Genomic DNA, 104168 nt, shown 5'->3' with positions numbered 1-104168 from the left:
GAGTTTTTTTTATTATTCTTTTTTTAGGCACTGCCTGTAAGTGTGTTAGATATTTGAAACTGAAAAATGCATTAATTTCACATTAACATTAATGTTCAAATTAAATATGCATACAGAGTGAGGTTTTTGTGGCAGAATTTAAAACCGTGGTCCCACTACTGTCATGGAGAGTTTCACAGTGCAACCACAGAAAACACACTGATGTTCTGTGTGGCTATATATTGGGAATTAGGTTCATGCCAACACAATGTGAAGCATAAAATTAGTAAGTATACCACCAAAAAGGGTGTTTAGTATACAGTATATATAAAACTTCAATCTCGTTTTACTTCAAGCTCTGGGGTTTATATCTAATAGAAATAAACCCCAGAGCACATGCTATTGATTCTGGAAATGTGGAGATGCTTATCATACATTTCAGGTTTATATCAATAAAACATTTTGAAAACCACAGATTATTTTCATTCCAATTCAAAGCAACACATACATTTGGGTTACTTGATCGCATAGAATTTCCCAACACAGAGACATTGAAGTTTGTGGTAACATGACTAAAAAAGGGATATAACTACATTTGAAGGCACTGTAAATTTTATCTAATTCAATAATCTAATGGGACAAGTATATAGAATAAACATATTATATACATTTGCATTTATAGCCATGGCTAAATTGCAGTTCTTGCCCTGAAAACAGCCTTATTACATACATAACATCTCTGGTAAAAGGGAAATATTTTGCACGATTACAAATCTGAACTGTAAAACAGGAGCAGCATTCAGTTTTTATGCTCCACAAACCTGGAAAGGTCCAGAAAACAGCTAAAACACTGAATTCATTTAAATCCAGGCTAAAAACACACCTATTGAGAGTTGACTTATTATTAATAACTGGAACATTAATTTTATATTTGATGTATACTTGCTGATGATTTTGATGATGGAATTTGACAAAACTTAATGTTTGTTTGTTTGGTTATTGTGTTATATTTTTGTTATATAATGCACTTTGAACTGCCTTGTTACTATATAAAGAAATTTACTTGACTTGAACTATGAAAATTACCCCTGTCCTTGGATGTGTATGTTCTTTTCAGGCTGTTTGCACCACTCATGAGGTAAGCTTGAGGGTATTTTAGCATGTGACTGAGAGAGCAGTGGAGGGGGGTAGTGGGGTCTCAAGAACTTCAGTGAAAATTCCTCCCACTTTCCCACTGTGGCAGTTCTTGGTTCATGTCTCAGTGTCTGCTTTGCCTCTGAAAGGAAAAGGCTGAGATGTGGAGGTTAAAAGTTATTATTTTCATCCTGTATTTGGTGCCCACCTATCAGCAGTTCCCTCGCCTTTGTGTAACGCAACAAGCCCTGCGGACCAAGGAGTGCTGCCCGGTGTGGGAGGGGGACGGCTCAGCTTGTGGAGCCGGGTCAGGCAGGGGCTCCTGTGAGGACGTGAAGATCTCAGAGCAGCCCGACGGACCGCAGTACCCCTTCTCAGGACTGGACGATCGAGAGAAGTGGCCTTTGGTTTTCTACAACCGGACTTGTCAGTGTGCAGGGAACTTTATGGGGTTTAACTGTGGGGACTGCAAGTTTGGCTACTTTGGGGACAACTGCAACGAAAGAAGGGTGTCTCTTAGACGAAACATATTCCACCTGACCAGGGCTGAGAGAAACAGACTCATTTCTTATCTGAATCTCGCCAAGCAGACGATCAGCAGGGAATATGTTGTTGCCACAGGGACCTATAGGGAGATGGAGAATGGCTCCAATCCGATGTTTGCTGATGTTTCAGTGTATGATGTGTTTGTCTGGATGCATTACTATGTGTCTCGCAATGCGCTGTTAGGTGGGCCAGGGAATGTCTGGAGAAATGTGGACTTTGGACACTGGGCTCCTGCATTTCCACCATGGCACCGTGTTTACTTGCTGCACTGGGAACATGAGATCAGGAAGCTGACAGGAGACATGACTTTCTCCATTCCTTACTGGGACTGGAGAGATGCACAGGACTGTGAAGTGTGCACTGATGAGCTTATGGGGGCCCGGAGCCCCCAGAACCCCAATCTTATCAGCCCAAGCTCTGTCTTCTCCTCTTGGAAGGTAAAATAAAGCATGCTATTTTCTTTTGTTTATTTACATAAAAATGTTTTTGAAAAGATAAATGTTATTGTCAAATTTTTTTGCTGTATTATATTTTCTCCTAACAAGCAAAACAGAAATTTACAATACATGACAAACTCTTTTCAATCCTATCTTTCAAAAAATATATATTTTTATCCTAATAGGAGAGAAAAAGAATTGCAAAAACAATTCTTCTGTTTTGGCTTTTTTGTCAACTGAAATGATCATTTCAAAAACAAAAATAAAAAAAGTATCCCAACCAGGCAGATGCTATGTGACAATAACATAATATTTTAAATAAACATAGCTTGATTTGTAAGATCCTGAAACAACTATGATGAACTTTCTTTTATAAGTCAACAATAACATACAAAAGAGGTAAAAATGGAATCCATAGAAGTTAAAAGGCAAAGTAAACTGACCAAAATAAACACAAAGGCACATTGCAAAGCTGCCAAAAAGCAACACGACTATATTGGGAATAATCTGTGGACAGACAAGAAAAGGGGGAACATTTGTAGAGTATTTGTACCATTACATCTGCCGAATTACTGGGGAATTATTTTTTCACATAGGCCCCAGTTGCTTTAATAACTTTTTCCATTAATACATAAATCTTAAAACTGCAACACCTTCTTTCAAAGTTATGATTGAGATTTTGACACTGACCCAAACTTATTTTGTAATCCCAATCAACTAGTCTCTCTTTTTTAAAAAAAGTTCAAAAGTATACTTACGTAAGAGCTTACAGAATAAACTCATAAGAAAATCTTCTAAAAAGGACATTTGCACAAGATAGAAACTCATATTTGTGTTTCAAATCTGCCTATTTATTCCTCAATTATGGATTAAGTAATGTTTAGTTCACTAATAAGGTTTTGTGTTTACAATTTAACTTTCTGTACTCGGCAACAACAGGTGCTGTGCTCCCAGGCCGAGGAGTACAGTAACAGGGGTGTTCTCTGTGATGCTAGAAATGAAGGCCCTCTCCGCCGTAATCCTGGAAACCATAATCAAAATATTGTGGAAAGATTGCCAACTTCTGCAGATGTGGAGTTCACTCTCAGCCTCCCAAACTATGACACTGGAGCAATGGACCGCACCGCCAACATGAGCTTCAGGAATACCCTAGAAGGTCAGCAAGTCAGAGCCTGACTAAAAACCAACATACAATCTCACTTATGCTGTTTATCGGACTACTTCTATATCCTGCTGTCATACTTTTATATGTAGTGCAAGCTTGTCTTAAGGTTGCTCATCATTCTTAGCAGTGAAGGACCTTTCTCTTCACTGAAAAAAAAAGTTTGATATTTTTATAGGCGTTTAACATCCAAGCAAGAGCAAATGTCCTTTCTGTTTTGAGAAGTAGAAAAAGCTAGGATAGTCCATTCTGGATAGAATAAACAGATGATTCAAAACAGAGAAAGTTATTTATTTTAACCTTTTACCGCCTATTTTAAGCAAAAATGGTGTAGTGTAGCGCTGCTGCTAAGCTATATAAAACCCTCCATCTCTCAGACCACATCTTCATTAGACCAACGGATCTGACTTAATGTTTGAGGGACATATCCATGTGACCCTAAAACACAAGCTTCCCACATGATGGTTGAAGAAACACATGACCCTAACGATGATCATATTGCTGACTCCTAAGCTGAAAACTACCCGCAATCAGTTGGAATTAGAAATATTTCTTGGACAATGATAGCGCTTAAGAGCCAAAAATGTTTTTTAAAAAATAAGTCTTGACCTGTGACATCGCCAGGATTAAAAGATAAGATGGTCTTAACCCCAAGGTCAACAGGAAGTCATGTACAACTTCATTGGATTTCTAAATGTTTTCAAAGGAGACATCATGCATTTTATAGTGCCTATTGAAGAGCATTATGAACCTGATATCAGTCCAGGTTCATAATGCTGGCCTTGTATTCTGTTTCTTGTAGAAATAGGAGAAAGGGATCTTAAAGATTTCTTAAAATGTGAAGTATCAACAAAAACTTAATGGAATGGTTTTATTGATATTGAATTAATACAAGGTGAGATGGAAGGTAAACAGAAAACCTTTAGAGTTATTGCTCATGAAGTTTCTTAAGTAGCATGTTGGATCAGGTAGTGGACTTTTACAAACTGACTGTGAGAAGTGAATAATAAAAATATAGAAGCTGATGTGTTTTTATATATTTAAATTTAGATTTAAATAACTATAAAACATGGTAAAAACCTGTTGTTATTAGTATGTTCCAATACATAAAACTGTGCAAAAATTGCATACCTGTTTTACTATTCTTATATGACTAAATTAGATCATATTCACATGCTTATGTACTCAGTAAGAGTGGTTATTTATTTAGGCAATGTTCGCTGACAGTAATGCAGAAGAGGAAGAAATGCGTTTGGATCATTATGCTCATTTAAGAAGGCCGTTGAGAGCCTAAGCTGCGACTCTGACTTTTTTACTGACGCCTCAGCAAACATTTTAGGAGTAATACCATTTTAAGTTGTGACAGATAATGTGAGGGTTTCCCATGAGCTCATTCAAGTGTGAACATACTTGAAAGCGGTTAAATAGTGCATTGCTGCCAGACATTTTTTCTAACTTCTAGAAGCTCTAAAATAATTGTTTTGACTTTTGGCAGCTAATTAAAGTTTTAAAATAAAACAATAGTGTGTCTACTCTAAGCAATATCAATTTCATGTATCTAGTACATGAAGCTGCCGAAACTGATAACAGTATGTCAGTATCAATGGTGAAACCAGTCCTTTATCAATGTTGGCTGAAATGCTGAAGAACCCATTATTTTAACAGCAACAAAACAAGATCAATTACAGAAAATTTGTCTTCATAGTGTTTCAAAACTTTTAACTACTTTTAACTGTATATTCTGAGTGACCATGGTTAAGATTCTTTACCAAAGTGAAGAACTAAATGCTAAAAAACAAACAAACAAAAAAAACCACTATTTGATAATGATGCAACATGGAAGCTTCCAGTTTTCTAGTTTTCTTTGCTAGCTCTCGTCACCCATATTATTCTTTCTGCAGGATTCGGGGACCCTCAGACTGGGTTGGGAAGCAGCTCTCGTTTGGGTATGCATGCTTCCCTGCATGTGTTTATGAATGGATCTATGTCCTCTGTGCAGGGCTCTGCAAATGACCCCATATTTATGCTTCACCATGCTTTTGTTGACAGGTAAGAAATGCATCCGCACAGACCTGAAACTCAGATCACCATACATATTTTTGCAGTTAATAGTGGTTCTACATTTTCTCTATCTTTTAAAGTATCTATGAACAGTGGCTAAGGAGACACAAACCATCTCCATCTCAGTATCCGGAGTCTAATGCTCCCATAGGGCACAACGGTGATTACCACATGCCTCCGTTTATACCCCTGCACAGAAACAAAGAGTACTTTATTTCCAGCAAAGACCTTGGATATGAGTACTCTTATTTGTTGGATGCCAGTAAGTTCCTCTCAGATTTTAATAAATTGTTTTTATTGATGTTGATTTTTTTATTTTATTTTATTCTGTCATGCCAGCTATTTTCATTTACGGTTAGTCTAAATATATTAGAGAATTAATACGTTTTAGGAATTAGGAATTAGTTTACACATATACAGTGCAATTCAAAAGTATTTACACTCCTCAAAATTATTATTATTATTTTTTTTTTTACATTTTTTTATATTTTCACAACAAAAATTCAAAGATTCTTTTGGAATATTTTTGAATAAATCTGCAGGACATATTGCTTAATTAAGAAGTAGAAAGAAGGGAATACATGATTTTCAAAGTTTTTTTTAAAAAACATAACACCTGGAAAAATTGGGTTTGTTTTGATGAATTTGTTTAAGATAAGAAGTTATGTTGCCACCATGATTCATTTTTTATGAGCTCAATTGATAAAATTAATGAAGAGAAAACTGAAGGAACTACCGTTCAGGGAAAAAAAAGTCTGTTCGTTTTGCATGCCACAAAACTGGCCTTTATAAAATATTGAGAACAAAAAGAAAGCTATATAAAGCAAGTCCTTGTTGTAGTTTGCCACAAGTGATACAGCAGGTGCAGGGAAGAAAGTGGCTCTGGTTGGACAAGAAAAAAACTCACTGAATATTGCCTTTTGTATATTGTTTAAACTATGCATGTGTCATTAAAAGGGATTTATGGCCATATATAAAAACACACTTTGCTGACTTTGCTCCACCTTTCTTGCAGACCAAAGGCTTGCAGAATCCATGCGCCCCTACCTGGATGAGCTGCACGATGTGTGGCCCTGGTTGATCCTTGCAGTGCTCTGTGGAGGAATTGTGACTGTGGCCATAGCTATCGCTATCCTTCTCGCTAAACATCGATTCAAAGCCTTGCCTCGCAGGAAGAGTTGGAAAAACTTCTTTGCCTTACCAGAAAAGCAGCCACTTATCTGGAACAATGAAACTGAAGCCAGCCACCATAACTACCAAACAACTATGTAATTACTCATCGCCAAAAACATGGGAGTATTAACAATGTTTATCTAAATATATCTGTTGCATGCATTTAGAAAACTGTAAAATGTAATATAACCATGTTTACATTTGATTACATTTTAATAAATGTTATCAAATTCTTCCGAAACATTATGGGATGCAGCACATGGTTTTAACATGTTCTTGGGAGTATCTTCATTTTTCAGAAAATGTTTTCATGATTCCAGACATGTATTCTTTACCTTTGTTATGATAATCTTGAAAACTAAGGCTGATTTACTTCATTAGTTGTGAACTTGAGCTTTTGGTATTGTTTTGAATAAATTGGGGGAACATTATGCTTACAATCCCTATTAATCCTAACCTTAACTTATTTGGAGAACTTTACAAATACAGCATAAAGTTACTCAATGGGATAAAGTTATTCAAGGGCCCTTGTTGAATGTACATCAATAACCACATGGGTTTATTGTAGTTAGCATAGTTTCCTTATCAAAGTAAAAAATGCACAACGCAAAACTGTAAGATAAATGAAATGCAACTTGAAAATGATAATTGACACGTAACAAATGGGAAGAGAAAGAAGTAAGCTCTGCTAATTGAACTGTAAAAGCCTGTTTGCAGTAAATGGGATTTACATAAAAAACAGCTTAATGTAAACCGCAATTTGAAAAGAGCAAAACAAGAAAACAGAGCCCCAGAGCAAAGAGTTACAGACTATGGATGAAAGCACTCTTCAGCGATAAACATAATTCTGCATTAGACAAGGAGAGGATGCCAGAATGTTGGGTTGGTACAGATTGCCTCAAGAATAATAATCAATTCTCAGAGTCCCTGATGGGTGCATGGGGTTACACACCAAGTAAGATAATATACTTGGTGTGTAACCCCAGTCCATTCATTCCATTGCTAATAGAATAGCAATAGAATGTTGTCAGAATATAGAATATCTTCTATTGTCAATAGAAGATATGGATTTTTATTTCATAGCATCCCTGAAAACTAGGTTTAATGTCAGTGTTTTCGGTGCTGATCAGCTCTCATTCTGCAGAACAAGCAATTTAACTTTTAAAACTCTGACTGATGGGACGTAAAGTCGATGTTTTCCATGTGCCCCGACTCCAACGCAGCTGAATCACCTATTCAGTCTGATCTAGTTGTGCAGAGGACTTGCAATGAACCATGCACTATTCTGCTGGAAGGAGCCCACTGGGTCATAAAGCAATGGACATGATGCGCAGAAAAATTCAGCAGGCAAAAGTAATTATAAATCAGTTAAAGAGTCAAATTATGTCCATACCATTAAACCACTATAAATCTGAAAATTTCAGATATGTTCTGAGGGATCCGTGCTTCCACCAAATCTGTTAATGATTCATGTTTTGTCCGTATTTAGCATGGTCTTCTGCTGCTGTAGCACATAGGTTTCGAGATTTTTTTTTTTTAAATTTCCCAAAAAACAGAAAAAAAGACCTAATTATCAAACATAAACCCAAAGTGAAGAGAGCTTGCTGTCACATGACTGGTTGATTCTCCACCAAGTATACTTGTTTAACCAAGTTTAATTGGTTTAGGAAGTATACTAAGCACTTGATAAACTGGATAGCGATAGTAAATCTTGCTGCTGTGGTGAATATGTGATTCAGTAATAATAGTAAAAGACACTGTGACAGTTCATTGGTCAGCTGGTTACCATGGAGACTGTATATGGATCGGAAACATTTCTGACCATGGAGCTACACCGGTTTCACACAGCCTGTTAGCATAAAAAGATGTGATAGGTATTGCTGGCCTCTTAAAATAGGAGTCGAATTATGTCTTTTCCAGGCACACAGTACGATTTAACATTTTTCAACTTTTCTACTTTAGTACTGTACAGTAAGTTTTCAGTACCTAGTTTCTAATTTTGAAAATTACAGGGTTTTGACTTTTAACTTCACATTGCAATTTAATTTGTGTTTTCTATCCTATCACAATGTCAATATAGTTGATAGAGAAAGATTGGAAAAATCTATTGTAGAATATTCAGACTGTTTTTTTATATATAAACAAACACCAACACTCATCTTTGAATTTGCTGAACACAAATTTATTTTTTTGCAGGGGGTGGAATAAACCTGTTTCCTAATGTACCTCTTATCATGGTCTCATTAAGCCAAATAAATGTCAAACATTCTAAACATAGACACATGCTGTCTAGTGTATCATTTCAATAATACAGTATTTTGCTCAAAATACTTAGTATTCATTTGGCATAGTCAAATGTTACAGTACATTTCCATTAAAACCGCAGTGTGTTGTAGTCAGAAGAAATAGTCACTCAAAGCAAAAGTGTACAAAATAAATGCAGAATATAATGTAAAAAACAGTCTAGAGCAAACCTTTGTTTCCACTGGAACAAAGGCAAAGCAAAATCTGAAGAGCTAATATTTTTAATGATGTTTGTTAAAATATATTCCATTTTAAACACATATAGATACCTGGAGGACTCAAATTTAATAGAACATCTCTTCATCACGCAGACAGCCTAAATTTCTTAGGACATTAACAGAAAATATAAAAAAATATTTAATAATTTATCTAATAATTGAAACCAAAGGATGGAATGCCAAAACATTACACAGCTGGAAGTGCGTAACTTCCAATTTCTCAATTATGAGACAATGTAATTTTGTAATGTAATTTTGAACCATCTTTTACCCACCGTTGTAGAGAAATGGTCACAACTATTATGATTCAATATGAGCGGCCCCGTCATCTCCGTCAAGTTGTTTTTAAAGATAACGTCAGCGCAAATACACAGGTAAGTTGTTACCTCACTGGATTAAAGTCTACATTTGTCCACGAAAAAATATTTGTAAGATATACTTAGCACTCAAGCTTTTAATAAACTCCAATATTTCAGAAAAAGTCCATAAGTAATTCTGATAATGAAGATAGATAAGGGGAAAAATTGCTGTGAATGTCAGAGAAATAAAAGAATGCTATAACTGCAAAAGAGGCCATTCTTTAAAGAGGTAAATAAGTTAAAATATGCCTTTCCTGCCTTTGACTAAGCTAGACAGAAACATGTCATCATTCGTCTCCGTCCTCATCCTCACTATCACCCTCTTCTTTCTTTTCGTCGTTCTCCTTGGGTGGGGTGATGGGAGGTGGCAGGTCTAGACGAGCCCAGGACATTGGCTCCGCCTTCTTCATGGCAACTTCTATCTTGGCCGCCATCATATTTACCATGCTTTTGGTCACATCTATAACCTGGAAAGGTGAGATAGAAAGAGCAACTTGTTTAACAGCAATTAAAATAGTTTATGAACACACTTTTGTGTTGTTTTTTTTTTTTTTGTTTTAGTAAGAGCCAAAAACTTCACTAAAGTAAGACTTTCTAAATCAAGCAGGATTACATTTGTGTACTTTAAGGATTTTCCAACATTAAATGGGCATGTGCCCAGGAGCCCTTAGCAATGAAAGAAATGATGAAAAAATGATGCAAGCTCAGAAAACATAGTCCAACTGGAAACTAATAAATGTTTCCAGAGACAACTAATCAATTTATATAAACTGTCTTCACCGACTGATGTCTCACTTAAATGGATACAATGAGCAGGGAAATTAATTCAAGATAACTTGTTTTTAACAAATTAAAATGATATATTTCTATGTAATATATTTCAAAAGATACCACAAACACAAAATTCTCACCAACGGAAAAACAGGGTTCAAAATTCTCACCAACTCATACACTCCATGCAAGCTTTGCATAACCTGATAGGATAATTATGTGTGTTTTGGTCTGTAACTTAATCTGGTAACAAATAATGTGTTAAGTATTTATAAAATTTTCATGGACCATACATATTACTAAGGTCATGAGTCAATGTAGAAAAGAAAAGTAGTACATACCTTTACTTTCTATGATGATTTATTTTATGTACGCACCTACGGTTCTTTGGTTATGCTTAGATTTTGTGAAGAAGAACATATTCTAAGTAGCACAGTGTGAAACGTTTTTTAGAAAATGAGATGACACAAGATAACACCCGGCTAATCGGTTGCTTTAGGTCTCCCACGGCAACCCGTTTGTAACTGTGCTTGAGGCTATGGTTGCCCTGTCCCCATGCAGCTGCTGACCCACCGAGGTTCCAAGCAATAGAAGCAGTTCCACTGGAGCCGACATATTGATCAGGACTGTCCTATTTAAACTATTATTGACATGGAATTCATTCATGTCAGTAAGGTATACCAAATTCTCACATAATGCCAACGTTAAAGCACAACCAGCACAAGTTTTCCTTATATAATTGGAAGTGCTGACTGCACAGAAATAGCTTTTTTTGGCACAACTGTAGGATTGTTGATTTTACATCAACAGGAAGCATTTTATGAAATCATTATACAAATGAAATATGATGCACAAATGACATTTTGATGAGGTGGTTTAGCTCATTCATTTTAATGAAGAAAGTGGTTGTGAACAGACTATGAGCTGGAACGGTGTAAGAACGCTAGCTACTTGGTTAGAAAATGATTTGCACACAAGCTGAATGTGCCGTTGATGTTTGTCCTTACACCATCACTACTAGTTTGTTGTGTAAATGAGTAACTACCTGTTTTTTGCCTAAAGTAACAGGCTATTTTACCAACCCTATGAGTACTACTGTATTTAAAGTATGTATGCGACTGAAAAATAAGAGAAGGTGTAAAGTTTTAAATGTGTCAACCCCAACTTTTCACAGAGCAACTGTACAATAATTTAAAATGATAATTTGTAAACCATCGAAGTGTTGTACAACATTAACAAATCAGTTTGTATTGCACATAAAATATAACTATCAATTGTCTTTCCACCCTCATTTAAGATAATCTATAGTTTATGGCTTTAAACATCTGGTTTTGAATTTATCTCTCTATTTAGACTTAACTCCTCTGACTGTTAACATTAAAATATTAAAAACTTAAATATTTATTTTCAATATAAAAGCCAGTTTTTGTTAATGTCTCCAGTGTACTGTCAAATCCTTAGAAAATGGTCCATGCACAGCACACATAAATCATTAAAGGTTTATTTTACTGTGGTATTACTGTACTTACTCCCCACAAGCTGATATCCTGTTGAAATTCCTTCTCGCCATCAAATATAATGTGGATGTTGAGCTAGAGAAAAAAATGAAATTGAATCTTAAATAAGTAATTTAAACTCTAAGCAGTTCAGAAAAGCACAGAAATAATCAGAGTGTAGTCAGCCTCTCACTGTAGTGCTGTTGGCATCCACGTAGCTTAGCTCAGGAACGGCATTTTTGGCATATATAGAAATGATGACCTGTGTCCCTGTCTGGTGCCAGTCGAACCGGCAGGGGACCACCTTCTTCCCCTACAAAGATAATCCAGTTAAAGCCCAGCACATCAGTCAACTTGTCCACCTCTGCTGCAAAGCAATGTCTTCATTGTGAAACCGCTTTCCAGAAACCACTAGATGGAGTTCCAGCCAAGCCTCCTCATAGACTTGCACCACAAAATGATCAATTGCTGTCAAGCTGGCACACATACCACATCTTTTTTCCTCCATAGATGTGCTCCCTTTGTGCAGCCCTCCTGAGACAGGAAGGTGTTAAAGTCAGAGGTTTTCCTTTTACAGCAGCTCCAGTATTTCATCCTGGAGAAGCAGGAGAGAAGCAATTATTCTTTTACAGTTGCCAGAAGAGAAAGGCGACTGATAAATGTCAATAAATAATGGTGTGGGATGAATTTTATATTTTATAAGGAGTATATGCTTAACATTAGCATTTATACCAACCCTTCATGGAAGATGGGGACTCCAGAGTGGAATGAGCACACGTCTGAGTCACTTGAAGGTCCCTCAAAAATCTGAGGTTAAAAACAAAAATGAGATTTTTTAAAAAACTATTATTGATAATGTTTTATCCAGTCATAAAATCCCTTTTTGTTTTTGATCCAGTATTTATTTTGTTGATAAAAGTAAGGGTGCACCGATTCCTGGACAATTGCAATCACCAATCTTTAAAAAGCCTGATCTACCAATTCCGATTTTGGCCGATACCGATTTTTTGTCTGAAATGTTGCTAATTATAGCATGAAAGTCACTGAGTTTGCAACAGTGGGGAGAATTAACTGCGGATGTGCAGACATGACCTGGTGGGCGGGACTGTCAGTGAAACCTCTCTCAAAGCAAAGCAATAGAGGACACTGGTTGATTTTTAGACCTCTGCTGAGGTAGATAAGGTTAGGGGATAAGATCGGCTTAACATGCAAGTATTGGCCGATCACTGATCTCCCAAAATTAAGGAAATCTGGGCTGATCCATTGGTGCATCCCTACAGAAAAGCATACGACGAAGAAGAACTTAGTCAATTCTGCTGCTGCTGAAAGCATAAGAACTAGTGACTATTATGGTAATGAGCGATATCGAGGGTTCCTACTCATCTTTTATGTCAAAATTAATTACTTTTCCATGTCAAAATTAATTACTTTCCTACACTAAACTTTTCACAATTCTCAGTGCTTTTTAGTCAGTTTCTAAGGAGTATATACAAAAGTTTACTAGGAATTAATGGAGGATATTTCTACAGTGAATCGGCTTTGAAGACGAATGCTGAAACAACAACAAATAGAGTGCGTAGGGAGAGATGATAGTAAGGGGGATATATGGATAAAGAAATGAATGTATGCATAGGTAAACATATAACTGGATAAACATTAATAAATGGATGAATTTTAGACATAAAAAACAAGAACATTCCTGTCAGCTCTATTAACTCAACAGCATGTTTTCTGTTCAAAGGGCAACCAACTTCAAATAAAGCATGCACATACATTTTCTATAATTGGTTCATTTGTTATCATCCTCAGTGACTTTATATTGTACTGTTGTGCTGTTTTTGTTCTTGTAAGTTTAACTGTGAAACTTAAGGAAACCTCTCATTTTATCATACTATGTGTAGTAACAATAAGCTCCATTCTATTCTGTTCTTTACTGTGTAGGAACTCTGGAAGTCACAATAATATTTGTACGCAAAAACAAATAAAAACAGATGAAAGAAGACTAATTTAGATTCACATCGAACCCTCATTCATTACCGCTTAGAAGCAAGAAGCCGATGAGAGTAGGTATACAAAATCAGTTCAAGTATAATTATGTAAATCAGACAGGCTACCAAACATGTCAATGTAAATTTTCCTCAAAATTCCTGTTCTGATCTTGGGGTTTCTGCTCTGACAGGTCTGATTAGCTTGAATGAAAAACTTTGCTTTCCATCCACCCTGTAGAAAATATGGAGCTTAAATTACCCCTGAGTACTAACTTTTCTTAAGGGGGGTTGGAGGGTGGTGTAATGTCAAACAATAAGCTGAGATTATGGTGATTTTTTTGCTGTAATTACACATGAGCATGTGTTTTTGTATGCGAGAAAATTGTGAGGGATTGCTGTAAAGTCAATGACAATGCTAGTCCAGGAGGAGTGAATGCTGCAAGTCACTGACTCGATGCAATCTGCTGGGTTTCATTAGAAACTTTCTAAACTACTTTGAATAATTAACTAAACTTACTGTACTGTTTGATTTCATATGGGATCATTGCATCTGTGATTGAACTGAAATGATTTTTCTTTTTGTGAAATGGCTCTATATAAATAAACTGAACTCACCATTTAACTGATTTCCCAAGATAAAAGTGCTACAGTTAAAAGTGCCACAGTTTACTACAAAACACCAAAGATTCACTTACTTTTGTACATCCTCCATTTTTACATGATGTTCCGATTTTGATCTCATCGCCATCTTCCTCTAGACAGTAAAACATCCAGAGAGAAGAAAAAAAGAGAGAAAGAAAAATCATGCACATGACAAGATTTAAAAAATGTATCATCAGTTTTGATGTGCTGCCCTCTAACTGTCATCTTTAACTCGAATATCATGACGTGAATGACACAGATGATGGGAAATTCCCAGTGGTCATCCATTAAGTTCTACTTTTAACATGACCTTCACATCTGCTGTCACAAGCACTGTTCAGATGATCTTGTAAGTACTGGATGACGAAAATATATTCAGCAAAGATAAGAAAGAGGAGTAGACGGAAAAAGAAAATCAAAATCTGTTTCCCACCTTTTGTCTCTGATATATTTTCGGATACTTTCAGTTTCTCCAACGCCTGCTTTAGAGAGGAAGAAACTTTGTGCTGCAGTCTCACCATCGGCTCATCGGGACTGTAAGAAAAATAAATATCTCAGGAAAAAAAATAGGCTTTTATGAAGTTTAAACAGTCATCATGGCAGTATTAAATCGTAATTGTTTTGCCAGTGTTGCCTTTTTAAATGCTGCTTCAAAGACAAAACAACCTAGTCTCGCTGAGGTTTGGAACTAAACAAGTAAAATTTACAATACAGAACAGTCTGCAGACCTGAAAGCATAAATATTCAGCACAATGTCCCAAAGCAACAATGAATGCAAAAAGCACATCTCTGCCCCATTTTCCACTGTTCAAATATTAAATAACAAACACCCCGAATTTAAACTTTTACTAGGTGTATTTTTGTGTTTAGTTTGGATATTTATACTTCTCTTTCACTGACTTAGGAAAAAAGCTCTTGCAAAAACCAACCTTGGCCTGTGTATCGCCTCCTGGGGTTTCGGTGCAGAGATGATGTACTCATTAAACTTTGGTTTTTGGGCCTCCAACTCCTTTTTTTCTCCCGATGTTTTCACGTCTGGTTTCACCGGCTCAGGAGGCTTCTCTTTATTGTGGGGTCCCTTTGTGCAGCCCTGTGAGAAGAAAGTCACTGTATTGAACTCATAAAAAGTGCTCCACAAGGCCAATGGGGCCAAAAAAAGAAGGCGGTAGTCAATATCTGCTCAACAACAAAACTACTGGGGAAAATGGATGAAATAAAACAAAAAACTTACAGCGATGCTGAGGAAGTCTGAGAAGTCGGTAGTTCTTCTCTTGCAGCAGGACCATCCCTGAAAAGAAGTTACCAAAACATTAAATTAGACCAGAATGTTTGAACAAAGTACAAGCTATCAGTATGCTTTCAGGGACAATACCTTCAAAGCATCGTGGAACACTGGGACTCCTGGGTGATGGGTACAGGCATCTATGCAAACAAAAAAACACAGCGTTGATTAAAGCTGTACAAAAATATGGGTATGAATTTAATCAATGCTCTAAAAATTGAACAAATCAATAATGGGAACTCACTGAACAACTCAATAACTATTACAGTTATTGAGTTAACTCAATAACTATTATAGTTATTGAGTTGTTCAATAACTGCATGTATATGTTCATGCATAAAAGTCTGCCTGTCTGTATACAATGTTACATCTCTATAATAAAGATTATCTGAAAAGATAATCTTTCAATTATCTTGTAAGATAATTGAAAAGATATCTGATTTAAAGGAGTCTGACAGTAATGGCAGGTCAAGCTAAAAATGTTCTGGTCAAACAATTTCTTGGTGCACCTCCAGTAGGGATTTCTAAATAACTGATTTTATAAATTATAATCAATAAAACATATAGTTATTCAAAGACACTTGCATCAAAACTGAGCTATTTGCATTTTCCCAAATTATGCCAATTCATCCAGCAGCAGAACTGCAGTATGTGTAATGCTGAGCAATAATGCCACATGCCAGCTATGCTAACGCTACAGGTGATACTGATGTTTGAAAGCAACTTTAAAAGGTCAGTGAAGCTCCTGTATCTGCAACAACAAAGTAGTAAACCTCCTAGACAACATAATATGACACTGTCTGTTTAAATTTAAATTCACTGACACTGGCAGTCCGATGATGGTGTTGTGTCGGTCTGAGCTCTCATGTCGAAATGTGCTTCAAAGGTGCAAAGTTGGAAACATTCCGCACCCTTATCACAAAACATTGTGTTTCAGTGTGGTACGAATTAACATCAGAAAATATGAAATTAGCTGACGGCTCAGTCTGCTACTAAAAAGTGAAGCAACAAAACAAACCAGTTGCAACTCTGTTTAGTTCATCAAAAATCTGGGTAAGACCACATCTTGGATTTTCTCAGAGCTACATTCTAGACTCATGTCATATTATGTTCTGTCATGTGGAAAATTTGTAAGACTTCAGCAAAGGATTAAACCTCACATTGTGCAAAAATAAAATAAAACAGTGCAGCATGAATTTTGTCAAAACATCCCAAAGAAAATTCAGCTTATTTCATTCTGAAATAGGAAATCTCAAACATAGCACATCAATCCTAACAGGAAAATGTACCTTATGCTAGTGTGTACTCTAGTATGAAGAGCCCCCAACAACAAATCACTGTGCGGTAAATGAATAATAAAAGAAAAAAAAATCACGTTGGTAGGGAGAACAGGTGATAAATCACTTTCCATGCAGTTCCGCCTGAGCAGTGCCTCTTCCGTGCTATTGCCATAGATACACCACTTAGATATCCCTAAAGGTAATTATAATATACTCTACTGTTATGATAAAGAGACATCCTATTAAAATGGAAATTAGACTTTGACTCTAGCTTCAAGTGTCTTGGCAGTACACATATTGGATTGCTTGAAGACAGAAGAAGACGATTCTAGGGGAGTTGAAGAACTGGTGAGGGCTCTGCTATGGGAGCTAAAGACAACATCCTTAGTAGTTCAAAAGCCTCTCGCTCTGTGTCTTCACATAAACAATAGCATAATAAACAAACTTCCCCTTATATTAAATAATGGAGGGATATTCAATCACATTTTCTCCTCAGCAGTTTTTGTATGTTTTTCAACTGAAGAAAAAAAGAAATCATTCAACGATCATGAGATCCCTCTAAATGCAGGAAAATAAGAAATCTAAAACATTTGGGGTGTTACAACTGTTATACTCCAAAGTAGCACCATAATAAAAAAACATCTATAACTTGTTTTATTTCAAGGTCATAAATTTAATAAAATTAAACATATCAGACATTTCTCTTCAGTTTTTTTTTTATTCTGGTGATATCTGAACTGTCATCGCCCATATGATCTATTGCAGTGGTTCTCAAATGGGGGTACGTGTACCCCTGGGGGTACGTGGAGGTACTGCAGGGGGTACGTGAAGCTTTTCAAAATATCTTTAAAAAATCAGTAGGCTCCTCATAATAAGTCTTGGGAAAAATTATTTTGTAAAAAGTTCGATAAAATATAAATGTGTGTTCATGCACTGAATTTTATATTCAGTATTTAGTTTCAATATCCTTTAAAATAAAACGGTTTGACTGGTTTTATACCTTCCTGGTGGTCACCGTCTTCTGTTTTTCTTTTTTGTTTAACCATGCAATGTTTGCAATATGGATGTATTTGTCAGGTTCACTGATATAAGTTGTTTGACTTTAATAAATCAGACAGTGATTTTACAGCACTGTACCTCTTTTTAATTCCAAAAATGTTTTGCCCGTGTCAGGGGGTACTTGACTAAAAATATATTTTTAAGGGGGTACATCACTGAAAAAAGTTTGAGAACCAGTGATCTATTGTTACACTAAAAACTGGAGGTGAATCTGTGCTGCAAACTCTGAGTTAGTGGGCAGAGTACTCTCAATTTTCACAGATTATGGTTTAACTGCAGGCAGCCAAAAGTGAAGATTTGAAATAAAACTTTCAGGTATAAGCCCCTTTGGTTATATTTAAAGGGATTACAAAGCACGCAGCTTATTTGTTCATTTAGAAGTTTCTGAGACTTTCTATCCCCTTCCAGTTATGCCTCCTTGAGAGGAGGGAAAACAGGCTTCATAAAAAGTTTTGAAAATAAAGAAGTCACCAATTACATGACAATTAGGTTTGAGCTATGTATTTAAAAGATGCTGCAAAGTGAAAAAAAAAGACACGTACGCACTGATCAAGTCTTTCCTGGATGATGTCAATTTCTGATTTTCTTGAGCTGCTACTTCAGTCTCCCCCCCAAAAATTAACATCTAAAAGAGACAAATAGTGTCGCCTTTTACCACAAAATAAATATATATGTTGTGGGACGGTGTGTTTATAACCTGAGAAAGCTGAGAGTTCCTAGTTTAATTTTTTGTTTTGATGTGTTTAATGAACAGGAAGTTGAAGAATTGATGAGGGCTCTGCCATGGGAGAGCCCTCCTATAGCAGAACATCTGATTTCTCAGAATTTGATCTGATTGATAATAAGACTAATATGTTTGTATTTGGAAGAACAAACAATTACTAATAATATTGAAACAATTACATTACAAATATAACAAAGATTCATGTTTTAACAAAATAGTCTTATTTATCTGGAGTCAAATTACTCCAGATAAAGGCTAACAGATGCCTTTATCTGCACTGCTTCTCAACAGATCCTTAGTTACAATTTTAGTTAGCATACATGATAACTACAGTGTTATACATCAACATAGGTGACTTAAGCTTTCTTGAGAACTTTGGACTCAATGCAACTTTTAACATGAGATACTTGTCCTGAGTATAGGACTCCCTGATGTTATTAAATGGGACTCTACTATGAGTAAATGAAAATTGTAAACTGATAAACCTTTACTTCATTGTGTAGAAAAGAGTTGTAACATTTATCCTTGAAGGTAAGTACTTGGTGACTGCAGTGCTATTGTGATTATGTAAGCAAGGGAATAAAGTACCAGCATAATTGTAAATACATTCTGTCATTTTCCAAGGTTTCACTACTGCAGAGTTAATTACAGATGAACAGAAGCTGAAAATCTTTACTATAATTTATATAATCCACAATTTTTTTTAGCTGATGTACTTTAAACATTGTTAAAGTAGGATTGTTATCAAAGAGGAACACCAACCTCATAGCTACAGTTAAAAATGAAGTCTTATTAGAAAAGTCTATCAAACTCTTTCACTTGTTTTTATTGTGGAAAGAAATATATGCTTTATGAAACCTTGACCATACCTCCTTATAGATCAAAATTAAACAGATGTAAACAATTGACAAAGGCTAGGTTGCAAATACCAGGCAGTTAGTTACATATTCAATATGCAAATTGACACGCTGTGTTATGAACTATACATTATTAAAGAATTTATTTAATAAAAATATTGACAAATAAATGTGAACTAGTTCATATTAGGAGTAAATTTAGTCCACCATGTTTTCTGAACTATTAACATCAACTAATTCAGTTTTAGCAGGATGAAACAAACTTAGACTAGTTAATTTCACACCAGACAAACACATTGCAGACTTCTTGAGTATCCTATACTTCGAGTAGGTTTTATGGCTGCATTTTGTTGTTTTACTTGGATTTAGCCCATATTATTGTAAACTGAGATTTAAGTCAATGAAATGTAATACACATTGACCGTGAATGAATAAAAAATGCTACAGGTTTCTTGTTAAAGGTAAAAGAATTTAATCCAACAGACAATTTAAGGGATCACAGGTTTTTATGGAAATACGGGTCTAACCTTACGTCTGACTTTTCACTTTTCATTAAAAACAAACAAACAAACGTGTTTTTATAGTTTCCGGATCGAATTAGTTGGACTTCTGAGTTTTGATTAATTTAAAGAACGGAAACAAGTTTGTTTTATGAATCCCTCAAAAGAGTGCTGATCAAAGGCTGATAGGTTGTCCGATTTACACCGAAAGAAGCCGTTTGTCGAGAGGTCAGAAGAAAAACCTTTTTACTTTTAAACCCACCAATGAGAGCTAACAATGCTAACACACCAGTATTGTTCTGGTTTTGATGAAATATACAAACGATGCCTCGCGTGTAATAAAAGTGTAGGCTTACGGGTTCATGAAACTTTCAGCTCTGCAAGCCCCACGTTGGTCCAGTTAAGTACCATGTTAACTTGCTTATAAACCTAACTAGCATCAAGGTTCATGCTAGCATTAAACAACACAAAGCTTGTTCCGGGGAACGGTAGTTTGTAGTTGTAGGTTTAAAGAAAGAAGTACCAACACCTAACATGAAGTTAGCTTACATGAGCCCAATAGGCCTGCTCGTTGTAGAAATTTCCAGATGATCAGAGGTTAGCTTGCTAATATTCTCTCAACCTCCGTGACACTGCTAACTAACTGAAAGCACGACTCACCGTCTTGGTTGTTCTCTGGATCAAACCGCTGTCCGCATCCCTTATTATAACACAAGACAGACATGGTGATGTTAGCAGCAAGTTTTAAACGGTGACCAAGACTTCTAACTTGGGCGGCCGTGTGAAAGATGCAGAGAGCTGTGCCGCTGCTGCCGCTTAGCTGCCTGTGTGCCGTTTCCCTGCTCTCACTTCCGGCTGTTGTCGGCTATACTCGGCAAAACTCGGAGACCGCCCTCCACCTAGCTCCATCCGGAGAGCGTGGTCCCACATCAGCGTCAACTGATGCTGGCCGCTTTGAAACTTGCGATACAGCTCCATGGCACCACGGTGGCCACGGACTCTAACCTTGCAGCAAACGATCTATGACTGCTATAAGGTCAATTTACCATTGCACACAGCCCTCTGCACCCCGGGGTCCATCAGTCAGGTGCATGCAACTAGGGCAATATTTGTTTAGTTTTACGAGGACGGCTGCATTCTAGCAGCCAGCCTCCTGTTGGAAAAATTGGTTGCAAATGATTTTTGATCTGTTGTCGCGCTCGTCTGGTTTTGCGCGTTTTGCATCGCTTTATTACTCTTTTTCTAATTTTAACGGTCAAGGAGCATGGAAACGGATTTACTTTCACTGACCACATCTGTTTCGTCAAAAGGTAGGACACTTTGCAATTTGTGATCACATCTACACAGAGTATCGCAACTGGAGCGGCATGCTGTCGCTTGAAACTGCCATAAACTCATGGATTTTTGCACGAAGGCGAGCTTTGCTGGAGCCGCATCAGAATTGGAGACGATAAGTGTCCCCCAAACATCTGCTGGGACCGTCTCTCAGTGGTAGGTTTCTGTCATTAAATTATGGGTCTAAGGTCTAAGCTGGTTTTGGGATTGATGTAATGTCAGTGCAACACAATTAATCAGAGTCGTGTGTAATTACTCCTTTCTCTCTTTAATAATAAACTAAAAAAATATATGGAATCTCAGCAGTATTTTAAAACATATGTTAAAATATCCATAAAATGCAATACAACATATTCATTTTTTTTCTTGGTTTTGCAATAAAGTGATATGAATGAATCTGTCAAAATGAATCTGTTACAACAATACCTGGCAGATTCAATTCCTAAATAGGGTGACTTTTGTCTCGTCTTAATTACAAAGACTAAAAAGAAATTTTAAGGTTACAACAATCGTTTCTGAAAGCTTTATTTTTTTGCTTTTTGACAAAAAATAAAGCTTTTTTTTATTTTAAAAAAGCTTTATTTTCTGTTAACATGGAGGGTGGGCCTGGGTCAGTGATTCTCAGGGCATGATAATTCTTTCATGGTATCACAGTTTTTATTAAATGATTTTAAACAACAATAAATCATATAAAATTGCTCATAGTAAAAAAAAAGTGTCCCTTTTTCTTCAGATTTCTTTTGATTTTTCTTTTTTCACACTTAAGTTCCAGATTTTCAGTAAAATGTTAAAACAGACATGTCTTAACATGTAAATGCAAAAAGAAGGATTTAAAGAAACCTATTTATTAGGGGCAAAAAAGGTATATCACAAACCAACCTGACCCTTTAAGTACACAATATGAATCCATCTAGATCATGGAGTAACTTCCACATTTGTGATTCAATTTCACTGGCCACACCCTGCAGTTGTTACTGCCTGAACCCGCAAAATTAAGAAATCCCTTCATTTGTGTTGGTATTATGGGTTGCTTTTCATTTTTTGGACCTGGACGATTTGCTGTAATTGATGGAACAGCTCTCTAACACACACTTAGATTGTGAAGGAGGACAATGAGCCAAAACACAGCAGCACCTCTGAATGCTTAAAAACACAAAAGGAACATCTCAATCAAAATTGAGATTTGATTGTGATCCTGTGACATGACCTAAAACAAGCTGTTCATTCTTAAAATTTCTTTCTTTGCCAAATTGTTTAAATTGTGACGGAATTTAAACAATTTGGCAAAAAAGAGTGGACCAAAATGCCACCACAGATATAAAAGAGAGTCATTGCCTATTAGCCAAAAATTTTTTTTTCCACTTAGGACCTGGTTGAATTGAGTAGCTTTTTTTTTTTTTTACCTTACTAAGGAAAATTTTAGTTTCAAATACTGTAAATGTTTTTGTTATCTAATTATGACTGAGATTAAAATTAGTTTGATAATCTGAAATATTTACATGTGATGAGAAAGCAAAAACAGAAAAAATTGGACAAACACTTTTTTCCCAGCAATGTAGTGTCCATGTTTTCCCAAGATGAAAATATTTTCAGCTGACCATGACTTTCTATATTGTATTAGCCTTTTCTCCACCAGTTTGGCCTGAGCAGCAACACGTGGGGGACGAACACGTCTGCATTACCTCATTCTTTAGACAGCTAGAAAAACCCCACCTTTTATGGCATGACATTATAGGAATTTTAAACCATAAGCATGGTTTCAGAAACAATGACACAGTAGTCACAAGTAATAAATATATTGTAGCCTTCTCAGCTGACACAGCAACATGTAGGGGAGGGGCAATGCTGCACTACCCCTCAAGTAGCCAAACAAAAACTCTGGTGTTTGGCAGTTCTTCTTGCATCTCAGTAAAAGGACTGCATTTGACAGCAATGAAAATGAGCATGTTCAAACTTATATTATTTTAATACCATGGTATTTTCATACCAGAAACAAACCCATAACTTAAGCTGGGTTTTTTATTTGTTGCCTAAAGAGATCTCATTTTATCATTTTCAGAAGTCGGTGTCAAAATGCAAGCCACTGTTGTACGGCCAGCTGCGCTGTCATTAAAAGAGGAAACATCTGTACTCCTGAAATGTCTTTGTAAGTTTTTATCCTATAATGACTTTTCAAATCTTTTGCGTAGACATATCTTAAACATTTATCAACTAAATTCAGGTCTGTTCTTTGTCATTTTCTTTCTTTAACAGGATGTCTCAATGATGGAATATTGATGAAGCTTAATCTGTGGGGAAATATGCTTCCTCTACCCACTTTTTTTCTTTTCTTTTGTTTTGTTTTATGCATATTCCTCTGTTTACCCAACATCCAAGCCCAGTTTTCATCCACACCTAGAGGCTTGTTGCTCTTCACCCAGCCATCCTATAATGCTACAATCTTTGAGAACTCAGCAGTAAGAACCTATATCAGAAGTGAGGTGAAAATGGGCATCACTCTTGTGCCATCCTGGCCTTTAGACTTGAAATATTCAATTGAGTCTGGAGACACCGATGGCATCTTTCAAGCTGAGGAGTTTGTAATGGGAGATTTTTGTTTTTTACGTATAAGCACTAAAGGAGGCAACGGTGCCACGCTGAATCGGGAGGTACAGGACAATTACACTCTGACAGTCAAGGCATCTGCCCATATTGGTCTGCAGACCTTGGTCACTATATTTATCAAGGTCTTGGACACAAATGACCTCCGACCACTCTTTTCTCCAACCTTCTATTCATTTGTTGTTTCTGAAAGTGCACCCCTGGGCACCAGCATTGGACGAGTAACAGCTACAGATGCTGACATTGGCTCCAACGGGGAGTTCTACTACTTCTTCAAGAACAGAGTAGAGCTCTTTGCCGTTCATCCAACCAGTGGGGTCATAACCCTCACAGGTCGACCCAGGATAGACAAAAGAGAAAAATTTGAACTGGAGGTGCAAGTGGTTGACAGAGGAATGAAACTCTATGGAAATAATGGCGTCAGCAGCACTGCTCGGTTAGTCTTAACTGTGGATAGGATTAATGAATTTGCTCCTGTTCTCAGCGCAGTAGCAGTTGCTCCGTCTTTGATAGACAAGGACCTCATCTATGCCGTACTGACTGTGGAGGATAAAGATGAGGGGTTATCTGGGGACATAGAGTGGGTTTCCATTATTGAGGGAGATCCTTTTGAACAGTTTGTCATTGAGAGATTAGCTTTTGGGAATAAATATAGGGTTAAATCCTCAGAGTTGATCAACTGGGAAACATATCCCTATGGCTGCAACTTAACTTTCCAGGCCAAAGACAGAGGTATGCCTCCAAAATTTTCCAATACCCAAGTTGTTCAGTTAGTGGTTACAAAGCAAGACCCAGTATTGGCAAACTTTGAGAAAGATGTTTATGTAGTCAAGGTGAGTGAAATAGCTCCCCCAGGCACTATTGTGGAGGTGGTGAAAATATCCCCAGCTCCTCTGAGTGTCAATTACAGTTTCAGGAGCCACTCAGATCCAATGTACTTTGATATAAACCCTTTGACTGGAATTATTATGACCATAAGGCAGCTGACAAAGATATCCCAGGATTTCATGGAGATGGAGGTAATTGATTATGTCAGTCAACAGCAAGTGAGGGTTCAAATTAACATAGAAGATGCAAATGATAACTCTCCTGTATTCAGCAAGCCATCCTATGATATTGCAATTAATGAGAGCTTACCTATAGGGACTGTTGTTCTTGTGGTGTCTGCTGTGGACAGTGATAAAGGAGAAAATGGATATGTAACTCACACAATCAATGGTGAGGAGTTTATTCCATTTAGTATAGACCAGGACACAGGGGAGCTGACGATCACAAGAGATCTGGACTTTGAGTCCTCGGAGGATATTTATATTTTTGCAGTGCGAGCTTCTGACTGGGGTTCGCCCTACAGAAGAGAAACAGAGGTTAATGTTACCATTCGGGTGGTAAATATTAATGATAATAAGCCTGCTTTTGAGAAGGTTTCTTGCAGAGGCATGATAAGTCGTGATTTTCCAGTGAACCAGACCATTGTTACTTTGTCGGCCATAGATATAGATGAAGTTGGAATGGTGAGGTACAAGATACTGTCTGGGAACGAGTTAGACAATTTTGAATTAAATCCTAACTCGGGGGCTTTGACACTGAAAAGATCGTTTGCATCAGACAGTTTAAAAAATTCTATATTTAACCTGAAAGTGGCTGCAACAGATGGTGAGATGTCCTCCGATCCGACATTCGTTAATATATCAGTGGTGAGAGGCAGGATGCCACCCAATGGATTCACCTGCAAAGAGACCAGGGTAGCCCAGTTTCTTGCAGAGAAAATGGTCTCCAAGGCATCTGCAATGGCTAAACCAAGATCTGATGAAAGATACATAGACCTTTTCTCTACAAACAAACAAGCTCCACAGTTTGAAGCTCTGCCTACAAGCATTCTTGTGCGAGAGGATCTGAGTCCTGGTTCCAGCGTTTTTCAGGTGCGGGCACGAGATGCTGACATTGGTTTTAACGGTCGTGTTCTTTTTTCTATTTGTGATGGTAACAAAGAGAACAGCTTCAATATCAACATGGAGAGTGGCCTGATAGCTGTTTTGCAACCACTGGATCGTGAGAGACAGGATCGCTATTTTCTGAATATTACCATCTATGATCAGGGAATTCCTCAGATGTCCAACTGGAGACTGCTTACAGTGATCATTGAGGATGCAAATGACAATAATCCTCAATTTTATCAAGACAGTTACTCTGCCATTGTTTCAGAAAACGCAGACCTCGGCATGGAAGTAATTGCAATTACTGCTTTTGACAGGGACATAGGCCAGAATGGACAGTTCTCCTTTAGAATGCTCACCAGTGTCCCTCAGTTTGGTATTGACAGTGAAACTGGAAGTGTATTTGTTGCAAGTCAACTGGACAGAGAAGCACATCCTGTATTCATATTGAAGGTTGAAGTGAGAGACAAGGCTGAAAGAGGCACCCAGAGGTCATCGGTAACTACTCTAAGCATAATAGTGGAGGACATCAATGACTGCTCTCCAGCTTTCATCCCCAGCAGCTACATTACCCGGGTACCAGAGGATCTGCCTCCTGGAACTGTGATCACTTGGGTGCAGGCTCAGGACCCAGATGTTGGACCTGGTGGACAAGTCCGATATTCATTGATCAATGACTTCAATGGCACTTTTGAGGTAGGTTTTGTCTGAGTACGCATAATCTATAATGTTTTGTGCAGCAGAACGTAATTATTGACATGCAAAATTTCACTGTTTCCCATGTAATTAGCAGAAATTAATCAATGATAATTAAATCTATTTCCATATGTGAATTTGAGAAACATATATTTTTTAAAAAGCCCTACAACGTGAGCCCAAAATCAAGAGATATTTTAATAATTTCCGTAGCCCAGAAAAAATGTCTTGAAATCTCACCACATTTTGCAACTGGTTCATATCCCTTTCAGTCTCAGAAAACCTATTTTTTATGCACAAAATAAAAATATAAAAATAGAACACATACCGTAAATCCCTATTAGGTATGTATACGTATAGTTTTGTGCAAGATTTTCTAATATTTAAAAGGCAGTTGATGAAGAAAATGACTGTGCCCAATAAATTTCTCTGTGCAGATCAGTGCTATGACCGGCATGCTGAGGATAAACAAGGAACTAGACTTTGAGACGAAACAGTTCTTTAACCTAACTGTTGTGGCAGAAGACAGAGGAATCCCAAGCCTTCGGAGTGTCACATTTGTGGAGATTGAGGTGCGTAAAAGAGTCGCACATAAATAGCTTATGTCACTGATAGCAAACAAACAACATAAATCCACACACTTTCTTCCATCCAAATTAAAATCAACTATCACTTTTCTTCAGGTGGCGGACGTCAATGAAAATTTGTATGCCCCCTACTTCCTTGACTTTGCTGTGAAAGGTTCAGTAAAGGAGAACTCTCGCACAGGAACAAGTGTCCTGACAGTCATTGCTAAAGATGATGACAGGGGACGAGACGGCGTCTTGAGATACTCTGTCCGTGGAGGCAGCGGACTGGGCACTTTTACCATCGACGAAGACACAGGTGTGACACTGGATCAATTTTGAAGCCTATTTATGTGAAGTGGAAATCCAATAATGTGCAGCACAATGCTTAGAATACAGATGACTAAATGAATTGCCAATAGGGAACCTTACCAGGTCATAAGCCTGTAATGATGAGTTCCACATTTGTATGAGAGCTGTTCCGTTTTGAGTTTTTCATTACTTTTGTGCTTTTTTTTGTAAGTGATGAAACAGCCTAACCTTGTGACCTCCAGTTTCTTTTGTAAAAAAAAAAACACAAACAAAAAGAATGCATATTAGGGGTAGAAAGTTAGGACAGTGTGTTGTACAGCCATAGTGAGTGTATAGCTGTGACCTCACACAGGAGCTGTGTACTGGGAGATCATTACTGTAATGATGGCAGCATGGTAGCGGCAGTCGCTGGGCCTCAGGCAGCACCATATAACTGATCTAGTGCTGTGCAGATAACAGTGATCAAGGGTGTCCTGCGCAGCAGCCCACCGTTTCTAAGTATTGAGAAATAAATGTGACTTATTTAAGAGGCGTGACCCAGAATGAGAAGGTACTTGAAATACAGTAGGTGCAAGATACTGCAATAATTTTTCCATGAAGAATCGTTGCAGGATCTTGCCAGTACAGCATCTACTGTATGTCACTGGAGGTTTTAGACCTATTTTTCTGCATCTCTCTCCATGCTGGTGAAACATTTAAACTGGGTTTGTTCAGTTCTACTTAACTGTGGAGCACTCTGGGAATGAAAAAGACTTTTTATACATTTGCTGGTTTTTAATCTTGCTGTTGTCACAGCCAATGTAAAAAAAAAATAGCTAAAGTGAGAATAACATAAGTTAAATAAGTACAAATAAGTATTTGTAACTTTATTATTTAAAGCTGTCTGTCAGTCCTCTGCTTGCTAACATGCTCCTCTGAAATGTGCAAGACGAAAACCTAAAACAGAAATGTTATGTATTAGATGTAACTTATTCAGTGCTTGGTATTTTTAATTTATGGTATCCAGTTTAGCATGCTATAAAGGCTCTTTCTTTTTCAAAACAAAAATATATTGCTCTCTTGTTTTAACATTTTCATGGCACCTACACAGGACTTGTAAGTTTCAAAGTATTTGACAGTTCGTATTGGCAGACATCATAGAACTGATTAATGAAATTAATTAGCCTATGATTTATAAAGCTGCATATGCGGACCAAAAGTTCTGCATAAGCAGTAGCAGTAGTGTGAGGAGTAAATGCAATACTAATTGAAAAAATAAGTATCTGTTAATATTTCTGCATGCATTAAGTGGCACAAACAGTGTTTTCTCTTGGTGCCCTTTTCCTCTTACCTCATGTTGCGCTACTGTATATAAACTACACTGGAAGCTTGTATTGACATTTAAGGGGCTAATTATTATTGACTGTAGTTGAGAGTGAAACAGATGGACAGAGAGAGTGACTCTGTTAACTTTTCTAAAAACGACATGCAGTTTTTTTCAGGTTATAACTCTACCTATTAAGAAAAAAAGCTAGCTAAACCACACTAACACTCAATGCAGGTATGAGTTCTTCCTTTGTTAAATCATGAAGTAACTGTAACAAATTCACACCAAGGTCTGATTACTGTATGTTGAATCCAGAAAGTACTTAAGCATAACCTGTCTGCCAGGATGAAGTAGGCAAATAAGTCTCAAAAAGCAACACATCATGAAAAATGCAAAGGCAAATCCTTTTTCCGACTATATTTACATATGCAGTCTCATATGTTTACTGTCTAGTTTGTGCTCATAAAGAAACAATGTTGGAATACATGAAGAAACCCTGCTTGGAGTCATCATTCACTTTGGTGTTAAAACCTCAGTGAGGAACATCACAGACAGTGAGAACGTTTATTGAGTGCAGATTTTCCAGGGGAAATCAAACTGCTTGTTAGAGCAGAAACTAAAAGGAGAGAGGAGTGGAAGTGAAAGTGAAGAGAGGAAGGAAGAGGATGCAGGGGGGAGTTTTGAGTGCATAAAAAGTGTCAGAAGAAAATACAGCTTTCTTCCTTCCAGGTTCTTTTATGTTTTTTTCTAATCTTGCAGTTATTTGTTGTTTTTCTCTCCTAATATAATAAGCATAAAAAATACCAAGCCATTTTGTGTCAAATGAAAAGGTTGAACAAGGACATGTATAATTTGATTTATCTCATTGTGCTGAAGAAGTCAGCTGTGGACAGCACTTAAGTCTGTCCTTCTATGGTGCATTTTGCTGCCGTATTGAGTCCCTGATCTGGCTGCATGTGAATCTGGCTCTCACTGCCAAACTAAGTATATGAAGAAAAGGGGATTTAGACAGGGAGAGATAGAAATAAATAAATGAAACAGAGAGAAAATTAGAAGGAATGAGGTCTTGTGTTTAGGTTCTTGTACCGTATGTCTTATATCAGCCCTGCTCTTAGTTTCAAAACAGACTCTTTGATGCGTTATGTAGGGCATGACGCCTTCGTTGTCTGGAGTATTTTCCACTGATAAAGGCCTTCTATTCCTCTATTTGATATTTAGATGTTTCTTCCATGTCCATTAAGGCACTGATGAAAAAAACATGGTCACTTTATCAAAAGAAATGTAGGATCCTTTCTGGCTTATATCCAAAGCTGGCTGAACTTTAAACAAAAATTTGTATTCTTGTCATTGGGCAGGGAGGACTAAAGCTTCCATATTTCTCATTGGACATCTGTCAGGAGCTCCTCTATTAGTGCACTTTGCAAGCTCCATATTTGTCACAGTCAAGATAAAGTACTTGTTAAGTCACATGGAGACACATTTAAGAAGCATACATTTCACATTTATTAAAAATTAATGGGCTGTACTTTCATGTTGCATGCAGATCAGTTTCTCAAGAGAAAAATGATGACAATATTTTTCAATCAGTTTTGGCATTGATCATTTGCTAGCATTAATTAGATAGTCAGGTCACTAACATGTTTCTCATGGATGGGGATGTAAATGAACCTGATGGATGGATGTAAAACCTTGCTGGGCTGCACAACTTCTGCATTAGAGAATGTGGCGTGACCCTTCAATTTTTTTTGTCCACTCTTTCAAGTGTGTTATTTATGGTGAGAATGGAGGCTGTCAAGTCCGATTCATATTGAATCTGGTGAATGGTGGCTGTCGGTTTTAAAGTTCAAAGAGCTTTTGAAAGAGCCGGCTCTGTTTTCCTTGTCGCTCTGTCGGGACTATTTGACAGCGATGAGATGTGTTTTGAAAAGGACATGGTCAAGGACAACAGGGCAAGCATGTGTCTCAGCAAACACTTTTGCCATGCATTGCATGTGTCCTGGGTTGGCTGCTTAGTCCTAATTTAATTGATGGTTTTCCCATTATTAACACCTGATTTGTGTGAAAGTACATGGGGAGTTTGTGGCTGACTAGCAAAGTTAGAGAAGAGACGTATAATAAATAATATATATTATGTTTTATAATATATATAAAACATAATAAAACATAAAATCTTCAATCTTTTATTGAAGATTGTAGGAGTTCAGGGTAAGTATTACAGATACAATGATGAGTCTTTTCTTGGCTGGTAATGACTACTAGCTTTGTTGAGGGCTTACCAGCTGATTCCAGTTTTGGCCAGTTCTGTCATGATTGTTTTTCATAGTGTTTGTAATTTTGAATCCTTCATAAAACTAAGGAATTACAAGATCTTTTTTTTGTTTTGTTTTCAACTCAAAAATGTGTATCAAACTGTTGGTTGATGAAACAAATATTTTGGGAGTTTTTAGTTTTGATTCATTTACTGTATACAAAACTAGAATTTTGTATAAATTTTGTAGGCTGCAGATCACAATTGAAGATAATTTACACTAAGTTGGCTGATTGGTGCATCTTTAGTATGTATGAAAAGGACTTTCTGCCATGATTATGCTTTCAGCACATGATTTTACACTGTCACATTACACTGATATAATCTTAACAGTGTTAATATACAGTATACATATACAGTACAGACCAAAAGTTTGGACACACTTTCTCATTGAATTCAATGAGAAAGCGTGTCCAAACTTTTGGTCTGTACTTTTGGTCTGTCCAAAAGTTTGGACACGCTTTCTCATTGAATTCAATGAGAAAGTGTGTCCAAACTTTTGGTCTGTACTGTATATATACATATTATTTAGCCAATGTGTTTATTTCCCATCTGTCATTTTTTTAAGGGATGCATGCAGATATGGCCATGACCTGACTTGGTGGAAATCCCTTGCTCAGCTGCAGCTTAGTGAAGGTTCAATAATATCAGCATTATGTAGAAACTGGTGTTCCAATCATTATTTCAGGTGTCCAAAATAAGCAAATAATGACCGACCTTGCAGGGCAGATTGTATGTATGTCTGCATTAAGCAATTTGCAAATTAATATTTGAAACGTAGTTTAAAACAGAGTTCAAAACTTCAAGTACTATGAACATTCAAGAATTAAAGCCACAAGCAAGTAAAAATAAACCTGGTTGTTAAGATCTTAAAGCACTTCCAAGATAGTCTGGAACACTTTGCTGCAACATGGTTTAAATATGAAAGATTAATTTGGCACATCAATTCGCACTTTCATCTCAAGGTCACAAAATGTTTTTAAATACTAATCAGTAGCTATTTATTTTAATCTATTCTAATAATGGTAATTAAGTTTGTCTTTGCAAAGGGACTCTAATAAGCAACAGGTATAGTAGCAATATTTGGGTTTTGATAACCATATAAGACCCAGAGTAAATGATTACTTCTCATTTCTGAGCAGTAATCAAAGACTGTAAATTAATCAAGTTCTATACTTCAGTGCCAATTTGTTAGGCAGTTGTGAACATGTAGTGTGATGCAATTCCAACATCCACATTTCCAGCATTTGGCAAATATTCTATAGCTGATTCACTTTAAATCATCTCAGTTCATAAACAGATATATCACACTTAAAAACATCTCTCTGACAAGTTTCATGAAACTAAATGAGGGTTTACTGATAAAGCACATTACCAATATGTTTAACTTGCAGAAAATATATTTCATCTATTTCAGTAATGAGTCACACTGCTTAATTGTTTGTGTAATTTGGCCTGGATATTTCAGAACTATTTCGTCATTAATGAAAGGAATCATTTGGACCAACAAGACCATAAAAATACTCTATAATTGCAGTTTTATGTACTTTTTTTTGACAAACTTTTGTACCTTTTTCTTACTCTCTCATGGCTGTGGGCAGGAAGGTTTAATGATTTAAAAAAGGTTTTAAAAGGTTAAAAAAGGTTTTAAAAAAATCAGCTTTTACCTTTTGAGTATCTACTACGTACAACATTCTTATTGTTGAATTCACTTAGCTTTATCCTGAATAAACTTTGTAGATAATGTTACCACACTGCAAAGAAGGCACTGTAACACAGTATAATTTTATTTGCTATTAGGCAGAGCTACTGCATTTTGTTGTACAATAAAAATAATCCATGAACAGCTGAGAACAAACTGAGCAGGGTGGTTTACATGGAGAAGTATGATGCAATCAGAATATTTATGCGAGAGATGGTAAATTTAAGCATACAAACATAGTTTTGAGAGAGCAAAGCATATTTCTAAACAAGCATAATTTTTAAAGCCCATTTGCAAGGGTTAGAGAAAGATCAGTGAAACATCAGAGATCAAAAACAAGTTCATATTTGGAAAATGCATGCCATGTGTTTTGGAAGGAATAATCTCCTATGCAAAGCAAAACTGCACTAGATCGTAGGTTTCCTCAGACGTCTTGAAGAAACTGTGTGAAACTCTCAACCTTCCTCACCTGTACTGTTTTGTCTAATATGAACTGGATAATTGGTTTGTATTTCTTATCAGTGGTCTGCAGTTTGTACTGCTGAATTTACTTGACTAGTTTTCTGTATGCAGTGATGTCAGTCCCACATGCTGTTGTACTATTCCATGAATCAGTTTTTGGGCAAAATCATAACAAAGTTTTGCAAAAGAGAAAAAGAAAATTTAAATAAATCCAGCTTGAGCAGGATTGAATGTGAGTAGCATGATGCAATCCAGAGGAGAGCACTTTAATCTAAGAGGTATTAAATTTGAGTTTTCAGGCAGAGAAGTGCAAATTTGCAAGCAAGCAACAGTTTTTGGAATGTGTGATCAGTTTTTAAAGGTGAACAATGTAACATCTGAGGCTGAAAACAGAGTCCTGCTAGTAATAGGTACTCTTGGGTTTTAGAGGGAAATCTTTCCCACACAACCAGAAGTTGCTTTTTCTACATAGTTTATTCAAATATATTTAAATAAACTGGGATTTAAAATCTTGCTCTGCTATGCTGGCATGACATATATAACATAAAAAAAGAATTTTGTTAGGTCATGAAGGCATGAGTGTTTTTGTGTCATTCCTAAAAGTTTAGACAATGCAGCATGACTGATTTATAGAAAGTAATAAAAGAGGCTTCCATTTGTCATCTTGGGTGTGTGTGTTTGTGTGTGTGTGCATGTTCTTTTTGTCCCTGAAGAGGTCACCAAAGCTGTCAGCCACTCATCTTCCTTAAGGCCACTAAACACGCCTCAGTCAGGGTGTATGAGTGTCTGGGTGTTTTTTGTTTGGTGCAGGGCAGTTCAGAGTACGTTTAGCACTGAGCAAATAGCAGTGGGAGCAGTTTGGTCAGCTGTGATTAGCTGTAGAGAGGCTGAAACATTGAAGGTGACTACAGAGGCGCTACTAATGCCTGTGAATGTCACTGAAGCCAGGACACAGAGTTAAGTTTAAATGTGTCTCTTTGCAACAGGAAACTTAGTATTCAAAGACTTTTCCCACGAGACCTTTTAAGGATGTATCCCTTTGATAATACCCAATCTACATTCCACCCACCTAAAAGACATACATTGGCATTGTCTAACCAAGTCACGGCTGCATTAATGTTTCTGTTTCCTCAACAGGGATGATTTATACTGCTGGTAACTTGGATTGTGAGACCAAAAACTCCTACTGGCTCACTGTGTATGCCACAGACAGAGGGATTTCGCCCATGTCAGCTTCAGTTGAAGTCTTCATTCAGGTAATGATCATTTGCTGAGATTTTTTTTGTCTGTATATAGTGCATGCCAAATATCAAATGTAGAGGTGTGAGCATTCATTAGCATTATAAGATGATTATACAAAGTTCAAGAGTAACATTCAAAATGAGATTTTAAAGGGAATTTAGGCATTTTTTTGACAAGAAGCATCGCTTTTTAAACATCCTGATATTTTAAATAGTTTAATATTTTAAGCTAGCTTCTTAGGGTAGAGAAACAAGCCCTCAGAACCACATCACAGATTCTCCACAATACATGGTACAGGGCATAAGGTGCTTTCCACAAATTAGTCTTTTGTTTCTCGCTAGATGTGTCCTGTGGTAATTGCAACAGAAAATCCAATAGTTGACTTAGAGTTTTTGATTGTATGTGGTATTAGGCAAGTATCTTTGTGTTCGTTGCTAGAAAGGTTTTAGTGGTCTTTTGAAAGGTCAGGAGCTTTGTATGTCAGTGATTGTTATTCACTGCTTGTCAACATATAGCTGGGGGTTATGCTGTTTGTGGAATATTGTTGGGTAGCGCTGCAGCTGAAGTGAGAGTAACATAGCAAAAACTCTCCATGTGTTACTATTTAAAGCATTGTGCTAGGCAATCTCTCTTCTGAATGAACCACTGGACCATTCTTTGAATTTGGTTCAGCTACAAAACAATCTGTTGTCTCAGAACTGGAATTCATCACTGTTAGAAGAACCGTCTCACATAAGTTAGAAGCATATTTAATCGGCAGCCCTTTCTCACCTTGGGATATTTGAGTGTAGTGATCTGATTAGGCGCTTTACTCTTGGCCTTTTTATCACAGACAAAAACTGAGAAATGAATCAGGAGCAGGCGCTTCTCATTCAGTGACTGAACTGTCTTTGCTCTCCATGCCTCTCAGCAAACGCTCAATCAACTCGCTGTTTCCCATAAATATTACAGATCTATGCTGTTAGGAGGCAAATCAATTCACTGTGCTTTTAAAGTGTGACATCTATGACATTTTCTGGTAAATAAATTTCCATGTTTTGATTAATAACATATCAACACAGACCTGGGGTCCTTTGATTAGTAAGCACTCCTAAAATCTGCAAATACATTTTCTTCTTGCGTTCATGCTGATTCAGAGGGTCATGTTTTATCAGCATTGTCAGTTCAGGTCCCAACACATCAATTTCCAACCAAGATATAGTGGATATTCAGACTGAATCCAAACAACGATGCCTATACAAGTTCAATACCCAATCTTGGTCTTTTTCTCCTGCCTGTTTCTCCTCCTAGTATTATGATTTGCTATTGTTTCTCCACCAGGTCGAAGACGTCAATGACAATGCTCCACTCACATCTGATCCTATCTACCACCCAGTCGTCAAGGAGAACTCTCCAAAGGATGTGTCAGTCATTCGTATTCAAGCACAGGACCCTGACCTTACAGCAGCACCCACCCGTCTGAGTTACCGCATCTCTGCAGGGAACCCACAGAATTTCTTCTCTATTAACCCCAAAACAGGTAAGGTTCTCCGACATGGTATGCTACATTACTCAAGTATATTTGCAGTGTAACTTGATGATTTCTTCTAGGACTGCACTATTATTAGTAAACATTTCAATGGGACACTTTGCTTCTTATGCCTTCCCACAATATCTCCTCCAGTCTTCATGAGCTTTAGTTTGTCAGACATAGATTGAACTCAAGTAAGAGTTACAGTGCTAGAATATATTTTACTCAATATAAGGTAAAAACAAGAGTAAAAAAGTGTTATTAGTAGGCTACGTCAAGTGCTATGATGCAGCACACCTGGAATAAATAAAATTCAGGATTTAAATCCCAGTGGACATTAATGTGTAGGAAACAAAAAGGAAAAACTAAAATAAGATTCAAGAGCAGCACAGAAGTATGCACCATTTACTTTCCCTAATCCACAGGCATTTTGTCAGTGGTGTCAGGTCAAGGTGACTTCATCTCATTAAGGCTAAGTACAAGTGTATTTCTTATTTAAGGTAAATGCAACTACCTTTATTAGTTTCTAAGAACACATGATGACCCTCCTTAGCCATTTGCCCACAGACTAAAAGGTTATAAAATGTGCGGAACTGGTCTGTCACAAGTAGCTCAAATACTCATTCATATGGACCACCATTCTGTTAAAAGGTACAAACAAAAACGTCTGTTACAATTTTTGCTATTTTGCTATAACCACAACAATATACCATTTATCTTTTTGTATTTATTTTGTCTGTTTTCTTTGTCATTATGCTCAGGGAACATTGTGTCCCAGCATCTCCTTGCTACACATTTGACATATAGAAGTTGTCTTACAGTGAATGAATACTGTATGTGTTCTGCATTGACACACACAGTCCTGCCACTGGTTCAAATACTACACTCCTTATCCCATTCAGAACAAGAGAGCACAAGAGTGATATACGTACTTCCAAGCCATTAAACAGACTTGATGTTTCATGAAATTCCCATCATATACTCCTATTTAGTCCGAAGAATCATTTATCTAGGTATATTAATATACCTAGATATTACCTAGATAAATGCCAAACTAGGAAGCAGTGGAACAACAGATTTAGGGCTCATTTGAATCTATCATGTCTTCTTATCTAGCCTCAGACTGCTATAGCCTCCAGCTAAAATGAGAAATGTGCCACAACAGCCCACTTCTCTTACCCCTTCCACTTCCACACTTCCTTTTGTATTTTCTTAAATCTATAATCTTTAAGCCCAATAGACATTGCCCCTAAACAATGTAATTACAGGTAGTTTTATTTTTTTATATGGTGCTGCAGTAGGCTTTGTTCTACTGCTTTAGGCATTGTTCTGTTAAATCTGAAAGATGTTTTTGTAAAGTCTTGTGAGAAGAATCAGCAAAGTTCAGAAACATGGTTGGAACTTTGGTTTCTTGACTGCTTTTCAAAGTTTTTATGTGACCTCACTGTTGAGATGATTTGTGCAAATTTTCTCTGACATCCGCACATTTCAGATTTCTCATACATATTTTAACAGGCTCACAAAAGATGATTTACACAGCAGCCTGTTAAAATGACATATCATGTCAGAGCACTGTGCCTGAACATCCTTTCCAACTTTTAATCTTCTGGGGAAAAAGATTGAATCACTGTCAAACATTGTTTTGACTTTTACCTTTTATAATTTTGGTTTAAGATAATAAAAAAGTAAACCATTTGTTCTTTTCAATTACTAATCAAGTTGTTCAGAACTGTCACAATATTTGTGCAAAACACAAACTATATTAAGGAAAAAGAAAATGATGTGTATGTCACATGAATCTGTCAAATGTGAAGTTTAGGGAGGCCACAGTGGATTCTAAGCAATGACTGACATGTACATTAAAGAATGATGCTTTATATAGTAATGTTTTATTCAAATCCCATACCTCTAAACCCACCCAGTCTTGTGAGGTCTTTGTTACTGCCCTAGATTACATTTTAAGTGATTCAACAAACAACCAAAAGCATTTATGAAGCCTTTTTAACTCAAGCATAATTTGCACTCAGGGAACTGTCGATGTAATGATCAAAAACCAATGTCCTATACGCAACATGCAGCATGTCAACCGTCGCTCTGATGTTAAAAATAGGGAACTTCCTAATGGTATGTGTATGCATGTCAAAGCTTTAAATCGAAGCTGGTGGCTCCATTTGTCATTCTCCACTACTGTTTGAAAATGCTTTTGTGCATTATGGCTGTATTATTGACATTATGTAGTGAAGCAGACTGAACCCGGGTGAGAAGGCTAATATTGATCCTATTAGAGACATTCTGCCCCTCACTCTCTCATTAATATGTAACCTGGACCTAACACTAAGGCATTCTCTCACAGATCGCGTAGCTGTAATAATGAGTCAGTGGGTTTGTTGTGATGCATCCCTCTGATGCGATTAGTGTTAATGCAGGTGCAACAGCATATTGAATCAATTTGTTATTCAGCAGATTAGAATGCTCACCCAACAGCTGTATCTATGAATAATGTGTGTCTGTGTTTGCATGGGAGGGAAAGAGACATAGTGTGACAATTGAATCAATTGATTAATTGTTACATCATTGTGTTGGAAAGGGAGGTTCAGCTGCAAACAGTCAAAAAGCATTATCTCACAACAACACACTGCGGTATGAAAATAACATTGTTTTTGAGCTTGAGTACTTATCTGTGCTGTCTGTTGTGTCTCAGGGGAGCATTTAGCCATCTGAGCCCTGCTGTCTGTGTCTTTCAAACAACTCAATACTTTCTCAACTTGTCTGTTATTCATTACTTCACGAAAACATATTTATAATATTAATGATATTTTAATACATTTTAATTAACATTCTAAGAAAGTGCTCAGATTAGTTTCGAGCAATATTTCATGCAAAAAGAAGACACATCAGGGTATGGAAATGGAGTCATTTGTTTTAAACTATTTTTCATTGTTAGCAAAAGGTGTTGTGGCATTCTTGCTCATTAATATGTAAATAATAAAGAGGTTAGGGTTTTTCTGTATTGATTTTAACATTTATACTGAATAAATAATGACCTGACAGTTGGGTGCTATTGGTCAGACATACCATTTCCAATTTGAGAGTGTTCAAGCATTGTAATGTGACCAATGAAAGTTTGCAAGTTCAACAGTGTGCAGGAGTTACCCCCCTCTTTTCTGGTATGAGATTCTTGTAATGCTATAACCTTAGCAAAAATACCATAGTGTGACAGTACTAAATCAAATATTAAAAATATAACAGTATTATATGGTTTAATTTAATATGTCCAAAGTCTGTCCCTAAGGCCCTTTGTAAAACTTGTAAGAATTTTGTGTGGCAGTTTATGAAAAGTATAGTTTTGGCCCTCAATCAAATGGAAATGATGCAGATGGATTTTTTTTACTTTTTTTTTTTTTTTTTTACATTTTTTCAGGGTGAGGTGGAGAAAGGGGAGAGATTTTCAAACTTCAGTTTATGGATTCTTGAAGGATAAAAGATTAGATCTACACAATTTTTTTTCACATAATTTTAATATTCTTAGACTTGGATTACAATGCATTAAAACTTCTGTTTTGGCCACTCCATGTTTGACAACCACAATTTACTCAACTGATTCATCAAAGACGTATTCTGAAACAGGAAAGAGGTCCTTTGTCAACTCAAATTTTACTTTTTTAATATAATAGACCAAAAGAAACCATTTTAGGAGCTTCCAGCAAACGGTGTGTTAAAAACAAGCAAAAAAAATAAATAAAACACCTAATGTACAATATGTGTGACTGGATAGCTTTTCTGTGGAGATTAATAACTGCAATAACATATACTTAAAATGGATAAATTTATGGTCGGGGTTCTCTGACAAACCAGCAACATTAACACCAGTAATATTCCAGTCAAGTTCTTGCTGTCGGCCTTCTATGTCCATTAAATGGTCCATTAAATGCAAAAAGATGAATGAGACTGTTCTCTTGGGTAGATTTTGAGATAGATCTATAATTGCATGCAGCTTTAAGCTCCTACCTCCAGGATATTTTGGGTTTTGAGGACCAAGTGCGATTTGTGGGATTGGGACAAGGATTGCTTTGAAATTCTGTAGCATAAAACAAGGTCTTGTAAATGAAACACAAAGTTACTCAGTACATAGGTTACATTTTATGTCCCTTTCCCTGGCAGACTGCTTTGAATGATACTGTGATTTAATATTATGTATACAGTAAAGTAATGCAGTACCTAAAAAATATAAATACACACCAACTATTTTTAGCTTTTACAGTAATCTTTCTTATAATGCAGACAGTGTTTTGGCTGTTCTTGTTCTGTACTTTGCAAAATAATGTTCGGAATTAGATAGATTTAAAAAAAAAAAAACATCTTATTGTTGGAGATACTATGCCTCTCAATTAAAGAAAAACCCAAGACAGTTAGCATGAATTCTGATGATTCAAAGCCACTTTGCACATTTTCCTTTCTACATATGTGACCTTGAATTAATGGTTTCTTACTCTCGATGTGACCTTTCAGTCTATGTTGAGGTAGGTCTCCTTTTGTTGCGGATATAAACTCCTTGTGGAGCAGAGGGGGAAAAAAGATGACTATAGTTAATACAATGTCTGAAAATATATCATTTTAATCATGTGATCTCAAATGTATAATTTACGTTATTTTCTGAATTACTTCTCCTTGTTTACAGTCTGAAACTTTCTTGGAGAGATTAATAAACAAACTCTAGCTGATTGATATGCTTTCGTGAAGTGAGTGTTCACAATGTTATGAACCCAACTCCTGACCTGTCTGTTGAATTTTCAAATTGTTTTGAAGAGTAAATCTTGGATGAAGCAAAGTAATGCATTTTTGCTCACAAAATGTCAATTTGATGGCTTGAGACACCACAACAATTCCCAAATTGCATTGAAGTTGAGCTTTGAATTAGAGCAAAATGCGTGAATGTGCTTTGACAGTTTACAGTGGTGTCTGCTGAGCGCCGGCTGTGTGATTGACGGCGATACCTCTGGGGTAAAAAAAAACAACAGATATGTGTTGACACAGGGTGTCAGATGGAGCGTTGCTTCTAAAAGCATATATGCTTGCAGAGTGTGGTGATAGAGTTCTGGTGGCTGTGCCCTTTAGTACCAGCCTCAGCTGGATATGATTGGTGTTAGATAAGGAAACTAGCACACAATTAGATAATTGACAGACAGGCATCTAATTCTGATCTGGTGTCATGTGCGGGAAGCACATATATATTCATACTATTCATGAATCTGGTTTTTGAGGACAAATACACATTATTAGACATGGGACATGTATCTCATGCATTATGTTAGCAAGGATAAATATATAATTCAGTCCAAGATGAATAATTAAGATGCAACAGTAAAAATTCTTCCAAAAATGGAGTTCAGTGACTTTTAGCTTCAGAGTTTCAGCATATTTAAAAATGGAAGCAGTCATTCCTTCTTAAACAGCCACACTGCTGTTTTTGTAGCCCTTAATAATAAAAAATACCCTCTATATAGTACTATGTTGTTAGATTGTTTTTTTATGTAACTTCATAGAAAATACAAGAAAACACAAGTGACCCATAGTTTTAAGATTGCTCTGAACTTTAATCTGTGTATTAATATGAGGCTGTTCATTGAACCATCACCCTACGTTTTTCCTCATATGTTTAATTAGAATAGAGTGTAGCTTAACTTCAGATATGCTGTGAGCTGTAGATCATTGATTTTCATCAGAGTTGTTAACTCGCCCTGTATTCTGCTGAACAAACCCCTCCTCCCCTTCTGGTACCCCCCCCCCCCCCCCCCCCCCCCCCCCGCCTATAGCTTGGGACCGCTGTTCTAGATTTACTCCTAATTTACTTAATTGAAGTTAGCCTGCGTAGCAAGCCCAAGGTGACACTATGATATGTGCAAGCACAGAAATGTGTGAGTGTATATGTGAAGCTGATTTTAGAGTATTCTCTGAGTGTTGATTGCACAGTGTTTGAAATGCCTCAAGTAGTCCCATTTAATTTTAATGCTTCATTACACAGAAACAAAAATACCATCACCATTAAGGTGCATTGACTTTAATCATTTAGCACAAACATCCTTAAAAATAATTATAAATTTGTTTTGTGTAAATTACACAATATTTTCAACAGACAGGCAGACAGACCTGTCTGATTCTTCTCCACCCTGACATTTGGTTTGTTGGTCAGCAGCTGTCTGCCTGTCTGGAAGTCCCATAGGATCTTGGCTCTGATGATCTCAGGCCCTTTTATTTGTGTCCCAGCAGAATTTGAGGAAACATAACTTGTACTTAGCACAGATGTTACATAAAACTGTGTCATTCAGTGGTTTGACCCCAGTTAGCCTTTTTGTCCGCTACTAATGTGTGTGTGATTTCTCAGCTGCATTATCCCTGCTGTCTAAACTTATAGTAGCATGAATAAAACCGGTCTTTACAAACAAGCGGTAGGATTATTTTTATAAACTGAATCTGAGTCACCATTTTTCCATATGCAAAATCAGAGTTTACATATATGTTTAACTGACAAAGGCCCCATAAAGGACGAATTGCACCTTGGCCTTCACAGTGAAGCAGTGGTGTTGCACTGCTGCTGATTTTTTTTTCTCAATTTGTTCTTTTTATCTTTGAGTGAATAATAGTACCCTTCTCTTACATCTTTCTATTGAAAACATTTATATAACTTAAATTTTTTCTCCTTGTTGAAGATGAGAGTTGCTGTTCTTGGGGTTTTGTGGCCCCTGTCATTTGTTTCATTGTCACGCTTATTGTGATGAATTTTTGTTTCTTTTGTGCTTGGCCCATGCAATAAACAGTAATATTAAGCCTGATGGACAACAACTTTCTGATACTTAAAGCGTACAATGTTTTGCACCAACATCTCAATAAAAATATTTGCTCTCTATATTAAATACAGAGATGATTGGCAAAACAATATGGTAACATCAGGTATGGTGTCATTTTATTGGTTTAAGACTGTGGCCAGGATACAATGCAAACATTTTCACTTTCATGATAGAATTTTTCAATATACAAATATTCGTCCATCCAATATATTTTCCATATCTTGCAGGGTACAGATCAATTGACCTAAGACACAAATGTTTCTTGTACCACAAATGGATCTTCTAAGGATAAAAGCATTCTAAAACTATATTTGTCACTCAAACATATTTAATGTTATGGAATTTTTTTTAATTTTTACATAGATTTTTACACAAAATTGTAATTTGCACTCTGGGACAAAAGGCACACTTTAAAAAATTAAAGCACCTATTTAATTTAATGGTACACTCTATTTAAAACTCTAATAATTGTCCAGGCAATTAAATAAACCTTATTTGCCTAAATATGCTACATGAGACCAAGCAAGTGTAATATCCTTAAAAAATAATAAGCATGTAACAGGATGTGGATGGTTTATCTTTGGTGAAGAATGACTGCTCTTGTAGCTGTAAGACAATTTTGTAATTTATAGAGTGGGGGGAAAACGTGTCTAAAAATAGGCCAGTCAACAACGATTAGTTAAAAAGTTTGTATTTCCTAATCTTCCCTGCATTCACACTTTGTGAAACCATCTAGCTATCTGGATAATCTGCTTCAATACTTCCTTTTATCTGCTGCTTAAATTGCCCTGGTGGCTTGTTGGCTAACCAAGTGACCCTCAGCTGCACGCTGCTCTGAAACATGTCCCAAATGTGAATGCCTTTGCCAGAGCTGCAGGCTATAATTTTGTAGAGCTTTGTATGAAGCGCAATAACAAAGCTAAGCCAATTTCAAGGATCTGTTTGTTTAAATTTTACAAAATTATTTTATATATATAGTAACCACACATTTGGGAGACAGCTTAACAGGATAATTCACTTGCTGTAATAGAGAGCTTGATCTTTTTTAAGTTGCTTTTATCATTTTCAGGGCTGATTACAACCACCTCGAGGAAACTGGACCGAGAACATCAGGCAGAGCACTTTTTAGAGGTACAGTAAGAACCCAACAGTATCCATAGTTTATTGTATTATTATTTATCCTGCCCTGCCACCTGCCACAGCCTGCTATTAACAAAGACAGGATGGAGGACAACCTTGGCAGGTCCTAAAGGCTCCATAAAATGTGATGAATGACTGTGGTTTTGGACCCTAGGTTTTAGATTTTTTAAATGTAATCACTCACCATTGGTTATCTTCTCCACTCCAGGATGGAAGCAGAGAGGAGAGCAAGTCGTTCCGTCCAGCATTTTGATAAGTGCAGACACTGGGCATACAGATAGCTCTGTGATTACCATTTCTGTTGCAGCTGCTGCTCTGCATGCAGATGAACCTGATAATCAGAGATTCTTGACATTAGAGACATGAGCAAACTTGTTTTTCTCCGACTTTTCTTACAAGTCATCAAATGTTAATGAATCTACAAGCACTTTGCCCTTGTTGGAAATGGAATAAAATAACCTGCAGCTGACCCACAATTCTGCTGTTTGGTGGCATTGTTATGTGTTCTGTGTGGTGTGCCACCTGAATTGTCTAGACACTTCTTTCTTTGATTGCCTTGTGTACTAATTTGGAATCTAGTTTATGATGGTGCACTACAAGGTAGAAGCAGCAAAAGCATTTTCAAACAGGCTTTATTTAGAGGACACATATCATTATTTTAGATTTTCCAATTTCTACAGCAGTTTTTACTAATATTGTTACCCTGAAAAACCTTCTTTGGATATTAACAAACCATGAAGTCATTGTAATTCCTTTTTGAATTCCATAGTCAGTACATATTACATGTATTGCATAATAATACATGAGTAATTAAGCTTCCAAAATATTAGTCTCTCCACACAATATGTTATTTGGCCCTAAAAAGCCACTTTAAGCTGATGCTACTCATGTGGTGGTTGGAACGGCAGTTGAAGCATTCAGATGATATTTTTAGTCAAAGATTTTCTCCATTTTCTGACTCAAACATAGAAAAATATGAAATGCAGTTACAGCTAACTATCGTGGGTAAACATGCAGGGGGAATATCAGGAGAGACTGGTTATAAATGTTTTAATAACTTAATCTGCAGACACCATCTGATGTTTTGTACTGACAGAAGACACATGAAAAGGAACAACAGCCGTAAAAAAAATATATGCATACATATTCTTTTACTCAATAAACCTCTTGCACATAAACAAAACCACTGTTAACTTTTTGTTCAACTATCATTTAGAGCCAATGAATAAACTATGTTTGCCCTGAACTTCACCCAAAACTCCAACTGTTTCGTCACACAGGGGCAAAACATGTTTCCTGCAGGAAGACTACTTTCAGTGGATTACTTCCACAGATCTTATATTTCCATCTTAGATTATCTCTATGACAAGCTTATTCTTTTTTTTTTCTATGAATGGAGACAATGTTCCTATTCAGCAAGGTGTTTTTTGTCAAGAAAGCAAGAAAAACATCAGCATTGTGTTAACAGAACCAGATGGTGACAGGCTTCCAGATGAAAGGTTAATCAATGCTATCATCCATAGTGCATGCCTGATTTTGAAAGCCTTAGCATAAAGCGCTACATTGTATCAGAAAAGTGTATTTTAGAACATGTATGTGCAGATGGATGTAATTTATTTTCCATATTTTTAAGATTTTTAGTGTTTTAGAGTGTATCAAACAACAATGACATGCAATGAAAGCATTTAAATGAGTTTGTACATTTGACCTCCAATTTTAGTAGAAGTGCTGGTCCATCTGTGCTGTCCACTGTTTTTCACTCCAACTCATGCTGCCTGGCTGTAATTAATAGTCTTGTGAGCAGTCAGGCTGGCAACAATGATTTTCACTCTTATCTGATCCAATTGATCAGCGATCAGACCTCTGGCTTTGCTTCAGGCAGATCAATAATACAAAGAGATTTCCCGGGATCTCGGCCCCACGTGGCCCTGCACTCACACAGCACAAGCAATATTTAAGATGTCAATAAATGCATACACTTGCAAAGAAAATCCCTCACAAATGACAAAGCATGTTCTCATTATATGATATCTCCCTCTTTGCATGTGTGCTGTTAATGTAGGTCACCGTAATCGACGGTCCAGTGACGACCCGCCAGTCCACCGTTTGGGTCATAGTTCACATCGAGGATGAAAACGACAACTCGCCCACCTTCCCCGAGGTCACTTACCGCATCAGCTTGCCTGAACGGGACCGAAACAAACGGGGTGAACCTGTTTATCGGGTCTTTGCCTATGACCGTGACTTGGGCGCAAATGGCAACATCACATACAGCATTATTGATGGGAATGAGGATGAAAAGTTCAGTATTGACCCAAGGACCGGTATGGTGTCCTCAAAGAAGATGGTCACAGCAGGCAGCTCTGACATCCTCACTGTGAGTGCTTTATAATAACTATAAAACACAGCAGTTAGCAGCGTATCTGACAAAACTATAAGTCATACGCCTAAATGGCAGGCCACAAAGATCCTTAGTTGAGATAAAGTTGGAAGCTATTTTAAGCACAAAGTTGCTCCTGTACCTTGATTTACATTTTTTAATTCATTTTTCTTTCTTGAACAACCTGGCAAAGTTAGCAGAAGAAAAGGCATTTTCCATTTTTAAACTGGCACAAGTCCAGGTATTTTTAATTTTCCACAACCACTAAACTCAGCAGTAGCATCATAAGATGTACAACACAATTGCCCTCATCACAACTTGTTTTTCTTTTCACAAAATTGTGCTCTTGTTTTGGTCCCTTTTCAAACTTTCCTCATCTCAAACACAAGGTCAAATTACAGCGGCTGTGGCGGTTGTCTGGGGACGTCTATTTTTTTTTACAACTGATTAACTGATTAACTACACACAGCCCCACTGTGCCATGTATTGTTGTGCTCTCCTTTTGTTTCGCTGCATGAGAGCTCATGTCTCAGTTGATGAGGTAGCCTTTTTCATTAACATGGACAGCAACACCCAGATTTTCTCCCCTTGAAAACCCCACGAGCATCCTATAAAATTTACAAGCATGTGGGCATATAGGCTCTTCCATTAGATCGAATGATTTATTTTTTTTAGCTATTTTACCATAAGTTGTGAAATGTGAAGTGAGCTATTTAAAGACTTGATGGCCCATTTATCACTTTAGGCTGTAGTTTATAGTTTATTTAGCCTGATTATATGTATATAGTACTAATCCTAGATTTTGCAGCTTTAAGGCTATTTATGAAATTGTGTGCGCTTGTCTCTCTTTTTCATATCTTTTCTTTTCTTAGATAAAAGCTGAGGACAGTGGTATTCCATCATTGTGGTCTACTGTCAAACTCCATGTTGAATGGATTCGCAAACCTGTCCCTTCGCCTATGCCCCTGCTCTTCACCCAGAGGTCCTATAATTTCTCAATTGCAGAGACATCTGCAGTTGCTCAGCCGGTGGGAGTGGTGGCTCTCAGCCAGTCAACGACACCTGTCTGGTTTAGTATTGTTGGTAAGTATATTAATATGAATTGCAAAAAATATCATGATACAAGACTAGGAAAAGGTCAAATAGTGAAATGTTATTCTACAGAGTGACGTTTTGTTATCATACTCCGTCGAGGTGCTGCACAGAACATATTTTTGTCATTTTATATAAAGTATATATAAATCCACATACAGAAGCAAGACCATGTTAATCTTCTTTGAAGGGTGTCAATAAAATGCAAGCAATTTCCAAAGCTCTCAGATATTTATACAAATTTGAGTTGAGTCCAGTTTTTCAGTTAAAAAAACTAAAAATCATCAAGAACACCTATTCATCGAATCTAGAAACAAACCATGTGTCACATGGAGCCAGAATTTAACATTGTAATTGTCAGTGTCCACATATAGGAGTAAATGAAGAACTAATATGTTGTTGATGCATAATGCCTCTTAAGTTCAAGTAATTAGATTGGTTAGTTTATTGTTGAATCATATCTCCCCCCCTGTTTCTGAGACTTTTCTTTTAGATAGTTGTTTGATAATTGTTTCTCCTAAGACAGAGAAATGTGCATAATATTTTTGTTTTTCTCGCACTACTAGCAGAATTATACGGAAACACATTGCTATCACGCAGAAAAAAAAATTTTGAGCGCTATCACGTTATAACGTGATAGTTATCTTGTAAAAACGTGATACGTATTTTGTAAAAATGTGATAGCTATCTTGTTAAAACCTGATAGTATCTTGTAAAAATCAAAGAATTTAATTGGTTACATTAACAAGATACGTATCACGTTGTAACGTGATAGCGCTCAATTTTTTTTTCTGATAGCAATGCTCTTCCATAGAATTACTTTGCAAGTCAGCATTTTTTACTTTTAACATCATAATCTGACTTCTTTTTCTTCTGAATTTATTTGCAACATCACATCTACTAACACAATAATTTTTTTTTTAAATTTAGAATCTTAACTTTGCAACACTGCATGTAGATGATTCAGGGCTTTCAAAGCAAAAGTAAAATTGGACTTCATAAATATCGATTATTTTGTTTGTATTTCCTTTCTGTTTAGGCGGCCGGCTTGCCAGAGAAATGTTCTACATTCCACAGAATGAATGTGGACGAAACTGCTCTCTTGACACAGGTCTGGTCCAAATTAATTTTGCTCCGTATCTCTTGCCTAAATGCTTCAGGTGTTGAGGAGTTCAAAGATTCAGGAAGTGTAGCACACAACACGAGGACTTTGTTTAGCTGAAGGCAATGTTGATTGATCTAGGTTTGAGAAAGGATTCTCATTCTCGAACTGCACCAGTTTGTTTTCTCTGACCAGGCAGGGGAGGTTTATTCCATTAGTTCAGCTGAAATGCTCCTGCTTCACTGAATAAATGTTGCTGTGTTGTGATACAGTGTGCTTCTAACTCATATGCTTCTCACCTCCTGACAATTTTCTAGATCAAAGTGTATTTTTACAAATTACTTACAAGCACACCAGATGATGTTTTATCAACTTTAATATAAATCACAGGCATACATGGTTACCTTTTTAATGGATAATGACAAATATGTAAAATATTAACATACTGTATGAACCAACAGAAAATCTTAATTCAAGTTTTAGGCAAATTGAAACTGTTAACAGGTTATTTTATCATATTAAACTGCAAAATCTCTGTAGATTTACTGACCTCAACATTACAAATGGGAATTATGGCCTGTTTGCATTTAATTCAGCTTTATTTGATCAATTTTTGGTGAATTCATAGACTATATGCAGCAGTGATCTCTCAGCTCATGATGGTAAGGTGATCATTAAAAATTAAAAAAAAAATCATATGTATGCATAGTGAGTAGACACTCACTATACACCCTTCATTTAAGAACATTATGTTTCACAAGACATACTTGACTAGTTTAGATAATGTTTTGTTAGATATGGACTTTAAGTGAGTAGCTATTTTGTTGAAGCCTTTTCCTGAATTATGAAAATCAATACATATCCGGGTTACATGAATGGCCTATTCTCTTATAGTTTTTTTTTCTATTGTTACTATGAGAAATTGGCCCTTGTGATATATTTATAGCCCAGAGAAGTCATGGATTACTAATTAAAAGTTCATAGACACTACATTTTTCTTTGTTAAATCAATGTACTCAGATGAATGGTTGGACTTTTCTTGGAGTGAGAAAGGGCTTTTGAAATAAAAAAAGAAAACAAAACTTAACATCATGGCTTTTTACACATTCTTACCAGAAAGGCCAATAAATGTGGAGCTTGAGTTAGTCATTTTGACCCTTTCATTCTGTTCTGACAGCGATCAGTGCTATTGTTAAAAGAGTTCATGGCTTGTAACAAAAGTGTGAAATGCAAAATAATCTAAACAAAACTTCTGTGCTTATCAAAGTTCCAGCTCAGACGTTGTGACACGGTATGTCTGTATAGATAATTTCCAAAAACTGGGAGGCAGAATTAGACTCGGAAGAAACCTGTTGGGGATTACAAGCTTTTGTTTTTCAAAGTGCTGTGAAATTGATCCCCTCTCATGTAAGATTGACCAACCCACCTCCCAGGAAAAAAAATAAAAAATGTGTGAGTCTTAGTGGTTTGCTCCCACTCAACACGCATCAGAGCTTCAGTGAAAAATGTCCAATCAGTATTCATATGCTGAGGGGAGCTCAAGCTCCCAGATGTCTCAAGAGAGAAGCTACGATGAGATGAAGGATGGCACTGAATACCTAACACGTATCAGTCCTGTGACTCACTTTAATCAAACATTAAGCCTCTAAACTGTACACTCACCGCCTGTGGAAAAGACCCGGCCGTGGGTTTCTGATCTTTGTGATGGGTTGTGTTTTGGAGTGATAAGACACATGTTTGTATGGCTGTTAACAGCTCTCAAGCTGCCAAGTGGGTTCAGCACTACATCGCATTGCATTTTGGTTCATTTTATTTCACAGACCCTCCAGCAACAGATGAAGGCATCTGGCCAAAACAATTACACAGTAATACCTTAGAGCACCTTAGTTTAGCGCTCAAACAGAATGCAAAAATGATTCATGCCCTGTGTGTGTATCTGTTTATATAATATCAGGGAGCTTTGACATGCAGTTTGACCTTCAAGTTGGAGTGGGAACCCTTGTTGTGGCCAAGCCATTGGATGCAGAAATTCAGTCAGTGTACAACATGACAGTACAGGTGACAGATGGGACCAACTTTGCTACAACACAGGTATGCTTTGCACTAAGTTGCACTTCCTGGAGAATCACATCAAACACATGTCAGTCCAGCACTAAATGTTTTTAAAGTGTTCAAAGTGTTTTTAACCCCTTCCGTCAACTTTTTTTGTTTTATAAGCACTTCTAGAGAAAATATTTCTTGTTATCAAATAAGCTTTTTTACAGATTTTTACTTCACAACCACAAATTTCAATGTACTTTTCTTTAATTTTGTATGATACATCACTGCCAAGTAGCACATAATTGTGAAGGTAAAAGAAAAATACACATAATTTTCTGTTTTTAGAAGAAAAAAAAACTTTTGCATGTACTTGAGTTCAGCTGCTGTGTCAATGCTTTGCAGATTATTTGTAGAATTATTTTGTTTTTGAAATATAGATCTTGCTCCGACAGATTTTGTTTGGACAATTGTAACACATGAAAATGCTTTGATCAAAAAGCATTTAGCTCTTACAGTTTTTTTCCATTATTCAGCTCCATCCACCTTACCACCAACTGTGACCATAATTCCCTGTCCCTAGAAAACCACCTCCACAATATGAGGCTGCCACCACCATGTTTCACCGAGAACATGATGTATTAACGATGATGTTCAGTGCTTTGCATGTAGGCCAAAAAGTTACATTTTGGTTTCATCTGAAAAGAGCAGGATTCTCCTCATTCTCGATGTATCCTTAAATCTCTTGTGGCAAACTGCAAACAGGAATCCTCATGGCTTTCTTTTAACAACAGTTTTTTTCTTGATACTCTTCTATAAAGGCCAGATTTCTGAAATAAACGACTAATAGTTGTCTTGTTGAAAGATTCTCTCCCCTATCTTGTAGATCTCTGCAGCTATTTCATGGTTACCATAGGTTCCTTGACGACTTCTCTGATTAATTATATCTTTGACTGGCCTGTCAGATTAGGTGGATGGCCATGTGTTGGTAGGTTTGCAGCTGGGCCAGCTGCATTGGGGAACAGTTAGAAGGATGGATGCAACTGTGCTCCAATAAAATGTTCAACACTTGGGATATTGTTCTTTAAAAATTAACCTACTTTATAATCCTCCAGAACTTTATCCCTGATCTGTCTGGTGTGTTCCGTAGCATTCAGTATTTGTTACTAATGTTCTCTAACAAACTTCTCAGGCCTTCACAGTGCAGCTGTATAAGTACAGAGATAAATTAGATGACACCTGAAGGCATTTGGTTGGATTTTTAGGGGTTTCCAAGTGAAGAGGACTGAATATCAACACATGTCAAGTTTTTAGATTTTAATATAAAGGTTTTCAAATTACTCCACAATTATACCCTATTTTGTGTTGGTCTGTTATAGAATCCCAGTCAAATACATAAATTATTGTGATTGTCATGTGGCTAAATGCAGAAAGGTTCAATGGGTATGTGTACTCTTGGAGGGCACTCCATGTCTCTTTGTATTACCCACTGACAGTGCTCTTGTTTTCATGACTGGCATACTGGGTCTTTGTTGTAAAGGAAATAACTGATAGCACCTTGGTGGGTCCTGGGTCACATTACATTATGTTTAAGAAATAGTGTACCCAATCCTATACCCCAAAAATGCAGCACAAATTATTTCCTTGCAAATAGTAGATCTTATTTCAATAGGTTCTCCTGTCTGTAAATGAGAAGGTAATATGGGAAAAAAATTCTATTCAAAAACCCATCAGCAGAATAAATTCAATAAATCAAACACACATTCCTAATTTCCACTCAACTTGCTGACTTTGCCAGTTCCCTTTCTCTGCCTCTTTGTTACTCAGGTATTCATACGAATACAGGACAGCAACGACAACCCTCCAGTCTTTTCACAGCCGGCATATGATGTCAGTGTTTCTGAGGATGCACCATCTGACTTTGAGCTACTTCGACTCAGAGCATCAGACATGGACGAACGGGCCCGTTTGAGCTTTTCCATCTATGGGAGTGTTGACCCTGCAAGTATGAGGCTGTTCAGGGTCAATCCTGGTACGGGGGTAGTTTACACTGCGGACAGACTGGACTATGAGGCCAGAACTCAGCACATTCTCACTATTATGGTAAGAATATAAACAGCTGGATGAATACTTCGCACTCTGGAGAGCACCCTTTTGTTGTTACGACGTGCTTGTCAGAGTTCCTGAGGAATCTTATTGACCCCTTTTATGCACAAAAAACTCTTGTCTATAAAAGTCATCATATTTGCATTCTGCAACCATTGTTTTTAAATTTTACAAGACATTTTCATTGTACTTGAAGTCAAATAACTATTATATTAATTTACTCCAGGGTCTCTGAAACCAAGCTGGCAGCATTATATTTTATTCTGTGATTTCCTTATCCTTGACTGAATCCAACGTACTCTCCTCAAGGTTTACAGTGCCAGAAAAAGCTAGTCTGTCCCAGAACCTCACTGAACCACTATCATGGCTTGCTGTAGGTTTGCTGTTCCCTTCAAAATCTGCTTCATTCTTCCCAATACATAGACCTGCAAGCTTTTAATTTCATTGCTTTACGAAACAGTATCAAAATCTCTAATTGAAGCTTACAATTTGCTTGTGGTTTTGGGTTTTGTTTTATATTTTGGAGTTCAGGCACTGAGCCCTTTAACTGTGCCTTCTTCTGGAACTATGCTTCCAGTTGTATCTCACCTGGAGCCATAGTCCTGTGAGAAATCCAAATCTTGGGATTTCATTGGACCATATAAATATCAGAGTCCACCAAAGCCATTTGTTATTTGCATCTGAGAATTGCAAATGTTTTAAGAATTCTGTTCTGGGGATCAAATAATTTTGAGACTGCATCAGTCAATAACAGTAGGACTTAGTGTTGACCTGGGATATACTCTTTGTAGTTCTTTGTTGTGTAACTGCAAACATCTGAACAATTTTGAAATTTTGCCAGTGAACCTAATTTTCAGTAGGGGTTGAATAATTTTTGATACAACTTTAAAGACACCTAGCTTCTGCAATCCACCTGGTTTGGATGAAATTGCGCTCCGTTTTACAAGTCTGATAGCTTTGAAAAGACATTTTGTTCGTGCATTGCCTCCCACAGTTCTTTCCATATTTATTTCTCTTTTCTCCTGTTCCAGGTTAAGGATCAGGAGTTTCCTTTTAACCGTGACCTGGCTCGCATCCTTGTAGCAGTGGAGGACACTAATGATAATGTCCCATACTTTACAAGCACCGTATATGATGCTATAGCCTATGAGACTTTTCCTGTTGGTACTTCTGTGGTGCAGGTGACAGCACTAGACAAAGACAATGGAATTAATGGCCAAATCACATACACAATTGAAGCAGGTATGTTTTAACATTGTTTCTTATGCCTCTTCTGTTTTTATTGTATTTGAATGAATATGCATTTGTAATTAGATTTTTGTTATCATTATTACTCATTAATAAAGTCTGCAATCTTCTATATACAGGCAACACAGGGGGTGTGTTTACCATAAATAATACCACAGGCCTTATCTTCATTGCAAAGGACCTGGATCTCACCTCTCTGGGTTTCTACACCCTCACTGTGCGGGCAATAGACAATGGCTTTCCTCCATTAATGGCCACTGCTTCGGTCCGCATTTCCCTGATGCTCTCCGACTTCTCCAAACCTCAATTCTCTCAAAAGGAGTATCAGGCCGAGGTAAAGAGAGAACAATGGGTTCACAGGTGAAGTGGCTGCAGGGGGAGGAGGGGAAGATTAAATAAAGATTGGGCTCGAACTGGTCGGCAAGCAGGGGTAGTAAATTATTTTATTGATATGGGGGATGTAAATACCTAAATGAACCAATGCACATAACTCATTAAGGTATTTAAAATGTATCACTGATGTCTGTTTCTGCAGATAATGGAGAATAGCAAATTAGGAACATACGTGACCACTCTCAGTGCCCTCAGCCGCTCACCGCTCATTTATGACATCGTCAGGGGCAATGAGGAGCGCTGCTTCTTTATTAACCACCACACTGGAGTAATTACTACCCGCAAACTGCTCGACTTTGAGGTTTGTTACTGTTTATTTGTATTTGAGGATTTTTCTTTTCATTAAGAAAGTCTAGGAAAAGTTTAACATTGCATCACAGTAAATAGTAATATCCAAATTAAGAGTCTTTTAACAAAAGTACTCTGACAACAATAAAATACACTTTCAGACAGTTACTGTCTTGCAAAGATTACCTTTTACCTTAACCTTGGACATTTTTTTTTAATGGATGTTATTGTCTTCCGTATTGCTATAATAGGTTTTTATATGGCAAAAACTAACACTAATGATTAGAGATGTCCAGAGTCACAAAGTTATTTAAGTGTAAAAAGCTTCATTGGGGAGAGTCTTCAGATAGTCTTCTAAGCGCAAATAAACAAAATCCAAAAGGAGGGGGTAACTTTTAAGGGAACTAATTAGAAATGTAGACAGAACAAAACTCAAGAATAAACTAAGAAAGTAATTACATAGAAATTAACTCAAGCAATAATGGACAAAGGAGACTGAACAGAATATGGCAAGTAGATTGTGACAGGAATAATCATAAAGAAACAATATAAATATACAAGAATAAAGTATGAAAATAGACTGAAGGACAAATTAATATGACACAAACTATTGAACATGAATAATCCACAAAAAATAATCAATCACAATCAAACCAAAGGCCAAAACTTCTAACACTCAAGAAATGTGACACTGTGCTAATTGAATGTTGTTGTACTGCAGCAAATAACATCCTACTTTCTGATGGTGCGTGCCTTGAGTATGGCAGGAGTGGAGGCCAGCACCAGTGTCATCATCCAAGTGGTGGATGTCAATGATAACCAACCTGAATTTCAGAAAATAAGGTATTAAAGCTGGTTGAAATGACCAAATAGGCTTGAGCTTTTGTTAGAATAACAGTATTTCCCAGAGAGATTTAAGAAGGGCCTTCTTCCTTCCAATCATTTTTTCTCTTATCACTTGACAGGTATATAGGCACAGTTAGTGAAGCTGCTCCAGTCAACAGTGTTGTCCTCGGAGAGGATGGTAACCCCTTGGTTATCCAGGCCACGGATAAGGATCGCAATCATAATTCCCTGTTAGTGTTCCAGATCATAGAAGAGACCGCTCGTATGTTTTTCAGTGTGGACTCTGGAACAGGATCAATTCGGTAGGTGCAAAAGCTGTGTAGAAGTAAGACCAGTTAGCTCACTATTGATGTAATTTAACAATTTCTTATAGATTGTGTTGTAAAATTTCAGAACCATTGCCAGTTTGGACTACGAAACCTATCCAGAGTTAAATTTTCGGGTTCATGTTCAAGACAGTGGTCAACCACCTAAGAGTGCTGACAGTCCCGCAGAGGTGACTATAAAGGCAAGTACTGCATATTCCATATGACTCTACCATTGTTGCCTAAAAGTACAATTCCTTTTATTTTCTTCAGATGTTAAAGTAGATGTCATTTTCCTCCACATACACCTTGTCTTAGGTGATCAACATGAATGACTCACCCCCAAAGTTTTCTCAGGACACTTACGAGACAGTCCTTCTACTGCCAACATATGTGGGAGTTGAAGTCTTCCGGGTTGAGGCTTTAGACCCTGATATGACTGGTGACAGAGAAAAATCTCTCACACCCAAGTTAGCCTATTCCCTGGTGGATAACAGTGTGGAATACTTCACCGTTCAGCGCAATACTGGAGTTGTGACTATCACTAATCCTAACCTCAGCAAAGACCGTTATCGCTTCAGTGTGAAGGTAAGTCATAAGTTTTAGTTTGTCTTGGCACATATAGCAACAATTTTCTCAGAGAAGAGTGAAAACTTGATCAACTGGCAAAGTCTCTTAGAATTTACATGAACTCATATATCTGCATTGAATCCCACTGTTACAGAATTGACTCAGGTTTTGTAGACAAGGCCAGATATAAGCATTGTTTAATCTCATGATGCGCTATGCTGAGACTCTGGAGAAACTGTACCTCTGCATGCAAAATGTTTATAGTTACTTGCACAGTAGAGCAGTTTTTTTTTAATTTGTGATTTATTTGGGGGAGTGAATTACTGTGTCTGGATTGTTGAACTTACAGCCTAAGATGTTCATGTGACCATACAAGGTAGGAAACAGCTTTTTAAGGGGGGTTTCCTAAAACACAAGAATCTAATGCATTCTCATCAAATGCGCATTAAAATGTTCACTGTTTTTTTATTGTCAGCTATTTCTGAAATTCTGTTTTGTGAAACAAAAACACTGTTGTGTGTTTAAGGTCTGGGACGGGCGTTTTTCCAGCACGGCGTCCATCACCGTGCTTGTGAGAGAAGCTGTTGACAGCGGCCTGTTTTTCACCCGCCCCATATATTCAGCCTCCATTCCAGAGAACAAACCTGACATCACATTAGTGACTGTTGTAAATACAGTGGGTCATCACCTCAACGAGCCACTGAAATACACTCTGCTAAACCCTGGAGGACGGTTCACAATACGGCCTACATGTGGAGTGGTGCTTACCACTGGTGTTCCTTTTGACCGTGAGGAAATGGGAAGTTACGAGCTTGTGGTGGAAGTCAGCAGAGAAGATGAGATTCTAAGGGTGGCGAGGGTGACTGTGCAAGTACAGGTGGGTGTTAAATGACTGGAGGGGTGTGTTTGTGTGTGTCAAAAGATGACGTTAATGAGGGAGAGATCATAAATTGCTTTGGTCAGTTGTGAGATTGTGAATCTATTGATGAAAAAGCATTCACAATTCAAATCTGTGCTTCTTCTTGAGCGCTTTAAAGCACAAGTAATGATCAAAGGGACTTTGGGGGTTTAAGTTGAACTCATCTTGACACAAGCTATCAGTGAGTGTTTTGGGGCTCTTGAGAAGAAACACTGCTGGGAATGGAAGTGTTGTGTTTGATTTGCAACAAAAGACAGAATCAGAGCACCATCACAGAAGAAAATAATGTCTAATTATTTTATCCTAGTAATTGTTTTATCTTGATTATATTGCTTTTATATCTGTTTATGACAGATTTAATCACTTTAATTTCAAAGGTGTTTTTTTTTTCTTTTGTACATTTTCTTTTAGTATGTCAAGTTAGCTTTCCATTAAATTTGAGGTACTCAAATTTACTTCCCTCTATGATTCAGCCTGTGCACCCATGTACATTGTTCCACATCTACTCAGTGACTCAGTCTACAATTTGTATCTGGGTTTGCATTGAAATCTTGTCAAGATCTGAAGTTCTTTCAATTTTGTTCACATGGTTTTCTTTGCCTTGTGGCTTATGTTAGATCTCTTGTACAGTTGGTGCTCTGAAAAAATGGCTTGATCTTTGCTGTAAAATACTTCCTTGAACCTTCTTGAAAGAAATATTGAAAATAGGAGCTAATGAACATGCTTGATTTTAGCTATAGAGCCTTACAAAAGTATTCACACCCACATTTTGCTATGGTACAACTACAAATATTGATGTATGTTATTTGACTTTTGAATTATAAATCAACTTTAACAGTTGCACAACTTGATTTTTGTGATGCTGTTTGTTCAATCATGTTCTCTAATCTGTGCCTTTATAAGCCACTAAGCCACACCCTCTAAGCCTTTTGTAGATACTTGTATTTGTAGTGAAATTATTTTCACAAATTAGACTTCAGTTACTAGGTGAAGACAGTTGATAGCATTGGATTGTATTTAGGCATATGAGAGTAGAAAAAGTTTAGTTCAATCTTTACCGCAGTTTTTGTTTGTAGAATTTAATAACCTTGTATCATTTACTTTACGTAACTGTGGAGTCAGGCACTGCCGTATATAAAATATTGTAAAATATTGGTAGTTCAAATGTGACAAATAGTGAAAATTTTCAAAGTCACTATTAGCCATTTGGTTCCTAAGGTTTATAGTTTGATGGTAGTTCTATTGGCACAGAGTATTACAATAGTAAGGTAACATTCACCACCAACTCAGTGTTGTAAAATATTTTTTAGCTCACTGAGGTTTGAGAACTTTTTTGCACAGCTTTCTCAAGGCAAGTCTGGACTTTGACCAAGCCATTACTTCCTCTTGGCTCATTTATGTTCTGATCATTCTGTTTTAATTTTGCTTCTGTTCATAGGATAGTTGTCCTTCTTGTGGCCACATTTTATGAGAGGTTATGTGTAGGCATATGGCCTCACAGTTACCTCTAGAATACTTTTGTTTAGATTGGAATCTGTGGGAAAACCAATTAATAGAAAGTGACCAATTACTATTGCTGCCCAGATTGTTACCATGCTTATGAGCTGGTACGTTGAATTGGGTTATTGCCAACCATAATTTTGTGTCATTTGATGCCAGTATAATTTGCTAGAAGTTGTAGTATAGTTCATTACCTTTCAAATCAAAGTTACAGAACAAAATTACAATATCTATAACTGTCCCTCAGTGGATGAATTCAGGTCTTACACTACCATATTTATTTTGACAGAGAATGGGTTTTCTCCTGACAGTTCTTTTAAACAAGTCATGCATGTCTTTTTTTTCTAATTGTGCTGTCATGAACACTTTCTGACACATTGAGTCCTGCTTAGTATGAGATGTCTTTTTGGGGGAATTTTTCTTTTTAATTTTTTGCTTTGCACAGTTAGTCCTTGAGGTAAATTTGCAGAAATGTTCACTTCTATCTTTTGTGCATTTCATTTTTAATATTTTATATTTCTCACTATGGAATAGATTTGTTGTTGTTGTTTGTTTGCAAATTATTAAGCACATTGCAACCCTTTACAGATTGTTGGGCGGCAGCAGTTGTTTCCTAAAGCACTTTGCTACCATCTTTCTTTGTTGGCATCCAAATAAGATAACTATTCCCTATATGTAGGTTTAAACACTTTACAATTATCAGGTAGTGAAGTGCATTGGTTTAGGATAATCTCGTCACTTCTGTACTACCTAAATCCAACGGTAAGATTTAGGTAGGAAATATCCTACTTAAATCTTATGAAATAAGGGTGAACTAGGCTAAAAAATAACAGTAAGAGGATGCCCTTATTTCTCAAGACTATTATGTTCCATGAAAGTACATGTTTCTTTATGATTTCATTTGTTTTTGATATAGGTGGAAGATCTAAATGACAACGCTCCAGAGTTTGTGAACCTCCCCTACTATGCTGCAGTGCAGGTGGAAGCAGAGCCAGGATCAGCCATCTTCATGGTCTCTGCTGTTGATCGAGACTTTGATCTGAACGGAGAAGTGACTTACAGCCTGAAGATGCAGCACAGGGACTTTGAGGTTGCTGAAAATTACAGTGGCTTCAGTTTTAAATGTGATGCCATTTTTATGACATGTTCTTGAAAATTAACATGGTTATATTTTTACTTTATCCAGATGAATCCGGTGACAGGAGAGCTGGTCTTAAAACGAGTGTTTGAAGCTGACCTATCAAATGCAGAGTACAGATTGATTATCATTGCGACTGATGGTGGATTTCCTCGACTGTCCAGCGAAGTGGAACTGCCTGTTACAGTCGTAAACAAAGCCATGCCAGTGTTTGACAAGCCGTTCTATGGTGTAACAGTCAGAGAAGATGTAGAAGTTTCCACCTCTGTTCTGGGCATCAATGCAAGCAGTCCAGAGGGCCAGGACATCATCTTCACCATCTCAGATGGAGACCCTTCCTTTCAGTTTGACATAGGCTTTCATACAGGAATCATCAGTGTGAGATATCCATTAGACTACGAGACCATGCAGTACTACCGCCTAACAGTGAAAGCTACTGATACCTTGACAGGGGCAAAGTCTGAGGTGGATGTAGACATTGTTGTACTAGATGTGAATGACAACCCCCCACTTTTTCAGAACACGTCGTACTCTGCTATGCTATCTGAGAACTCCATGATTGGAACATCTGTTCTACAGGTGGGTGGCTATACTTGTAAGTATTTGTTATACTCAGAAGTATAACAAATGGATGGATGATGTGGAGCAAAAGTATCAATATTGTTTTATATATCAATTTAAAATTTTTTGAGGAAGAGTTCAACTGATGCTGTAATCATTAATTCACAAAAAAAGTAACATGCCATGATTTTTACTACATCTTTATTGCTGCCTGCAGGCAAAGTTGCGTCTCCATCTCTGCTGGACTTTTGTTGTTTCTTTGTTTGTTCTTAGACTAAAATGACTAATTAAACTTGGAGATTGGACTGTTTCAGTACTGTATATGGATCATGCTGATGCATTATTACATCACCCGGTGATTCGATTCTTCAGGAATTCATGTCTTGGAGCAAGCCCCCCACTCCCCCCTGTTAGCACTTTGGTTGCAATGATAAAAACAAAAGTACGTGTAAGGAAGTTTGTGTTAAGAAGAATAATTTTTTACAAGTAACACCATATTATGTATGTGCAACTATAAAACAAGATTTTACTATTTTATAATAGTAAAATCAAAAATGATGACAGAGTTCAGTTTTAGTGTCTAACACAGTAATCTTCAAACAGCAGTGTCTCGGTGAATTCTTCAGAGAACAGAGACCTTACCCTCCCTATTACCTACTGGAAAAAATAATTCCTTTAACTCTCCACACAGATAAGTGTTGCTGTGAGCAAGACCTGTTGTCGCTTTTTATGCATTCGTGGATCACCAACGATGATTTCAAACGATTTCAAGATCAAGCAGGATAATCTAACAACTCTCTTCTCAAGCTCATTTCTTGGTGCAGTGGTGTATTTACATTGACATTTGAAAATGATTAATTGACCTCAACAATAGCTGCTGTTAATTTACTTTCTTGTAGAGCATCTTTGTGGCAATTAAGCCACATTATTATTATAAGCTCAAGTCATTTTCATCAGTCACATTATGAATGTGGCTCTTTCATATTTGCTAGGTTGAAGGCCTTGAACAAAGAGTATGGAAATTGCTGGTTATTCTGGTTCAGAAACTGACACTGTTGACACTGTTTCATTTCTCACTTATTCTCCTACTTCCCTTTTCAAATTTCATTTCAGCGCTTACGTTTTTATATTTTTTTCATTTGAAAACAGAGAGACATTGCTTTAGTTCATATTTCTTATTCTGGGAAGCAACTCACATAAAACTAATATAGACGGCCAAAAGGTATATATGCAGGGATAGCTGTGATTTGTGCTGCCAGGCTCTGTCTTAAACTTCCACTACTACTATCTACTTTTTTTTCTTTCTGGTATTTTTTCTCAGTCCTGAATAATGCATAAGGCATTCCAAAATGTTCTGTTCCTTTCCCTTCAGGTCTTTGCACCAGACCAGGACTCAGAGAAGAACGCTGTAGTGACTTACCAGATCCTGTCTGACATCTACAACAGCACCGACTACTTCCAAATTGACAGCAGCAGGGGATTGATATTCACGTCACGCATGCTTGACTATGAGCTCATGCAGCGCCACAACTTCATTGTCAGGGCGACAGACAGTGGAGACCCTGCCCTTAGCACTGATGTTAGTGTCACTGTGGTTGTAACTGACACAAACGACAACCCCCCTAATTTCAGCCAAGCGGTATACGAGGCTTTTGTCAGTGACCTGGCTCCCAGAGGGCACTTTGTGACTTGCCTTCAAGCGTCAGATGCTGACATCTGTGATGCTCAGAGGCTGAGGTGAGAGCTAATATTTTAGATGACTATATATATATATATGTATGTTTTTATCTTTTTATTGTAGAATTCTAATATTTGAATGTATAGTGTTCAATATGTAAAATATAAATATGCCTGAATTCTTTTTCTCAATGTGCAATCAAACCATTCAGCAACATTATTGTTTTAAAATTAAATGAACATTATTCATTGTTTTTAAGCATTTTTTTGAAGCAGCAGTATTTCAGGTTTCAGCTTTTTACAACCATAACCCTTAATAATGTCAGAGTCTGAATGCAAGATTACACTCTTAAAATCTTTTTTTTTTCCATAGGTATAGTATTCTCTCAGGGAATGAGAAAATGACTTTCATGATGGAGCCAGATAGAGGGGTGCTTCGTCTGTCTAACAAGAGGAGACAAGGCATGAAACTCTTCTATCAACTCAATGTGTCTGTGTCAGATGGAGTCTTCACCAACACTGCTCAGGTGAACCTGCTTCTCAACAGCTTACAATCTGGTCTTGTCAGTTTATTTGCCCTCTTTCAAAACCTCTCCACGCAATGATAGCGCGAGCTGAGTGACCTTTGTTAGCGATGTCTCAGTTGGAAATTATGGCGAACATCTGCCACAACTAACTGGGATAAGTGTGGGGTTGCTGCAGGAGGTTAATGTTGTGTCACATCCAATTTACTGTGACGTTGAGTCGCTAACTGGAAAACATCCAAGCATTTGTCACTTTGTGGCAATTACAAATGGGATTTATTTTAACTCTTAACATTTTATATATGTTTAACAGTAACTTCTCATCCTATTTGTATTATGACATTTAAGTCAAATACAGGAAAAAATATTAAAAAGAGATAATCAGGTTCTCTGTTATTGAAGGGGTATTCTGGGAATGTTGACAATATATTGCATTACTTTTTGGTCTATTGTTCCTTCTTTCACCCTTTTTTGTATTCTTCCTTACCTTCAATACTGATGACCCCCTTCTCTTTCTACTGCTTGTACTTCTTTTTTGTCTCTTTCCCTCCTTTCATCTGTTCTTCCGTTCTGGTATCCTACCTTTTATTTTTTGATGTCCTAATTCCTTCCTTGCGTCCTATCTCCTCCCTCATGTTTTTTTTTCTTTTTCTTGCATCCTTTCTTCATCTCCTCCTTGTGTTTTTTCTTCCTGCTATCCTTGTTTCATCCTTCTCTTCCTGCCTTTTGTTTTTACTTGTTTCCTTCCTCTGTTCCACCTCCTTTGTGTCTTTTCTTCCTCCCTGATCGATTTCTTTCTTACTTTCTCCTAATATTTTTCTTCATTCTCTTTCTTTCTACCTTACCCTTGTTTGTCCTTCCTTCACTTTTTACCAGAAATTCATAGTAAACTTTAGTATTTCATATTTTAAAGAAAACAAAGAGGACTAAGAACTATGGAATGCTGAGAATGGAAAAGTATGGAATTTTACATGAAAAGTATGTCGGGAGTCTGAATTGTTGGCTTGCTCATTCATACGTTTATCTGATTATGTTTGACAAACCACCCAGTTGTCCTTATTGTGATGACATCCACAAAATGTCAGCAAACAATGATTGAGTGGATGACTGAGTGACTGCAGTTGTGATTTGCAGGTAATTGTACGAGTCCTGGGAGCCAATCTGTACAGCCCAGTATTCAGTCAAAGGTTTTACCTGGCTGAGGTTCTTGAAAATTCGCCTCCAGGAACCAAAGTCATCCAAGTAATTAAGATTTTTTTTCAATCTCTCTGACTTGTAATTAATTGTAATATTTAAAGGGAGCACATTTTGACTGAATTTGCAAATGGACTCCAGATTTCAGCAATGGATGAGGATTCTGGGCTGAATGGTCAGATAACCTACTCGTTCATCAATGACCTGGGGAAAATCAAGTTCAGCATCGATGCAGACGGGGTCATATCCACTCTTCAGAGATTAGACAGAGAAAATCCTGTGAACAAAGACATGGTGCTGACAGTAATGGCCTTGGATGGAGGAGGTATTCACCTTTAATATGTTTTTTTTATCAGGAGTTGCTCAAATGCTGTACAGTTCACAATTCTTAATTTTTGTATTTTTGCAGTTTAGGTTCTTTCATATCCAAACTGATCAGAGTTATGGTCAATGGAAATGCAACTATTTTGAAGCTCCAGAAAATGCAGGCATTTGATTGAATCTATGTATGATTGGTATATTTTTAGGATTATTCATCTCTATAATTAATTGAAAATACTGTAATACAGAAATATACTCCTATACAAAATTTCTACTTTTAAAATTAAAGTAGAAAATAATGAAACGTTAGTGTGTGGGTACAAAAGAGCTTTACAAATTTGCTGAGGACTAAACTGACCCGGAGTCAAATCTCTAAGTGTCAAAACAAACAAACAAAACACTTATACTTCATGAACTGGGAATGTGACAATTATGTGTTTTCTCTTTAACAGGTCGTGCATCGTTTTGCACCGTGCGAGTGGTCCTGGCAGATGAAAATGACAACGCTCCACAGTTCAGAGCCACGGAGTACCGCATGAGCATTAAAGCTAATGTTGCTAAAGGTTCTCTTGTCACACAGATTCAGGCCACTGACCCTGATGCTGGCTCTAATGGGAGGATAACTTACTCCCTTTACAGTGAGGCTCGTCTGTCACTTGTTGATGTGCTGGAGGTCAGTTCATTTTGGTCATAGTATAGATAACTGTCCTTCATGAGAAAGACGCAAACCTCATAATTGCACAACATGTGGAAAAGCATAACCTGATTTTTAGTGATGGGATATTGTCAGATGATAACCCCCTACTTATTTTATAGGATTAAGCTCCATCTGTTTGATGTAGACTACATATTTGTTCCATTAAATCAAAATAATGTTCCACTGGGGTTGATTTTCCAGGCAGTTGGTGAAACACAATTATTTAAAATTTATAAAGCGAACATCTGCTCTGAAGACAGATGTAATGTTAATCATGGATTAATTTACTGGGGGAAAAAATATTTTATCTGCACAGTGCTATGCACAAGTGTCATACTGCTTAAACTGTTTCAAGCACAAACATTTGTATTTTATTGGGATTTTATGCGTTTAGATCAACAAATGTAGTGGACAATTGTGAAGAAGGAAAACAAAATATAGTTTTCAAATTTTTAACAAATGAAATCTGAAAAGCATGGAATTTCTAATCAGCTTCCCAGACAGGGAAGTTGATTAGAAATTCCATGCTTTTCAGATTGATTGACAAAAACATATTAGAGTCATAGGCTCTAATGTGACAGCATGTTGTTCTGACACTATGTCAGAACATGGTCACAACATTGTGACACGTGGTATACGAATGTCAGAACAACTTTTGCGTAGGTCCACAGAGTTTAATGTATTAGAATGAAGCACCCAAACTCTACACCTGAATCCTATTTAAAAGCCGTGGTAGGCGTTCATCCCAAAATCTGTGGGTTGTCAGCTCAATTCCCACTCTGCTCACTTAGGTTGTTGTGTCCTTGGGCAAGGCACTGCATCCGCTTTGCAAGCTGATGGTGGTCAGGTGGCGCCGGTGCATGTCAGTTTGCCCCAGAGCAGCTGTGGCTACACTCCAGTAGCTTTCCACCAACAGTGCGTGAATGACTGAATGTAGTGTGAAGCGCTTTGGGGCCCCCTGGACTTGATAAAGAACTGTATAAGTGCAAGCCATTTACCATTTTACTGTTCCCAGATGCTACTCATCCAGTCCAGCTAAGCTTGAGAAATTTTGGAAAATAGAAGGAGCAACATAATTATTCTGTAAGCTGGTCAAGGCACACACTAAAAAAGTCGCAGCTATAATTCCAGTAAAAGGTGGATATGCTTCACAACTGGCCTGTTATGTAAAATCTCATTAAATTCTTTGAGGTTTGAGGTTGTAACCTCAAACCTCCAGAGCTCTAGATGTCAAAAGCATCCAGAGCTCTAATCAAAAATTACGATGTAGTAGTAGACATACTCCATTGTGTAGCTTTAAAAATATTTCTGTTGCTTTTAAAGTTTTAAAGTGAGTCTTGTGGTTGCACAGGTGGAGCCAGACAGTGGTTGGATGATGACTAAAAGTGCTGTTGACCACCTTCAAGGAACTGTCCTGTCCTTCTTCGTCAAAGCCACAGACTGCGGCGCTGCTCCCAAACACTCCCTGGTGTCAGCTTTTATTCAAGTCGTCCCCCCAGATTCATTCATCCCCTCGTTCAGCCAGCCTCAGTATTCCTTTACCATCCCTGAGGATACTGCAGTAGGAACAGTGCTGGGCTCTGTTTACACAGGCCCTGGCCAGACAGGGTTCTTCACTGCTGTCCCTGGGGAGACAATCGACAGCAACCAGGGGGCAACCTTCCTAGTGGAGAAAGAGACAGGTCTCATCCGGCTGCTGAAGCCATTGGACTATGAGGAAGTCAGTAGCTTCAGGTTTAAGGTTGCAGCAACTGCAAGAAAAGACTTGATCGAGACCATGTCAACCGTGGACTTGGAAGTGAAGGTCTGTGATGAAACCCAGGAAGGAGCCTTTCGGTTTCGTTTATTTTTTGCAGTCTAAAGGGGAAAAAAATCAAGCTATCTGTCTGTATTTTTTATTTATTAGCTCTATCACCATCACATTTTCTTGAAAAGCCTGAGCAATTCTATTAATATGAAGCTGTTACAAGGAATTAAACTGCAGACAATGAGGCTGTTTTTCTCTTTGTAGTATTATATTTTTGTGAATAAATTACATTATTCATGGATTAATTACAGACATTTTATCACTCTACAGATTTTAGATGTAAATGACAACAAGCCAGAGTTTGAAACCAGTACGTATGTAGCCACTGTGATGGAAGGTATGCCGTCAGGGACAAGAGTAATTCAAGTCCGTGCTCTTGATCCAGACTGGGGCTCTAATGGACAGGTATGTGAGAAACAAGTTCAACTTTATTGAAGACATCGGAATCATTTAAAAAACGTTGCACATACTTGCACATAGTAGTGTGTGTATCTTCTTTAAACTGCAGGTAACATACAGCCTTGGGCTACTGCTCACCTACAACCCAGACCTAATGAAGGACACTTTGTCCCTCACCGGCCCAATCACCACCAGTTCTGTTTTTGCCATTGATAGCAAAACAGGCTGGATCACCACAGTGACTCAAATGGACCATGAGGCCTGCTCTAGTTACAGCTTCGAAGTAGCGGCTTCTGATCTGGCTGAGTCACAGCCTCTCTCCTCCACCACAGTGGTGACCATCACCGTGTCGGATGTCAATGACAATCCGCCGAGGTTCGAGAGGGAGTTCTACAGAGGCGCCGTGAAGGAGAGTGATCCACTCGGTGAAGTTGTGGCTGTCCTGAAAACCAAAGACCGAGATGGTACTGACCAAAACCGCCTCGTCAGCTTTTACATTACAGGTGATGAAAATGAAGTCATAAATGTTTGTACAGCTTAACTTCATTTTTTCCTCATTCACTGAAATAATGTTTGTTTCACATTGCTTGTTCTCGCATTTAATTTAAAAATATTCAATGAGAAAAATGTAAGTTCTAATCTAGAGTAAATAATTTGTATGTGATGGGGTTAAGTTATGTTTGATTATATCATATTCGATAGTGATTAAGCTAATTTGGCCATAAAATGCCATTGAAATTTACATAATTGATGGCTTCTATTCCACTTTGATATTGTGGTCGATGGTTGCACTAAAAGGAATTCCTATAACTTGACTGTGTGTATGGTTTTAATCAATTGGTCATGGCTTTTAAAATTTTAAATTCACTATCACGTCTATCATTACTTTTCAGTGGTCTTCAAATCTTATGTGTGTATCCAGGGGGAAATCAGAGAGGAGTGTTTGGCCTTACTCTTGTGCAAGGGGAGTGGAAGGTTTATGTCAGTGGTCTGCTGGATCGTGAGCAGCAGGACTGGTACTTGCTCAATATCACAGCCAGTGATGGCCTGTATGTCGCTCATACTGCAGTGGAGGTAACGGTAATGGATGCCAATGACAACAGTCCCATCTGCAACCAGGTTAGAGATGGGGAAATATGTAGGTGTGCAACATATTAATGTGAAAAGCAAGTAAATGTACCTGTGACCAATGCTGGCTCAGATACGTTACATTTTCATATCTGTAAAGAACTTTGATACTGTCTATTTTAATTGTTGCTGCATAACAAATTTGTGCTGTGCTAAATTTGGTTGAATGATTCTTAACACAGTGTCTAAAGTCTGTTATCCATCCATCTATCTGTCCATCCTTGCAATCAGTTTTTTGGGAGGGATTTTTGACAATTTTATATTTAGGTTAAATCTAATCAAGAAACACTTGGCAACAAAAGATTGAGAATTGGGGTTTGGACATGGGGAACCTTTATAGTAATGCATTAATCATCAAATAATAAATAATCCAAATGACATGTAAAACAGTTTTTTCTATTGTATAGCATACTTTTATTTCTTAACTAGTTTGAAGTTGCAGATTCATTACCAATGAATCCTCTTTTGGCTAATTTTAATGTAGGCTTGGCTGAGTAAATCATAGTGTTAAATTATGTTAGAATTAGCATATTCATAACTTGGTATGAAAGTTAAAGGGGTGCTATAATAGAAAATGTGTTTGTTAAAACATGTGGTTTGTTTACCTGTGCATTAAAGTACCATCTGATTCCGCAAAAAAGAATGTTTGGATTGTTTTCAGCAAATATCTTGTAACTTTTAACCTGGTCTTCATCTTGTACTTTTATAGTACATTAGCATAAAAATTCATGAATTAAACATTAATAATAAATGAAAGTGAATGATAAACTTAAGACACTAAATCACATAAATCATAGTTATTTCATTTAAGCTTTTTGTACTAACTTGACAATCCTAAATCTAAAAACATGCTGTTATACTGTTTTAAAGGCTGAACTTCGTGAGACAAAGCATCTCAAAGTATAATAATAAATGGGCTCAGAATGTTTTGGGAGTGTTTCATTCTGTTTATTAATATTCAGCAGTATTTCAGTTTGAGAAAATTAGCAGAAGAATTATTAAAAATCATTAAGAATTTCCTTTGAATTCCTCCCCATCTCCCTCTTCTCTTCTGGTAGTCTTTCTGTTCTCTTGTTAGGCCAGTGTATGTGCATACAAAGCATTTAGTCTGTCATTAAAAATTAAAAACATGAAAACATTTAAGGTCAGACTGTGTCTTATGAGCATGTTGCTTATACATATTAATCAAATTTGTATGGGTTTTTTCTTGTAAATGTAAAAGAAACAGTAATTTTATTAGAAGGAGAAAGTCATTCATGACATCATCCATAGCTGCATTTGGTTACCTTTTTACCTTGCATTATTTATTATCATTTACTTGGTTAATATAAGTCTAAGTTCAGAGTGCCTGTTTGAAGAGTTATGCAGCTCTGGTCTGAGGTTAACAATTTTCTAATACAGGCCTTCCTAAAGTCAACCTTTAGGAAGGCCATTCCATAAAATAATGTTATCCTGGTTTATTCTTATTAAAAGCAGCTTTAATATACTTTTAGTTTGAAGTGAAGGTGAAGAACTTTACCTCAAACCAATGTTGCTGTCTCATGTAAGACAACAACATTAGATGTCACACTTGATTCTTGTTTTAACACATTATTTCAGTTGTGTGTTGCAGAATTGTTCCACCCTACATAAACACTGAATCTATCATTAAAAGCCCTACATTAATATGTGATACATGGCGACTATTTAAACTTTCTACTGCAACGTATTTGACAGACAATAATGTAATCCCATTAGAGAGAATGACACTATCGCCTAATCAATTTTGAAGGTAGTGGCTGTTCCATTATCTGTTGATGAGATGGTCAACTAATCAACTTTGAGATATTGCAAAGGATAGCTAAGTGAAAAGAAAAAGGGAGACGTGTTACACACTATACAGTACATAAATGTTTGCCTGTGTATGAAGACACTTAGTTCTTTTCCAGAGGCAATTATTGGCTGGAATGGATGCTGGACCAGGAAAGGGTGCTAAACTGTGTTGACCTTGATCTAACAGCAGATATAATGGAGGCAAACCAGAAACAATCACATGTTTTGTTTTATTTTTTTATTAGAGACATCTATGTTGTTTCACATGTGGTCATCTGTTCTCATATGGTGGTGTATATATATATATATATTTTTTGTATTGTCTTAGGCGGTGTACGGAGCCTCTTTTCCTGAGGACATTCCCATTAACAAGGGCATTCTGACGGTTGCTGCAACAGATGCTGACTCAGGTTCCAGTGCTGAGATCCAGTATTCACTATTTGGCATTGGAGTGGAAGATTTCTATATGGATGCCAACACTGGTACATTCTATTTTTTATCATTTCTTTTTTTCATGGCGAAAGCAACAAATACTCCCAAAGCTAAGTAGCCAGAGCTCTGACATATTTCTTTCATGTTTCAAGGTGAATTGCGAACCGCCACCGTAATAGACAGAGAAACAACATCCTCCTACAAACTCATTGCTCAGGCTACTGATGGGGGAGGGCTGTTCTGCCGATCTGACATTTCTCTAAAAGTGTTGGACGTGAATGACAATGCTCCCTCATTTTCGACAACTCATTACCTGGCGAGTGTGTATGAGAATACCTCCCCCAAGGCTTTGCTTACTCGCTTGCAAGCCAGTGACCCTGATGAAGGTAAACCAACTAGAAGTTTTGCTTCAGTCATATAATAAATGTGGAATAAATCCACAGAGTGCTCGTGATGAGACTGTTTGTTAAAAGGGGATATGTTGTATTAAGTATTGTCAGTATTGTGCCGTAAAGACATATCCATTTCGTCATCTTATAACCTCAAAGTTGAATGAATTTGTTGGATGTTAAGTTATAGACTGACACAAAGTAATGCATTATTGTAAGATGGTATATGAAGAATACATAGTTAAAGCAAGAATTCTCACAAGTTAAAAGCTTTACTTTGATACCCCTAAGTAAATTCTGTGATCAGCTTCTTTCAGAAATCACTTAGTAAACAGGGTTGAACTAAGCATTATTTAATCTCAGTCTAAAAGCAGCAATTGTTTCAAACTGAATCAGTCAGAGCAAACAAAACATCAACCAGGTCAGACATAAAGACAAGGAGAAGTTAAAAGCAGTGTTAGAAAACAATATCCTGATCCATAAACATCTCACAGATCCCTGTTTGTTTTATTATCTGAAAATGGAAAAAAATATTGCATGACTGTAAACCTACCAGGATCTAGTATATGATATAACTAAACTGTCCGGCTGGGCAAGGGAAGCACTAATGAAGCAGAGAGATCTTGGTAGCACTGGAGGCATGTTGGCAAAAAACGCTTAATGGTCCAAACATTTCATTGATTTGTAAAATTTTTAAAAGAATGTATAATTATCCTTCCATTTCACAACTATGAGCTAGTTGATTTTGGGCCATCCATTGGTTACACTAAGACTAAATCTGTCCATGGTGTATAAAAATATTTGTAATACACTGTAAATGACTATTTGTACCATCCAGGTCTGAACCGTACAGTTGTATATTCTCTGGTGGATTCATTCGATGGGATATTTTCCATTGATCCGGTTACTGGAATAGTGATCCTGGAGAAATTCCTGGACAGAGAGAGCCGAGACTCGTATCGTATTCGTGTTCAGGCTACCGATCGGGTTGGGCAACAGGGGGCACTGTCCTCACAGGTTAGTAACAAGTTAGTTGGTTAAATTAGAGTATGAAGTTATAACATCATGAATCAATTGGGTTTTTTTAAATACACTCTACTTCTAATATCACAATGAGACAAAAGGTTTGAATAAACATGATCAAATAGATTGAAGCCTGAGACAAAAAGCAAACTGTTTGGAAAAACAGCTAACTGATAGACCAGCTATTTCAATCAAAAAAGCTTAATTTTCCATAAATATTAAAAACAAATAACATCTAAGTGATTTTGGGCTTCCTTGTTACTTCATTACCATATAGTAGTAAATAAATAACCCATCTCTGCTTTACAATTTATTCTGTAAATCCAACCAAAGAGTTACAAATGGTACATATTATGCAAAGTAGGTGTCGCCTGGTCTTAAACAGAATATTGTTACATAAAATAATTTTATTTTGGTATAAATGTGTTATAAAATTGTCTACTATATACGTAATAAATTATTTTAATAAATATATGGTTGTCGTGAGGGAAAAACATTCTTTCAAAAGCTTAATTAGTTAAAAATAATATTATTTAACTAATAAATTAATTAATGATTTTGTGGCTGCCATGTCTCAGTGTACAATCTTATCAAAATTATCTGAATGATCACCACCATATCTGTCTGTAGTACAGTTTAGATTAGTGGCAACAGAGATTTTAGAATGTAAGCACTATGTTGTGATGTGATTCTGTATCTCTGTTCATATGCGTGAAGAAATTAATGCTTGCATATGCCAGCGAGTGAAGCCACTTTGTTTACTAGAGAGATTAGTTTAATAACAGGGTAGATTTTAATTAAGATAAAATATCATTACAGTTTTCAGTGGCCGGGACAGAAAAGATGGGGAAGGTGACGTTAACAATGTCAGAGGGAAAGCAGGGAAACTGGAACAGTGTTGCACTTCCACTGAGTGGGTTGGTCTATCAGAGGTCCTCTGGGGCTTTTAAAATGGGTCCCATACACAAACTAAAATTATTAAATCACTTGTTTAATAACTTAACATATGTTAAGCAATATTACATGTTTGGATGGTTAGTACTACCAACAAATTTATTGATACATATTTACACAAGACAATTATTGAGAGGATTCCGATGCAATGTCATTCATTTTGGAAGAAATAAGGAAATAAATTAGGAAGACAAAATAGTCTAACAAAGGATGAAAGAAAAATTAATTTACTGTCATTTATTAATCAGTTGTTCTACAAAGGTCATAACAATTCTGCATGTATTTTTTATGAAAAGTTTAATACTTTAAAAGTAAATAATACACACAAAAAATAAACAAAGACCTCTTAATTTCCCATCTAGATGTAAAAAACAGAAAAAACTTTAAAAAATAAATAAGTTAGACATCAACAGTGACTCAGCAAGTCACAAGGTCCAGCTTTATTATTGTGAGATCTCACAATTGCTTATATTTTTTTAATGTTTAAAATGTTTAATGATTAAAACTTTAATCATTAAGTGATCTGTAGGTTTTTGATTTTAACTGCAGTATATTAAGTTTACCAATTTTTGTTCTTTGTCACTCAGGTTGATTTGACTATCTTGGTCCTGGATGTGAATGACAATGCTCCAGTTTTCCAGAGGAGAGATTATGCCGTTACTGTCCCTGAGGATGTCGCCGTGGGAACCGAGGTTCTGCGCATATTGGCAACAAGCGCTGACATTGGACCCAATGCCGAGATCACTTACAGCATCAGATCAGGCAACGAGTTGGGAAAGTTCAACATAAACAGAAAACTGGGTGAGAAAGACGTGGCTTGTTGTACAATATGTTAAAATATTTGAATGAATACTATCCTATTTTAATAAGCATTACATTGTTAGATTATATAAAGTCTTGTTTTAAGGTTTTTGTTTAATTAACAACAATTAGCATATTTTTAGGCTCAATTACAGTGACTGATGACTTGGACTTTGAGGTATGCAAGGACTACTACATCACTGTTGAGGCTTGGGACAATGGGAACCCTCCTCTTAGCACTGCTACAATGATTGTCATCGACCTCATGGATGTCAACGACAATGCTCCAATGTTCGATCAGGATATCTATAATGTTCTGATCAGTGAGGATGCATCCATAGGACAGACTGTTACAAGGGTAATTCTTAGTCCTTATTTGTTTTGGGCACTCACTTGTCTCCCTTTTTTGTCTTTTTACTAATCTCTATCTTCTCCAACATGTTGTGAAGGTGTTGGCAGAAGATCTGGATAGCCAAGTGAATGGACGAATTACCTACTCAATTCTGAAAGGTGATCGGACCAATCACTTCTGGATTGATCCTGTGACTGGACTACTTAAAGTTATTAAGAGACTTGACAGAGAACTAGTAAGGGTTTTTCTTAATACGCATCACCTTTGACATTCCGTAACATCCTTAGTCACAATTGTACTAAACTAAATTGTAGGCTTATTATGATGTTTTTAGTGAGAGTAAAACTTTAAATTACTTCAAGGCTTTTTACACATCCCTTTGTTGGTTGTCAATGAATATGAAGTTTACAGTATTTTGTATGAATTAGGATTTTTAGATTAGCAAGCACAGGATTGCAAAAATACTCATCTAATGAAGTCTGTTATCTTCATGTTTATCCTCTAGGTATCCAGGTACACTTTATCTGTACAAGCATTTGACAGCGGCTCTCCTGCCATGTCCTCCACTGTCGCCGTTAACATCGACATCTCTGATGTTAACGACAACCCTCCGGTCTTTGCTCCTCCCAACTCCACAGCCATTATACAGGTAGGGGTGTGTGTGAGGGGGTGTGTATGTCCTCTGTGTAGGTCTTTGGTGTTTTGACTTTCAGACTCATCACTGTACTTTCAGCTCAACCAGGCTGCTGGCACCCCCCTTCTAACACTGTCAGTAAGTGATAAAGACTCCCCTAGAAATGGTGCCCCCTTTGTTTTTCGCATAGTGGCAGGAAATGAAGGTAGTTTCTTCCGTTTGGACCAGACTGGATCTCTAAAGTCCAACCGTGTGTTCGGTCCTGAAGCACCCAGAGAATTCATACTTGAAATTCAGGTAATGGCTTGATGTGTTGTTTTTCACTCACTATTTTGTGGAGGTTTTTGAAACCAAGTTACCTGGATATCCAAGAATAACTTAGAACCCTTTAAACATAATCTTAGAATTTTCTATTAATGAAATGGTTAAAACTAAATACTTGCATGCTTTTTATACACTGTATGTAAATATGTGATTTCATTTGTAGACTGAATCAGGTTTCGGTGGGTAACCTGGTTAATATGATAACAATACCAGCTACTTCTAACATTAGAAACCTAACAATATTCTACCTTAAGTAGTTTCTATATATGTCTGTATATAGTTTGTTAATGTATTCCTCGTCTAAAGTCCTCTTTTGATGCCATAGGCAAGTGACTCGGGTAAACCGAGTCTTACTTCTTCTTCCTGGGTGTTTCTGAGAGTCATCGGTAACAGTCAGTACAAGCCCATTGTCTCCCCTCTGGAGATTTACATCGTCATGTCAACGGATACTTTTCCGGGTGGTCCGATCGGCCGAATCTATGCCACAGACCGTGACCCCAATGATGTCCTGTCTTTTACCCACAAGCCTCATCCAAAGAGCATGTTTAAAATCAACAGACAAGATGGGAGTGTTGTTGCTCTGCCAGGCTTGGAACCTGGGAGGTACATGCAAATTACACAAACTTAAAATTCATACAGCCAAAAGTTTGCTCCGGAAAAAACTTCCTGAGTGAAAATCCATTACATGTTCTTGTCTTCTTTCAGATACCAGATGAACGCAACAATCAGTGACGGACGATTTGCTGTCATAGCTGATGTATCAGTCCAGGTTGAACAGGTGACTGATGTTTTGCTACGTAGTGCCCTGACCTTGCGTTTCAGCTCCATCTCATGGGAGGAATTACTTGGACGGTACCTGAATCAGATTAAAGTAACTTTACGAGCTATAGCAGGCTGGAAATGGTTACCAGGGCAGCAGGATCCTCTTCACATACTTGGTGTGCAGCCAGTTACAGGGACATCTAATATCGATTTGGTTCTGGCAGTGGAGAGACCAGAGACGTTAGGCACTGGACGGATGGAGGGGTTTTACTTCCAGCAGGAGTTGGCAGCAAAGCTGGAGGAAGCAGCAGCACGCGGTGAGATGCGAGGTGCCCTTGCTGGAGCAGCTTTAATCAGCGGCACCTGTTCTGGGAAGCTGGATTGTGGAGACATGGAGTGTAAAAACACGCTGGTGATGGAGGGTGGTTTACCTGTTACCTACAACACAGAAAGGATCACCTTGGTGCTGCCCAGGTTTGGACGCACAGAGAGCTGCACTTGCTCAGGTGAACATTTCACTTTTTCCAAAACTTTTATTCTTACAAATGGTCAACACTTCTACTTTAACTTCCTTAAGATATTTTTGTGATGATGCAAATGTACACTGACTGGCCACTTTACTAGGGACACCTTCCAAGTACCAGGTTGGACCCTCATTTTTCTTTAGAATTTTTCTTTATGGAATAAAATGAACAGTTTGTCTGAAACACTCTTCAGAGATTTTGGTCCATATTGAGGTAATATCATAATGATGTTGCTGTATATTTGTCACCTGCAAATCCCCTATGCAAATTTTACATTTCACCACATTCATAAGGTGCTGTATATGGACCTGCTTATTGGATTACAGTAAATACATTGACACATTAAAAAGGCAGTTTGAGATAATATGAATTTTGTCACATGACCCATAATGTGCCAAAAGAATACATCCCAAATCATTACGTCTCCACTACTGTGTTTCCTTCAAATTGTGGCCATCTTCTCTGGATGACATTAACCTTAGTCAGTATTAAGTCATCCAATGGTTCTCACTCTGTTGTAGTCTGGTTTTGGTGAACCTGTGTGAATTGTTGACTCAGTTTCCTGTAGTTAGCTGACAGAAGTGCTGACTGATGCTTTCCTGTCTTTTGCTATGGTAACTCATCTGCTTTGAAGTTTGACGTAATGTGCATGCAGAGATTATATTCTGCGTACTTTTTCTTTTTACTTTTTTTTAGTTACTTACACTGCACACTTGGACAAAGTTGTTAATAACCTTCAACAATTTGTAAAAATAAAAAAACATTTTTATGTAATAATACACACAATTGTATTATTACAGAAAAAAGTAACAATACATAAAACTGTACAGGGAATTGTGACCTTCAGACATTGCTTCTGAATTGTAGTTCAACGGAATCTTTTTTAAAAAACAAACGAAACAGACCCAGAACATAACTGAGCCTTCTCCATGTTTCAGACTAAAGACCGTTTTCTTGTCTTGGTATGCAACATTTTTGCGTGTAAGAATATAGATTTGATGTGCCTTGACATAAAACTATGCTTTGCTTTCCTCCTTGATTATCTCCCATGAAGTCCACTAGGTCTCAAACAATGACAACCTTCTTCAGAGGTTGTTCTGGAATTTTTGTTCATTCATTTTATCCTTCCCTTCAATCCGTCATCAATTTTCTTCCTGTGGTCACAGCCAAGGAAGTCGGCTACAGTCCTGCAGACCTTAAACCTACAAATAATATCTGCAGCTGTAGTCACAGGAACATCACGGTGATTGGAGTTGGTCTTATTTTCTTTACCTTTACCATGTATAACTATAATTTTCTTTATAATGTTATGTTTTTATGTTGGGCAACTCTCTCCTTGGCTTCCTGTGGTGCATGTTTAGTGTGGTACATACCATGTCACCAAACAGAACAGTGACCATTTTTAAACATTTAAAAAAGCAGACTGACTAATTACAAACTTGAAGACACCTATCATTGACAACATGTACCTATGGTCAAATTATTTTAAATTTTTTTAGCGGGACCATCATTTTTGTCCAGGCATGTTTAGTTAATTTTTTTTTATGTTGAGCCACATTTCAAAAGCAATGTATGGTTTTCACTGATCCATTCATTATTACTTATAGGTTTAAGTTATTGCAGTAACCATTGTGGACTTTTAGGTAATTAACAGATGGGTACTAACAGTTTTGTCCATGTGTGTCCGTTTTCTGTCTATCCTCTGAAACCATCTCCAATTCTCTGACTTCTGACACCAACAATGCTTTTTCCTTCACATGCGTGCTGCTATCTGGAGAGTTTATTTTTTATGTTTTCAGACCATTTTCTGAAAAAGTGACAAATGGTTGTGTGTGAAAATCTTATTAGGTCAGCAATTTCTCTAATACTCAAGCCAATCCCACAGGCGCAAACAAACATTTCACTTTCAAACTCACTTAAATTTATTTTCTTCCCCACTCTGATGCTTGGTTTGAACTCTAGCAAGTTATCTTCAGCCCATCGAAATGTCCTCATGCAATGAGTTGCTGTAATTTAATAGTCTGAGGTACTATTTGCAATAAAAAGCAATCGAGCTGGCATACTTAATCAATTGACTGGGGAGTGTAATACTTTGCACATTTTATTTTTTTGTAGTCATGTATATTTTACTATATAGTGTGTTTGGTTTGTTTTCTGCTGTTGCGACAGATACATTTCCCAAGTTGGTATTATAAACTTAAATCCATTCTATTCTATTCTATTCTTTTCTATTGAATGTATTAGTTTTTACTGAGTCAGGGAATACTCAGGACATGAATTGTTTTTGCAGACTTGAAGGTAGTGTTTTTTAATCATTATAAATTCTAAGGATTTATTGTCTTGCATGGGTGGTTGATAAAATGAGTGTAACTGCTCTGTTCTGTTATTTATGCGTCCATCCCATTTTGCAAACAGGAGAGACGTGCCCAACCCCTGTAGAACTTTGTGAAGGTCAGTCCTGTCCAGACGATATGCAGTGTGTCCTTTCTGGTCCAACAGCACCATCTGTCTGCCAGTGTCAGCCTGAGCGATTGGATGAGTGTGCAGGTATGATTTCATTATTTTCGCTTGCTGGGCCACTTTGTTCAGCTTTTCTCAACTGGACTGTAAAGAGTATATAAAAGCATAAAGGTTTATTGAGCTGTAATTGAAACTTGTTTCTCCTCCTGGTATGACTGGGTAGGTCAGACCTCTCTGAGTTTTTCTGGAAACAGCTACATCAAGTACAGAGTGACAGAGAGGGTCCAGAGCGGAGAGATGAGGCTTGGCCTCAGGGTTAGAACGCTTCAAACAAGAGGAGTCATTATGTTCACTCGTGTTAACCCTTGCACTATGCTAAAGGTAAATTTAAAAACTGACCGCAGTTATGCAGTTCTTTTGTTCTTTGGATGCGTTTCTGCTTAATTTCTGCAGATTAAACTGTTTTGTAATGAAAACTGTAAAACAGAAACGTTTTGTTACCAGATTGAAGGGGGTCGACTGTGGTTCCAGTTGGACTGCGACAACACCCTTGGGGTCATGGGCATCTCAGACAGACCAATAAATGATGGTCTGTGGCATTCAGTTGCTTTAGAGCTGACCAGAAACTACACCCTTCTTTCACTGGATGACAGTTACGTGGAACGTCGCAGAGCGGCACAGGCCCCAGTCCGTCTCTGGCCACTCGCTCCTGATTCCTCGTTTTTCTTTGGGGCACAAGTGAGGCTGCTGAACGGACCAGGTGAGAGATCTATCTTTGGACTTGAGGAAAGCCTGGGAGGAGGGCCAGAATTTGGAGAGCGTTCAGTGAGGGGCCCAGCAAGAGCCCAGGATGGCTTCCAAGGTTGCCTGGGGTCACTGATGCTGAACGGTAACGAGCTGCCACTCCAAAATAAGAGGAGCCGTTACGCCGAGATAGCCGGGCTGAGTGAGGTCAAGCTGGGCTGTGTTCTTTATCCAGATCCATGCATCAGCCAGCCATGCCTCAATGGAGCCATCTGCAGCAGTCTGCCATTTGGAGGTCTGTATGTATGCAGATGACCACAACTCAAACTCAAACTGTTACCTTTATTTTTACTAAAAGAACATTTAAATGTTACCAACTAGAGATGCATCTGAAGCATTATTTTTCATTAATTCAGTTCCATTTTCTTTCTAGTTTACTTATTTACTGTACGCGCAGAACTATATTTTTAAGTATTATTATTTATTTATTTATTTATTATTTATTTTACTCTTACTATGTTTGGCAGGAAATGATACGACCAAAACGGATTTTTTAAATGCAAAAATTAGATATAATAGCTTAAGCATTCACAACTGTTCATGACTGGATCATTGAAGCTGGGTCTTGAGAATCATATATCTAAGGATATTAATACAAAGAAGTGCAATAGAAAAAGTTGCACAGGCTTTGGGGATAGTCACAGTTTTGAAGGTTGATAATAGAGCACCTTATATCTTTTTGCATCTAAAGAATCTCTGTAATATGAGTTTCATTTATTTAAATGAACTAATGGTTTGATAGAACTAAAAAACATTTGTTTTTATAGTGATTATAATTATGTTATAATTATAAATTTTAGGTTTAAGTCCAAATAACCTGATCTTTTTGCACCATATACCTACAGTAAATTGTTCTTTCTTGTACTTCAAAATCTTTGTTCTAATAAAATGATTCTGTATGAATCTCCTTTTTCAGCATGATTGTTGAAATATCGCATTAAATAAACAAATCTAATCTTTATCCAACAGGCTTCATGTGCAGTTGCAGCAGTGGATTCACTGGGGGGCGCTGTGAAGTTGAATTAACATCCTGCATGCCAAACCCATGCCAGAATGGTGGAGAGTGCAAAGCTGTTGGCAATGCATTCCTCTGTGGCTGTCCGAGAGGACTCAGGGGACTTATGTAAGATTTTTAAAAAGCATTAAATACAGACACACGCCAACACACGCGCACGTACACGCCCCCACACAATAGACTAAATAGTACACTGTAGAAGATGTGTTAATGAATAGTGTGCCCCACTTACAAACTGTTTACATACACTCAGAGTGGTGATTTAGTTTTTTGAAGCACAATAAAACATCAGCAGCTACTCTCTCTTTCAAGCATAAAATGTCATGTGCTACGCTCCCGCCCCCCAAAACATGCACACCCCCACCTACTACCCACAGTGTTGCTGTTATGAGAGACAAATTGGTGGTTCTAATTTAATTCAGGATAATTCTTGTTTGAAAAGCCTGTAATCAGTCTGTAGCTGCCTTCCTAATTACTGCTCAGTAATTGTCTTTGAAATAACCTCTGCGTTTGCGTGGCTGTTCAGTGGAGCCACCACTAGGGAGCAGTTTTCATCAAAAGAAGAGTTGGTTGCTTTGACGGAGAAGCTCTAAAGATGGAATGAAGTTTATGTATTTAAATTGTTCGTTTTTCACGTTGAAATAATCATACAGCAAACAACTTTGATGAAATTTGGAAACTGCATTTTGAATATGGTCAAAATTAAAGCAAGGATGCTCAAATATTACCATTCCTGTAATAGTTGGATGAATTTCCCCTAGCAAGTTGTACATCGGTCCAATACTTTTTACAGCCTTCAACCTTCATATCCTTAGAGCTCTTTTAAAATAGTTTGTTTCCTGCTTTGGGTATAGTAAACAAATCCTCAGAGTTTAAGTTAAGGCTTTCTGATTTTATTTCAGAAGCCCAAATTACTGAACTTTATTTATTCCGAACCATTATTGGCATGTGTTTAGGATCATTGCACAAACTGCATGAAATAACAAAGCAGGAGAATAACTTCCTAATGCTTCAGTTTCACCTCAAATCACCAGCTCAGATGACTGAAACATAGCCACTATTGGATACTTCTTCAGGTTATTGATTTAAAACACATATAGAGATATGCCATGCAATAGATAAAGCAAGCTAACCTTAAGCTTTGTCCCAAAGGTGAAAAACCGTGGATCACAAACTCTGGGTCTATGGCAGAAAACAAGCCTTTTTCATGAAACTATACCCATTCTGACATGAGGAGTGTCCAGATGTGTAGCTCCAATGATGCCAGAAGCTTGCTGATGGCCACAGAAAGTGTGTGGTTGAGCCGCAACTTACTAAAGAATATCTGGCTAAATATTAGTGAGGGATTATTTAGATATTTGAAACAGTTCGTATGTATAATTTTGACATTGCACAGACTGGATGAGTGCATGTACTATGTAGAGTGCCAACCTAAACTGTAGTGGTTTGTTTCCACATGGAATATCTGCCGAGTATGCCGGACTGTCCAGCTGTTGTTCCTACAGACTCCTAAACAGAAACCTTATTTTGTAATAAATGAAATTAATTCACAACAAATTAAAAAGCAAGACTTGTACATTCCACATAAACAGCCAAGTTATACAGTAAAAATAAAAATATTATATATGACTCAACTGGCAGACAGTCTGAATTTTTCTGTTTTTAATTAGGCCATAACGTATTCATTATTCAAAATATTTATGAGAGGATTTCACTGACCAGCAGATCTAAGTGTTGAGGAGTAAAACCAGGGGCGCAACTCCATATTTTTGTGGTGGATGCGAACATATCTTCGGCGCCCCCCCATATATCGAATGATGACTGAGGCCTGCTCTTGCTTTGAAATATCAGGTGTGCAGTCCAGTTCCACTGCAAAGTACTTAGAGGACTTAATCTTGGCAGATATTTTACTCAAAACACACTCTGATATTGAATCTAAAAATTCATTCTGAGTGCACCATGTCAGATATCCAGTGGTTTGTTTGGAGACAGCCTTTCTAAGATGCTCTGCCAGTGTTACATCATATCGCGCTATGAGCTCAAGGATTCCCAGAAAATTTCCATTTTTAGGATTTCCTAACTGAGAATTTTTCCCCCTTAGTGGCAAGTTTCTCTCTGCAAGGAAAAGTATGCAGTCGATAACTCTAGTCAACACACTTCTCCAGTGTGCTTTTTCAGCTGCCATGGTTTTCTGCAGTTCACTATCAATAGTTTTACCTAGGCGTAAGCGAGATGCCATTTCTTTCCACGTCAGATAAGCATTTATGTGAGAACTACTGGTTTCATGGTGCTTCAGTGTTTTTGAAAGACATCGCCAGTTATTATACCCCTCCACAAGGCATGTGTCAAGAACTTTAGCTTCACCAAAAAGCTTACATGCAAAACAATAGACTCTGTTAGTATTTTTAGAATACAGTAACCAATCTCGTTCAACTTTCTCTCCATTAGACAGTAAACGAAAACAGTATGCTTTGGAAAAACACCTCTTATTCTTCTCTGATCTTGGATATGGACCATCAGAAACTTTCTGTGGGCCATTTACAACCATGTACTACCTAAATGTGTCCCCCATTTTGTGTGGTAAAGGCCGTTCAGATGGTTCTTCTGAATAAAGCCTTGTCTCGGCTCTCTCCTCCGCAGCTCTGTGCTTCTCTCTCTCTTCATCATCTAGTCCTCTCTGCTCTTCCTCTCCCTCATCTGCACCTTTCTGTTTCTCATTCTCTTTTCTCGTGGTTGACTCACCATGACTGCCTGCACTAATTTTCCCCAAAAAAGAACACGATCAAAGATGGTCATCAGAAACTCAAACCATCATGGTATATAGGTTTTTGTTGCTTTCCTAATGCCTACCTGATCTCATCACTTGTCTCCTCTATCACTGACCTCATGTCTGTCTCCTTCATCCCTTGTCTGTGGTGTTCTCCACTAAGTCATGTGGTCAAAAAAGCATTATTAGTTGTAAAAATTACAGATCTTACCGTTTTTAAAAATAATGTTTAAAAATTTGTGCTTGAGATGGACTAGTTGCTCCCTCACTTCCACCTGCATTAGACCAACCTGTTGCCTTCCCCTGTCTGTCCTGATTCTTCCTCTTTCATCATCTTCTCTTCTTTCTCTCCACCATCACAGCTGAATGACATCAATTTTGTGTTAAATAGGCTTAAAAAATACAGCAGTCAAACTACAATAGAAATTAAACTTTAATTTAAATCATCTCCTTGTTGGATAACAGTTACTGATTGGACATTACATCTGATCTGACTTATCAGATACATCACAACACCACTGTAGTGGTATTGAATAAGACATTTAAACTCAAGTGTCCCCCTGCCAAAAAGGTTGGTAAAATAGGTCACCAACCTTTTTGAGTTTAAGGGCTTTAGTGACTCTGATGACTAATTTGTCTGATACACGCATGAACTTGAACAACTCATCTTTAATTAAAGAATCCATAATATATATGAGAGAAAAAATGCACCCAGGAGGGCTAAGTGTTGGACCATAGCTGGGCACTGCCGCCACAGCAGCTTTAGCTTTCCTGTGTTAATATTTCCTGAGTTTTATTTCGGTCATTCTTACTTAGTGCGCGGTTATGTGTCTGTGACAGGTTTATGTATCAGATATTCATAGAAATACAAAACAAATCGCGTCCCTTAATGGTTTAATAGGGGAGGCAACTTTTAACAGCCAAATATGGGACGATTCCGTATTAGGCTAGCTGCTAGCTTTAGCTAACTTGATTATTTACAGCCCTCCTGTCCTGCTAATACACTGACGGTACTTACCTACTATCTTTCAACCACATTGAAAGGCTTTTTTTCATCCCGCCAACATCTTTATCCTTCTCCCTTTTACTTTTTCTGTTTTGCGCCCCGGACAGCTTTTTTTTCTGCCGCTCCATTTTGTCAAGTGCACTACGAGTGGTAGTCTAAAATAAAAAAAATTAAAAAAACGCGCCTGCATACTCTTAGGGGTGCGTGCACAGCCACCTGCATGGGAGGAGCAGAGGGGCGCCTAATCAGTGCTGTTCCCCTGTTATTGATCATTTCATTCTGTTAATTATAGAAAATGCCAACAAGAAAAAAACATTTTTCGAGACGGGGTTTTGGCGCCCCCTCTAGTGCAGCGCCCCTATGCGTTGCATACCCTGCATACCCACTTTTTGCGCCACTGAGTAAAACTTTATATACTTAATGACTCCCTGCACTTTTATCATTAGAAAAAAAAACTTTGGATAGTTTCACAATAAGGCTTCTTCTGAAAAGCTTTTTTTTCTCCCGTCAGAGAAAAAAAAAACTCTTGCGAAGTGTTTTGAAAAATCCTATCACGGAAAAAAAATAATTGAAAAGCAAAAAGTAGTATTTCCTTTCCCCTTCACAGCAGGACACAGTGTTTGATATAAAAACCTAAGATGAACACATATTCATGCAGAGGTTGAAACTACACATGCAATTTTTCAGGAGGGCATTTACCTTTCTATGAATCTATGTGTACATGTCTGTTTGATTTAAAACCTTATACAATCAGACAACAGGAAATGCATAGAGATAACCTCTTGTTTGGCAGTAGCCTGGAAAAATATCGAAGATTGTGGAATTTCATGTAAATGCTTGACAGGAATGGGTAACACTTTTTAAAAAATGTTACCCATTCATCCAGCCATATGTGCCACATCCATATTTACAATAAACGTATAACTATTTTTATCTACACTTTCAAATTGTTTTAGTGAATAAAAAAAGTCCTCTTCTGCACATCCCATGAATGGTAATATACTTGTCTCTTGTCCGTCAGATGTGATGTGGATGTAAATGAGTGTGACCAGGACAACTGTGGAAACAGAGGAGAGTGTGTCAATACGTTCGGTTCGTTCTACTGCAACTGCTCAGATGGATACGAGGACCAGTTTTGCGACGATCAGGTCCCTGAAGATGACACAGAGGTAGAGTTTTAACTATGCACAAAGTTGGATTAAAAGAGTAATAAATCCTGGAGAAAATACTCCAGTAATTCATCTAATTATACTTGGGAGGCACAGTGAAAGTGCTAGGAGTTTTGAGAGACACGGACACCTGGAAGGATTTGTATCCTTGTCTCCACACTGAAGGAGTTAAAGTGTGGTAATGGGTGAATCACAGCTTTTATTTGAAGTTTGTCATGCTTATGACTTTTATTATGCATTACACTATGTTCCTTCTAGTGCAATTTCCAGATGCTTTCAAGTTGTCTGCAATGAAATGAAGTGTTTGACTGATTCTAAAATGGGTTAAGTTAATCTGTTTTTTTTCTCCATGTACTACTTAGCTTTTATAATGAAGTAAAACAAAGCAATCATGGAGGTTTATATATATATATATATATATATATATATATATATATATATAACATTTGCATATGATTTTTAAAAACACATTTTACAGCAGTAATATGAGTGATCCAAGTAAGGTTTTACACACATGCAGTGCCTTGCAAAAGCATTCATACCCTTAAAACCTTTTCACGTTTTGGTACATTTCTACCACACAGCTTCATTGTATTTATTAATATAAATAGAGCAGTTCTAAAAATGCCTCAAAGGTTATTTTTTAACAAAAAACACAATATGAAGGCCAATGAAGCCCACCAGATGAGAAGATGTGAATGAGTTCAAAGAGTTTGGCTGAGCCTTTTCTGCTTAATCACTACATTGGAAAGTCATGGTTTTTTTTTTCATTTCTTAGAAACAATTATTCTGCTTTGCCTGTAGAACAGGTAATGGCTGCAGACGTCTTCATTTATTGTATTCTTCAAATATCTACTTCAAAGATCTGCTTCTCATCACAAGATTGTGACAAGATTCTATTGTCCTTGTTAAATTGTTTTTATGTTGACAAACAACAACAGACAGATGTGGGACCTTGTAAGCACAAGTGTGATCCTTCTTAATTTTTGATTATAGATTTAATTTAGAAGACTCATGTTCGACATCCCAAAGACTGGTAATATGATTAGGATGAGTCAAAACTGAGATGTAGGTGTCATCAAGGATTCTCAATATTTAGTTACGTAAATGGATTACATAGATCTTTTCATAAAAGCAATATAAAACATCTCAAATATTAAGTTTGCTATTTTTTCATCACTGATTAAAAAGTAAATGGAAACATGTCTTTGGGACATTTTAAATATTTCTAAAATCACCATGTAAAAATACTGCATATTTGAAGTTGCAAATAGTTCAGAAAGTGCTTTTGATGTTTGTGAGAAAGCCATAAGAAGCAGGTTACATAATGGTTGTAACCTTTTACAACCAATATGCAGTAAACGTCTGGACTGAGCAAGATCTTCTGTCTTTCAAATATTGCTTAAGGAAAGAAAACTCATTTCTAACTGAAATGTCCACATTACCTATTCTGTTAAATAAAAAAGGAGCATTGATCATTTTCTTTTGCATGTAATGCTATAAATGGTGTTTCTGTCATTTGCTGCCAGAGTAACTAAAGCTGTTACCTGCATTACCTACTTTCATTTAACATGAATAAAATGCATTTTTGTTTTCAGTCTTACTGGGAAATGTTCCAAATTATAATAATGATAAAAGGTCTGATTTTCGCAGTTCCTTTTTCATACCTTGAGTTAATTTAATCTACTCACTATCCTAAAAGTTCGTGTATAGATGGAAATCTGGACTTCACCTCCATTTCATATTACCCTCATATGACTGCTTGACCTCAGTCAAAAGCAAAAACTCCAAACTTCACAGACTGATGGGGAAAAAAAGTTATTTTTACTTTTACTCTAGTTAAGTTTAATCATCTCAGCCGTTGCTGGGTTGTTGGATGTATTTGATCATTTTATAACCAGAAGTGGATCCTTCTCTTGGTCTTTCTCTACTTCCAGCACTTTTTTTTTTCTTACACTTTGAATAAGAAATGCTGAGTCCATGTTTTAATGATTTTTTTCTTCTTCTTCCTTTCAATGTTTTGCAGGCTGAGCCGCTGTCTTATGTTGGACCGGGGGAAATAATAGGCATTGGAGTGCTTGCCTTTGTCATCATTTTTCTCCTCATACTCTTCGTCGCCTTCAGGAAGAAAATCAAATTCCGGAAAGACTCCGACCCGGGTCCGGGAACCATGGCTGCTTCGGGCATCTCAGCTGTTTCCTCAGAAGCTAGCTACATGCTACACAAGACTGGAATGGGGGTCGAGGGAATTGAGTTCAAAGCTGTGCGTGTGCCTGGCTCACCGGCTACCACGGCAACCTATGGTGAGGTAGGAGGCTGCAGCGGAGGTCCTCCTCAGGTCATGGTGCGTCCTACTGCCCACTCTATCCTCCCGGGAACCGAGAGGACCACTTCCAGTGAAAGCAGTCAGGTGTCTAAGTGAACCTCATTCATTTCTATATCGCATTACAACCTAAATGACTGATCCTCAAATCCAGGCCTTGAGGTCTTGTGTCCCACAGCTTTTAGATGTGTCTCTGCTTCAGCAAACCTGACTCAAATAATGAGCTCATTAGCAGGATTCAGGTGTGTTAGGCCAGGAACACATCTAAAAGATGCAGTACAGTGCACACTCGTTTTTCGCGGGGGTTGCGTTCCGAAAAGAACCCGTGATTGGCGAAATCCATGAAGTAGTTACCTTTATTTTTTACAATTATTATACAGCATAATTAAATACTCTACATTGAAACCAAAGAACAAAACCTGTTTTCAGGCCCAAGCATTTTTTAACAAATAGAACACTTTCTTACAAATAACTACAGTAAAATAATAACTTTAATCATCAATATGAAGTAAAGTAGGACAAATTGTGACTCGCGTATTTCACTGTTCCTCTTTAAATTTCGTTGTCCTTGTGACAATGACAATAAAGATTTATCTCAGACTGTGACGCTGTGGCCTGACTTCGCGCTCTAGTGTCTTTTTCTTCTGAAGCCTGTGGTGCAGGTGTGTTTATCGGTATTGTTGCTCTTTTTTCTTCTGGGCAAAAATATTTGCCAAAATTTGCCAAGCTGTATTATGTATATTTAAATACCGTAACGTTATTGGGACACAGATAGAGAAGAAGCGCAGAGACTGTCTAGCCAATCAGGACGCAGAACACAATGCAGTCTGAAAAAAACTGCACAAAAAACTCAGTGAAGCAGCGAGGCCGTGAAAGGTGAACCGCGTTATAGCGAGGGTTCACTGTACACCAAACCTCGAGGCCTGGAGTTGGTACCTATTACAGTATATCTGAGATCCGAGTGTGTTTTATTTTTTTTATTTTTTTGTTCACCTTAAGAAACACAATTATGCCATACAATGATGTGTGCAGACGTTGAATGGCAGCTTGAAGTTTGTCAATAATTAGCTTCAAATCTCATAAAGTATAGTGTCATCTGTATAAAGTCACACTTCAGTTGTAGAAATATTCTTCCTTGTGAATTATTCTTATAAGAGTATATGCCTAGCTGTAGAGAACCTTTTAATGTGTGCCTGACTGTGTACAGACTGGTTGACAGATATCAAAAAATAAAATAAAATAACTAAAACAGGTACATTTGTTTTGCTAAGAGTAGTTCTTTCAGTTTATCAGGTTTAGGTGGCAATTACATTTTCATATGGGTTTGGATAATTTATTTATTTTAATAAATGAAAATCATCATTTCAAAACATACCTATTAATTACTCATATTAACTTTGTCAAATTAAACATTAGACATTGTTTGATGATCCAAGACATTTATGTTTTTAAAAAAAGAATAACAGAACAAATCTGCAGGGATATTTTTTTACAGCACTGTATTTAGTTTCTAAATCAAGTAAAATAATCTTAAATGTCTGTGTGCTGTAAACTTTAGGAAACAGCCAGTAATTATTAACAAGGGATATTTATTAGCTCTTTAATTGCAGAGAAAAAATTTATGCACTGCAGATTTAAAAATGCACAATATTTATAGGCATGCTGACCAAAACTTGAGTATAAATGGCTACTTAATACTTTCTGAATATTTTCCTATGTCTCTGCAGATGAGCAGCTTCCTCTCAGATGTGTCTAATGTCCGAGGTATGGCAAATAGGAGAGGAATTGCAGTGTGTAGCGTGGCACCCAATCTCCCCTCAGCATCGGCCCGCCGCCCGGAGCACAGTCCAGCCCACAAAGTCTCATGGGAGGGCAAGGAAACCAGAGAGAAAGTCCTGGACAGGCACAGAGACGAGAGGGAGGAAGAATGGGGGCAGAGGGCTTTTGAGCTGGAGAGAACCCAGAGGGATAACAGTCCGCAGGGTAAGGCTGTGGTGTCCTGCACACACTCACGTAAACACACGCAATCTGATTTCCAAAGGTAAAAGAGTACACAAGCCGTGAACTCATTGTGCTACCAACACACCACCATCTTCACTGCAAGAGCTTATTTCACAGTGATGTGTGCCTTTTGATCACAAACATCAAAGAAAACGGCCCTGAGTAGGCAAGAGTGCTTAAAATGTCATATTTTTAAGTTGTGTTCCTGTCATTTCACTTTTCTGTTGACTCAATAAATAATAATTTAACCCTCGGTCCCACTCCTCAAATTGGCAATTATGTCATCTTGGATCTGCCTAACTTCTCTTACATCTCTTGCACTTATGTATGAATGGTCAGAGTAATCAGGCAGAACTAATGCCTTATGTTTCTGCCCTACATTTCTTTATAAAAGTAAAATCCAGAATTAGTCATTGAAATTGGTCTCCATGAAACAATCCAAACCGTTCTCTCCGATGTAATTTTTTCCTTTTCGTTTTTGCATCAACGCTTCAAGGGCTCTGTCTTGGCTCAGATGTCTAGAAAGTGAAGGGAAGCAGTGAGACATTGTCAGATAGTTCCATTTTAGAGTGATATTTAGCTGTCGACCCTGTCAACAAGACTGCAGTTCAGTTTGTTCTCTGTCAATGAAATTATCAGGTTGCATTTCAGAGCAAAAGTGGATGTCAGATATTTTCGATTCGTTGTCCGAGCTGCGGGTTGAATAATACAGCTTCCAGCTGGAACTTCCTGCTCATTAATCATTGATTTCATCCTGTGAGAATAGGAAGTAAGTTGTTTTTTGTTTATTCCCCCTGCTGCGTGTATGCAGGGAAAATAAAGAATAGCATGCATAATCTACAAACACAGGAGGGACTATTAATTAAAATGTGATTGTGATAAATAGAAAACTAATAGCCAGATTACTGCATTAATGAGTAGTCTGAAGTGTCGCCTTTATAATATATTGAAGACTGTTTAGTTACTTGTTTATATACTTTATACTTGTAATGTTATACACGTTCTGCATCATGAATAAATACAATAGATTAATTAAATACTTGGTTAGCAAATTGAGGTCCTATATTGCTATGGTTTAGTAGCCAAAAACAGAAATTCTCATGAAATTAACTCCTTGACCAATTATATAACGGATTATAGAAAGCAATTTGTGACAAATGCATCTCTTGTTGGAAAGGAATCAGAAGCAAAACTCTCGGGGCTTAGCATTGGTCTTCTGTTTGGCTTAGGGTTAGTGATGCTAAGTATTTTCATTTCAAATATTATTAACTGTTTAACGAAGCGGTGAACAATAATGGTCAAATTTAAAAGTAGACAAGTTGCAAGTCTTCAACAAATTAATCATCCTAATGTTTAATTATTGCAGATAAGATAAGACACTTGATAAACACATAAAAATAAAAATATATATATAAATTAGGTATAATGATTACTTTTTGATCTTACCCAAATGCAGGCAGACCAGAGGTAGACATAAAGTGAGGAGTTTCAGCATAATAAAATAAGCTTACAATACTGGAGAGAAGTGAACAGGACATGGAACCAGAGAAATAGAGAATCCGGCAAGAAATAAACAAAATCTGGGAGACTAAATATTGACACACATATGGAAAATAACAAAAGAACAAGATGAACTATCAGAGTAAATCAAGTATTGATGTGACAGAAGAAAAGTACAAAACTGAGGGAGGACGACTAAACAACACAAAAGAAAGCTAAGACTCAAAATGAACTTCAAAAAGTAGAACAAGAACTATCACAAATCTAAGATAAATAAATCCAAATACACAGAAAACAAAACACAAGAATAAAAACAGAAACTAAGCACAACAATTAAACTAATATGCCAATAAATTCCTAAAAATTATGGACAAAGAAAAATTAACTGCCTATGGCAAACTTATATAACAAGACAATGATTAAAGCACATAAAAGTACCAAAACCGAAGCACAAAGTGGTCATGCCGCTTGAGATTTAATGGGACTTTAAAGAGTTTGAGTAAAGAGGGCATGTTCAAGGAGTGTGTTAGTGGGTGGAATAAAGAAAAACCTGTACTTTTAGCTGCATACATTAGCAAAACACAACTTAATCACTGGAGCACTAATGAAAAACAATGTAAAAGGATGAGGTTGAGAGTTTGCCTTTTTGCTAAGGCTAATTATTTGTAGAATTCTCTTCTCTTAATCAGACTCAGAACAGACGCATCTGCAGTGGCTGCTTTATTCCTTATGAGTGATGGTGCTGCATTACTGCACACATTCCCAAAGGAGCTTTACCAACTCCATATGAATATACAGCATGGTTCTAGAAAGCTGAAGGTGATGCCCAGGAAGCATTCTGCATCTGATGTATGTGAGTAGAAAAGCCAAACCCTGAATGGATAATAACAAAATGGCAGTCTTTAATCATTTTAATAAGACTGCTCAGTAATACAACTGATAGAACCAATTCCTTGCAGCAAGACGTTCTTGGGCTCCAGCCCCAGCCTGAGTTTAAATGTTTTCCCTTTTTCTTGTCCTAACAAATTATTTACCCGTTTGTGTTGGAATATTGTAAAATATTGTAGAAAAGCATGTCATTTTATGATTAAAAGATAACATTTGGAAAAGTTTAAGAGTAATAAAGGCTTTTGCAAAACTTGTTTTGTGATTCATTCAGAAAGTCAATCACATGTCTCATTACTTTTCTTTTTTTCTCCTCTTATCCCTGCATTAAGTCTTACTAATTTAGCAAAAGAAAAGTTGGAAAATAGACCACCTTAATTACACACAGGCATAGTTTCAACTTTTTATTTCTACACCATTTTGTTTAGCAAAGAAAATCCATTTTTTGGCCCTTGATTTTCACTTCGTTTGCCTTTTCCTTCCTTTTCACATTTGGAACAATTATGTGAAACCAGGCATTATATTGCTGTGAGATTAGAGCACCTGGAGGAGCAATGTACCTGTCTTTGCCCGGGTTCAACAGACCGTGTTGCAGACACTTTTAACAGCCACATGCCAACTCATTGTGACATCCAAGTACCTGCTGTGCCCTTTTGACACTCGTCTGACAAACAATCACTCAGAAGCAAGCGGGTTCTTTGAAAGGATACAACCTTCCAAATAACTGCAAAGAAAAGCGGTGTCAGGGATCACTCTGATTTGTAAGCATCCATTTATTTGAAATGCACCTCTGTTGACATGCAAGTCAAAGGTAACTAAAGAAATCTGGATGATTTCTCCACATGAAATTTAAGTTGACTCTTCTGCCCACATAAAATGTCAGGTTTAGATCTTGAAGTTGAGAGCTTTGGTTTCTGCTTTGCAGATAGCCCAAACACAAAAGGGTTTTAAAACTTATTTCTGTCAATACGAATGCATCACCGCATCCTTTAGTTGATAAACTTTTTAAGAATTCAATTCTTCTTTGGGATGTTTATTTTCAGTCTTGCTCAGAAGAGAAACAGATGAACAAATATACCAAAATCCAGCATAATACTTCTCGATTTTGCAGACGGTGGTAAAAAGAGCACTCAAAATAAAACTTCTTCATTTCAAAAGTAGTTTGCTCAGCAAATGACTTACAGATACTGAAGACACTGCAGCTAAAATGAAATAGTTTATCAAAACTGATTCAGAAGTGAATAAATGATCGATTCGGGCTGTTTTCTTTCAATCCAGGTACAACTGCATAGAAATCGGATTTTAAGTTATGTTTGAAAAAAAGGTTTTTCTTTTTGACAATCAAGTAGACAGTAGTGTTCATTGTAGCATCCTTTCTATCCACAATGGTCTTCCTTCATGTAATTTAACTCAATTTGTAACCGTCAATGTGAGATTATGATCATTTTCATGCACTTCATGAATTCATCTCCTGTGAAATAACCCCAGTTTCTTCTCAGTGTATCTGTTTAGTTTTCTTTCTTTTTCTCCCTCTGAATTGATCTTCATTTTTTAAAAGTAATCAGCCTTTCAGCTATTTGTGGGATTTAAAAAGAATTTGAGTTGTAAGTGTGGCTGCACGTCAAAAAATTACATCTGCACTCTACACTTTTAATGTTTTAAAAGGATGGTTTCTTAAATCTAAAAAGCTCTGTTCCTTTTTTCCAGTTACGCGACACAGAACATTTTAAAATAATGTAATTGACTTGTTTCACTAAAGCTTGTAAGATTAAAACTTTAAGTGTTCTATGCAATTTAATAATATAGTTGAAAGTTAAAACTTGTATCATTAATGTACTTTGTAACTTCATTTTATTTTTAATTTACATGATTCATTTTATATGTAATATATATGTTTCAGAGCTAGTGGAGGAGGACGTGTCGTGTCTCTCAGACTCCACCTCTGATGAGCGCTCCCTCAGTTCCTACACCTCTGAGTCCATTGATGACAATGGTAGGAATGGATGACTGAAACCACTTTACAATGCACTGGGCTTATTAAAAGGAGGACATTATGTAAAATCAACAATTTTGAGCTTTATATTATGTTACAATGTCATTTCCTCATTAAAAACATTCTTGGAGTGTTTTTATTCGTTCATTGAAGTTTGAGGAATCCTTGAATCTCCTACGGCAACCATTCAACATTTGCTCACACAAGGCACTGCCACTGCAGTGTCCAGATGAGTCTCCATCCGCCAGTCAGCATCCTTTGTTTGTTTTGAGAATTTTCTTGGGATTAAATGACATCTGGCATTTGCCTTCCTCCATCTGTGTCATATTACAAGTTGAACAATGAAGAAGTATAGGCAAAGTTTCCCCACTCTCTGTATACAATACTGTGAACAAGTATTTGTTCTCTTTCATATTTCTTGTTGTTTTTGGTTTTTCAGATCACATAACAAATTTTAATATCAGACAGAGAAAAGCTGAGTTAGTAAAATGCAATCTACAAAATAATTAGCAATTACTCAAAATTACTCCAAGAGCACAATGACAACTCAATCCGGATATTATCAAAAGGAAACTTAGAACAGCATCTAAAGCATGGTAGTCCTCACTTATTCTACTTCTGTCATATTTAAGTGAGATGAGATGAAGACATTGTAGTATTTTATATATAATGTATATCACATGTATAAAAATGTTTGTAAGAATAACATGTCCCCTCTTTGTGTTTTCAACATGTGTGCCCACAGCCATTTGCATTCTTGTATATCACAGTGACATAATGAAAAATGCACTGACGTTGTTTCTTTCTTCTATTTTTCTCTTTGTGTTTTCCTTCTAGCATCCATAGTCACAGTCATACGTCTAGTCAATGATGCTGTTGATGATATTGAAAGTGAAGGTATGAAAGAACATCTTCTGTTAACTCCTCTTTCTCTTTTGTGCCCGTCTTCTGTTGCCAAATTCTTTGTTCAGCGGCAGAGCAAAAAGATACAGTGAGCTGAAAGCAGCCCAGGCTGTGCCTTGAATCCCTGTTCTTATTAAGAATAAAACATCCTGCTTAGATTTTCAATATTTTGTCAGTTTCTGACACCGCGTCTCTCTCTACTTCAATTTTCCCTCTTTGGTTCCTGTGTTGTTTGTCTCCGGCTTTCTCTGACTTTGGCTTTCTCTCTCCCTTTGAAGTGTCACACATGGACAAAGAACAGCAGTGGAACAGCCCGGGTGAGTGAGACGCAAAGCAGCTGAAAAACATCTTATTAAAAACCCATCCCTCTGACTTCCCTTACCGAACTCTTATCCTAAGCCCGACCTATTGTATACTTTACATTGTGTTCTATTAAAGTGTTCATTGCACCCAATTCTCTAGAGATCATCAGATTTCCTTTAAGCCAATATATTGATATATTTTGTGGTTCATACTTTAAATGTTAAAGCATTTCCACAAGCTGTCTTCTGATTGGTGGTTCTAGTGGATTTCTATAAATTTGTATATCATCAGAGATAATATATTTGCAGAGAGTGATGTATAATGTCTATTTTGTTTTGTAGATTTTACAAACAGGAACCAATTAGGGGCCCATAGAAAAAAGAGCAGCACGCTAATAGAAAAATAGGAAATGTAATTTTTAAGGGTTGTTGTTCAGGTTTACAGAAATATTAGCATTCTGAAGACATTTCCTATGTACTGCACTGCGCTCAGTAGTTGTTTGGCCCTCCTTTAATGATCATATTGTTCATAAACGTTACATATGTGCTTTAAATGTGCCTTCACAATCATCCCAAATTTTATTCAGCATTTTCTTTCTACAAGATGTTTTTCTTCCACTTAACCTTCCACTAATATGTTTGGGTATAGCCCTCTGTGAACAAAGATTTTTGTTTCTCATCCTCCTCAATTCAACAGTCTTCCTCGTGATTGTCTTTTCATAATAAAAAAAATTGTATTATAAATGCTGTTTTTCTCTTGGTCTTAGATTCAATTGTTTGACCCATACCTTTCGAATCTTAAAAAAAAATTATGGATAAATTCCTGCCACAAGGGCACCATCAACGCTTTTTGTTCCATCTGACTACAAAAATGAAAAACGCCAAGCTTCTAACATGAGTTCCCTCTCATCTCACCAAAACAGCTCAGCTCATCGTGGCATGTACAGTACATGGGATTTCTTGGCATTTCTTGTGTTCTCTGAAGTGGAGGAGTTGGCAGCGCATCTTTACTGTGGGTGGGTGGGATTGGGTTTTGCTCCGGTGTATCCCACAGATGTTCAAGCAGATTCGAGGCCCGGTAACCACCTTGGACTATTTATTGTTTTACTCAAGCTTCCGTTAGCAATTTTTCCAGTTCTGGGTGGGTTGTACTGTCTGTCTAGAAAAGCTGCCACACATTAGGAGCGCAATTTGTAAAGCATCATTTGAAACAACATTGTATAGAGTTTATCTGGAACAGAAAATAATACTGTTAGCTCTTTGAAACATCTGATTTCAACACAGTTTTGTTTAAAATGTGGACCAAAATAAAAGCATGGGGTCACATTTTTCCATGAGACAAGCTATTTTACTGTTAATTATCTGTTTAAGCAAAGAAAAGCTTTCACCCCAGCCTTTCAGACAGTCTCAGAGGATTTTAAGGGCACTTTGAGCCCTTAAAATCACTTCTGCACATAACAGCAGAGAAAAAGGCAGCTTCTAATACTTTCGCTCTCACACTAAATAGGACACCAGCCACAGTTTGACCACTGACTTTTTTCTCCTGATGAATAAATGCATTGGTTTGCTTTTACAAAGAATACCCAGTTAGGCACCTACAGAATAAGATCAGTGTGTCCCTCCCTGCTACTGCTGCAGTCTTACAGTCAATATTAACTGGCACATAGTTACAGAATCTGTTTGTTCTCAGTTTCCCTAAATTTCCTAGGCCTAACAAGCATTTCATGTCTGACTCTGTGCAAAGCTGCATTTATCTCCACACATCACCAGCTTACTGAAGTACAATAAAGCCTACACATGAAATAATACCACACATGTAAAATACATGGCTGAATTGTTTTTAATGCTGCATAAGTGCACATACTTAATTACACATGTAATGCAAGATTAATCCCCTTGTAGAACTTAAAGCGCTTAATCAGTAAAAATTCAAAAAGGAGTTTGTTTGGCTTTTTTTTATGAAAAGCTTAATCAACAAAAATCAGTATTCAGCTTCTGTGGAATAAAATAGAAAAGTGGAGCTAATTCTACAGCTAAATTAGATGGTTACAGAGGCTAATTATTCTAGAAAGGGCTAAGCAACTAAGCTGTATTTGAAAGAGGCGAGACAGATGGAAAACGGGGATATTGAACAGATAATTAATTAACGAGCATTGAATCAGATGAAAACATGCTAGAAACGATTGAATAATACAACTGCAAGTATGGTAATCGGAGCCTAAATTAGTAAAGATTTATCCTGGAAAACGGGCCAGCAGTCTTTATGGTTAAAATAAATCCTCTTTTTACTAGTGTCATCCTGTCTCCGCAGATTGTGTGTGAGACACAGAGCAGGTTCTCCCCTCTCACTTTTCCATAGAATTTTTTGTCCAGACTTAGGAAAAGCCCAATAAAAGCTTTGAAGAGCAACACAAACGAGCCACATTCAGAGTCATCTTGTCTTACTGCCGCAGCCCATGGAGTCGCCCATTTTAGATTCATTCCATTATACATATTTGCAAATATTAATTAAATGAAATACTTAAACTTAATATGGGTTGGTATAAATATTAAGACATTAAAAATGTCAGTTGGGTTTTTTACTCCATGCACTAAATAGCTTACTATTATTGCTAAAATTATGATTATGTAAACATTTAAGACTGAAAAGGAATCTTTGTCCATTTATTGTACCAAAATAGCTTTCTGTACAACTGCTCACTTCTATCATTGCATTATAGATAATATGTGCACATATAGATCATGTGCTCTTGATTTTCTTTGTTTGTGTTTATGCCCATTTACTGTACATCTATTAGTAATATCCTCCTGTTATCATGCATTGCTTCAATATTCTTCCCCAAGTCTTTTTTCTGTATTCAGAGTTTGCTTTTGGACTGCATCGTCCACGTTTTTCTGTCCGATGAGATGTTTGTTTTGTTTCCATTTCACCAATAGCGAGGCACCACCTGCAGAACAAGGATAAGATTTGTGTAGAGTTCGTCAAAGAGTACACTGTGGATTGTAAGAGCATGTATTTATTTATTTATTCCCTCTTTTACTATTATTTTTTTTTATATTCCAACCAGAGACCCAGATATTTCAGCAGCAATAGCATGCAGAGAAAGAAAATCCCATTTTTTTGTGGTTTGTTGGCATGGACGTCTAATAAATATTTCTTGTCCGTGTGTGTCTTGCATTGCACCCCAGGAGCTGGCATTCTCCAGGACACTAATGAAGTGTACGCTTTATCCCACATAGAGACTGACCCCACTGGCTCCTCTCACTTCATCAATATGATACCTTTTCACTCACAGCTCATTAGCCAAACCATGAATTATGCAGCCTGTATGTTGTAGTTTGTAGGAAGTTGTGATTTACTATGTTTTCTCACAATAATTAATTTCAATGAAGAGCACATATCAAAGTATTGCATTTTGTTGCATTCATAATTTGTGCAATAATAAATATTCCAAAATGAGGTAAACACACTGGAAATTTCTTAGTAAGCCTCATAACTGGCTTGCAAATTCTCAGATGGTTTATACTCGTTAAGAAAATGATTTATACCGCAGAGAAAGTATTGAAGAGCTTAAAAGAGATGTACATTTTATTAATGCAAAAATAATTACTGGCATGTGTTGTGCCTTACAAACATATTTATCCCCATTTGAAAATTGTAGTAAAAATCAGATTACACTTATCAAGACACAGGAAATGAAAAACCTATTAAATACAAATCCTATTTGTAATTTACAATCTCAGTGAAAGTCTTGGCCTCTTCCAATGGGGTAATATACTGTATATATATATTTAAATTTTCAGTTCAAAATCAAACAACATTACTTCAAAATTAATCAAAATATAAAATGAATCTTTGTGTGAATCACTCATAAAGGTGGAACTGGCATAAAGTGCAATGAATGTTCAATATTTAACCGATTTCAGACAATGAATTTGTAAGACAAAATTAAATAAAATAACTACTAATATACTATAGATATAACTTTGATAAACAAAAGTTAAAATAGTTGTTCAAATAGACATATTGGGCAGCATACAGAAAACAACTGCTTTGAATTGATTGAGCAATTGATATCTTGACTGTTCTATTCATGTGTCCCTCTAGACTCTAGGTCTGCAGAAAAAGCTATGGCGGATGGGATTTGGCCCCTGGGCCTTGAGTTTGACATGTGGTTAAGATCAAAGGATGGATGTGTTGGAATGACCTAGTCAAAATCCATTTCAGATCTTTTCTGCAAAATTATATTATTCCTGCACTTTTCAAATTTGGATTTGTAAAGCCTTTTAAAAAACATGCATACATTTTCTTATGACTATATTTTAATGGAGGTCTATCACATAAAATCCTAATAAGATACAATAAAAGTCATTTTAAAGAGACAAATGTAAAAAAAAGTTAATGATGTATAAATGCTTTTCTATGGCACAGTAGTTTGTTGCTTGGCTCGCCTCAGTCAACTTCCTGTAGTTACAATTATGAAATGGTTTTGAAAGTGCTGCTATGTTTTACTGATGTGAAACCCATTAAAACGATCATATCATTCCTCCTCACACTGTCCAAAAGACAGTTAAAGCAGTTGTTTTTTTATACTAAGGACTTCATGCCTAAAGCAGATTAGCATCATTAGACTTCATGTAGTGGGGCCTCGGGCTCATAAAGCAGCATGTGAGCTTATATATTTCAGCTCCTCATTAAAATAATATTTCTTGTCCATAAAACACTTCAAAACCACCTAAAGAGTTGCTCTCTGTCTTTTCTTTTTCAGCATACCAGCGGGAGACTTCCTTCCAGAGTTTGAGCTGGCTGTCACCGTCACGGCTGCATCCGCCAGAGGTGGGATACCATTACAACCTCAGTGACGCCCAGCAGAACATCAGACGTGGAGGCAGCACACGCTCCCTCCAGCTTGACTCCAGAATGATGAGCTGCAGCGGTGACAGAGGCCATGAGTGGGGCCAGGAGAACAGGAGGAGGACCTTCCAGTGGGAGAGGAATCAGTCTGGCGAGTGGGAAAGAAGACAAACTGTGCACAGAGATGAAAAGAGGGGACACGAAGGGGAAGGGAAAAAGACGGAGATGAGAAGCAGGGATGTGGCGGCGCACCACAGAGAACATCTGCAGCTGCATGGCCGTGACAGTGTTGAAGACAGCTCCTCGCCTATTTACGAGGAGTACAGAGAGGCCTGCCATGATCCAGAGCCAAATGACGACTCAGAGAGTCTCTATGACACTCTACCGCCAACAAGGCGAGCGTACGAGGGATACCCGTCGAGCCCACCGGGCCTCAACCTGCACCCGGCTCAACTCATGCCCCCTTTGAGGGCCTGGGATCTACAGGAGGAGGAATGGAGGCGATCACAGGAGGAACAGGAAGGACTTGGCTCTGCCGGTCTGAGCGGTTCTGGAGATGAGCTAGAAAGACTTCTGAACCTGGTGTCGCTCAGAGCCAGGAGAGCCACTCGGACAAATAGAACCTCTACCGGATCTGAGCCAACAGGAAGCTGGGAAGGGTGTAAATGAACCACTAACCAGACTGTTTACAGAATATTTAAAGCGTTTATTAATCCTTTATGAACAGCAGAGAGGCAGCGATTCTCTCTGACTTTACTTTGTATTTATAGTACAACACCTCTGCTGCAGCATCTAAAAATAATTGTACAGGAATATTAAAAAAAGACACACATGTGTCTGTTATGCTTATCCTGGTGTAAACAAGCACTAATCCACCACCAATCCCCTGGATCTTCGATAAGCTGCAGGAATCAGAGGAAATTCATGTGTTCTCTCAACGCCTTCACCTGTGCCGCGTGAGAATCGTCTGCGATTGGCTGTGAATCAAAGCCGTTACATTTATTATTTAGAGCCACTGAAGCACTGCATTCATCTGTTTCTCTGTTGTTGTTTGGGGTAGGGAGGATGATACCAACGTACGTCTATGTGTTGCTGTGTGGTTCGTACATTGTATTTTTCCAAACATGCAAGCACACACACACACACACACACACAAAATCGCTGTGTGAACTCAGCCTCACATTTCTTAGAGCTTTTATTATTTTCACTGGCACATGCTTGGGGTTGTTTGGGAGAGATCTTTTCACCCACGTCCTACTACACACAGCCTGAGCTGAGCTATTAAGATTACCAATGCTGATACCTGGGGGGATTTTTCCTTAATCATTCAATTATTCTATGAATATTTATTTGATAACTACTCATTTGTGAGAGCCTCTTTCGTGAACACACATCATGGATGTTATGTATTTTAAATTTTTGGCAACAGTTGTGGTTTTCTTTTTTTCCCTTGCTTTAAATTTATGCGTGAAAAGGCCTTTTAACATGTCTGATTTTGTAATTGGTATAAAGTGATTTGAAAAAGCTTTCAGACTCTTTGAAATTTTTAACCTTTTGTCTTGTCCCAATTTTCATGGGATTTGTGTAATTGACAAACCAGGTAGTGTATATTTTTGAAGTACAAGAAAAATGAATTTTTTTATTTTTCTTTTTATATAAAAATATCTAGCAACTAAATAAAATTCAGGGTAATACATTTCCTTTAGAAGTCACCCAATTCATTAACTGGAGTCCACATATGTTCCAATACTAGTTCTAATTCTGGTATAAATATGTCATGATACACGGTGAAGAGGAAACGCTGTGGACCCTGGTTGAAATTAAGAAATGATGATTTTAATGATGAAGTCAGCAATACGAAGTCCAAAAATCCAGTCAGCACAGAAATGAGCGGAAGGCTAAAGCTCATCTACTGGTAGCAACTGGTTGACACAACTAATAACTGACAGCAGACAAGGCTAGACGAGATGACTAAGACTGCTCGACACACTAGACAGATTAGACAAGGACCCGACAAGGAACACAGGTGGGATTAAATACACATAGGGTAATCAGGGAAATGAGACACAGCTGGGAACAATCAAGGGGTAGCCAGGACAACACCGAGACTAAATTAACTGAAAAACTGAAAACAGAAACCTAAATTAACACAGAGAAAAACCCAAATCAACACAAAATAAAGTTGTTCAGTGAAGGCCTTTGTGGTTTATGAAATTAGTTTTATGGACAAACAAGATTATGAAGACCAAGGTATAGCAGAACTGTAAACATTTCAGCTCATGACTGTTTTACCTAAACAGACGATCCAGGGGAGGAGAGCTTTATTTGAGAGGCCTGTGGTATTTGTGTAGGACCTACTGAGATGCAGACCTCAGGTGCAGGAATCTGTCAACAACTATTTATGTCACTGGAGAATTCTGGCCTTTATCAGAGAGTGGCAAGAAGGAATTTATTGTTAAAACATATTCACATATAAAGCATATTCATGTCTTACAGTGGTCCAGTCAAAGTACAGAGCTGAATAAAATGTATAAAGCCTGAGCTATTTTACAAAGAATGACGACACAAAAAACTATTCTCTAGATGTGCAAAGCTGGTAGAAACATACCTCAAAAAACCTGCAGGCCTCATTTCAGTGATGAAGCCAAATACATGTCATTCTTTAATTTTTAAAATTATTTGAAAGCCACATATTTTTTTCTTCCATTTCACAAATGCACAACTTTGTGACAGTTTATTACATTGTATCCCAATAAAAAAACACATTGAAATTTGTGACTGTAAACTGATGAAATATGAAAAGGTTACATGTATACGAATATTTTTGCCATGTACTGTAAAATTTGTGTGTATTCCTCAGACAGACTGAAGGACAGAAGCCCACCCTTTGTACTCATGTTAACAGGAGAAGTGGATTCTAAGACATTTTGTGTTGAAAGGCTCAGAAAATATGTGGAAATGCAACAGTGACATGCAGAATCACTCAACCCTGGATATGCACATGGCTGGCGCTCTGATAGTACAGGGGAAATGTTGTTGTGTTTTCCATTCATGCACAACAAAGGGAAAGCAAATGGGAATAAATTTACTCCATGTTGAACAACACATGAATTAGAAGTTGGAGAATTTCGGGGCAAACTGGATAAAGCATTCCAGAGTCCAGCGCAACTGTGGACAGGAAACAAGCCTGATTAAATATCTTCTTTATAACTATAAAGAATGTCAAATCCTTCTTTTAACTGATGCTCATGATATAAAGTACATGTCCAGATAGGCAGGATTAGAAAAAAGAAAACATTTACATGTCACTAAGGGATATAAACACGACATGCAAGGTGAAGAGTGTAAATGCAAATCATCCACATTTGACAGCATGTAATGAAATTCAAGGGCAGACTATTTTGCTGAATTGATTTGCTGAAAGAATGCAGAGAATTTCAAATTGAAAGGTACTCTCCCCAAGGACTCTGTGAAAGTACTCCGGCATCAGCCACTAATGGCCACGTGTCCCGTGGCCCGTCTTAACGCGGTCATTATCAGTCTCAGTGTCAGCGAAGGCAGCCGAGTCTCTCAGTGTGAGGCCTATCAATCCATCCATGCATTCCAGTTACTCATTCTTATTCCGCTCTGCCCTGTCAGAGGGCTTCTGAAGCGTGTCCCCGCTTCGCACGAGGCAACGGGCTGGGAAACATCCCAGACAGGTCAGACTAACACGTGGACAAACACATTCACACCTGTGGGCACTTTACAGCTTCCAGTTCACCTGGTCTGAATATCTGTAGACTGTGGAAGAAAATGCCTCAGCCCACACCCATAACACCCTCACCCCGCCAGCAGGAGGTCTGACGTTAAAACCCAGAAAATTCAACAAGGAATAGCAACTTCTGATGGCTGAAATAAGCCTTCTATGTCACAACTGACTCATCTTGTAAACTTCTTTTAATGGCTAATGGGTTTTAAATTATTTCAGGTCACTGATGAAGCACATTATTATTTAGTGTACTGTACACGATGA

The 104168-nt window shown here is 37.2% G+C and overlaps 3 protein-coding genes across 3 annotated transcripts; 2 read left to right on the top strand and 1 right to left on the bottom strand.

Annotated features, from left to right (window-relative positions):
• The first annotated feature begins 1203 nt into the window (after positions 1-1203).
• LOC114153091 (tyrosinase-like) lies at positions 1204-6923 on the top strand. The gene is made up of 5 exons (XM_028031397.1): positions 1204-2096; positions 3036-3252; positions 5160-5307; positions 5400-5581; positions 6335-6923. The coding sequence occupies exons 1-5, from the start codon at positions 1275-1277 to the stop codon at positions 6589-6591; spliced, it is 1626 nt and encodes a 541-aa protein (XP_027887198.1). The 5' UTR covers positions 1204-1274; the 3' UTR covers positions 6592-6923.
• Positions 6924-8652: 1729 nt separating this feature from the next.
• chordc1b (cysteine and histidine-rich domain (CHORD) containing 1b) lies at positions 8653-20821 on the bottom strand. Its single transcript, XM_028031398.1, has 11 exons — positions 20633-20821; positions 15643-15692; positions 15502-15558; positions 15200-15360; positions 14704-14804; positions 14324-14382; positions 12377-12447; positions 12130-12235; positions 11834-11953; positions 11674-11736; positions 8653-9840 (listed from the first exon to the last, which is right to left on the bottom strand). Exons 1-11 carry the CDS (start codon positions 20694-20696, stop codon positions 9661-9663), a joined length of 1032 nt encoding a protein of 343 aa, XP_027887199.1. The 5' UTR covers positions 20697-20821; the 3' UTR covers positions 8653-9660.
• A 149-nt stretch (positions 20822-20970) lies between these two features.
• On the top strand, positions 20971-101679 carry fat3b (FAT atypical cadherin 3b). Its single transcript, XM_028031399.1, has 55 exons — positions 20971-21282; positions 21387-21463; positions 23367-23453; positions 23561-26538; positions 26976-27110; positions 27222-27423; positions 34332-34450; positions 35757-35955; positions 43861-43922; positions 45994-46308; positions 47184-47394; positions 48443-48514; positions 50460-50596; positions 52370-52645; positions 53680-53890; positions 54016-54230; positions 54432-54590; positions 55299-55420; positions 55543-55725; positions 55817-55931; positions 56047-56316; positions 56825-57175; positions 59634-59807; positions 59904-60434; positions 61789-62153; positions 62467-62620; positions 63752-63859; positions 63953-64136; positions 64585-64805; positions 66181-66633; positions 66907-67041; positions 67145-67538; positions 67958-68154; positions 70304-70457; positions 70560-70793; positions 71635-71813; positions 73361-73574; positions 73718-73932; positions 74024-74161; positions 74432-74575; positions 74660-74857; positions 75210-75487; positions 75590-76152; positions 78586-78717; positions 78854-79011; positions 79135-79669; positions 80404-80557; positions 85244-85391; positions 87418-87801; positions 89442-89697; positions 94001-94093; positions 94931-94990; positions 95275-95313; positions 98236-98301; positions 100068-101679. The coding sequence occupies exons 4-55, from the start codon at positions 23584-23586 to the stop codon at positions 100820-100822; spliced, it is 14322 nt and encodes a 4773-aa protein (XP_027887200.1). The 5' UTR covers positions 20971-21282; positions 21387-21463; positions 23367-23453; positions 23561-23583; the 3' UTR covers positions 100823-101679.
• Positions 101680-104168: the final 2489 nt, after the last annotated feature.

This window comes from Xiphophorus couchianus, chromosome 11 (genome assembly GCF_001444195.1).
Source record: "Xiphophorus couchianus chromosome 11, X_couchianus-1.0, whole genome shotgun sequence".
NCBI lineage: Eukaryota > Metazoa > Chordata > Actinopteri > Cyprinodontiformes > Poeciliidae > Xiphophorus > Xiphophorus couchianus.
This window is presented reverse-complemented; position numbering and strand designations above follow the sequence as displayed.

Excerpts from the sequence above, each read along its gene's own strand:
- LOC114153091 (XM_028031397.1), top strand. The coding sequence starts at position 1,275 with ATGTGGAGGTTAAAAGTTATTATTTTCATCCTGTATTTGGTGCCCACC. Across the intron at positions 3,253-5,159 it reads CTTCAGGAATACCCTAGAAG|GATTCGGGGACCCTCAGACT; the intron begins GTCAGCAAGTCA and ends TTCTTTCTGCAG. Across the intron at positions 5,308-5,399 it reads CACCATGCTTTTGTTGACAG|TATCTATGAACAGTGGCTAA; the intron begins GTAAGAAATGCA and ends TATCTTTTAAAG.
- chordc1b (XM_028031398.1), bottom strand. The coding sequence starts at position 20,696 with ATGTCTGTCTTGTGTTATAATAAGGGATGCGGACAGCGGTTTGATCCA. Across the intron at positions 14,805-15,199 it reads GAGGCGATACACAGGCCAAG|TCCCGATGAGCCGATGGTGA; the intron begins GTTGGTTTTTGC and ends TTTTTCTTACAG. Across the intron at positions 12,448-14,323 it reads AAAATGGAGGATGTACAAAA|ATTTTTGAGGGACCTTCAAG; the intron begins GTAAGTGAATCT and ends TTTTAACCTCAG.
- fat3b (XM_028031399.1), top strand. The coding sequence starts at position 23,584 with ATGAAGCTTAATCTGTGGGGAAATATGCTTCCTCTACCCACTTTTTTT. Across the intron at positions 35,956-43,860 it reads CTCTATTAACCCCAAAACAG|GGCTGATTACAACCACCTCG; the intron begins GTAAGGTTCTCC and ends TATCATTTTCAG. Across the intron at positions 89,698-94,000 it reads GAGGGATAACAGTCCGCAGG|AGCTAGTGGAGGAGGACGTG; the intron begins GTAAGGCTGTGG and ends TATATGTTTCAG.